The 110,471-nt window shown below is 45.2% G+C and overlaps 1 protein-coding gene across 3 annotated transcripts; it reads left to right on the top strand.

Annotated features, from left to right (window-relative positions):
- Nucleotides 1-15,123: 15,123 nt before the first annotated feature.
- Nucleotides 15,124-105,917, top strand: COQ8A (coenzyme Q8A). Of its 3 annotated transcripts, none has more exons than XM_037822708.1 (16): nucleotides 15,124-15,260; nucleotides 49,069-49,254; nucleotides 51,263-51,673; nucleotides 51,899-51,965; nucleotides 94,406-94,480; nucleotides 98,425-98,547; nucleotides 100,371-100,456; nucleotides 100,653-100,793; nucleotides 101,464-101,545; nucleotides 101,690-101,783; nucleotides 102,104-102,245; nucleotides 102,558-102,665; nucleotides 102,926-102,991; nucleotides 103,316-103,402; nucleotides 104,686-104,983; nucleotides 105,288-105,917. In XM_037822708.1, exons 2-15 carry the CDS (start codon nucleotides 49,078-49,080, stop codon nucleotides 104,971-104,973), a joined length of 1,947 nt encoding a protein of 648 aa, XP_037678636.1. In that variant the 5' UTR covers nucleotides 15,124-15,260; nucleotides 49,069-49,077; the 3' UTR covers nucleotides 104,974-104,983; nucleotides 105,288-105,917. The 3 variants fall into 3 exon arrangements, 2 of the variants coding, with proteins under 2 accessions (XP_037678636.1, XP_037678631.1); XM_037822703.1 differs by lacking the exon at nucleotides 15,124-15,260 and adding an exon at nucleotides 27,686-27,803; XR_005214755.1 differs by lacking the exon at nucleotides 15,124-15,260 and having other exon boundaries at nucleotides 49,078-49,254; nucleotides 105,288-105,590; nucleotides 105,632-105,917.
- Nucleotides 105,918-110,471: the final 4,554 nt, after the last annotated feature.

Raw genomic sequence — 110,471 nt, 5'->3', positions numbered from 1 at the left:
TTATCCCTTTTATTAATATTTAATGTCCTTCATCTCTTACGACATCTTTGCATTTAAGGTCTATTTTGAGCGATATTAGTATAGCTACCCCAGTTTTCTTTTGATTGCAGTTTGCATGGACTATTTTTTTCCATCCTTTCAGTCTCTTTGTGTCACAGGGTCTAAGATGAGTCTCTTGTAAACAGCATGTCGCTGGGTCATATTTTTTTAATCCATTCTACCAGTCTGTATCTTTTGATTGGAGAGTTTAATCCATTCACATTCGAAGTTATTACTGTGAAGGGATTTCTTGAACCAGCCATCTTATCCTTTGGTTTTTAGTTGTTAGATCTATTTTTTTTTTCCCCTCTCTCTCTCTTTTTTTTTTTTCTTTACGTTGCTCTTACTAATACTGTTCAGTTCTGTGCTCTTCTCCAGACCTCTCTCTCCATTTTTTTCTCTGCTGGTAGAGCTCCCTTTAGTATCTCTTGGAGAGCAGGTTTCTTGTTAAATTCTCTCAGCGTTTGTTTGTGAAAATTTTAAGCTCTCCCTCAACTTTGAAGGAGTGCTTTGCTGGATAAAGAATTCTTGGCTGGCAATTTTTCTGTTTCAGAATCATCCCACTGCCTTCTCACCTCCATGGTGGCAGGTTGGTAGTCAGTGCTTAGTCTCATGTTGTTTCCCTTGTATGTGGTGAATTGCTTCTTGCTTACTGCTTTCAGAAATTCTCCTTCTCTCTGACTAACAATCTAATCAGCATATGTCCTGGAGTAGGTTTATTTGGATTTATTCTTTTTGGAGTTCATTTGGCATCTTTAATTTGCATATTTGTGTCACTTAGAAGGGTTGGGAAGTTTTCCCCAATAATTTCTTCAAATACTTTCCTAGCCCTTTACTCTTCTCCTTCTGAAACCCCAATGATTCTTATATTTGTACACTTCTTGTCCATCATTACCCTGAGATCCATTTCAAATTTTTTTATTTTTTTCACCATTTTTTCTTTTGTGCTTTCACTTTCCATCACCTTATCTTCAAGGTCGCTAATTCATTCCTCTTCTTCTTCAAATCTGGTGTTATGTGTCTCAAGAATATTTTTAATTTGATCAACAGTATTTTTTATTTCTGTGAGATTCGCAATTATTTTTTAATTCACTCTTGCAAATTCTTCTTTATATTCTTCTAGGGTCTTCTTCGTGTCCTTTATATCCTGAGCCATAATATTGATGTTTATGTGTACCTCTTTGATTAATTGCTCCAAATTTTGTTTCTCTTGCAGCTTTTTAATTTGTTTGTTTGGCTTGTCAATGTCTTCTATATCCTTTAAGTGCCTTGTAATTTTCTGATAGGGTTATTTTGGGAAATGCAGAATTAACGGAGCATTTATATATAATTTGGTTTGCTGGAGTGCAGTTTCCCAATCTACCAGCAGGTGGTGCTTTCAAGTAGGTCTTCCCTGAACTTCTCCTGCGTGGTAGGTGGAGTCCAAATCAGGTGGGGAACCAACCAGTGCACCTGTTCTCCATGTGCACTGGGGAATCCCTTTCTTGGGGCTGCAACAGTGGGCCCTGAGCAGGTAGGCAGGGAGCCTGATGAAGGGCACTCTTTAGGTGGGACATGGGCCCTGCCTGCCGGTTCTCTGCCCGCCTTGCCCCTGCAAGTCTCTGGGGTATGGGAGGGGCTCCCGATCACTGGGATGGCATCTCTCTCTTTCCCGCTCCTTGCTGCTGTACACCCCTTCTGGACTTCTGTGGGGTGAGAGCAGTCGCCACCTACCAGGTTCCCTCACCAAGCTCCCCACTGTCTGGCTGAGGATCACCCCCAACAAACTGTCAAGGTAGGTGGACAGGAGCAGAGAGCCACTGCTCACTCCCTTGCCCAGCGGCGGTTTTGCCAGCCTGGAGGGGGGGGGGTTGAACGGGGAACACACTCACTGCGTCCCTCCAGCTGCCGTCTCTCCTCCATTTTTGTCAAGTGTTGCCTCCAGGTACTGTGGGAGACCCTCTATGGTCGGTCACACCCCAAAACCGTGGTCCCTGGAGTCCTCTGGCCACTTTCTAGTTACTTTCTCGGAGGAGGAGAAGCACGTTCTGCGTCACCTACTGTGCCATCTTCCCGGAAGTCACTTTGCCTTTTTTTTGATGCTACATTCCTGAAGCATTTGTGTGTATAAATGTAGCTTTGGTTCAGTTATTTTAACTAGTGTATAGTATTCCATTGTTTGATCTTCCACTATTTATCCATTTTGCCATTGATGAGCATCTTGGATTTTTGTGGAATTTCTGTATTAGAGCTATACCACAATGAACCTGCTATCATGTTGTACATCTGTCTGTATGTCTATATATTTATATTTGTGTATATATATGTATATGTGTGGGTGTGTGTGTATATAAAAAAGTGGTAGGCCCCTAATGGAATGGATATTCCCAGTTGCTCCCTAAGCAGTTGTATCAGTTTGTACTCCCATTAGCAATATATGAGTTCCCCCTTCTTCCAAGCCCTACCAATATTTGGTATTATCAGATTTTTCATCTTTGCTAATTGGATAGGTATTATCTCCTTTATTTATCCCATAATTCCTCAGTTTTTTAATGAGGTTAAGTATCTTTTCATATGCTGATTGGCTCTACAGTTTCTTTGTTATTTTTGCCAATTTTTCAGTTGGATTGTTTGTCTTTACTTATTGATATTTGGGCCTCTTAAAATATATATTCTGGATAGATGCCAACCTTTGGTCAGTTGAATGCATTGCAGGTAACTTCTGCACTGTGGATTGTCTCTCCCACCCTCCCTTAAGCATCTTTTGTTATACCAAAGTAAATTTAAAATGTTAGGATTGTTAAGTGCATCAGTCTTTTACCTTTATGGTTTATGCTTTTGACTCTTGTTTAAGAAATCCTTCCCTACTCTTGAGTTATTCTAAACACTTAGATTTTTAATATCTCTGAATTTTATTTTTATGTATGGTATTTAGTAGGGACCTGATTTTATTTCTTTTTATATGATACGCAGTTGGCCCAGCACTTTTTGTTGATGAGTCCCTCCTTTTCCCCGGTTTATAGAATTCTCCAGGCCTACACCAGGTTTCCACCAATGGGTGGATGGGTTTCTGGGCTCCCTAATCTGTTCCCTTGGTACTTGTCTTCTCCCATGCCCATACCTCACCTGGTGATTTAAGCAGAGAAGTTTAGGTGGTGAAAAGAGAAGTGGAACTCCTCCTGGAGCTTCTGTTCCTGGAATTCTAGCGGCACAAGGTATGAAAATCTAAACTAATACCAGATCTCCTAAAATAGGGAAATAGCTGCAAAGTTCTAACTGTGAAATTGTTGCAGGAGTCAACATAGGTACCCATTGGAATAAAAGCCCTCAGGTAGGCTCATAACCCTGTAATGTAGTTGCAAAGGGGGATGGTCAGGTGTGCCTGGGGAAGCTTATCCTCTCCCTTCTGAGTTGGGTGTTTCTCCAGCTTCCTTCTCTGCCACCGTCACATGCTCCCTTGGCTTCTGGATGCAGCCTGGAGCCCGTGGACTGCAGGCCTGTGCTGTGCCCAATGCAGAACCACTGGGAGGGGCGCACACCACCTCCCTATGTGACCTTGGGGGCTCTGGAGTAAAACTGCCTGTGTTCACATCCTGGCTGTGCCAGTTCCTAACTTTGTTACCTGGAAAATCCTCTTAAACTCCCTGAGAATAAGGATTGGATTCAACTGCATTATAACACAAATACCAGTGGTTTAAATTAAACAAGGTAAGAATTTTTTCTCACATGGAAGTCCAGACATAGACAGGGAAAGTATGACAGCTCATGATTTTAGGGACCAGGCTCCTATCTTGTTGATTTGATGTCTTCGATGTGTGGTTTTCACCTCATGGTTCAAGTGGGCTGCTGAGGCTCTGCCATCAAGTCCACATTCCATCCATTATGAAAGGATAGAAAAGGATGTGCTTCCTCCTTTTAGGGCACTTCCTAGAAGTTGCACAAAGCACTTCTGCTTATATCCAATTGACCATGTAGTCACATACTACACCTGGCTACACGGGAGATCTCTTTATTTCAAGTAGCCATGTGCCAGCTAGACAGGATAAGGGAGTGTGTGGTTATGGTCTCTTTGGCTTCATCAACATAGATGATGAAGTTACCAAAACAATAGAGAAAATGGGGTTATGAGGGGTGGTATGAGCCACAGGCTGATGTAGTCAAAGAAGGTGAAAATGGGTCCTGGGAGAGAACAGAAGACAGCAGCAGGGGTTAAGGTGGACTGTCATCCAGGAGTTAGAATGAGGGAGAGAGTGGTGGAGGTGGTCTAGCAGTTGGAATGGCCAGCCATGTTTACAGGGTGCCTGCTGGCAGCTCACGGTGACAAAGGATGTAGTTCAAGCCCACATGCCCCTGCCCAGTGGCAAGTTCCCTGCCTCACGGTCTACGTGGATTGCGAGCTGCTCAAACTACAAAATGTAGAAATGCTCATGGGCTTTGTGATTCTGTGATGTGTGTTTTATGTTCACGTGAGTGGAGTGGGGAGGGAAGGTCCCAGCGTCATCTGCCGAGAAGGAGAACCGTGTGAATCTCCACCGTTCTTTCAGTTGGTCAGGAAAGGTGGTGTGGAGGGCCTTGGGTTTGGGGGCTGCCTGGAATGACAGTGAAGAGGAAGGGTCTAGTCTGAGTGGGTGGCCGAAGGGCTGTGGGCAGAAGGACTCTGGTGGGGGTTGAGGAGGGGAATGTGGGACACCCTTGAGAGCCCTTAAAGTGGTGGCTGTGGGCTTTCTGGAGAGTAACAATAATGGCAAACCCTTCCCACTGCCAACCACTGTACTAAATGAGTTCACGTGGTTGAGGCCTTTAATCTTCACAGCAACACTAGGAGGTAGGTCCTATTCTTCCTTCTGTCTTACTGAGACACAGAGATGAAGTAGCTTGCCCCAGATCAAACGGGGAATAAGCAGTGCACTTGATATACGAACCCAGGACATCTGACTCCAAAAAAATATGTGCTTTTAACTAGGACACAACACAGGCTCCCTGCAGTGTGGAATTAGTAGCACAGATGCCACCTTTGTGTTAAGTCCACTTAAAGCTACCCAAGAGAAATGGCTGGAACAAAGAGAATGTCTCACAACTAACAGCAAATCTAAGACCAAAAGATATTTTAACATCAGATTAGTTAATGTACAGAAATAGTGCTACCACATTAATGTGGAAACATTGCCTGAAATACAGCTGAGTAACAGGTTCCAATAACTTTAAGTAATAAAAGAAATAACGATGGAACTCCCCTCCACCCTCTCCCAGTTGGGTAAGGCGCAACAATGCTGAAAGGCTGTCGTGGCGTGGAAATACAACAGAGGGCTTCAGAACAACCTGGAGACTGTGGCGCAAACTACAAACCAGCTCTGAAACACAAATCAAAAGCACTCAACCCTAAAGTGCAGTAAGATTAAATCTACAGGACAACGGATATCAGAGAGATGGAAAGACCCAGAACATAGCTCAGGAAAATTCAATCTGCAAATATTAGGGGCACCAGAGGAAACAGGAAAAATATAGAAACCACCATCAGGGAATTAAAGAAAATGCCTATTTGGATGTCAGCACGGACATTTATTGGGTGAAAAGAAAGGTCTAATCTGGGGCTATTCTCAAAGAAAGAAACTTTAAACACCTCCACCTATTTGTTAAATCTTCTCCAAGTTAACTTTACTAAGGTGTAATTTGCATACAAAGTGCTCCCTTCTTAGGTGTACAGTTAGATGAGTTTTGACAAATTATGTGTATGTGTGTGTGTGTGTATGTATATACCTTCATCACCACCACTGCAATCAGAACATTTCTCCAGCCCCCAAAAGTTCCTTTGTGTCCGTTTACAGTTGGTCCTCCCACCCTCACCTCAACAATAGGCAACACCTGATCTGTTCGCTTTCACCAGGTTAGTTTAGTCTTTTTAGAATTTCATTTAAATAGGCTGAATGATAACTCCCCCAAAGGTATCCACTTCCTAATCCCTGGAATTTTTCAGGGGTTAAGGATTGGGATGGGGGATTATCCTGGATTATCTGGCTGGGCTTGATGTTCTTGCAAGGGTTCCTGTACGAGGGTAGCAAGAAGTTGGAGTGATGAGAGGAAGGGGCTGTGAGCCAAGGAATGCAGGCAGCTTCCAGAAACTGAAAAAGGCAAGGAAATGGCTTCTCCCCTGAAACTTCCAGAAGGAAACACAGTCCTGCCGAAACCTTAATTTGGGCCCTGAAGGTTATTTTGGATTTATGACCTCCGGAACTGTAAGACACTAAATTTCTGTTGTTTTAAGCTCCTGAATTTGTGACAATTTGTTACAGTAGCAATGGGAATCTAATATATACAGTATATACTCTTTTGTGTCTGGCTTTCATTTAGTGTAATGCTTGTGAGATTCATCCATGTGCCAATAGTTTATTCCTTTTTATTTCTGAGTGGTATTCCATTGTATGGATATAACACAACTTGTTTTATATCTTCATCTGTGATGGGAAGTAGATTGTTTCCAGTTGGGGACTATTATGAATAAAGCACATACAAGTCTTTGTGTGGACATGTTTTCATTTCTTTTGGATAAATAGCTGGGAGTGGAATTGCTGGATTATATGGTGTGATGGTTAATGTCATCTGTCAACCTGGCTAGGTTATGATATCCAGTTGTTTGGCCAGACACTTGTGTCTTGTTACTGTGAGGGTGTTTTGTAGATAGGACTTGCATGTACAATCGAATCTACAGTCAACAAAGGAGACTGCCTTCAGCAACGAGGGTAATCTCATCTAATAAATTGAAGGTCTTAAAAGCCAGAACTGAGGGTTTCGGAGGTGAGAAGAAGGATTTCTGCCTCAACTTCAACTTTGGTTCTTGCTGGAATTTCCAGGCTGCCAGCATCCCTTGGGAATTCGGACTGAGGACTTCAGTATCACCTTTATGGGGGTTTCCAGCCTATGGCCTGCCTTATGGAGTTCAGATTTGCCAGCCCCAGTGGTCACATGAGCAAGTCCTTATAAAAAAAAATCACTATATATACATATAGTGTGTGTATATGTATGTATGTGTATATGTATACATACCCACACATACAATTTTGGATCTGTTTCTCTGGAGAACCCTGATTAATACATATGGTAAGTATATATTTAACTTGTAAGAAGCTGCCAAACTTTTCCAAAGTGATTGTACTCTTTTATATTTCCTTCAGCAGTGTAGGAGAGTTCCAGTTGTTCCATACCCTTGTCAACACTTGTATTGATAGTCTTCCTAATTTTAGCCCTTCTTGTCGGTGTGTAGTGATATCTCTTTGATTTGCATTTCCCTGATGACTAATGATGTTGAGAATCTGTTCATGTGCTTATTGGTCATTTGGGTATCTTTCTTTTGTTATGTCTTACTAAGTTTTAAACTTTAAGGTCAAATATTCCCTCATGAAGATCTCTTAGAAACTAGAAAAAAAAGTGGGGGGGGGGAGAGAACATTTATTCTTTAAGTGAAAGTCTCTGAGAAAAATGCATTTGTAACCAAGTACTATTTTGCACATAGCCAATGCATTTTATTTTTTCCCCAAGGGAGGCCAAGAAAGAGTCTTATCTCCTCAGGGTGGGGGAAGGCAGATATTTGACTTATTTAATAAGACAGAGGTAGACTTGGATGCTCAAACCTGGAGGACTCAAGAATTTCACTTGTAAGGTGAGAGGGTGCTCCCATGGGGGAGAAAGGAGGAGGGTGTGAGTTAGAGGAACTAAGAGGGAGGCTCTTTCCAGACTCTGAGGGGTGATAGGACAAGGAGGTTAAAGAGAAGAGAGGAGGCAGGAGAAGAGGGAGCTCATGTTTTCCCACCTTGCATCTTCTTCCCTCGCTCTCCATTTGGAACTCTGGAAGGAAATCACGTCTCAGGATCAACACCGCCCCATCCCACCCAAACCTTCACAGTGAATTTTGTGGTGTGGGTGGTGAGCAGAGGGTAAGCTCCGAGTTAAGCTTCTCTGAGTCAGTGCCTTGGGACAGGACCCAAGGTCCCTACCAGTTTCTGAGGGGGATGTGGTAGGTATCCACATGGAGAACCAGCCAGCCTTCCACGGGCCCGCTGCAGTGTGGGGTGTACACCGAGCCAAAGGCTACCGGGAGGACAAGTTGGGTGGGTCTGTCAGCGAGAGCCAGGGTGAGGCTGAGCCAGCTGAGAGCACCATCCTGTTCCAACCAAGCCGAGGAACGCCAGACTCTTATGCCAGCAGGGCCTGCAGCTGTCAGGTGTTGGACAGGCAGAAGACCACACACTGAACCCCTGAGCCAACTGCCTGTACCATCCAACCCCCAACCCAGGGTCACACAACAAGCCACAGCCCTCCCTCCGTACTCCTGAGGTTGCTTGGAGGGGGCCAGAAATCTGAGCGGCCAAGCACACAGGTGTCCACCCAGGCAGAGGCAGACAAAGCAAATGTGAAATATTGACTTAACATTTAGGGAACCAGGGTAAATTCTTTATACTATTCCTGCAAATCTTTGGTCATTTTGAAATTGTCAAAAAATTTAATGAAGTTCTCGTGTTAAAACACTGTTTGCTTTTTAATCTCAGCCTAACCCATCTTATTCTGACATTTGACAATCTCTTTTTGGAAATGCTTTCTTCTCCTGGCTTTGTGACTCCCCAGTCTCCTGGGTTTCCTCCTACTCTTCTGGCCACTCCTTCCTTAGTCATTTCTCAGCTCCTTCTCTTCTACCTAAACCCCAAATGTGGGAGATTTCCAGGGCTCTGTTCTGACGACTCTGCTCCCGGTCCACTCTTGCCCTAGGTGATCCTACCCATTCACTTGTCTTTGAAGGTCATCCCCACGCAGGTTGCCTGCCTCAGTAGCTGTTCCTCCTTGCTAACAGAACCCTGATTGGTTCAGATGGCCACGTGCCCAGTTGGTATGACATCTCCAGGCTCCTATATGCTTAGGAGTGGGCACATGACCCAGTTCTGACCAGTGAGGGACAAACAGAAGTATAGTGAGTGGCTCTTTCCGAAAAGCAGTTGTTTTCCTGATTTTCAAAAAAGGCAGACACAGTGCTCATCAGCTTTTTTCCTTACTGTGTTCTCCTTGCCTAGAACACAGATGTGATGCTTGAGGTGCCACAGCTACTTTGTGACCATGAGGATGAAAGCGAAAAGCTAAGCATGGCAGAGAAGGAAGCCACAAGGAATGTGGGTAATTGGTGACACTCTGGAGCAGCTGCCCACCTGTGGCCTGCCTAACCCCAGGCTTCTTGTGTTAGAAAAGCAAACCTCTATTGGGTTAAACCACTGTAGTTGGATTTTTGATGCAATGCAATCCCGACATAACTTCCAAATATATATTTTTATTCTAGACATCTCTGCTCAATTGATATCTCTGCCACTTAGATATCTCAAACCCCTTTCCTCCTCTCCCAGTAACACCCCAAATCTGCTGTTTACCACCTGAAAAAAATTCTTAGTAGTGTCCCCAGAATCCTTCTTCAAGCACTTTAAGAAGCGTCAAGTGGAAGGTGAAACTGGAGAGTACGTATCAGAAAAGAAAAGGAATAAACCATTTTGTATCGAAGCACAATTTTGAGGGTCAGGGAGGTCCAAGGGACAAAATGTTTTTGACAGGATAATGCAATAATTTTACATCTATTTCCAGATGGATAAGCTGGGACCAGAATCCATCCCTTTTCTATTGCAGCAATGCAGCTCTCCACCCTTGGGTTCCTTGTTCCCTTGGAATTGTTCTTGTAATCAGTGGGAACAGAGTCCTCCAAATCCTCATCCGTGGTGGGAATGGTCTCTGAATCCCGAAAACATCACAGGTGGCAGCTGAATCAAATGCTGCATCATCACACACCATGGGCTTCTGGCTTTCACCCCTGGCACAGAGAGCTGCTCGTGCAGCCTCCATCCCGCACCATGGCATGGTGCCATAGCAACATATTCCCTCTGTGGGTTGTTCCAGGCATCAACGTCCCTTGTACCAGTTTCTGCCTTTGTTTGTTTGATTAGAAGGAATAGAAAGCCATTTAGGCTACCTTAAGGGAAAAGATTATTGTGCACCCGATAATTTTTTTTCCTGTCTATAACCCAACTCCCTTATAAGGAAGGCAAGTCCTATTGGATGGCTTCTTTTCTGCTGAGCATTTGGTTTGGCTGTGCAAGGAGACCTGAGTGGCTCATGTAATAATTCTTGGAATTTGACATCCACTGTTGGATGAAGGAAAGGAGCCAGTGGGAGGTCCATAATGTCACCTCACCCCAAATGCCACTTTTCATTAAAACTTTGTTTTGCCTAATATAGCTAATTTCATAAAAATATATTTGTGTTCAATGGCCTATTATTGTTATTTTTAAAGGAATTGATACACACTTTAGATCTAGTTTTCTCATTTGTAGTTTCTAATGGATAGAAGTAATCTACATCACTAAAGGTCTTTGGGTTCCTCTTTAATTTTCAAGAGTGTAAATGGGCCCTGAGGACTGCTGCTGCAGAGAAAACTGCTGCATTCATCTGGTGGCTTCAATCTGTCCTCCTCTCTTTTAACCACTTGCAGCACCCTTTCCTGGAATCTCCAAGTGCTCGTTTGCCTGGAATTTCCTGTTGTTAGATCTGCACCAGGAAGGCCACATGAGGGCAGCAGATTGCACCAGGAGCCCCCGTGGGACCCCTGAGCCCAGGTTTTCGCTCATTCAGTGGCAGTATTAACTTCCTGCTGGGTCTTTGGTTGTGTTTGAAGCTGGAGAAACAAAGATGACAAACCAAGGTCCCTGCCCTGTAGAGAACTCAGAACCCAGAGCTCACTCTGCCAGTGAGCTGAGGCCCCAGGAAGGGCAGGATTTTGTTCCAGTTACAGGCCCTTGTGAGTTGAGAATAGAAGCCCGTTTTCCAGATTCTCTGGTTTAAGGTGCTTGTCCTTGTTGCCACTGCCTGTGGGGAAGGAGCCCTGGACTCCTTACCAAGAAGCTCCTAGTTAGCGGGCAGTAAAGTGGTAAGGAGGGGAGGAAGCTGAGGGGTTCCATCTCCACTTTTATCTTGTCCTGGGTGAAGGTTGAGGTAAACGGCATTTGTGAAGTTTTATCCAAAACCAGGGTCTTATATTTTATAAGAACAAGTTAAGGACATTTCTAGCAAAGGAAAACAAAGCACTAACAGCCTTTTTTTTAAATGCAATTTTATTGAGATATATTCATATACAGTCCTTCAAAGTGTACAGTTGTTCATACTGTACATTGATCACCACAATCTTTGAACATTTTCATTACTCCAAAAAATAAAAATTAGAATTAAAAGAGCCATCCAAAACATTCCATTTCCCTCCTCCCTCCATTGTTCATTTACTTTTCTTTCCACACTCATTCATTGTTTTCTTTAACTTTATCAAAAAATTTAAAAAACAAACAATAAAAATCATTTCATACAAAACCAAAACAAAGGAATAAGAACAAATAACCTAAAATAACTACATGGGTTGGCTTAAGCTCTAAGCGGTTACTTTGGCTGTCGGTCTTCACCATCACTAACGATCTTTTAACACAGAGGTAACCCCCTCGCTTCCTATTAGCCACTTGTTTCAACCACCTTTCCTGACAACCTAAAAGCAACCTTGCTGTGAATGAGTTCGCTCAAACGTTGGTCTGTAGAAAGGGCAGGAGACCTAAAGTTATAAGACAAGGGTTCAAGTCTCAAGTCTCCTGGTCTTTCCCCCTCACTGTAATGCCAACCCCATGTTGGCTTTTCCCCTAGATATTCATCCTCATCTTTAGTCAACCCAATGATACATAAAAAGTCAGCCCTCTTTGTTAAAGTGATGCACGGTGGTGAACAGCAGGGCTTGGAAGGGGCATTTGAGGTTACATCCCTGGTTCCACCACCTGCTAGCTGTATGACCTTGGGCAAGTTGTTCGACCTCTCTGAGTCTCAGTTTTCTAAACTATAAAAAGAGAATAATGTCATAGGGTTGCTGTGAGGATTATATGAGATTATCTAAAGTGCTTAATTCAGTGCCTGGCTCATGGTAAATAATAAACACTAGTTATAAATACCACTGCAATTGAAATTCACAACTTTTTCAGATGTCAAGAGTCAGAAAGAATTTCAGAAATCATCTAATCTGATGTTTTCTGAAGTGTGTTCAAAACAACTCTTCTCTCAAGATGTTCAATGAAAAAGGAACCCAAGCCATCATTCTTCCCCACATTTTCTCACATCTAAAATCCAGCTGTTTTAAACATAAAAGAAAAACACTGAGGGCTTTACCATCTGTTTCTGCTGGGAAGTTTCCTGTTGGAGCCAAGGCTTCTTGTGGCCAAGTTTGATGGGAGATTTAAAATTCAGAGTAGTATATCAGAGGCAAGGAGAAGTCACAGAGAAAGAAACTGTTGAACTTCATTTATCCCAGCATTTGTCAAACTGGTTTGACTGCAGAGCCCTTTTCATCACCCTTTAACTTCTGGGTTGCTTTTAACTTCGGGGTCAGCAGAACACATCCTGACCCAGTGCAGAAATCTGTCCTATGATACCTGCCACAAATGAACTTCCAGATTCTGCTTGAATACATCCAGGTATGAGGACCTCGTTCACTGTGCATAATCATAATAGTGAATAGATAACATTTGTGGAGGTTTGGCCATGTGTCAGGTGCTACAAGCTAGGCAGAAGTTATCTCACTAAATTAAATCTAACTTTTGGGGAGTACTTGTATTGAACTGAAACTGAATTCCCCATCAGTCTCCTTTCTCTTGGCTGTACACTGTCAGTTTCAGTTGTATGGTTTGTGACTGTTTCTGGAAATTTATCCATTATGCTCCTTTTTCTTTTGACTTGCTTAAGTACTTCAGGATCCCTTTTGGACTGAAATACTCAGAACTGAATACAATCTTGTCTACTCCACTATAATATGATAATTGTATTTGTAGGCTCTCACACATTTTCAAAAAACAACTTTTTTTTTTTCAGAAGGGATTAAAGAGGGAGTTATGAGATAGATAATTTTAACTGTATAATAAAATTATTTTTCCTACAGGAATTTGGATAACAAAGATCTAGTAGTATAGCTATAAAACCCAAGCACCACTTAATTACCTCTCACTTTTGCTCGGGGCTAATGGTCTCTCTCTCTCTCTCTCTCTCTCTCTCTCCATCTTCCTCTCCCTTTCACCTCTCAGTCTCCCTCTCATCCTCTCTTTCTCCACCCCAGCACCATTATCAATACAGTTTCTCATTCATGTCACCACCTGTTATGCCTCATTGTTTGGTAAACAAAGCAAAGAGCCACTAAAATGAAGTAGCTGGATTGTTTAGAACAGTTTTTTCCCCATACCATATGATCTGTTTACAACCAATAGCAGTCCTGGAGATGCAAATTATGTTTGATATTTAATCAATTTCATTATAGCCAATTCTAGTTCCAAAAACACCATTGAAGGAAAAACACTTGAATGTTCAGTGTGGTTTGACCAATTTGCTTAGAAGTATCACTTTCCTTCTTCTGAACTCTTCAGTTTATTCAGTTCAAGATCTCATTATTTTGGGTAGCAGCATCAACCTCTAGATTCATATGGAGCTTATCTTCAACCAAAATAAAACTTTCCCCACAATTCTGCTATACATTTGCAGTTGTATTTTGGAACCCACATGGAGGATATTATATTTACATCTGTTCAAGTTCATCTGATTAGACCTGGCTCGTTGTTCCAGCCCATGGTGATTATCTGGGAGGCTGGCTCTCCTCCAGCTTGGTGTTCTCTGTTAAAGTAATAAGCATGCCCACTAGATCTGCACTTTCCAATAGACCATTCTGTGTTGATGGAAATGTTCTATATCCGTGCTGTTCAATATAGCACCTCTAGCCATATGTAGCTATTGAGCACTTGAAATGAGGCTAGTGCAACTGAAGAACTGAATTTTACATTTTATTTAATTTTCATTAATTTAAATTTAAGTAGTCACATATGGCTAGTGGATACCATATTGGACAGTGCAGCTCTAGATGTTTACCTGAAATACAGGTAAAAAAATCTGAGCAGAACAGGGGCCTGCTCCTGCCACAGGAGACTGAACTCTGGATGGGGGGTAGTCATTTACTTGTTATCAAACACTTCTATTTATAATAATTCAGTGCACAATTTCATCCATGTGAATGGATATTGCCGAAGGATTTATCAAATGCCTTGTGAAATTAAGATATATATATATATATATATATATTTACTTTCAGAAATTTTTTTCCTATTTGTAGAAGTAATACAAGTCCACTGTGGAAAAATGCAGGGAAGTACATAGAGAACATTAAAAATGACTATAATTTTGCCATCCCAAGATAACATTTCAGTATATTTCCTTTATTTTTTCTCTGTGCTGATATTTTTCATGTCACTGGGAGCATACATTCTCTGATATTTGCATCCTGCTTTTTTCAATTGACAATATTTCATAAGCATTTTCTTACATCATTAAAAACTCTTCAAAAACAATTTTAAAGACTGCATAATAGTTCATTGTATCAATGATTTATTATATATATATGACCATGCCTTTGTTTCTGTACTTTTAAGTTGTATCTAATTTTTTTGCCCTTATAAATAATGCTGTAATGAACACCTTTTTGTGCAAAATAACTGTGGGTAATTAGCCCGTCATCCCATATTAATGTCAAGTTCACCAACATACACTTTTAAGATTTCAGTTTCTTAGACTTCCTTAATATCAAGACGACCTTGCCTGCTTCTGCAGTCTTTCAGCAGTACTTCTGCCCACTTAGGCTCCTCAAAGGTGAGGTTAACCAGTTTGTGAGCTCCCTCAGTGCCGTCGGTAATGAGTTATCCAGGTCAAAAGACCTGATCTCTTTCGGAGCAAGGGCTTTCTTACTACCTCCGTCTGTACTTGGAGCTTCAATTTCTCTTACCAATATTGGTCCTCAACTTTCCACCCCGATTATTATTCTCCTTAATAAAAAAAGACTTAAGGAGTATGTAGGAGAGACAGATAGCTACTGCACAAAACCCATGCTTTGTCTCTGCTTTCTGGCGCACAGCGGGACTACATTTCCCAGATGCCCTTGCAGTTAGGCGAGGCTGCGTGATTGAGTGCTAGCCTGTAGAGCATGCGCGGAAATACTGTGTGTCACTTCCAGACCTGGCCCATTAAATCCTCCACTATGGGATGGAGATGACTCCCAGGAAAACCTTGGAAGTCACATGATGACGATGCCAGCCCTTTTGTCAGCCATTGTGGAAGAGGAACATCGTCCTGACGCATTCATCTAACCGCAATTGTATTTGAGTGTGAGTCTGTTTTCTTTTTTTTTTCCGTTTTTGGGATCATTTGCAATTTCTAGCTTCATTGGGTCCTGCTTGACGTGTCTTCCCTTTAATAACTCACAGAGATCAATTATGCCTAACTGTTCTTTATCTTGGGCTCCTCCTTCCTATTTCTTGGTACACATTTGATTCTCTCTAACAGGTCCTCCTAGCTGTCCCAGACTCCTAGATGACAGTGATTCCTTTTCTTAAAGTTTTCTCTCATTTTCATCATATAAACACATTCCCCCGATTGGGCAGAATGAAGCCCAAAATGGTACATCTCTTCATCATTTGCTCTGCTTTCTGAGAAATGGAATTATCATTTTGGCAAGAAATGGTATTTCAATTTTAATATAGAAAACAAAACAAAACAAAAAAACAGCAAAACAAAACACCACTTATAGCCAGTTGTCTGATGAGTAAGGAAGATAGATCTTGCTGATTGGAAGGTCCTACTCAACACCTTGATGCTTTCAAATGGCTAAATTTGGCAGATAGAATGGTAGAGAAATGAATGACTAGAGAATAAAGTGAGAAGAATTTGGAATTGTGGAGGCAATATTCAAAAGGGAAGGGTTAAGGAGGGAAAATGGGATGAGCAGAGGGAAAAAACCTGCACACAGGTGTTTATAGAAGCTTTATTCATAATTACCCCAAGATAGAAGCAGCTGAGACGTCCTTCAGTAGGTGAATGGATAAACTACCATACTTACATACATGTAATGGAATATTATTCAGTGATAGACAGAAGTGAGCTGTGAAACCTCAAAAAGACCTGGAGGGACCATAAATGCCTATTGCTCAGTGGAAGAAACCAGTTGGAAAGGGCTATGTCCTATCCAGCAAGCGGGACCACTTTGTGAGGGGAATCAGCCTACAAAAGTCTCCATAGGATGAGATAGCTAAAAGACTTTTTGAGAATAGGGGTGTTTACTATTTAATTTGAAGTTGTTATGTAGCCTCCTCCATTCCTTTAAGGGGTTGGCCTGGCACTGCCCAGGAGCAGCGCACTGATGGTGAGCAGTCTACACCCTGCAGGAGCCTTGGGACCAGAGGTGACTGTGAGAATTGAAGCCTCCTCTGCCCTGTCCTCCCTGGGAATTGGCCTAACTTTAGAGGAAGACTTTTTTTTTCACAGGGTGTAGAATGGAAGTTTGAACCAATCTTATCTGGGAAGACTCCTGCTCACATCTGAATTACATAGTAAGCATACCCATTGGTAAAATAAAACAATACTAACATGAAATAAAATTAAGGATTGAGTAGGCATGTCAGATTTTTGCTGTGTTAGAAAACTGAGGCCTAGTGAGGCTCTGTAATGTATCTAAGGGCCCCTGGTGTAACGGCAGAGCTCTGCTTGGTCCTCAGAGCTCCCAGCCATGGCTGTCCTGACAGAGAGCAATGCTGCTGGCATAGGAGCAGGGTGGCTTCTTGCACCTCCCTCCTCATGGGCTCAGCCCTTCCTGGGTGGCTTCGCTGGGGCCTTTGGGTTTATCACTGGTTAGTTCTGTCTAGCTGTGCTCAGGGGTATGGTGGGAGTGAGGAAGAAATTCCTATCCCCTTGGGAAAAAAACTTTTCCTCAGTGAGGGGAAGTATGTGAGAAATAACTTCATTGAAATATTCATCAATAGTCATAAAGATATTTTATCTGAATGTCAAGGTTTCTTTGTCCCCATCAAAGAATTTAGGATCTAAACTAAGAAGAATGAACCAATGATAGGGAGGCATTGGGGCCATGGACACCACAGTGGAGGAAAAGTTTGTTCTTCTAATTCACTGTTCTCTTCTCCAGATAATGATGTGTGTCTGTGTGTTGATCAGTGAGGAGGGGAGGAGGTTTCCCAAGTACAAAGTGCCAAAGTGTCAAAGCGCAAACCCTGAGATAAAAAGTCATAAATAGACCTAGAGCCTGACCTGGAGCCAGGCTCAGTGTCCTTGGGCTGTTAGGACCTGCAGGCCAGGTCCCTTGTTGGGGGGGTGGGGGGGGGTGGCTGAGCAGCTGCTGTGGAAATTTCCATGAGCTATCCACCAGTTCTCGTACTCTGCGTGGCATGGGGAGGACACGGGTTATGAAAGAGGTACAAGACGTGGTCCCAGCTCATAAGGAGCTAAGTCTCTGGAGAAAAGACTCAAGGTTGCTTGCCAAGAAAACAAGCAAACAAGCAGGGTGAAAAGTCTTAAGAGAAAACTATAAATAAGGTCAAGGCATGGAACCAGTCAAGAAAATATCAATATCTTCTTCCAATTACTGGAACCCCATTTCACCTTTGAAGCAAAATGCTGAACATACAAACTTCACATTAAATAAAAGCTCATTTTATTGTTTTAAGCACTATTAAATGGGTCACAAAGCATATAATGATTTTTTAAAAGGAAAAAAATAACTCTTTACAATTTATTACCATTTGCGAGAGTCTGAGACACTCTTTAAGAGTCCAGGTTAAAATTACAGAATCATTTTTAATACAGAAATCAATGAAAAATTATCAGAAGACATCAGTCTCATGTCTTTGTGTTACCAAAAGCTTTAAAGTGTGCAGTTTTGTAAAATCAGATGTTGCAACCACCCTAGGAATTGGAGGTATGTTTTCACCCCTGATGCACTGGTTAGTATACTTTTGGTTGCAAGTATAAGTAATCGTGAAGAGAATCTATTGGTTGTCATACTGAAAAGTTAATGGTGAGGCAGACTGTCTGATATGCCTTATTCAGGACTCCAGCTTCATTTCTCTGTGATTCTCTCTGTCCTTCTCACCTTTATGGGCTAGAATCTTTCTCAAGCTGGCTTTCTTCATGGTTGTATGGTGGCCATGAGCAGCAACTCATGCTACCAGCTTCTAATTATTCCTCTCAGGAAAGAGGGGCTATTGCCTCCAAAAGCCCCAAACCTAAGTCTTGAGCTTCATTTTGATTGGACCATCCATGACCAACCACTGTGGGCAGGCCAAGTGCTGATTGGCTTAGGCTCAGATACCTATCTCTTTGGCCAGGGGGGTGGGATCGGCTTATACTATGGGGGACCACCCCTGGCACTGCATGAGGTCAATGCCACTCAAACTGATGGTAGCTATAGGATGGCAGGAGGGAAAGAGATGTTGGAAAGACATTCCCAATTGCGGGACACTGATTACGTGCTTCAACTTGGCGGGCCTGGGCTGGGGGACCGGATCCACCCCTGGGGAGGGTAGTGGGTACGGGTGACAGCGCCCTCCACAGCCCCCCGGGCCTGGGAAAGTGAGGCCGGAGGCAGGCCCCATTTCCTCACCCAAATTACCAATGTTAGGGGAGGCTTGCCGGAGGGAACCGCCTTTTCCCCACCCCCTTATCTTGCCCGGACACTCCCCGTTGCCAGCGCAACTCCCATCACCACCGGTGCGCATACATTGTTGCCGGACACCGTTACGGGAGCAACTTTCGCCCCTTTTCAATCAACCTCCGCGCTCTCTCAGAACCAATCCAAGCCTTTAACCCCTACAGCTACCCCGCCCTCTAAACCGCCCGATATAAGCTTGTACTCTCCCCTAATAAACTCTCTCTCTCTTGGTTTTCTTCATCCTAAAAGAAACGTGTCCCGCCTTTTCCTTTCTCGCCGCCCTCCATACTTTGCACGCCTCCCGCCGGGGACCTGGCCAAGTCCCCCGCCTCGCCCTCGCCTCCGGGAAAGAGCCCCCGCTGCCGGTACCCTCGGAGCAATCCTGGGAGCCTAGGATTTAGCAACCGGCCGCCACCCTCCCCCAGACGAGTCAACTGCGACCGCACCCAATGTGCACCACAGCTTGGTAGCAATTTATATATATATATTAAAATATAGTTATATATATATTTAACGTAAGGGGCACTGTCTAGGTACAAGGCACTATGGGAGATAGAAAGATATGCAGTTTTACACTATTAGATATAAAAAGACAAGTTTACAAATAACTATAATACACTATTAGGTATAATGTGAAAAAGAGACATGCAAATGCTAAAATAAAGTTATGTAAAATAATGGGAGTAAGACAGAGTGCTTCTATTTGAGATGATCAGAGAAGGCCTCATGTAGCAAGTCACATTGGAATTAGGTCTTAAAGAATGAGTAGGAGTGAGTGGGAAGGAGGACATTGGAGACAGGGGAATAGTGAGAGCAAATCTGAGAGGCAGCAAGCCAAGGGGGAATTGGAGAACGAGGGTAGGCTGTCCAGGTTAGTTGGAGCACAGGTTCTAGTAGTTGCTGCTAAGTCAGGAAATGTTACTCCAGCACAAAGGAATCTCAGGGTTCAGATGATACCCAAGTAACTGGGATGAAGGTGATTTGCATCTTTAAAATTTTTCTCATATAAAGAAACTGGCTAAGTGCCCTTTGCCTGATTAGCGTGAAGTTCAATATCTCCTTCTTGGGATTCCCTACCCTTCATTGTCTCCAAACCCTAAGGTTTATGTGGTCCGATCTCTAATCAGTCTCTGTGGTTCCTCTGTGAGGCCAGGGACAGACCCAGTCCTGTCACTTTGAGCTTGATCAAGAGTTCCTCACTGTTGGTCCAGCCCATTATCTCAGAGATCTGCACTTCAGCAAAATTCACAGCTTCCCCACTCACCAAAGCACTAGCTGCCCAGGAACTCTGTGTAAGAGATAATTTGGGGTATTCTTGTGGGTGCAGAACTCGTATCCCCATCCTTCCCTGGGATCTGCAGCACTGGGAGGCAGGGAGCTCTTCCTTCTCAGCTACCCCCCTTCCTTCTATGGATTGCTACTCTGTGCACTCCCCTACCATGAACACACTATTGGGGTTCTCAGGGTGGGGGCAACTATTCCCACTGACACCTCTCTCACTAGCACAAAGAAAGAAAAAACCCCAAAGGGTAAATCATCACTGGACATTCTGCTACACCCAGACTTGTAGGTCCATGTGTCTTAGTCTCTTCCAGGGAATGCTTATTTCACCCAAGGGACCCAGCTCCTCCTGTGTTCTTCATGTTGACTGTCAACCTCCTTGGTCATTGGCAAAATTGAGCCTTGTCTGTGCCCTTGCTACACCCTCACACTTAAGTTGAAGTTCTTTTCCTTGCAGCCACTCCAACCTTGCCTTGCTGTGGTCTCTGAACCAAGTCTGTCTGTCTGTCTGCCTGTCTCTCTCTCTCTCTCTCTCTCTCTCTCTCTCTCTCTCTTTCCCTCTCTATTTTGGGCACGTAGCTCCACTCTTTTCTAATATCTCCTTTACAGCCTCACTCCCTCAGCCCTGGTTCTGTATATTTCAGAGGGAAGTGGAGTAAGAGATTGACACAGAATTAGGCTTAGCTCATGATTTCCTGTTTTCAGCATGTTCATTGCTTCTCTAGTCTACAAACTCTGGGTCCAAATCTAGAAACTACTCCTAAATTTAAGAAAATAAAACAAAATTATCCAGGGACCATCTGAGAGAGAACAAAGTAAAATACATATTCAGCAACTGGTGTTGCTTCCCACAAACACTAAGAATTTAAGGACATATGAATTTAAGGACATATATTCTTCATATATCCTTATATGAAGAAATATATTTATATATTGAGTATATAAATTCAAATATATACTCTTCATATATCCTTATATGAAGAAATATATTTATATATTGAGTATATAAATTCAAATATATACTCTTTTCAGTTCAGAAGGTGCTACTTCCCAATTCATGTCATATAAGCAGTTATTTTCTCTTAACAAAATCAACTTAGAATAAGAACAGTTGCCTGGGCTGGGAGAAAAGGTAATAGGAAAGAGAGGCATGATGGACTTTTTGGAGGGATGATATTGTTTTTCATTTTGATTGGGGTAGTGGTTACATAGATGTATTCATTTGTAAAAACTTATTAACTGTATACTTAAGATCTGTGCCATTTACTGTATATAAATTATATCTCAATTAAAAATAAAAGAAAATTGAACCAGTGATTGTGACGTATTTGGCTCATGTCCATATGCTACAGTGTGTTGAAAAGAAGTCAATCTGTAAAAGAAAAATAATACCCTATTGAGAAGGCAAACGTGCTCCCAGCAGTCTAAGGGAAAACAGAAAAGAAGCAGACATGGTTAATGGGCTGAGCTGGGACATTCCCAGTTGTGGGGTGCCAAGCCTCTTCTATAATGTGCTTAATGACTTCTAATTGTGCAGTCAGCTAATAACAGTAATTAGTCTTGTCTTAGCTTAACAGGGTTGGGAATTCCTTTAAGTCATTCCCTTGGCGGGACTGAGTTGGATTTTCTGATTCTGGCGTCTTCCTCAGCATGTGGCCTGAGGATGGTGCATCCCTGGAGCTCGGAAGATGGTCCATTTGTGTTGGGGGAGGGGGTGACTAATCTCGGAGCCAGTGAGTCATGGTCTTGGGCCTCTGAGCTGAGCAAGGGCACTTGTGGGCTCTGCATTGGCACCACTCTCTTGGCGAATCAACCCGACCTCATTTATGTGCAAGTTGATCAGATTTTAAAAACAGAAAGGATTATTCATTGCAGCACTGTTTGTAATAGCAAAAGAATAGAAACAGTCTTCATGACTATCAACAGACACTGGTTAAATTGATGGTGGTTCATCCACATAATGGGATATGGGGAAAAAAGGAATGAGGAAGCTATATTGTTAAATGTATAGTATGACCGTTTGTATAAAGTATTTACTTGTATGTGTAAAAAGAAACTTTGAAAAGAAACAAGAAAGCTAACACTGTGTTGGAGGGTATCGGGGTGTGGGAAGATGGGGGTTGAAAACTGGGTGGAGGAAGGATGGAGTAGAAGGTTGCTTTTCATTGCAAACCATTTAAAAATACTTGTAAAAAGTCATCTGAAACTGTTACCTATTCAAAGATGAACTCAGTGAAGATGTTCAAAAAGTTTCTAAAAATAGGAGAAAGGTTTAAGGGAAGGGCGTGTCTAGTGATCACCTAATCTAATTTCCCAGCAGTGGTTCATGAAGTTGTTACGGGAAATTTGTGTTTTTAAAGCAGTAATGGAATCTGTTTTAATTTCTATTTTCTTCTATTCACTGAATAAAATAATTATAAAAAATTGTTCTCCTGTAACAGCAGAGGTCTCCAAGAGCCCAGTGGGTGCTGGGTGAGTACCAAGCAGTCTGTGGAGATCAGGGGGGCAGGCTTGGGATCCAGTCACTCGGGCATCTTCTTCCTTCAAGACAACTTCCTGCAGTGGTGGTTTTGAGGCCACACAGTTTTAAGTTGTTTTTATTCTTAGCTATGTGTTGTTTAATTTATATCCTAAATGGCCCAGGAATCAAAAGGAATACGGATGATGATATACAACTAGGTAATGCAGGGCATGAAAATTACAATTCTACAAATGCACCTCAGGATTTTTTCACCAGGTCTGAAAGTTCTGATTGATCAACTTCTTATATAGAAAATTAAGTTGTTCCACTTTAAAATCCAGAGTTAGAGAAAATATTGGGACACATACATCAATCGATTTTCTGTGTATGATGAATAAAGACTATACAGTGACTTATCTTGTTATTTAGAAATAAAGGATGAAATTATTTAAATAAACTAGTTGATTTTTGGTGTACAAAATGTGAGATTTTCATATACCTATTTATGGTGTCATTAACATTAAGACATTCTAAAAGCACTTGAACACAATAGCTAAGTCAGCTGAGATTGCAGAAAATGTGGTCCTTTATAAATTTAATTTTTTCATCTAAAAATCTATAAGCCATTTTCAGCAGAATGTATGGTGACAATTTAGTTAAAAAGTGGATGTTAATACAATATCTTTCTGAATACATGACTTTTATTACAATGTTGAGTTTATTACTCATTTACTTAGCAGATATTAACTAAAATTATGTAATGTTTACTGTGACAGGCACAGTCTTAAACACTTTACATATATTAATTCACTTAGTCCTCAACAACTCTATGAGACAGACATAGGTATTAGTATTATCCCCATTTTACCGATGACGAAACTGAGGCATGGAGAGGTTAAGTATCTAGCCCAGGTTCACGGTATCTAGCCTCAGTAAGTAGCAGAACTGGGATTCGAACCCAGACAACCTGGCTCTAGAGTCCATGCTCTTAACCATAAATATTTATTGAACAGTTACTATTTGCCAGGGACTGTCCTAGGTGCTGGAATATAGTGGAAAACCAAAGAAACAAAATTTCTGCTCTCATGGAACTTATACTTCAACTGGGAGTGGCAGATAATAAACAAACAGATAATAGGTGATAAAAAGTACTAGGAAGAAAAACAAAGCCAAATAAGGGAATAGAGAGTCCCCATAAGTCAAGATAAGGGAACAAGATGAGTCATATTTCGGTAAGATGATCAAGGAAGGACTCTCTAATAAGTGACATTTTGTCAGAGACCTACATCAAGTGTGGTAGTGGGCCTTGTGGATGACATAAGAGCATTCCAGACAGAGGGGAGAGCGAATGCAGTCTCTAAGATGGGACTGTGGTTGGCATGTCAGGGAGGCCTTTTTTTTTTTGGCAGTAAAGTGAGAAAGGGAGAGAGCAGTTGAAGTGATTATCTCAAAGCTCCCTGGGGCTAAGGTCACCTAGGGTCTTGCAGATCATCGTAAGGATTTTGGATTTTATTCTGAGAGGAGAAGCCGTAAGAGTATTTTGCATTTAGAAATGACATAATCTGAATTTTGTTTAAAACAAACAAAAAGGGCTCCCTGTAAGAAGTGGGGTTGAAGTGGAAGTCAGCTGGCTATTGATAATTTTGGTGAACAATGATGTTGACTTGGAATAGGCTGATGGTGAACACTGAGGTAAATATTAGCTGATTCAGGTCGTCTGAAGATAGAGTGGAAGAATTTGCTCATGGATTTGAGGTGAGTTTTAAAAGAAACAGAGGAGTCAAGAATGACTCTAGACTTCTGATCCGAGCAATGGAAGAAGGCCCCTTATTGGTGGAGCCTCGGGGTAGGTGCAAGGGATGGGGTGGGCAGTCGATGGGTTTGAACATTTTTACGTTTAAGACACTTCTTGGGCATCCTAGTGGAGATGCTAATGGGCAGCTGGATATGTGAGTCTGGGATTTGTAGGAGAGGTCGGCACTGGAGATCAAAATTTGGGGGTTGTCAGCTTCTGGGTGGAGGATGAGCTCACTAAGGGAACCAGTGCAGGCAGAGAAGAGGTACAAGGACTAGGTCTTGAGGTCCTCCAACTTTTAGAGATTAGGAAGATGATGGGGACCCAGAAAATAAAATTGAGAAGAAATGTCTGTTTCTTAGAAGGAGAACCAGGAAAGTATAATGTCCCAGAGGCTAAGTTAAAAAAAGATTTCAAGGAGGGTTTAGGGGGATGCCAGCAAAATGGCAGTGTAGTCCCTCAAAACTTTTCATCCATAAAAGCAATAAAAAAAATTGGCAGAAATAGAATCAACTTTTTTGAGAACTCTAGAAACTTAATCAAAAGCTTGCAGGAATTGGGGAACATTTAGTGAAAAAAAAATGACTGAATCTCATTAACAACTTTGAGTTTTGTGGTGTTAACTTGCCTAGTCTCATCTCCTGCTCTCCAGCTAAGACATAACCTGGAAAAATAACAGATATATGAAATATGATTCTTCTAGGAGTTTTTCTGGAAAGGGGAGCAGAGAAATGGAGATGGGTGTGAAGGGTGAGGGATATTACGACAGATTGGTTTGCTGAAGGGAATGACTCAGTAGCAGGGGTAAAATTGTTAAGTGCCTCCTCTGTCTGTTCTTAACGAAGAGATTAGAAGAGAATTACTGGAATGTATGCTTTTTACCTAAATGTACCAAGCAGAGGTGTCTGTGGTTATTGGGGGAATGTGTATGTATATATCTACACACACGCGTATACCATATTTGTGTGTGTGGACATAGTGTAATACTGTATTAATATGTTATGCTCATTAGAAAAGGTAAATTTTAGAAGTTTAAGATAAATTTAAAATGTCTTGTTAATTATGATGGCACCATGTGATCATTAGCTAATACCTCAAGGCAAATAGGCTTCAGGGTGAGGTACACAGTAAATGAAATTCATATTTCAAATGTCTTCTTGTTAATTTTGAATTTTCTGGCTGTTTTTGTGTTAGCTCTAGCTAGATCCATTCTTGCTCTTACCTTGTAGTGAGGTTGACAAAGAGCTCATACCAAGAAGAGTAGTAATGAGTGTTATTCTTGTTTACCTGTCTGCATTACTAGTGTTATCTTCAATCTGGACTTTATTTTGGAGGTATCTTTTCTTTTCTTAATTTTTTATTATGGAGAACTACAAACATATATAAAGAAACAGAACAACATAAGAATCCCAATATAGCCATCATTCCCCTCCCACAATTATCAACTCATGGCCCATTCAATTCCCCCGAGGTCTGTAATATTTGGAAGGAAGTCCCATATACCATATTATTTCACCTGGAAATAATTTAGCATTTATCTCTAAAGCCTAAGGACTCTACAGAAACATAACTCCAAAACCAAATTATAGTTTACAGGAATCTTTAATTTGCAGTACTGGGGGAATCTTTGCAATAAAAAACAGGTCAGGAAAGAGAGAAATGTATTTTGGGCATAATACAGCTAAAGTCATTATTTCACAAAGAGTAAGGTCAAAATCATATTTAACCCGATGAAGATGCTTTCTTTGCACAGAATAGGTGGGGTGCATTTCTCTTTTTAAACTAGACTGCTGCTGCTTGAAGAAAAACCAGTTTGTAGTGGTGGGTTGTGTTTATCAATGCCCTGGCATTGCTGGTGAAGCAGGACTGAACTGGCATGGACACTGTCGATTCTCTCCCCATGTCTGTGGAACTAGAGTGCCATATCTACTGCTTACTTTGATCAGTAGATGCAGGAGCTGATCAAAATCACACCCTCATCCAGCTGAAGTCTGAGGGGTAGAGTCAGTAAGATACAGGCAAGCTCCCAGTTCTAGCCCTGTATGGTTTGGGGGCAGCTACTTGAAACTTCAGTCAAAATAACTCCTTAATTTTTCCTTAAAAATTTATTGTTTTTATTAAATTATTTAGTGTGAGGAAGATGGGGGAGGCAGAATTAGAATTTGGACTGTTGGTGGGTGGTGATGGTGAAGGGGAAGCAGTCCTGTGAATGAGCAGAAGCACCCACCCAAATGCAAGGACCCAGCCAGAAAAGCCATGAAGTGCAGTCTCCACTCTCCTCAGAAGGCACCCCTTCACCCTTCATGAAGGAGCCTGACATAGAGCTTAAAACTGTATTCACCCACATCATGCACACTTAGTTCTTTGGGGAACATGACTGGGTAATCTCGGGTCAGACAGCTCCAAGTGGTCGGAGAGGCACTGTGAAGTGAGGTGCACTTCTGGATTTCAATACAATAAATGCTCCTCAACCCCAAATTTATGCATCAACATAGAATGACCGTTAATTTTTTCCAAGTAATATTAAAATAAACGAGCCATTCTTAAAAAATTAAATGTCAACATCGAAAAATATCTCAGAAAAGCGATATGCTTACTTTTATGAAAAACTCACTAAATTGTTCTTATTCTCTTTTCTACAAGAACCATTCACAACCTTGGACAGAGTTGTACACCAGCGTTTGGGAATCATTTTAGAGGAAACTGCCAGACAGACTTTGGCTCAAATCTGAATTCCCTCGCTAACAAGAGGAGTAATTTGAGGCAAATCTGCTCGCGGATCAGCCCCTCACAGGGTTGCTCTGCGTGTTAACTGGGAACACACACCAGAAAAAGCCCATGACTGCGCCCTCCAGCTGCCTGAATGGGGGCCGTTCCCCTTCTTCCTAGCTTTGCTCTTTTCCCGTATTGGCCCGTCTTGTTGGTTTATCAGAAAAGGGCCGGAACCCCAGGTCCTACAAGACTGGTGGATGACGACGAACGGCTTGGTTCTTTACCATTTTAGCCCGGCCTGTGGCACAGGTGGGAGAGGCGCCTTTGTGAAAACTGAGAAAGGGCTCCTTGCATAAAGGCGGAGCAGGGAGCAGGCCTCGCCCCGTCCTCAAAGCCACAATACCCTTCGCGCTCGCCCGCAGCCCAGCCTCCTCCTTTCACGGCCTCCCTTTCCAGGCCTGCTCAAAGGCTCGGCTTCTGGAGCCCAGCCAGCACCAGCATAGAAGTAGAAAAACAATAGGCCAGAAATTGCAGCCGCGCACAGTGCCTTGCTTAGGGAAAGGAAGGGTCTCCCACCGCGCGCATGCGTACGGGTCCCACCAACCATAAAGTACTGCCAGAGCCAGGGATTTCCCAAGAAGAGGAGTGAGCCGGCGGTGCCCGAGGGGAGTATGGGAGGGGACAGGCCCCCCTGAGCGGCCTTTCATTGGCTCCTCTCGTTCCGCCCCCGGCACCGATTGGCCGCAGGCCGGGTGCACGGACCGAGCACGCTCCCTGGCGCGGTGCAGCGCTCGAACTGCCCTGGCAGCGCAGCCAATGGGGACGGCCCGCTGGGCGGAGCCCGCCCCGCATTGAATCTCCCCGGACGCAGGCAAGGTGGTAAACAGATCTAGAGCGCGTGTTGGGTGCACGCGCTGCGGCGAGCGTGAGGGTGACTGCGGATCCCTACTTCCTGCAGCCGGGTAAGGCTGCCGCTCGCGGACCCGCCGCGGGCCCGTGACCCCTTCTGGCTGTGGCTACAGCTGGGCTGTCCACCCTCCTGGCCCTTCTTGCATCCTCCTCCAGTGACAGCGCTGCTTCCCCTTCGCGAATTTCAATTGCCGCGAGCTCCGGAATCTGGGCGCCGTGGGCGCGCCTCGGACTGCAGGGTGGGGACTCTGTGGCTGTCTGTCACCCCTGCGCCCACCCCAGCCCTGCGGCGTCTGCCAGGGGAAGGGTATAAGGGCCACGTGCTGGAACCTTGGGTCCTTGAATGTGCAGGGCAATTCCGGGGACCGGCCGCCCAATGTCCGTGCCTCTTGGCCGCCAGTACAGCTTCTCTTGCCAGGTTTCTTCAAGATAGTATTTTTGTTCACTCCTGGACCCTAGACTCCCTTGCACTTTTAGCCCTTTTTCTTGGGATGCAGGTTTGTTCCTGAACTTTGACTCCCTTGGCTGAAGCCAGCTGTTGGGTGTCACAGATGGGGGAGCTTGGGTAAGAGTCCTTCTTGGTCATTTGTCCCGTTCTTTTCTCTTTGGTCCTTCCTCCTACTTCTCCAAGCACTGGAGGTCTTGTGAGCTTAATCTCCTAAACTCGAGCCTTTCCCTGGCTTTGACCCCACGGGCTGTAGAGAGGGCACGCCCCTTTTTACTAAACCCACGGCAGGGGCAGGTCTGGGTGTTGAGACCCTCCATTTGGTTGAGATATGTAAATCCTGAAGCATGAGAGGCTGTGTGCAGTTTGCCAGCCTGGGTCTGTCCTGCAACCTGCTGGAAAACTTGTCCATGCTCACTTGGGCTGTCGGTCAGCGTGGTAGAGCAGTGAGGAGATGGGCATATTAGTCCTACCTCCTTACTAAAGGATTTGTGCATACATTGGTGACAGTCTGCTAATTTTCATGTTGTGGCTGGGTGGGTCATCCTGGCAGTAGGGCTGTTGGGAGGCTGTGTCTCTTGGAGGAGACAAAAGAGGAGCTGGAGGCACACAGGGGCAGCATCTTTAAGACCCGGGCGGTAGCTTTGGGGAGGTTTGTTTAGCCTTGCAAATAGTGTAGACAATGCATGGTTGTTATAACTGTTGGCCTGACCTTGGGCAACTCAAACAAAAAGTTAACCTGGCAGTCTGTGCACTTCCATCAGAGCCAGTCCTGTAAGACAGGTTTTTTCAACCTTGGAACTATCAATTTTTGGACTGGATAATTCTTTGTTCTTGGGGAGCTGTCCTGTGCATTGTAGGATGTGTAGCAGGATCCCTGGCTCTATCCATTAGATGCCAAGAGCACTTCCCCACCCCTAGTTATGACAATCAAAAATGTCTCCAGACATTGTCCGATGTCTCCTAGAGGGCAAAGTTGCCCGTGGCTGAGAACCACGAAGTAAGACTCTAAAAAGGGTCTGCTGGTGCTGCCAGAAGCCTCTCTGGGATGTGCCCATGAGTAGTTGGAGAGGTTTGGGCAGAGGACAGTGCTGTGCTCCATCTCCTAAGCCAGCGGCAGAAGCTGTGTAGATTGGGCTTTAAAGGAGCCCCTCCCTCTACACCTGGGTGGCAGAGGTGAAACCTCCCAGCATAGAGATAGGCTATTGAAACCATGGGCATTTACTATGCCTGCTGGATGCATGGCAGTGACAACAGGGTTGGGAGCGTGGAATATGGTGGTTTCTGCCCTTGGGGACCTTGTGACACTTTGGGGGATGTGCATTTACAACAGGTTTTAAATAGTGAGCAGTGCATTTAAGGACCCTAAATGCTGGTAGAAAAGCCAACTCAGTTATCCACAAGTGGCTTTCCAAGGTGATGCTTCATCCCTCACTTTGTGCTCAGGCTCCTCTTGTGGCTTTTGATATAGGAGGGGGTCTGGCATACATCTTCAGGGAGCGAGTGAGTGGCTGCATTTCAAATATGCCTGTGTGTATTTGTATGCACCATCTGCCCCCTCCATTTGAGACATTCCCCTGGAATGTTGTAGTGTAGTATGGACACCTGTATAATTTGTGGAGCTCTTTTATACTTGACCACAGCGCAGCCATGTCATAAAGACAACCATTTCTTTTTGTGCCGAGAAAGATGCTTTACTTCTGAGTCCAGATTGTGCTTTCTATATAACCTGGAATTTATGCCCTGAACTTCTGGATCTCACACTGATGGGGATGCAGAAAAGCTGAAAAAGGAGTGATTATTGCACAGGGCCCATACAAGGAGAAATGCCCCGAGCCCCTAACTGAATTTCCTTTTCTTCTTGTTAATTGATCTTGTGGGGATATGTCAGGATTTTCCTGTAACATTCCTTGGTCACGTAGGTGGTCTTCTGGGTGCCCTTTGTTGCCTACAGAAAGGATGAGGGCAGGGAGGTCACTTCTCCTTTCTGAAAGACAAGTTTACAGAAGTCTATTATTGGGAAGCTCCAAACTTGGTTGGATAATTTTCCATCAGAAGCCACGGACGCTGAGTCATTATCTTTGTCAGTTGAAACAAGAGATGTGTGCAAAATTAGACAGGGGTATTTGGGAAGAGAGTTGTCTTGATTTGACAGTGGCATCTGGAAATAGTTTGGCATTCCTGCTAATGACAGCCAGGAACTTGGGAGAGCCAGTGGTAGGCAGCTGGAGGAAGAGGGAAATGGGGGGTGGGGGGTGGAGGTGCAGCCCAGAGTTGTCCTGCTCCTTCTGGAGTTGCACCTGGTAGGAAGGGTGGAGCCTACAGATCCTAGGTAGGGCCATGACACTGAGTGAGATGTATCTGGGTGGCATCCAGAGAGAGGCTTCTCCAGGCACTTAGTGAACCCAAGTGGGTATCCACTGGTCTGTCCACAGCATGTTGTTGGTTGTGGGGTTATACGCTCCTTGACCTTTGGGTTTGAGCTCAGGGGACCACAGAATATTTAAAGTTGGAAGTGACCCTGAAAGGCTCTCTTTATTTCTCATATCTGGGTGTAATTTTAGTGTGTGCATGTGTAGAAAGGGTCACTAAGGAGCAGAGTGTTTTTCACTCAAGTTGCCCTCTAAGGGTATTGTATGAGCCGTTGTTGTTGAATAGTGACTGATCTTGTCCTGAGATCCCCTCCAGGCCCTGCCACTGAAGAAGAGCCCACCTCAGAAGCAGGTGAATTTGTGGTTGTTGACTCCTCTTTGAGCAAGTATTAATTACCTGCTGTGAGCAAGGCATTGTGGGAATATAAAGAGAAAAAGGCCAGGTTCTTGCTCTCTGGGAACTCATAGTTGGGAGTATGCAGATACCACCTAAATGCCCTCGGTGTGACTTGGACAAGGGGCTCTAGGTCACACCACTCCTAGGTGGTGGAAACGAGAAGGCTTCTTAGAGGAGAAGGCATTTAGCTGGGCCTCGAAGTGTGAGCAGGATTTCAGCAGGAGGAGGTGAGGGGACTCTGGTCTAAGCTGGTGCTTTTCAAACTGTATCTGCGGTGAAGGACCAGGTTATGTTTTTTCCCAACTTGTTGCAGACCATTGCTTTTGAAAAACACAATAAAAATGTCATGGCAGTGCTAAATTGCTATAGGTTTCCCACCACTTACTCCTGTTGCCTCTTTGAGGATGACATTTGCCAGTCCGTGGACCATGTTTTGAGTATCGTTGGTCCAGGCCACGGGCTCTTTGAGCACTGCCTGGGGGCGGGTGTGAGTCCAGTTTGGCTATGGGGGGTGGGAGTCTGAGGGAAGCATTGGGGGGGCTGGGTTAGGGGGCAGATTGGGGTGTCCCCCCACCCCCTTCCTGTTGAAGCAGCCTGTGTGACCTGCCATTCTGAGTTTCGGTCAGTCTGAGCAGCATTGCTGCCAATTGTGCCTTTGTGGCATTTTCGCTCAGCAGTGGGGCTGGGGGCCAGGCAGGCTTGGAATGCCTGGTACTTTTCAGGTGCCTGTTCAGTTCAGGACAGAAAGGGTTCCCTGAGCACCTACTTCTCATGAGGTTCCAGCTGCAGGCTGGAGGGCCAAGGAGGGAGGGAGGTGAGAGACAGAATGGGTTTGAAGTAGATTGCCCAGGACCTTAAAGGGGCACAAACCAACATGAGCCATGAGATCCAGAGTGGGAACCGGATGCTGATTCTGCTGGAAAGGGGCTGGGAAGACGACCTCATGCACCAGGAGGCTTGGGAGCTGGGTCCTGAAGGATGAGCAGTTTCAGTAGGAGAGACAAGCCATATAAGCTGCGCTCCGAGCAGGGCAAAGGCCTGTTGATGTGAACGTTCTGGTCTGGCCGAGGGCTGTAGGGGCATGGCCATGCCGAAGGGAAGTCTGGCTTGGCTGGAATGGGGGGTGTGGGGCAGGGGAGGGTGCCCAGGCAGCTGTGTGGAGAGTGGGTTGAAGGCAGGTCAGGGCGGACGAGGAGGAAGCCCAGTGAGGCTGTTTGTGATAAGTGAGAATGTCCTGGGCCTCAGGTAGGGGGGAGGGAGGTGGAATTCAAGGCAGAGATTCATGAGAATTTATGCAGGTAGAACTTCTTGACTAAGTGACTGGTTGGATGCAGGGCTGAGATTTCTAATTGAGGGGGGAGGCTGGCTGGGTAGGTAGATGGGCTAGTGGTGTCTACTTAAAATAGAGGGTATAGGAGGAGGAGAAGCTGGTTTGAGGGGAAGATAGTGATGTTAGCATTACACATGATGGGGCTGAGGTACCTGTGGGACATTTTTCCCCGTCCCTTTTTATTAAGGTGTTATTTGCATATAGTTAAGCGCACCTCTTTTGGTGTGCAGTTCTGCACAATTTGACAAATACAGTCATGGGACCACTACCACAAGCAAGATATAGAACATCACCCCCGAAAATTCCCCCATGTCCCTTTATAGTTAGTTACCTGTGGGACTTTGATGGAGTGATGTGTGTTTGTGTAACTTGGTTTATTCTAGAAAGGGTTTAAGTGGTTGAGATGTCCTGCCTGGCCTGAGAATGGGGATACACAGACTTGGGGATACATAGCCTGTGGCAAGGATGAAGCAGCCCAAGAGACATTCTGGATTCACAGGGAAGAAGGAGGGTTGAGGACCAGTCCTGGGAGCTCCCACACTGGAGGAAGTGGAGGAAGAGGTGCTGGTGAAGGAAGGTGAGAAGACAAGTCGAGAGAGGAGGGACGAGAAAGGAGAATCATGGGAACCAAGAAGAGAGCCTCTCAGGGGGCGTGTATGGGGCCAGCAGGAAATGCTGTGGAGAGCAGTGGGGCGGGGGCCGCTGAGGGGACCCATTGGGTTGAGCTATTAGGTGGCCATTGAGGAGCAGTGTTAGAGGGGAGGGCTTGGGTCAGGGCCAGAGAGCTTGCACTAAGGGAGAAGGGAAGACGCCAAGTGCAGTCTGTGCTTGGGAGACACTGGCAGTGATGCACCTGAAGTGAGGCACAAGGGAGGTTTTATACCTGGTCTTGGAAAGCTGAGAGTGGGTTTGTGGACTGAGGGAGAAGGCTTTTGTGGAAGCAGAGATGGAAGGTAAAAGGGAAAATCGGTTGGGGTAAGGTCCTGGTAGAGGAAGGAGGAAGGGGGGCATGGCCAGGGTCTTAGTTTCCTGCTGTTGCCATAACAGATTGCCACAAACTTGGTGGCTTAAAACAACAGAAATTTCTTTCGTTACAGTTCTGGAGTTCTGGAGGCTGGAAGTCTGAAAACAAGGTGTTGGCAGGACCCTGTTCTCTTCCCCAGCTCTAGGGAAGAATCCTAGAGGGATTTCGCCCCCCTCCCCTCCAGTATGACCTCACTTTAATTACATCTACAATGATCCAAATAAAGTCACATTCTGAGGTCCTGGGGGTTAGGACTCCAATGTATCTTTTTGGGGAAGACAATTCAATCCATAACAGTCATTGTGGGGATGAGAGAAGATAAAGGAGAGGCTGGGGGGAGGTTCTGAGATGTGGGGTCAGGAATTTGAGGGGGCTTGGATCTGATTCTGTCTATTTTGGGGGAAACAAAGGTCTCCTGTGGAGTGACTGGGGCCCTCTGGGTAGGGTGGGCTGGGGGTGATGCCTGAAGAGAAACCAGGCTTGTGTCCTGCCTTCAGTGCCCACAAGGTCCTTGTCCTGGCTGAAGAGTTGGTGGTTCCCAGGAGGGGTGTGTGTGTGTGAGAGAGAGGCAGGGGGGTGTTTCCTGGTTGTGTGAGAAGGGGCCAGTCCCTTCCCCTCTCACTAACTCTGCACCATCCCACTGGATTTTTCAGGTTGGTGTTTTGCGGGATTTGTATGAATCCTATCCGCCTGCCTTTGTGAAGCAGTGTGCCCCCACCGCTACTATCTTCATGCAGAGCAGTGGCTCATATATTCTAGAAGGGGCAGTACCCAAATTCTTTTGCGCTTTATTCTTTCTAGGCCCTGTTTTAAGTCCCAATTTTCAGAACAGCTTTGTGCTCTCTGTTTCACCCTGTGCTCAAGGGATAAACAGCTTTGTCCTAGTCCCTGGAGACTGGAGATCATCTGGGTCAAACACTTCCTTTTACGGATGAGGAAATGTAAGCCCCAAGGAGAGCTGGAGAGCTGAGGTCACACGCTGGGCCTGGAACCCGGGTCTCACTGTCAGTCTTTCTCCCAGCCCTCCCCACACTACTGTGAAGTCAGGGACTAGAGGACCCGGTGGCAAGTCCTGGGGACTGTTCTTACAAAAAGAAGGTTTCATTTAGAATCCAGAGCCCGGGGTCGAGCTCAGTGCCTGCTCCTGGCCCAGCTCAGAGGACGGGGAAGGGGAGGGTGAGAGTGGACCGCCCTGTAGCCTGCAGGTGGTTACTGTTTGACAGGCGCTGGAGCAAACATCTCAGATCTTTTGGAGACTGAAAAAAAAAAGTTTGTCTGTGGCTCTTGCTCTTTTATGTGTTTACAGCCAACACTGGGTAAAGCACAGGGCTGGGCGCCCCATGGGAGGCCAGGCCTGAGGTTCAAGCCTGCCTGGAGCTCATGTTTAGTGGGCCAGGGCTGACCTGTCTTCTGAGGGACAACTGCCTGCTCTGTCTTTCCCCTCTCTTGCCTGTCTGTGTTCTTACAAGCAAGGAGTGGGTGAAACAGAGGAAGCATCCCAGGGTGCTGGCGTCCTCCCTCGGCCTGCACGTGCACTGTGAGGTCCCTCTCCCCTGGGGGCTTGTGCATAAGGGAGCTGGGACAGGTGCACACTGTGTTGTCATACAGGACATTGCGAGGTGACCTTAGACCATCAAGCCCCTAGGGGCTTTAGAGGAAAAGAGGCAGCTAGAGGGTGGGGCAACCACTATGGAGGATTTAACCCTCCGTCAGGATGGGTCTGATTTTGGCAGGGGAAACCGTGTTTATGGAGGAGGAAGAGGCAGCAGCTTGTGGACGTAGAAACTGCGTGTGGGGGGAGGTGTTCGTTCTGGCTGAAGCATGGAGGGAAGGGAGTGGAGGTGAGGCTGGAAAGGCCTCGGGTCCCTGGGGAGGGCCTTGAAGGCTGTGCTGGGGCCCGTGGTCTCAGTTCTGCAGGCCGAGGAGAAGGGAGATAAGCTGGGAGGCAGCCACCTCTCCTGGGGCCTGTCTGCTCCCTCTCTCTGCGAACCTCTTTCCCTGTGGGCATAGAGTTGTTGTCCGCTCAACTGGGCTGACTCACTGATTTTTAAAAACTTCTGGGGTTTTGTATAGACACAGAGTGCCAAAGGGTTGCATGTGATCCCAGTGGCAGAAGACTGAGATTTAGTTTACAGTGGCATGTGCAGGTGTACCTGACTGGCCTATGATAGCATTTGGAGGTGATGCCAATAAAGATTGGTCTGAGCATTGCTGTGGCAAGACTGAGGGCCACACACTCAACATCTCCCTCCAGCGATTGCACACCCAGTGGTGGTCTTCAGTTTGGGGCTCCTGCCTCTGTCTGTGTGGATGCCTGAGACTGAACTGGCTCCAGAACCAAACTTTGCCCCTAATGGGTGGGATTGCTGGTGCTGAGAAGTATGATGCCCTCGGCCCTGGTAGCTGGGGAGCTCTCCAGAGGTGGGAGTTTGGCTAGCTGGAGTTGGACCAGGTAGCCTTTGAGCACCCGGCCAGCTCCAGAATTTTTTGCAATCAGGTGGACACACTTCTCAGGTTGCAAACCTTGCTTATGTCTCCTGGTGAGTGGTTATTGATTTTTTTTTTTCCCACCTCTACATGCTTTTTTATTACAAGACTACCAAGCATACATGTAAAATTCATCATCCATTAACTACATCTAAAGCACAAATATTTGAAACAAAAAGGGGGGGCATAAACAGATTCATTAAATATGATATGATTAAATCATTGACCAAATAGAAAATTTATATAATAAATTGATTTATTGATTAAAAAAATGTTATTGATTTGGGGCAGGTTTCAAGTTTCTTATCCATTTCTGTCTCAGCTTCCTTGATGGTGTGAGTCAGGCAGGCATGGAGAGGCCCAGCACTTGTTAGCTTTGGGACTTGGAGAAGATGATGTCTTAACCTTGTTGAACTTCAGTGATCCCATCAGTGAGTGGGGATAAAAATACCTGATGAGATTGTTGTGAGGATTAGCAGTAAAAAAAATTACAGGCATACAGATGGAGAATGACATTGTGGCTGTTCTTGTTATCACTATTTCGTTGAAATATTAAAGCTGAAGTGAAAGTGTTTTGAAAGATGAAGAAAACAAAAACGGATGAGCTGTGTGTTGAGGGGGGTGAGGCTCTTGGAGATTGGGCTCCCCCATCGCTGTGCACAGTGTAAAAATAAGTGCTCCACCATGGTTTGAATGTTGAACCGAACCTGGGGGAGAGACTTGTAGAAGTGTGAGGCATGTTTACACTGGAAACTGATAGGACTTTGTCATTGTGAATAAGACCATGCTTTTAGCTCCCCAGTGGGGAATTCCAGCGCCTAGCACAGCGGCTGGCTTTTGGCACTTGGCACTCACTACTGTTTGCAGAACGACTGAACAAACTGAGTCATTTTAGAGGAATGATCTGGAAGTTATTTTAGAAAACAGCTCTTCTCCCCAACCCTATGATTTATAGTAAAAAAAAAAAAAATAGTCACTGTATTAGTTTCCTATTGCTGCTGCAACAAAGTACCACAGACTTAGTGGCTTCAAACAACACAAGGCTATAATCTGACAGTTCTGGAGGCCAGAAGAACCAAATGGTCTCACTGGGTGAAGATCAAGGCCTCCGCAAGGCTGCGTTCCTCTCTGTAGGCTCTGGTGGAGAACCCGGTCTTGCCATTTCCAGCTCCTGGAAGCTGCTTGCATGCCTTATCTTGTGGCTCCTTCCTCACTAATGCGTCAGTCCAGCCTCTGCTCCCCTCTCACATCTTCTGGCCCTGATCCCTCCACCTCACTCTTTCCCTTAAAGACTTTTGTGATTACACTGAGCCCACCTGGATGATACCCTATCACAATCCTTAATCACCTTTGCCAGGTGAGGTAACAGTCACAGGTTCTGGGGATTGGGGGTGGACATCTTTGGGGGTGGGGGTGGGCGTGGGGCATTATCAAGCCCTCCCATAGCCATCCACAGCATTTTGGTCAAATTTAAAGACAACCCTTTAAATGTGATTTCACTGTAAAAGAAACCTCTCAACAACAACCCCAGGATTCCTAGCCCAGGGTCCTTACTTGGCTTCCTACGTGGCAGTGGTTTGGGAGGGCAGGTAACACTCGTAATTTGTGTGGTCGGGGTCAGTCTTGGGATGGGGATGCGGTGGGCGGTGTGAGGAAGGACTTAGAGGTGAATATGAGATGTGAGCCTGCCCACAAGGAGCTTATAGTTTGGTTGAAAAGAAAAAGCATATATATGTAAATAGATAAGTTACAAAACTGGGCAGGATCGGACCGGCTCTGGAGAATTTGGATCAGCTGTGTGTGCTCAGAGGCCGAGGCTCTGAGACTGGCTGGGAAGACTTAAATAAGAGTTAGGACTGAATGGTAATAACTCCTTGAATTTATATGGGACTTTTATACATTTCAAAGTACGTTCACCTCTCTCATTTAATTTGGAGTTTATAAGAAGTTACTCTGTAACTTCCAGGTAAGGAACAGATCAGAGAATGGTTCAGTAACAGGCTGGGGCTGCCCAGCTGGCCGGTGGTGGAGCTGATTCTTGGGCCCCCGCTCAGTCCAGCGCTCTTCCACCTGCATGGTGATGGGCAGGTTTTAGGTGTGCAGAGGTGAAGGGGCAGGGCTTGCCCACCTGGGAGAGCAGGGCCAGGTGGATTGGAGGGAATTCATGCAGCACTGGTGTCAGGAGCCTGGGAAAGGAGGGTTGGGGCCTAACTGCAAAGGCCTTGCTTCCCAGGCTCAGTTGTTTGGACTTTATTCTGTAGACAGCAAGGAGCCATTTGAGCAAGGGGTTAGCAGGATGAAAGTGAAGTTTAGAAGGATTAATCTGGCGGCAGATTGCGTGATAGACTGGAGGCCAGGGAGCTTGCGGGAGTCAGAGATGCTTTTACTGGAAAATGCCTGGGTGAAAGCCTCCCGTGCTGTTTAGCCCTGTAAGAGTGACAATGACTGTGCACCCAAAGGATGCGGGTAAGTAATACCAGTGGGTATTTATGTCCTGTTTGTTTCTAAGGCACCCTGAGTGGGCCACCAGCATGCTGGAATGACTCTGCTGAACAATGCTCCTGCCACAGCGCTAAATAAACCGCACTGGTCCCAGACAGAGCGAGACCACGCTGCCCCACCCTGGCCTGCCTCCTGAGTCATATGTGAGGCTGTACTGAGCAGGGAATGCTGGAGATATAAATAAAAGGATTATCCAGACCCTGATCTCATTCACGCTCCCTTTCTCTTGCCAAGTCCGCACTCCATTCTGGAGTGTCTGTGGGTGGCAGTAATAGCAGTCATGTCAGCTAGGATTCTTAGCCACCTACTGTGTGCCAGGCACTGTCCTAAGCATCATTATTTCACTTATCTAATTCACTCATCTCATAACTTATGAGGAAACTGAGGCTTAACAATATGCCCAAATGATGACTTAGGTTCCACTAGCAAGTCAGTGGCAGAGGCAGGATTCGAACCAGCTCACCTAAGTCCAGAGCATCTTAACCACTCCACCAGTATCACCCCCTGAACAAAATACTTTTAAATGTTTTAAGCAGAAAACTAGTGGGTTTTTAGTCAGGACCCCACTCTAGGCAGGTTGCATTTAAAGCCTTTTTTGAATTCAGTTATGTTTGCTCACCAGAGAGGGGAGGCCATGGGGACCCTCTGTGCCCCCTGCCTGTGCCTTGCAGCACTGGGCCTGTTCAGGGATGTGGAATTTCAGATTTGGTCACAGCACTGGGCTCCTCTCTGGACTGTCATCTGAGACTTACGCTTCACCTTCTGCTGCTTTTATTTCACTCTCACAACCCAGTGCCTATCAGGACAACACACCCAGGGAATCCTAAGAGTATCTTACGTCCAGTTGGGTGAAGAATGGAGGCTTGTAGCCTGTGACATCAAAAACACTCATTTGCTTGTTTTCTCCTCCGCCTTTAAAACTGCCTGTCTGTCCCTCAAGGCACGATGGACTCAATTCCCAGCTCTCTTTCTTAGAAGCTCTGTGACTTTGGGCAAGTTCCTTAACCTCTCTTTGCCTTAGCATCCTCATCTATAAAATGTGTAGCATAATAGTACTACCTTAAAAAATAGTGAGATAATTCACATATAAACTTAGCACAGAGCCTGGCACATAATAAACTCAGTAAATAAGAGCAGCTGCAGTTGTTGTTATGTTGTGTTAGTCTTCTGCTTCTCCCAAAGTGATGACATTTGGGGAACTGGTTAAATTCACTCGGGGAGAGGGTCAAGGTGCCTGCTTCTCACCAAGCCCTTGTGTGTGCAAGAGTGTATAATTTTTAAACAGTTCCAAGAAAAATCCGAATAGTCCAGAAGGAGCTTTCAAGAGAACATCAAGTCCTTAGTCTCGAGACATCTTGAGGCCAAGAAACTCTTTTCCTCACAAGGCATGGCTCCACTGGGTCATCCAGGGGTCTGTAGGTGCAGAGCCGGGTGAGGTCCACGGTGGGCAGGCCTCCCCCCATCGGGAGGAGCTCTGTGCCGGCCTCAGGGTGGAGGCAGCAGTGCGCGCGCCCATGTGCACATGCACACGCACACCTGCACACCTGCGCAAACCACCAGCCACCTGCATGACAACAGGGCTCAGGTGAGGGAACTGGGAAAGTGGAGGAACAAAGGAATGGAGGGTGAATGGATTTACATCAGCTCCGGGGAACTGACAGTGGTGATTGTCGGTTTGGGTTGACAGCAGTCGGGTCGTGAGCCTCCCACAGTGGCAGGAGGAGGGCAGAGGTGGACAGGAAGGTGGCCTCTACACAGGGCCTGGCCACGTCATGAGTGGCACTTAGGGGCTGCCTTGCTGGGTGGTGGGCAGCTCAGGGTTGGGAGCAGAGCTGCGACGACGGCCCTCGCCTCAATGCCAGCCCTCCCGGGCTGCTCTTACACAGTTTTGGTGACCTTTCCAGATCTCTTGGGACAGCTGTGGTTATATTTCATGTTATATTTGTTTTTGTTTTGCCCTCGAGTACAGGTGGAGAAACTTTCTTTGAAGAGCCAGATAGTAAATATTTTAGACTTTGTAGACCATAGGTGTGTCTCTCTTGCAACTACTCAACTTTGCTGTTGTAGCCTAAATAAAAAAGTAACATAAAAGCAGCCATAAACAATATGTAAATGATTGATCTAGAGAAAATAGGTCAATGAGTGAGTGAGTGTGGCTGTGTTCCAATTAAATTTTATTTACGAAAAACAGACAGCAGGGCTGGATTTGACCTGAGGGTTGTAGTTCACTGATCCTTGCCCTAGGGGGTTCAGAAAGTGTGTAATAGTGGACTTTTTAGACTATTCTAAACCAGGATCCTGTTTTTTGGGGAGCGAAGGACTTGTTATTTCTCTCCTCCCACTAAAGGGTCAGGATTTGGGGAAGCAAACCTGCTGGCTGCATGTGCCTCTGATTTCCTCACCACTCTTCTGAGAAAGAGCAGTTGAGCCTCTGTCCCCAAAGTGGGTGGCCGTGTTCCAGCTGCCTGGCAGCCCGTTAGGGGCAGCTGCCTTCTGCTGAAGGATGGTGGCTAAACAAGGGCACGGAGGGGCATTGTTTATCACATTCCCATCTACCGCCTAGCCCTCTGCCCATTCCACCCGGGACAGACACTTAAGGGATGTGAAACAGTTTCCTTAAATTATTTGTGTTTCCTTTTTTTTCAATTCTAAGATATTTCAGTATTTTAATATAATTTATTTGTTATCTATGGTAAAATAGTACATGTTTTTTGTATACAATTTTAGAAAATATAGGTAATGAAAATGAAGAAAATACAAGGACACTTTCATTCTCTACCACCCAGGGACCACTGTTAATGTTTTGTAGACTTGCGTTCTTTCTCTTGCTCTACCAATCATCCATCCATCATCACCTCCCTCCAAAACAAAGGGTCATACTGTTTTGTAACCTGCTTTTCCCCCATATATGACAATATTAATAGACTTTCTTGTTTGTTAATAAATACATCTAACAGTGTCATTTTAAATGGCTGCATCGTATGGGTATGAGGTACCTTATGGATATGCCACTATTTACCCAACCAATTTTAGACAATGTTTTGTTTTTTTTTTTGTAGCTGAATCATCATCCATATCCGTTTTTAAGGAAGTGCAATTTAAAAGGCTTTGGCAGGATTTCTAGGGTAGTTACCGCGCACAGTGGCCTGGCGAGGAGGGCAAGGGGACTTCTCGGCTGAAGTGCAGGTTTGGGGCGTCCTGGCAGTGCACGGGGCTGTTAGGTGTGGCTCTCTTTAGAGGCTCTTCTGCTATTGTGAAGGCTTCACACACCAGGCCTGGGCTGGGCTGACTGGGGAAGCATGGAGGCTATGTTTCTTTCTCGTCCCTTGGGTTCTTTTTCATGCGTTCAGTTGCCTTTGAAAATTGATAGCGAGTTAGGATATTTCTGAACCTGCTGACAGAAACTGAGGCTGAATCTCACTGTCACTCGATGGACAAGTGCCTGAGGTACTTGAGTGACGGTCAAAATAAAGGCTGACTGTAAAGACTGAGAAGGGCAGATCTGCCAAGAGTTTGTGGATTGTGGCTCAGAAGTTTGACTTTTCCCCAGGACACACATTCTTCTGAATCATTGGAACAAACAATCAACTGATATTTCCTTTTTCTATTAGTAAAAGAAAAAAGGAAACTTTCAAGGATGTAAGAGAACTTTTCATTGCCCAAGCAGGCTAGAAATTGAGACAGTTTGTGGCCAAAATGAAAGGAGGTTTTTCTTTGCTGGGTGTGAGGGGTCTCGTGAATGGCCCCCTCTTGGGGCCTCCTGGAGACTATTAAACTTTCCAAAGAGTGCGTGACGTGACAGTCCCAGGTGCCCTGGGTCTGGGATCACTGTCTTTAGTCTCATTCACTTCTGTTTTCCTTTTTCAGTTTCTGGAGGGAATAATGGAAAAAGAAGGGGCAGGTGCGAGGTTGGAGAGAGGGGTAGGCAGGTAAGGCCTTTTAGAATAGGTCTCTGTTGACTTCCTGCCCGGCTTCAGCTTAGGCTCGGGCCGCCTCTGCTCCCTTCCCCCTCTTCCTCCAGAACAGGGGTTCTCAAAGTGCGGTCCTGGACTGAGGGCATCAGCAGCACCCGGGAACTTGTCAGAAATGCAGAGTTCCAGGCCCCATCCCAGAGCTATAGAACCAGAAACGCTGGGGGTGAGCCCCACAGTCTGTCTTTTAATGGGTCCTCCAGGTGATTCTGATGCAAACTAAAGCTTGAGCTTCACGGCCTCAGACCTGGTTCCTAAGAGGCCTTTGATTCTTCTTACAGACTAAAAGCTGCTGGCAGGTGTGAGCCAGCCCCACACAGAGGGACCAGCTGGGTTCACTTCCTTTAACATGTGTTTATTACCTGCCTGCTCTGGACCAGGCCCTGTGCCAGGCGCTGGAGGTCCGAGGTTGCTCTCTTGGTTTTGACAGCCACCTGGGGGAGAAGCCAGTTACACAAGGCAGGTTTGGAGTGTGGTCACTGCTATGATGGGGGAAGAATAGGGTGTAGGAGACATAGAAGGGGCTTTTGGCATGGAACCTGGGAGGAAGGCTCCCTGGAAGAGGTAATATTTAAGCTGAGACCCATGAAGGAGAACACATGCAGAGCCTGCAGGAGGGCTCCCCTTTGGGTTCCAGGAGTTGGGCCGGCTGGCTGGAATGCAGAGTTAGTGGAGGGGATGTGGGTGGGCTAGGTCAAGAAGGTTCTTTTAGCCCCACTAGGGATCTCGGAGGAGAAGCCGTGGAGCCTGGGAGTGATTCGGTAGGAGTTTCCCTTTTAAACTGATTGCTCTGGCAGTAACCTGGGGAATGGATTGGAGGGGCTGAGGCTGGGGGCAGACAGGCCAGTAAGGGCTGTGGCAGTCAGTCAGGAGGGAGGACAGTGGCCTAGACAGACAGAGATGGTGGCAGCGTTCCTGAGGTTGGGGGGCCTGGGGAGGGGTGGGTGGGGATGGGGCCAGATTCGGGTGTGGGGGACTTGAGGGGGCTGTGGGACGTGTGGGCATGCGTGTGTGTAGCAGGCGGCTGGTGAAACCTGCTCAGGAGAGAGAAGGCTTTCTGGAGGACTGTGCCCTGGTCCCTCTGGCCTCCGAAGGCAAATGGCGTTTTGTGTAGCTTGCGTGTGGGTTCTTACACAGACCAGTTCAGCCACTGAGGCAGCTATGAGTGGGGAGAGGCCAGGGGAGGGGTGTGTTCCCAGTTTTTAGTGACACAGACCCCCACTGCTTTTGCTTGGATAACAGCTGTTTTGTGATGTCCCTCTCGATGGTTATGAAGGGCGAAGGGCGTTACACAGCTGCTTGGTAAATACATGCATCTTCCCTGGCCTGAAGTTGCCTCACAGGGGAGACGAGCAGCAGGTGGTGAGGTCTGGCGTGAATGGGAAGGAGGCTGGGGTGTGTATGAAATCACTCCACCCAAAGTGAAACTCCCTGTCCCCATGTGGGTCCTGAGGGAAAGGCGTCACATGCTTTCATTTGCTTCATGCCTGCCACGACTGCCTGTTTTATTTACTTGCTTTAAAGAGCACAACTCATTTTCCTGCTGATCCGTATTATTCTGTCTGGCTGGGAAGAAGTCACTTTTGTGGGTGTTCTTCAGTTTTGGAGACTAGATTATTGAAGGTCCCCAGGCCTCAGATAATTTCCAGCTAACGTGTAGGTCTGTTTTCCAGCGTGAATGAGGTAGTTTCTGAAAGCGCTTTGGAAAGGTCAGAGAGCGAAGGTTCAGAATGAAAAATCGTCTCAGAGCTTGGGGACTCCTGTGTCAAGGGAAGCCGCCTTGTGCTTCTCTCTCATTCTCTGTCCCTGGGGATGGTATAGCGGGCTTATTCCAGTTCTTTCTCTCTGTAGAAGTTTAACATGTTAGGACCTGAAAAGCGGCTTGGAAAACCACCCAGAGCTCTCTCCTACACAGGAGGAACCGAAGAGGCTGAGGAACGCTTGTGTCACAGCTGGGGTGTCACGGCTGGGGCGGCAGGGCTGGGAGCAGCCCGTCCCCTGCCTGGCCACCTCTGCGTCTGCTGCTTCCGGTCAGCGTCAGTGGTCTCTGGCTCTCGCTGCGGCTGTGCCCGATATAGACGTGCCCTCAGGCCACCACAGCTGTGAGCACCTCGCAGCCAGGGCCGCAGGGACCCGCCAGTGTGCAAGAGGCCATGTTAGTGAGCCTGTGTGGAATGGATGGCCGAGTGACTTTTTATCTTGGTCCTAGGGCCTAGTGGTGCCTGACTGGGGGTGCCTGTTCCCCACGCCCAGCTCCTTGCTTGTTTGTGCGCAGCCAGCACTTTCAGCTCTCCTCAGAGGAGAGAGGGCAGGCACCGAGGCCTGTGGGAGGACACTCCACCACGGAGGCAAAGAGCTCGAACGCTCCATTTCTGTATCGTTCACAGGCGAGGCTCCAGAAACCTGTTTGTCCCAGCTTGCCAGGACTGCTGTGACAAAGCGCCACAGACCAACTGGCTTCAACAACAGAAATTTGTCTCACAGTCCTGGAGGCTGGGAGTGCAAAATCCAGATGTCAGCAGGGCCAGGCTTCCTCTGAAGTCTGCAGGGATCTGGTGGGAGGTGGCTGGGCATGATGTGCCTTGGCTTTTGGCATAACTCAGTCTCTGCCTCTGTCACCTGGTCATCTCTCTCGCGCTTTCTCTCTTTTTACTGTGTCCAGATTTCTTCTGCTTATAAGAACCTCACTCATATTGTGTCCACCCAGGTCTAGTTTTGCCTCAGTGTAACTAATAACATTTTCAAAATTTCTGTTTCCAAATGGGGTCACATTTGGGGTTAGGACGTGAACATCTTTTTCAGAGGATACAGTTCAATCTGCAATAGTGTTGAAGAACCAGCAGGATGAAGTGGGGTATGTGTGTGGGTGGGGAGCATGGTGACTCCAGTGAGGGCCCCCAGACTTGTAGGTGAAATCATGGTGGTAATAGGGCTTTAATTTGTATAGTAAATGTGCATTGGGGACTTCTGATTTTATTTTTTTAAGTCTTGATGAAATGCCTCCTGGTATAGCTGGTGCCTGGTTCTTGGTGCATTCCCAGGGTAGGTGGGGGGCGGCTTGTAGCAAACTTGTGGGATAGTTCAATTATGAGTCATGTTGGGACTCTGTTGCACTAGAAGCAGGGATTTTGAGATCCAGTTGTGAAAAGGTGAGAAAAGTTCTGGAAAGTTATTTCCTTCTGGCAGTTTTTCCCCTCCCTCCTCTCTGCTCCTTTGAGTGTAGAGACTTTTGCAAAAATGTACCTGGTGTTGATTAGGGTGTGAATGATTCCCTTTGTGCCAGGCAATGCCTGGGGAGGTTTGGGTACAGCACATGCACATGAGATAAATGATATTTGTCAAAGGGGGATGGGTATGGGCTGCAGTTTTGAAATGTGTTCACACGTGAATCTGCTCATAGATGACAGCCTGTGCTTACTAGCAACATCTGTGGATTTGAGAAAAACAAGTTTGCCTCACCGCAAGCAGGAATGTAAATTTTTTTTGATGTTATTTACACATGGATGGGACTTTCCTTTAAGAGGAGCTGGACCGAGTCATCTCACCTCCCTAGGCCTGAGTCCAAACCTCTAGGGTGAGGCTTGGCACGGATTTGGAGTTCACTGGTACAGGACCCAACTGATTCTGCAGGAATAAAGGCATAACTAATTAAGGTTCATTTATTTATTAGATGACATGTCTTAGTTTCCCAGCTGCTAAAACAAATACCATACAATGGGTGGGCTTAGCAACAGGAATTTGTTGGCTCAGGGTTTCAGAGGCCAGAAGGCTTGCTTCTTACTGGGGTTGATTCCTTCTGGCTGGTTGGCAAACTTTGGGGTTCCTTGGCTTTTCCATCAGATGCAGTGCACATGGCGGCACCTTCTCTTTCCCTTCCAGGTTCTGTTGACTTCCAGCTGCTGGCTGCTCCCTGTGGTGTCCCTCCCCGTCTAACTTTCACTGTGCTTATTGATCTGGATGAAAGCCCTACCTGATTCAGTTGGGCCACACCTGAAGTGAAATAGCATTTTGAAGAGATCTTATTTACAATGGATCCACACCCACATGCCTTTTGTGAGGGACGGGATTCAATCCCCAACAACATGTATTTGCCATTTTGAAAGCAGGGTGTATGCGCTATAAAAGTTAGGAAAATGTTGAGACAACGATTACTCAGAATTACCTTGTAAAATACAGGAATTAATTTTTTTTTTTTGCTCAATTTACTCACATTTTCCCCTTTATGAATAGGTTTTTTATTTTATTTTTTAGCATCATTGTAAAGTATGTATAATTTTGGCCTGTTACAGAAATCCTTTTCTTCTCTCTTTAGAGAGAGACATGTTAAGTGTCAACATTCTTAGAACTCCGAAGAGTTAGGGTTGGACTCTGGTGAGTTCCAGACCTGTGTTACAGCTGCATGCAGAAACGTCAGTGGGTTTGTAAAATTTAATTCCTATTGGTGTGGTGGGCCACTCGAGCTAGGACAGGGAAATTTGGGGAAAAAATCATTTATCGGCTTGGCTCTAGAGAAACCTGATGATCTGTGTGAGCTTGGGTGGATAATTCAGGCAGAATTAGTTTTAAGCCTGAAAGTGAAGTCTGAATTAAATAGGTCTTCTGTATTTTTAGCAGTTTTGAGGAAAGTTTGTCATCAGTTAGCTGGGGGGTAAAGTTTAGGAATTAGGGGAGCTTGTGGCCTGTGGGACAAGGGGAAGGCTTGTTTCTGGGGATCCCTGGGGCAGTGGGAGCGGTGAGCCTTCCTGCAGCCATCAGCCCTGGTCCTTCCGCACACCTGAGTCTGGGGCCCCTGCCTCTGCCATCGGATGCCCTGATGTCTCCATCTGAAAGCTTCTCCCTCATTAGTGTCTGGCGGGCCCTGGTGGGCAGTTCTTTGGCTCTGTAGTTGCAGGTGGTGAGTAAAGTGTGTCTGTGTAGGTTCAGGGTGGGGTCAGAGGGCTGTGGAGTTGTTACGAGATGGCGCGGGTCCCATCTGAGCTCTGATTACTTGATCTCTTCCCAGTCGTAGAAATTTGGTCTGTGAGCTCATCCTCGTTTATTGCCGTGAAGTGCAGGGTGAGAAATGGCACTGGGTGATAGGTCAGGCCAGCTTTCTTGCCACCTCTCCTGTCTTTTTCAAGGGTATGGTCACCTTCCAAAAACCTCCCTGGCTTTGATTCAGGTGCTTACGGTCCATCGGTGCCTGAGCAGTGCCCCGTCCCTGCAGAGGGCCTTGGGGTCAGGAGGAGCATGGTGCGGGCACAGAGGCTCGAGTGCCTTGACCAGTTTCTGGCTTTGGTATTCTCATTTGTGAAATGGGATAATAACAATAATAATGTCATTAGGTTGTTTTATAAAGATGAAAAGGAGACGATGTATGGAAAGCACTCATGCCTGGTAGCTGTTGTCACTTTGGAGGTGAAGGGGTCCTTTGAGGGCATCTGATGGCAGGCCATCTCAGGCTCCCACACATTCGTGGGTTTCTCTGACCTTCAGTACAATTCTTGTAAGTAGAAGAAGCTCTATCCCATGCCTAGGAATCTCTGCAGTGGGCTGGGGCTGCTTCCGTGAAGTGCAGGCGGAAGCAAGCCCAAAGTCTCCAGTGGTCCGAGTTCTGGACAAGGACCCTTGCTAGTGCCCTTTATGAACTCCCCCATCTGTGTGTCTGTTACTTAATTATGTGATCCACAGACAGTGTCCCTGAAGGCGGCTCTGTTGATGTCCCCCTCCTGCTGGCCCCTGAAGTGCCTTCCACAGTCCTCTCCTCTCTGCCGTTTTGTCATTCCTTATGTCAGAGACTTCTACCCGATCGTGGCTTCTCTGCTCACCTGATCTGCTCGTCTAGCTCCTTGGATGCGTCTGTGTGGACCTCTTGCTGTTCTTCCCTTTTTGCGTGTTTTTCTTTGGCATGCAGCCCCTAAAGGGGGCTTAATAGATGTTCACTGACTATGTGTACCCTGCCCTGTGAGGTACCACTTTACAGTGGCTTTCAAACAGTTTTGACGCTGACCTGTATTCTGAAATACATTTTACATTGTGACTCAGTAGAGAAAAAAGACGTGTGCACACACACACACACATACCCAGGAAACAAGTTTAACGAAATCCACCTACAGTGCTCTCTGATGCTGCCTTTTCTATTCTACATCATGCCATTGTTTGTTTCTCATGCTGGTTGGGATCTTCCAGATTGCTTGCGCTATGGGTCTGGACTGCAGTTTGAAAAAATCGGCTTGGTGATGAGTTGAGCCTGGGGGTTGGCCTTGAGAGTGGGGAGGGAGGGCTCGGTTGTCCCTCTGTCTTGTGGGTGGCTGTTGGAGGCTTCACTGGCTGGAGCAAGGGTGACCGGGGAGCTTGGCTGGGGCACCCCTGCCGTGGGTGACCCCTGGCCTTGTAGCCTGGGAGCAGAGGAAAGAGCCCTGGGCCAGGAGTTGGTTTGCTCAGATTCAAGTCCCAGTTCTGCTGCCTGTTACCTGTGAGACCTTGGGCTGTGAGTTTTTTCCTAGACATCTTTCACAAGGTTGTTGTGAGACCCAGGGGAGGAAATGTGTGGGAAGTGGTGAGCAGCACACAGACTTAATGACTATTTGGTCAAATCAGGAATCTTTACTTCTGCTCCCAGTGCCCCGGGAGGGTCGGGAGTCACCCCAGAGTCTGCCTTGAGCTCTGGGCACTTCCCCTCTCTCTTTCCTCTGGATCAGAAGTGGACGTCAGTAGAAAAATCAGGCAACTCCGTGCGGAGTTGAGCAGTGTGAGTGTGAGCCCGTGTGTGGTGGGGAGTCCCTTTCCCTGATTTCCTGCTCTCTTCCAGCCCTGAAGGATGGCTGCCGTGTTGGGGGACGCCCTCATGGTGGTCAGAGGCCTTGTCAAGCTGGCCCAGGCGGCCGTGGAAACCCACCTGCAGCACCTGGGCTTCGGCGGGGAGCTTGTCATGGCGGCCAGGGCCCTGCAGTCCACAGCCTTGGAGCAGTTCGGCTCCGTCTTCGGGGAGGCGCAGGTAAGGGCCTGCCTGGCACTGGGAGGGGCCGCGGGCTGGGACTTGGTGCTCTTGGAGAGACCCAGGGTTGCGGACCGGGACCACCACCGTGGCAGCTGGTGTCCCCGGGGCCAGGGCTGGAGAGCCCCCCGGCCGGTGCTCCATGACTGACCTGGGGCAGGGCTGTGCGATGCTGACGCTTTAGTTAAGGACACATCACTGCGCTGGAAAGGACTCCTAGGGGCATCAGTCCAGCACCCTCATCGCCCAGATCAGCTAACTCCCCCGGGCTTCCCGAGCACCTCCTCAAGGCCGGCTCAGGGTGCAGGGGCAGGAAAGGAGACCAGGCCCACCCTGTAGGGGCTCCCTGGTCACCCCACTCTGCTTTGTCTGGCATAGGCCCTTCCTGGGTCCTGTCTTGAAGGTACTAAAGAGAGGCCTTTTAATTTTGGATATTAGAAAAAGAAATCACAAAGGAAAATGAAACGGTCAAAGGCAAAGGCCCGCTCCCTGGCTTGTTTGATTTATGTTAGTGTTTTTGGCAGGGTGGGTTCTGGTGAAAAGGTGAAGGGACGTGCCCCCATGAGGGCTGCGGGGACACAGCCAGGTCGGGTGTCGCCCCTCTTACTGGAAACCCCACGGTCAGCACTGAGCCTCCGACCTGCGTGTCTGTCAGCCTGGCCCGGGTCCTGGGGCTCTCCCCGCCTCTTGCTGAGCCCCCACCGGGCTTGGTCTCCTCTTGCCGAGGGTCTCTGGGTGCCTGGCTCGGGCTTGCTCCTTTGCAGGACTGCAGCTTCCCCTCCGGCTCCTGTCCCTCGTGCTGCCTGGAGAGGAATGCTTTACGTGAGAAAGCGTGCTGGAGAGGTGATGATAAATGGGGCTCACGTGACTCTGCTCCCGACTTCCTCCCTCTAGGGCTTCCCTGCCTGTCTTGAGAGGTGCCCAAAGGGTGGAAACATGATTTATTTCTGCTCTAAGGAAACTGCTGTTGGGTGGCCTCAGGGTAGCCAGCAGAGCAAGCCAGGGCTTTTGACCCCCACTTCGCCATTTGCTGGCTGGGGAGTTTTGACCAAATTGCTTCGGTGCTCTCAGCCTCAGTTTCCAAAACATTTGTGAGATGAGAGTCATAGCTAGTCTCTCCCCTCCATAATACCTTGTAGAGCTGCAAGTGAGTGAGCTTTGGGTCTGCCATGGTCTCTGTGTAATCTGCAGGCAGCAGGTGGAGTCCTGCACGTAGGCTGCCGTGGGCATTTCACACGTTTCAGTTGGTGGGGATCCCGGCCTCTGTTCTAAGTATAGCCGCCTCGGCACTGTGTCCCTGGCCCTGTCGGGTCATCGTCTGTGGCCCCATGTGGCTCTATGACTGTGGTGAGCTGTGTTTTCAGATGAGGAAGCAGGGTTCAGAAGTGGAAGGTCAGGCCTTGCTGACTGTTACAAGGCAAAAACAGTGTCCCCCTCCCACCCTTGTCCCCAGGCCCCCAGGGATGGCCAGGCTTGGTCTCCGTCAGAGCCTCTGCTAGAGGCTGCCCGGTGGGAACGCTGTCCCAGGGCCGTGCTGGCTGTGAGTGGGCAGGGGGTGGCCTCATGCTGTGCTCCCTTGGCCCTCGCTCAGCCTTGGATGTGCTCTTGCTTCTCAAAGCTTCCCCCTTCTTTTGCCTTTTTCCTTTTTACCCTTTGCAAATCCATTGGAGGCCCCCTCCTTAGCCCCGGTTTATAGTTGGGAAACTTGCTGCCAGGGATGGTGTTGCAAGTGCTTCTTTCTCCGGCCCGGCTTGGTGTGCAGTAGGTGCTCAGCGACCCAGTGGGCTTGGCTCACCAGGACACACTTCAGAGCCTGGAACCTGGTCTCGGGGGCCAGGGAAGGGTGGTCTTCACTTCCAGAAGTGGCTGTGGGAGTAACACCAGGTCTGCCCTCTGGGGGTCAGCGAGGGAGGGGTGCTACCCTACATGGAGGGGTGGGCGCCGGACACAGTGAGGGGCTCCTGGCTGGCCTCCTGCTCCTCCGAATGCTGGTTTTTGTGCCCTGCAGGACTGGGATAAACATGAAGAGCCTCACCCTGAGAGCGTCGACAACCCTGAAGCAGAGAGCTACTTCTCAGGGCCAGGGGCAGCGGGAGACTCGGCAGGTGTCTCTGCAGCCTTCTCTCCTGAGCATCCGTCCCCTCTGTCCCTGGATCAGACCCACAGCGAGGGCCCGGCTCCTGCCTATGTGGGCAGCGGACCCTTTAGGGAAGCCGGGCTCCCGGGTCAGGCCGCCGCCCCTCTGGGCAGGATGAGCAGGAAGCTCTTCGTACAGCCTGGAGACCCCTTCTCTCCCATGGACTTCCAGCGGAGGTTCTTCCACCAGGACCAGTCCCCTGTGGGGGGCCTCACAGCTGAGGACATTGAGAAGGCCCGGCAGGCCAAGGCTCACCCCAAGAGCAAGCCTCACAAGCAGATGGTAAGTCTGCAAGGTGGGGATGGGGCGGCTCTTACCGAGGTGCTGGTGTCAGGGCCCCTCCTGGGGCGTTCCTGGAAGCTGTGGTCTGGAGTTTTAGGAATGCAGAGGCTCTTCTGGGTGAAGTGTGCTTCTGTGGTGGGGATGGGAGGTGGGGGTGGTGTGAACTGAGGGCTGGTCCTGCCCGGCTCACTGATTCCATGAAGTCTCCTCCTTTTTGCCCCGTAGCTCAGTGAGCGGGCTCGGGAGCGGAAGGTGCCGGTTACGCGGATTGGACGGTTGGCCAACTTTGGGGGTGAGTGACTGCATGCCCCTGTGCTGCCTCACATGTCCTCGCTGAGTGGTCAGGGGTCACCCTGGGGGCCTGCATGGAGGTGGAAGAGGGGGGTGACCCAGTGGGGTCCTGGGGAGGGCCTTGGGCTGGCTGTTCCCATGTTAGCTGTTGGAGACCTGCCATTCTTGGATCCTTTCCATGGGCTGCCCTGGCTCATCCTGGAGGCTGGTAGGTGGGTGATGCCACACCTTGAGCTGCAGCTTAAACTGTGGCTCAGGCCATCCTTCAGTGGCAGGGTCTGCAGCCTTTCCTCTTGCTCAGGCTCACTGCCATTCAGCCCCCTTCAAGGTTTCTGCAGGAAGGAGGCTGTGTAGTGAGTAGAGGTTACTCACTGGGGCTGTTTAGCTCCTAAATAGGATATATTTTGCCTCTGGGACTAATTATTTGGGGAACCCATTTGTTGAATCCCTATAGACCAGCAGGACATCAGTGAACTCGTAAGGCAGTGCTGTGGCCCCAAACTATTGTTGTTTAAAGTCCATTGTAATATTTGTGAGCTTTATTTGTACTTTTCTCTGGGGTTTTGAGAAACCATTGTGTCTAATATATCTGTGCTCTTTTTATGAGTTGAAGGATAATTTTATAGTGAACATTCACAGTTGTATCTGCTTTTATGACATCATGTTCTATTACTTATACACTGATCGAGATGTTCCTTTTGAAGGCATGATCTTCTTTTCAGTGATATACTTTAGGATGGAGCTACGGGGAATGCATTTCTTTAAAGCTCTGCAGTCTTCAGTAGTATAATTAATGAAAGTAACAGTGTTGACAATTTCATTCACATACTGGCCTTGGGCGAGTGGTTATTTGCAAGGCTGTTTAAAGCAAAGGCTTGATAGGTTCATGATGGTGTCAGTGCTAAGTGGGTCATGAAGATCCACCATTATGTATCTGAGCTGTCACCTACCTGCTTTGCTTTGTTTAGGCAGATTTATAAAACTTCCTTCCCATAAACTGTCCATTGTACCTGCTGTTCTCTTTTGCTGCCTTTTCTCTTTCGAAAACCCCTCCCTTCTCCCAATTCAAGATAGGATGTGGACAGGCACTCACACACTCTGCTCCCCTGATGTCCTGGCACTCTGGGAGCTGGACCGATGTATGTGGCTATAACATTGGATGGTGGCTGTCTTTCTAATATGCAGAGCAGATCAGGTTAATTGGATAGAATTTTCTCAACTTGAAAGTTTTCTCCCATAATTGTTATCTTAAAATTTGATAGCTACTGCTACTTAGCTGTTTAAGAATCTAGCATAAGGTCATCTGATTCTTAGCAATGAATTACTGCTTTATTTCTGTTTAATGGATTAGTATTTTAGGGAGTTCCTCATAGAACATCATAACTTCCTGGGGTTTCACTACCAGGAAAAATTTGAAAATCGCTGCTCTGGTGGCCACTAATGGGCCTCACCTCCCAGAAGACTTGGCACTTCCCTGCTTTGTATAATGGCTGTTAGTTGGGTGACGTTTACCCTTTTTAAAGTGTTGAATGGAACTTCTGTTCTCTTCTGCCATGTGTTTGAGGGCAGGAACAACCCTCTTGCATCTGTAATTTTGTTCTGTAACCTTCCTCCTCCCCTTGCTCCAGACTAGGGCTCATCACTGAGCTTTATGTCTGGAAGGCTTAGCTTCACTGACATATTTTAGAATGGATTTAACCCTCTTGTGGGAATCTTTATGGGGATGGTGAGGGACAGTGGGGGTAGTAGAGGATATGTTTAGGAAAAGTCAGAATGAATGTCTTGATGGTTCGTTAGAACTTACGGAACACACAAAGTCCTGAGGAAGGAGGCCAAAATCAGGCCCTTTTGGGTGATGGGTTAAGGAAGGCAGAGTCTGAAGTGGAAGAGATGACATAGAAAAGTTTGTAAGATAAAACGGCAACCTCAGTAAAACCCAGGTTCAGGACTCCCTAGGTGTGTGTGTGGGGGGGTGGGGGCGGGGGCGGAGGTACAGGTTGTGGCGAGGAGAGGCCCAGGTCTCAGTAGGTGCTTTGCCCCTTGAGCAAAGCCCCTTGAGCCCAGGCGGACGGTGGCTGATCCTGGAGCTGTCCTCTGGCATCTGTGTGGAGGGATGCCTGCAGCTGTGATTCGGAGCTCTCCACATCGTTGCCCAAGCAAATGGCAGTTAAAGTTTCAAACTTGGAAGCAGAGAGGAGCCAGATCAGGGAAGAACGTGTTGTTCTGGCCCCAGAGGTTAGTAATGGGTCCCATAACTCACAGTTTTCAAACTGTAGGCTGTGACCGTTTAGTGGGTATGAAATGAATTTAGTGAGTCAAGATCAGCATTTAAAAAACAAGTAGAATGGAATTGAGTAGAAAAGATCAGAATTGGTATCACAGATCCTAAAAAAGAACTAGACATTGCAAAAATACTTCTGTTTCAGATATATAAACATACTATTTTGTATGTTCTTCATTGCATTGTGAAATACATGGCCTGTTGGTGGGTTGTTGTCCACACCATTTGATCTAACACAGCTCTACTTTGTTCTGCCAGGAAACACTTCTAGTCTTTCTCTTTGGTCTTCTTCCCCTCCTGGAGATGGGATGTGTTTTGAGGTGCAGATGGACAGGCCTTAGGAAGTTTTTACACTTGGGGATATGAGAGACTGGGATTGTTCTACATCTCAGAGAGGTGGGGCTGCTACCAGGACCCAGACAGCTGTTTGGGGAGGTCAGCTGCAGGTGTTCAGCTGTTTGGAGATGGAAGGCAAGGGCTTTCCAGTTTGAGTGGTTCAGTTTCTTTTTCTAACTTTTTATTTTGAAATAATTTCAAACTTAAACGACAACTGCAAAAATAATACAAACCTACAGAGAACTCCTGCATAGCTGCAACCCCCCCACCTCACCCCATACCAAGATCCACCAATTTTAACATTTTGCCACCTTTGCCCTTTCTGTCTGTCTGTCTCTATAGATCTGTTTTCTGAATATTTGAGAGCAGGTTGCATACATCGTACTCGTTGAACACAGTACTTCCATGTACATTTCCTGTGAACAAGGGTGTTTACTTATGTAATCACCTTAAGTGCAGTTATCAAGTTCAAGATACTTAAAGTTGATATAAAGCTTATTATATTCCAATTTTTTTCTTATGTCCTAATAATCTTTTTTTATATCTTCATTTTATTGAGATATATTCACATACCACGCAGTCATACGAAACAAATCGTACATTCGATTGTTCACAGTACCATTACATAGTTGTACATTCATCACCCAAATCAATCCCTGACACCTTCATTACCACACACACAAAAATAACAAGAATAATAATTAAAGTGAAAAAGAGCAATTAAAGTAAAAAAGAACACTGGGTACCTTTGTCTGTTTGTTTGTTTCCTTCCCCTATTTTTCTACTCATCCATCCATAAACTAGACAAAGGGGAGTGTGGTCCTTATGGCTTTCCCAATCCCATTGTCACCCCTCATAAGCTACATTTTTATACAATTGTCTTCGAGATTCATGGGTTCTGGGTTGTAGTTTGATAGTTTCAGGTATCCACCACCAGCTACCCCAATTCATTAGAACCTAAAAAGGGTTGTCTATATTGTGCATAAGAGTGCCCACCAGAGTGACCTTTCGGCTCCTTTTGGAATCTCTCTGCCACTGAAGTTTATTTCATTTCCATTCACATCCCCCTTTTGGTCAAGAAGATGTTCTCCATCCCACGATGCCGGGTCCTAGTTTGCTAATGCTGCAGAATGCAAAACACCAGAGATGGACTGGCTTTTATAAAAAGGGGGTTTATTTGGCTGTACAGTTACAGTCTTAAGGCCGTAAAGTGTCCAAGGTAACACATCAGTAATCAGGTATCTTCACTGGAGGATGGCAAATGGCGTCTGGAAAACCTCTGTTAGCTGGGAAGGCACGTGGCTGGCGTCTGCTCCAAAGTTCTCGTTTCAAAATGGCTTTCTCCCAGGACGTTCCTCTCTAGCAAGCTTGCTCCTCTTCAAAACGTCACTCACAGCTGCACTCTGTTCCATCTCTTTTAGTCACCATGTTTATATGGCTCCACTGATCAAGGCCCACTCTGAATGGGTGGGGCCACACCTCCATGGAAATATCCCATCAGTTATCATCTACAGTTGGGTGGGGCGCATCTCTATGCAAACAACCTAATTCAAACGTTCCAACTTAATCCCCACTATTCTGTCTGCCCCACAAGATTGCATCAAAGAATATGGCTTTTTCTGGGGGACATAATACATTCAAACTGGCACATTCCACCCCCTGGACCCCAGAAAAACATATTCTTTCCAAATACAAAATACATTCATCCCACAATACCACAGAAACTTAAATCATTTCAGTAACAATAATTAAGTACAAGATCCCATCAAAATCAAACTTTTTTTTTTTAAATCAACTGTATGAAAAAAAAATTAAAAAAAAAATACAATAAAAGAACATTTCAAAGAGACCATAATAAGGGAGTAAGAAAAAGACAACTAACCTAAGATAACTGCTTTACTTCCAACATGTTCCTACTTTACCCCAAGAAAGTTACCTAATATAGCAACATTTCTGTGAACTTGTTCCTACTATATCCATCAGAAATTAACAGACCATAGTCATTCCTGGGCATCCCCAGAACGTTAAATAGCTTATCTGTTCTTCTTGGATTATTGTTCCTTCTTCCTTAATTGCTCTCTCCTAATAATGTTCTTTTAAGCCTCACCCCCCAGTATTAGATCCCAGTCAATATCATGTATTTCATTTAATTGTCATTGTATCTTTAGTTCATCTCTTTTTTTAAATTGTGAAAACATATGCAGTATAAACCTTTCCATTCCACCTCCTCCCAAGCATAACATTCAGTGGGATTAATCACATTCACAATGTTGCCTTACCCTCACTGCCATCCCTTATGAAAGCACTTTCCCTTCACCACAAACAGAAACCCTACACTCATTTTGCATTAGCTCCCCATTGCCCCTTCCTTCAACCTCTGGTAGCATGTATTCTACTTTGTCTCCATGAGTTTGCATATTCTCTCATATTTTCTTTGTGGTCACCATGGGGCTTAAAGCTAACATCCTAAATCTGTAACAATCTTAACTCAATAGTGTACGTAAATGATGTTCCTGTGCCCCTCTGTCCCCCCATCTTCATGCGGTTCCTGTCACAAATTACGTATTTATACATTATGAGGCCCAAACCATTGATTTATAATTATATTTTATGCATTGGCCTTTTAGATCCTGTAGGAAGTAAAAAAGTGGTGTTACAAATAAAAAATACAGTAGTACTGGTATTTATATTTACCCATGTCATTATCTTTGCCAGAGATGTCTATTTCTTTATGTGGCTGTAGTCAATTGTCAACTGTCATTTCTTTTCAACCTGCAGAACTCCCTTTAGCGTCTCTTACAGGGCCAGTCTAGTGGTGACAAAGTTCTTCAGCTTTTATCTGGGAATGTCTTAATCTCTCTCTCATTTTTTAATTTTTTAATTTTTAATTTTCTTAAAATTCAATTTTATTGAGATTGTTCTCATACCATCCAAAGTGTACAATCACACAGCTGTGCATCCATCACCACAATTACTTTTTTTTTCAATTTTTAGAACATTTTCATTACTTCAGAAAAGAAATAAAAACAAAAAAGAAAACTTAAATCCTCCCATACCCCTAACCCTCCCCCTCCATTATTGACTCATAGTATTAGTATAGTACATTTGTTACTGTTGATGAAAAAATGTTAAAATACTACTAACTGTATAGTACATAGTTTGTAATAGGTGTATTTTTTCCCTATATACCCCTCTCTTATTAACTTCTAGTTATAGTGTCATACATTTGTTCTAGTTCATGAAGGAGATTTCTAATATTTGTACAGTTAATCACAGACATTGTCCATCACATGATTCACTGTTTATACACTCCCATTGTTTAACCTTCAACTTTCCTTCTGGTGACATACGTGACTCTAAGCTTCCCCTTTCCACCACCTTCACACACCAGTCAGCACTGTTAGTTATTCTCACAATAATGTGCACCTCTGTCCATTTCCAAACACTTAAGTTCAACCTAAACATTCTGCTCATAATAAGCAACTACTCCCCATTCTTTAGCCTTGTTTATATCCTTGAAACATATATTTCATGTCTATCAGTTTACATATTATAATTAGCTCATATCAGTGAGACCATACAATATTTGTCCTTTTGTGTCTGACTTATTTCATTCAGTATAGTGCCCTCAAGATTTCTTCATCAACCCATTTGTTTTTTTTTTGAGACGGTTTTGTTCACACACCATACATTCTGTCCTAAGTAAACAATCAGTTGTTCCCTGTATAATCACATATTTATGTATTCACCACCATCACCACTATCTATATAAGGACATCTCCATTTCTTCCACAAAGAAGGAGGAAGAGTCAAAGAAGGTAGAGAGACAAAAGAAAAAGAAAGAAAAAAAATGACAGCTAAAAAGCAACAAAAGGAAAGATAGAATTAAACTAAAGTACAATAAAAGAGCCAGACGACATCACCAATGCCAAGAGTCCCATACCCCTCCCTTATGTCCCCCTCTTATAGGCATTTAGCTTTAGTATATTGCTTTTGTTACATTAAAGGAAGCATAATACAATGTTTCTGTTAACTATAGTCTCTAGTTTGCATTGATTGTATTTTTTCCCCCAATTCCACCCCATTTTTAACACCTTGAAAGGTTGGCATTCACTTGTTCTCCCTCATGTGAAAGCATATTTGTACATTTAATCACAATTGTTTAGCATTCTAGGTTTCACTGAGTTATACAGTTTCAATCGTTATCTTTCCTCTTTCCTTCTGGTGTCCCACATGCTCCAAACCTTCTTTCACCCGTATTCACAGTCATCTTTGTTTAGTGTATTTACATTGTTGTGCTACCATCACCCAAAATTGTGTTCAAAACCTCTCCTATCTTTCCTTTCTGTCTGTGGTGCTCTCTTTCTTTAGTATTTCCTATAGAGCAGGTATCTTGTTCACAAACTCTCAATGTCTGTTTCAGAGAATATTTTAAACTCTCCCTCATTTGAAGGACAGTTTTGCTGGGTATAGGATTCTTGGTTGGTGGTTTTTCTCTTTCAGTATCTTAAATATATCACACCACTTCCTTCTTGCCTCCATGGTTTCTGCTGAGAAATCTGCATATAGTCTTATCAAGCTTCCTTTGTATGTGATGGATCACTTTTCTCTTGCTGCTTTCAGGATTCTGTCTTTGTCTTTGACGTTTGATAATCTGATTATTAAGTGTCTTGGTGTAGGTCTATTCAGATTTCTGTTTGGGGTACGCTGCACTTCTTGGAGCTGTAATTTTATGTCTTTCATAAAAGATGGGAAATTTTCATTGATTATTTTCTCCAGTATTGCCTCTGCCCCCTTTTCCCTTCTCTTCTCTCTCCGGGACACCCATGACATGTACATTCATGTGCTTCATGTTGTCATTCAATTCCCTGAGACATTGCTCATATTTTTCCATTCTTTTCCCTATTTGTTCTTTTGTGTGTAGGATTTCAGGGAACTTGTTCTCCAGTTCCTGAGTGTTTTCTTCTGCCTCTTGAAATCTGCTATTGTGTGTCTCCATTGTGTTTTTCATCTTTTGTGTTGTGCCTTTCATTTCCATAGATTCTGCCAGTTTTTTTTTGCAAACTTTTGATTTCTACCTTATGTTTGCCCAGTGTTTTCTTTATGTTCTTCATCTCTTTTGCTATATCTTTCCTGAACTTGTTGACTTGGTTTTTGAATTGATTTATCATATTTATTTGAAAATCTTTCATTGTTTCATTAAAGTGAAACAGTATCTCAACTGTATCTCAGTTGAGGTGTGAGTTTGTTCCTTTGGGTTATATCTTCATTTTTCCTAGTGTAATTTGTAGTTTTCTGTTGTGTAGGCATCTGGTTTCCTTGGTTACCCCAATCAGATTTTCCCAGACCAGAACAGGTTCAGGTCTCAGAATGGGGCTGTATTCAGTGTCAAGTTTCCCTGAGGGTGTGTCTTAGAAGATTGACAGACTTTCCTATGAGGCCTCTAGCTGCTGTGCTTTTCCTAGCCTGCTCAGCAGGTGGCACCTGTCAGCCTGTTGCTCCTGACTGGTGTGAACAGGTGTGGTCCCTTTAGTTCTCAGCTTAGGTTGTTTCTGTTTTGACTGTTTTCCCCCAGGCCCTGGGGTCTGAGTTCTGAAGGGAGGGCTCACACTAGAGCTGGGCCCAACCTCTGTGCTCTTAGGGAAGATACACCCCCTAGGGAGTTATCTTCTGCATTTGAATAGCTCCTTTGTCTCTCTGACTCTGTTATCTCCACCCCTGTCTGGGTCACAGTGCTGCAAACTGAAAATGGCTGAGGCTTTCTCCACTGAGCCACTAAGGCTGAGAGAGACAAAAAGGGAAAGAAAACCTCTTTTCAGAGCCAGTCCACGGACTCCCAGTTTCGCCTGTTGGTCAGAGAGAGCACCTGGTCTTCTGGGCTCCCTTTCCCAGGGCACAGGCATTTTCTGGCTCTCTAAGGTCAGTCATCTCTAAAAGCCTCTGTATTTTTTTTATTAATTTTTTTTTTCATCAGCCCCACCTCCTCTCCATTGGGAGGGACCTCAGGGTACTTTGTTGCTTGTTAGGAGTTTGTCTATGTTTGTAGCTTGTATTGAGTAGTCCACATTGGTTAAGTAAAACCCCAGTTGGAGCTGGGTTGTGCTATATTTGCTCACTCCAGGAATGCTGCTTTCTCCCACAGTGAGGTCCTGCAGCTCAGCCTGCTTTGGGAGGAGGGGGCTCCCGGTGCAGTTCTGCAGTTTTTACTTACAGTTTTTATGCTGTGATCTCAGCCATTCCACCCAATCTAGGTTGGTGTACGATGTGTGGACAGTCATGGTTGTCCCCCAGCAGTTGTTCCAGATTATTTACTAGTTGTTCTTGGTTGTTTTTTAGTTGCTCCAGGGGACTAACTAAATTCCACTCCTCTCTATGCCACCATCTTGCCCCTCCTCCCCTCCCTTACTTTTGAAAGACAGTTTTGCTGGATATAGAATTATTTTTTTGGCCATTTTGGGCTTTCAGTACTTTAAATATGTCTTCTTATTGCTATCTTGCCTCTTTGGTTTCCAGTGAGAAATTGGTGATTAGTTTTATTGAAGCTCCTTTGTGTATGACACATTGCTTTTCTCTTGTGGCTTCCAACATTCTCTCTTTATCTTTAACACTCAACAGTTTGATTATAATATAGTGCAGTGTGGGTTTATCCTGTTTGGTGTTCATTGAGCGTCTTGGATTTGTGAATTCATGTCTTTCATTAAATTTGGTACGTTTTCAGCCATTATTTATTTGGCTATTTTCTCTACTTCTTTCTCCTTTCTTCTTCTCCTGGGACTTCCACAATGCATATATTGGTATGGTTGGTGGTGTCCCACCACTTCCTCAGGCCTGTTCACTTTTCTTCCTTCTTTCTCTGCTCCTCAGACTGGGTGATTTCAATTATATGATCTTCAAGTCCACATTTTCTTCTGCCAGCTCCAATCTGCTGTTAAACCTCTCTAAGGAATTTTTAATTCCTGTTACTGGGATCTTCAGCACTGTTTGGTTCCTTTTCAAAGTTTCAGTCTCTCTATTGATATATATATGTATTTTTTTTTTTTTTTTTTTGCTTTCATCTATTTTCCTGATTTCCTTTAGTTCTTTGTCCGTACTTTCCTTTAGCTCTTTGAGCATATTTAGGGCCATGTTTTAAAAGTCTTTGTCTGGAATTTCCCAGGTCTCAGCCTTCTCCTTGTCGGTTTCTAATGTTTTAATCTTCTCCTTTGCTTGAGCTATCACTTCCTACTTTTTGTATGTTTTGTAATTTTTGTTGCATCCTGGACATTTTGATATTTTCATGTTTTATTGCTGGAATTTAGACCCTGGGGCATCTGTTCTTTCAACTTGTATCCAGCTAGTGTTATGACGGAGTTTTCCTTGAACAGCAGGAGCTAACCAAAACCAAAAACTAAAAAAAGAAACCCCACCTTTCCCAGTCTTTGCAGAGTAACCTGTGTGAGTGCTCTCCTTTAGGGCTTATCCATATAATAGACTATTTTTTAGAGCAGTTGTAGGTTTACAGAAAAATTACACGGAAAGTACAGAGTTCCCATATTTCCTCCTGCCTCTACACACAGTTTTCCCTACTATTTGGATTGGTGTGGTACATTCGTTAAAACTGATGAACCAATATTATTAGATTCATATTATTAACTGAAATTCATAGTTTACATTAGGGTTCACTGTGCTGTATGGTTCTATGTCTTCTTTTTGTAAGGTTTTTATTGTGATAATGTATATACAACATAAACTTTCCCATCTCAGTAGCTTCCCCACACAGACCATTCATGGGATTAATTAGTCACCATGTTGTATTACCCTCACCTTCATCCATCACCAAAACTTTCCCATCATTCCAAAGAGAACCCTTATACCCATTATGTATTAACTCCCTTCTCTCCGTCCTTCCCTTTCTGGTAACCTGTACTCTACTTTCTGTCTCTATAAGTTTGCATGTTCTAGCTATTTCACATAAGTGGAATCATACAATATCTGTTCCTTTGTGTCTGACTAATTTCACTCAACATAATATTGTCAAGATTCATTTGTGTTGTAGCGTGTGTCAGAACTCCGTTCGTTTTTATGACTCAATAATATTCCATTGTATGTATGTATCACATTTTGTTTAATCCATTCATCTGCTAATGGACATTGGGTTGCTTCCACCTTTTGGCTGCTGTGAATAATGCTGCCATGAACATTGGAGTACAAATATCTGTTTGAGTTCCTGCTTTCAATTCTGTTGGGTGTATACCTAGAAGTGGAATTGCCAGGTCTATGATAATTCTATACTTTCTGAGGAATCACCAAACTGTCTTCCACAGTGGCTTCACCATTTTGCATTGCACCAATGTTGTACAAGGGTTCCTATTTCTCCCCATCCTCATCAACACTTGTTTTCTGCTTTAAAAAAAAATCCATTCTAGCAGTGTGCAATGGTATCTCCATGTGGTTTTGATATGCATTTCCTTATTGGCTAATGATGTTGAGCATCTTTTCATGGTTTATTGGCCATTTGCAGATTTTCTTTGGAGAAACATCTGTCCTTTGCCTGTTTTAACATTAGGTTGTTTTTTGTTGTTGAGCTGTGGGAGTTCTTTATGTATTCTAGATATTAAACCTTTATCAGTTACATAGTTTTCAAATATTTTCTTCCATTCTGTAGGTTGTCTTTTCACTTTCTTGATAATACCTATTGCACAAAAGTTTTTAATTTTGTTGAAGTCCAGTGTATCTATTTTTTTTTTTTCTTATTGCTCTTGCTTTTGGTGTAAACTCTAAGAATCCGCTGCCTAATTCAAAGGTCCTGAAGTTATTTCTGCATGTTTTCTTTTAGGAGTATTATGGTATTAGCTCTTACATTTAGGTTGTCGATCTGTTTTGAGTTAGTTGTGTATGCTTTTTGTATATGATGTTAGTTAGGGGTCCACCTTCATTCTTTTGCAAATGGCTATCTAGTTTTCCCAGCATCATTTGTTGAAGAAACCATTCTTTCCCCATTTAGTGGACTTGGCACCCTTGTCAAAAATCAGTTGGCTGTAGAGGTGAGGGCTTATTTCTAAACTCTGAATTCTATTCCATTGGTCTATTTATCTGTCATAATACCAGTACTATACTATTTTTTTTCTTTTTTTTTTGTTGTTTTTTTAAAGCAGTTTTATTCACACACCGTACAATGTATACAATCAGTGTGTCTCAGAGGTGTGCTTTCATCACCACAATCAATTTGAGAACATTTGCATTACTCTATAAAGAAAAAGAACATACTCATTATAACCCTGCCCCCTATTATTAATACTTAACATTGGTTTGGGAACATTGTTACAATTGACGGAAGAATATTATAATATTACTATTTACTATAGTCCATAGTTTGCAGTAAGTGTGTCTTTTCCCATATACCACCCTATTTTTAATACCTTATAATACTGACATATATTTGTTCTAGTTCATGGAAGAACATTCTTACATTTGTACTATTAACCACCTTGATTGTCCACAACAGGGTTCACCGTTACACAGTTCCGTATTTTATCCTCTAGCTTTCCTTCTAGTGACATACACACCCTGAACTTCCGCCTTCAACCACAGTCATACACACGATTCTGCGATAATTGTACTCACAGTAATGTGTTACTATCACCTCTACCCATTTCCAAACATTTACAATCGACCATAATACAAATTATGTAGAAATTAAGGATCAGTTCCCCATTCTCTAGCCTCATTCTATATTCTGGTAACGTGTATTCTAGATCTTAACTCCATGGCTTTACTCATAATTAGTTCATATTAGTAAGATCATACAATATTTGTCCTTTTTGTGTCTGGCTTATTTCATTCAACATAATGTCCTCAAGGTTCATCCGTGTTGTCACATGCAACAGGATTTCATTTCTTCTTACCACTGAATAATATTCCATCTTATGTATATACTATATTTTGTTTATCCATTCATTGGTTGATGGACACTTGAGTTGTTTCCATCTTTTGGCAATTGTGAATAATGCTGCTATGAACATTGCTATGCAAAGTCTGCTTGCTTGTGTCCCTGCTTTTAGTTCTTCTGAATATATACCTTGTAGCAGGATTACTGGATCATATGGCAGTTCTGTATTTAGTTTCCTGAGGAACCACCAAACTGTCTTGTACAATGGCTGTACCATTTTACATTCCCATTAGCAGTGAATGAGTGTTCCTATCTCTCCACATCCTCTCCAACACTATGGTTTTCTGTTTGTTAAATAATGGCCATTCTAGTAGGTATGAAGTGGTATCTCATTGTGGTTTTGATTTGCATTTCCCTAATAGCTAGTGATGTTGAGCATCTTGTAAGGTGCTTTTCAGTTTAGCCATTTGTATTTTCTCTTTGGAAAAGTGTCTTTTCAAGTCTTTTGTGCTTTTGCCCATCTTAAAAACTGGGTTGTTTGTCTTTTTATGGTTGAGTTGTAGAATTTCTTTATATATTCCTGATATTGAACCTTTATCAGATATGTGGTTTCCAAATATTTTCTCCCATTGAATAGGCTGCCTTTTCACCTTTTTGACAAAGTCCTTTGAAGCTCAAAAGCTTTCAGTTTCAAGGAGGTCCTGTTTATCTATTTTTTTCTTTAATTTCTTGTGCTTTGTGTGTAGAGTCACAAGATCTTGCAGATGCTCCCCTGCACTTTAAGAGTTTTATGGTCCTGCCTCTTATTTTTAGATCTTTGATCCATTTTGAGTTAATTTCTATATAAGGTGTGAGTTAGGGGTCCTCTTTCATTCTTTTGGACATGGATATCCAGTTCTTCCAGCCATTTGTGGAAGAAACTGTTCTTTTCCCAGTTGGGTGGACTTGGCAGTGTTTTCAATAATCAATTGACCATAAATGTAAGGGGTGATTTCTGACCTCTTGATTCAGTTCCATTGATCAATATGTCTATCTTTATGTCAGTACCATGCTGTTTTGATCATTGTGGCATTGTAATATGCTTTAAAGTCAGAAAGTGTGACTCTCCAGCTTCCTTCTTTTTCAAGATGATTTCGGCTATTTGGGGCCACTTACCCTTGCAAGTAAATTTGATAATTGGTTTTTTCATTACTTCAAAGTAGGCCCTTGGAATTTTTTTAATGTAGTTTTATTGAGATATATTCTCACACCATGCAAACCATCTGAAGTATACAATCACTGGCTCACAGTATCATCACATAGTTGTGCATACAACCCCATGATAGATTTTAGAACATTTTCTTTACTCCATAAAAGAAAAAAAAAAAAAGGAAACCCATGTCCTCCCATACCCCTTATCCTCCTCTATTATTGACCCATAGTATTTTTGTGAAACATTTGTTACTGTTGATGAAAGAATATTAAGATATTACTGTTACCTTTAGTCCATAATTTACAAGAGGTACATTTTTCCCATATATACCTCTATTATTAACTCCTTTTAATAGTGTCAGTCATTTATTCTAGTTCATGAAAGAACTTTTTAATATTTGTACAGTTACTCTGTGCTGGTTTGAATCTGTTACGTCCCTCAGAAAAGTCATGTTCTTTTAATCCAATCTTGTGGTTACAGACTTATTGTAAGTCTGGGTGGGATCTTTTGATTAAGTTGTTTTCACGGAGATGTGACCTCATCCATTCAGGGTGGGTCTTGATTAGTTTACTGAAGTCCTTTAAGAAAGCTCATGGAGAGAAGGAGCTCAGGGAAGCTGAGAGAGACATTTTGGAGAGAAGCTAAGATATGTAATCCAGAGTTTGCCCCAGGAGAAGCTAAGCGCTGACACAGACTCGGAGATGCAGACAGAAAGACATTTGTAGGTGCTGAGCTAAGAAATGAAGCCCAGAGTTTGCCCCGGAGAAGCTAAGAGAGGACCCCCAGATATTTAGAGAGAAATGCCCTGGGAGAACAAGCAAGGATGCACAAGAGCTGAGAGAGAGAAGCTAAGAGAGATAGAAGCCCATAGACATTTTGGAGAAAGCCATTTTGAAACCAGAACCTGGGAGCAAAGGATCAGCAGATGACAGCCACCTGCCTTCCCAGCTGACAGAGGCGTTCCAAACACCATCAGCCTTTCTTTAGTGAAGGTATCCTCTTGTAATGTCTTAGTTTGGACACTTTTATGGCCTTAGAACTGTAAATTTGCAACCTAATAAATCCCCTTCATATAAGCCAGTACATTTCTGGTATTTTGCATAACGGCAGCTTTAGGAAACTAGAACAATCACAGACATTGTCCACAGCAAGATTCACTGTGTTATACATTCCCATGTTTTAACCTCTGACTTCCCTTCTGGTGACATACATGACTCTCAGCTGCCCACTTCCACCATATTCACACACCATTCGGCACTGTTAATTATTCTCACAGTAACATGCTACTGTCACCTCTCTTCTTTTCCAGACTTTTAAGTTCAAGCTAAACATTCTGCAAATGTTAAGCAACTGCTCCCCATTCTTTAGCCAAATTCTGTATCCTGGTAACCTGTATTCTACATTTTATGTCCATGAGTTTACATATTATAATTAGTTCATATCCTTGAGATCATACAATATTTGTTCTTTTGTGTCTGATTTATTTCGCCTAATGTAATGTCCTCAAGGTTCATCCATGTTATCACATGCTTCAGGATTTCATTCCTTCTTACTGCTGAATAATATTCAATTGTGTGTGTATATATATATATATATATATATATATATATATATATATATATATACGCACCACATTTTGTTCATCCATTCATCTGTTGATGGGCATGTGGGTTGTTTCCATCTTTTGGCAATTATGAATAATGCTGCGCTGAACATTGGTGTGCAGATAGCAGCTTTCAGATCTTCTGGGGGTATCCTGAGTAGTGGGATTGCTGGGTTGAAAGACAACTCTGTACTTAGTTTCCTGAGGAACCACCAAACCGTCCTCCACAGTGGCTGTACCATTTTATATTCCCACCAGCAGTGAAAGAGTGTTCCTATTTGTCCACATCCTCTCCTACACTTGTAGTTTCCTGTATGTTTAATAATGGCCATTCTAAGAGATGTGAGATTATATCTCGTGGTTTTTATTTGTATTTCCCTAATAGTGAAGGTGTACATCTTTTTTTCCCTTTTTTTAACTTTGTCAAAAAATTTAAAAACAACCAAACATGTGGAGAATGCAGGGGTATTCGCCTACCCCACCTCCATGGTTGCTAACATGACCACAGACATAGGGGACTGGTGGTTTGATGGGTTGAGCCCTCTACCATAAGTTTTACCCTTGGGAAGACAGTTGCTGCAAAGGAGAGGCTAGGCCTCCCGGTATTTGTGCCTAAGAGTCTCCTCCTGAATGCCTCTTTGTTGCTCAGATGTGGCCCTCTCTCTCTGGCTAAGCCAACTTGAAAGGTGAAATCACTGCCCTCCCCCCTACGTGGGATCAGACACCCAGGGGAGTGAATCTCCCTGGCAACGTGGAATATGACTCCCGGGGAGGAATGTAGACCCGGCATCGTGGGATGGAGAACATCTTCTTGACCAAAAGGGGGATGTGAAAGGAAATGAAATAAGCTTCAGTGGCAGAGAGATTCCAAAACGAGCCGAGAGATCACTCTGGTGGGCACTCTTACGCACACTTTAGACAACCTTTTTTAGGTTCTAAAGAATTGGGGTAGCTGGTGGTGGATACCTGAAACTATTAAACTACAACCCAGAACCCATGAATCTCGAAGACAGTTGTATAAAAATGTAGCTTATGAGGGGTGACAGTGGGATTGGGAATGCCATAAGGACCAAACTCCACTTTGTCTAGTTTACAGATGGATGTGTAGAAAAGTAGGGGAAGGAAACAAACAGACAAAGGTACCCAGTGTTCTTTTTTACTTCAATTGCTCTTTTTCACTCTAATTATTATTCTTGTTATTTTTGTGTGTGTGCTAATGAAGGTGTCAGGGATTGATTTAGGTGATGAATGTACAACTATGTAATGGTACTGTAAACAATCGAAAGTACAATTTGTTTTGTATGACTGCGTGGTATGTGAATATATCTCAATAAAATGATGATTAAAAAAAAAAAAATAAAAACAACCAAACAATAAAAAAAAAAACAACAAAACTACATTTCAAACAAAACCAAAACAAAGAAATCAGAAAAACAAATAACCTAAACTGAACATCTTTTCATCTGTTTTTTAGCCATCAGTATTTCCTCTTTGGAAAAATGTCTATTCATGTCTTTTGCCCATTTTTAAACTGGTTTGTCTTTTTATGGTTGAGTTGTAGGATTTCTTTATATATTCTGGATATCAAACCTTTATCAGATACATGGTTTCAAATATTTTCTCCCATTGAGTTGGCTGCTGTTTCACCCTTTCGACCAAGTCCTTTGAAGCACTGAAGTGTTAGATTTTAAGGAGGTCCCATTTTCTTTTGTTGCTTGTTCTTTGGGTGTAAAGTCTATGAAACTATGAAACTACCACCTATCACTAGATCTTGAAGATGTTCCCTACATTTTCCTTTAGGAGTTTATGGTACTGGTGTTTATATTTAGGTCTCTGATCCATTTTGAGTTAATTTTTGTATATGGTGTGAGATAGGGGTCCTCTTTCATTCTTTTGGTTATGGATAGCCAATTTTCCAAGCACCATTTATTGAAGAGACTGTTCTGTCCCAGTTGAGTGGGCTTGGGAGCCTTGTCAAAAATCAATTAACTATAGATCTGAGAGTTTATTTTTGAATTCTCAATTCAATTCCATTGATCAGTATGTCTGTCTTTATGCCAATACCATGCTGTTTTGACCACTGTGGCTTTATAATATGTCTTAAATGAGGAAGTGTAATGATCCGACTTCATTCTTCCTTTTAAGGATGTTTTTAGCTACTCAAGACCCCTTCCTCTTCCAAATAAAATTGACAATTAGTTTCTCCAGTTCTGCAGAGTAGTCTGTTGGAATTTTGATTGGTATTGCATTGAATTTGTAGATCAATTTGGGTAGAATTGACATCTTAATGACATTTAGCCTTTCAACTCGTGAACATGGAATGTGTTTCCATTTATTCAGGTCTTCTTTGATTTCTTTTAGCAATGTTTTGTAGTTTTCTCTTTATAAAGTCCTTTACATCCTTGGTTGAGTTTATTCCTAGATATTTTATTCTCTTAGTTGCTATTGTAAATGGAATTGTAAATAGAACACTGTTGATTTTTGCTTATTAATCTTGTATGCTACCACTTTGCTGAACTCATTTATTAGCTCAAATAACTTTGCTGTCATTTTTTTTCAGGATTTTCTAAATATAGGATCATGTCATCTGCAAATAATGACAGTTTTACTTCTTCCTTTCCAATTGGGTGTCTTTTATTTCTTTTTCTTGCCTGATTGCTCTGGCTAGAACTTCTAGCACAATGTTGAATAGCAGTGGTGACAGTGGGCATCCTTGTCTTGTTCCAGTCCTAGAGGGAAAACTTTCAGTCTGTCACCATTGGGTATGATGTTAGCTGTGGGTTTTTCATATGTGCCCTTTACCATGTTAAGGAAGTTTCCTTCAGTTCCTACTTTTTGAAGTGTTTTTGTCATGAAAGAATGCTGAATTTTGTCAAATGCCTTTTCTGCATCAATTGAGATCATCATGGGGTTTTTCCTTTTTGATTTGTTAATGTGGTGTATTACATTAATTGATTTTCTTGTGTTGAACTACCCTTGCATGGTTTATAAAACCCACTTGGTCATGGTTTATAATTCTTTTAATATGCTGTTGCATTTGATTTGCAAGTATTTTTTTGAGGATTTTTGCATCTATATTAATTAGAGATATTGGTCTGAACTTTTCTTGTAGTATCTTTATCTGGCTTTGGTATTAGGGTAATGTTGGCTTCATAGAATGAGTTAGGTAGTGTTCCCTCTTCTTCAATTTTTTGGGAGAGTTTGAGCAGGAATGATATTAATTCTTCTTGGAATGCTTGGTAAAATTCACCTGTGAAGCGATCCAGTCCTGGGCTTTTCTTTGTTGGTAGGTTTTTGATGACTGATTCCAATCTCTTTGTGATTGGTTTATTGAAGTGTTCTACTTCTTCTCAAGTCATGTAAGTTGTTCATGTATTTCTAGGAAGTTGTCCATTTCATCTAAGTTGTCTAGTTTGTTGGCATACAGTTGTTCATGGTAACCTCTTATGATCTTTATTTCTTTGGGGTCTGTGGTGATTCCCCTCCCCCTCATTTCTGATTTTGTGTGCAGCTTCTCTCTTTTCCTCTTTGTCAGTCCAGCTGAGGGTTTGTTGATTTTATTGATTTTCTCGAAGAACCAACTTTTGGTCTTATTGATTCTCTCTCTAGTTTTTTTTTTAATTCCCCATTTCATTAATTTCTGCTCTAATCTTTGTTATTTCTTTCTTCTTGCTTTGGGATTAGTTTGCTGTTCTTTCTCTGGTTTCTCCAGTTGTCCAGTCAAGTCATTGGTTTTAGCTCTTTCTTCCTTTTTAATGTAGGTGTTTAGGGCTATAAATTTCCATCTCAGCACCACTGCCTTCACTGCATGCCATAAATTTTGATATGTTGTCTTTCATTTTCATTTGTCTCAAGATACCAATTTCTCTTGCAATTTTTCCTTTGACCCACTGATTGTTTGAGTGTGTTGTTTAACTTCCATATATTTGTGTATTTTCCAGTTTCCATTTGTTATTGATCGCTAGCTGCATTCCATTATGATCAGAGAAAGTGCTTTGTATAATTTCAAGGTGCTTTTTAAATTTATTAAGACGTGTTTTGTGCTTCAGTGTATGGTCTGTCCTAAAAAATGTGCCATGAGCACTTGAGAAGAATGTATTTCATGCTGTTTTGGGATGCAATGTTCTATATTTATCTGTTAGGTCTAGTTCATTTATCATATTATTTAGGTTCTCTGTTTCTTTATTGATCCTCTGTTTAGATGTCCTAGCTATTGGAGAGAGTGGTGTGTTGAAATCTCCCACTAGTATGGTAGAGTTATCTATTACTCCCTTCAGTTTTGCCAGTGTTTGCCTCATGTACTTTGGGACTCCTAGATTAGGAGCATATTTATGATTGTTATTACTTCTTGATGAATTGCCCCCTTTGTTAATATATTATGTCCTTCTTTGTCTCTTAGAACATTTTTTCATTTAAAGTGTCTTTTGTCTGATATTAGTGTAGCTATCCCAGGTGTTTTTTTTTTGTTGTTGTTGTTTCTTTCTTTTTTTTTTTTTTTTTAATTGTTACCACTTGCATAGAATATCTTTTTCCATCCTTTCAACCTATTTGTATCTTTGGGTCTAAGATGAGTCTCTTGTAAACAGCATACAGATGGATCATATTTTTTAATCCATTTTGTCAATCTGTGTCTTTTGGGGAATTTAATCCATTAACATTCAAAGTTATTTCTGTAAGGGCAGTCCTTAATTCAACCATCTTATCATTTGGTTTTTATTTGTCAGTTTTATTTTATCTTTCTCTCTTTTTATCCTTTAAGTTACCCTTACTAATACTCTTCAATTTTGTATCTTCCTCCAGATCTCTCTTTCCTGTCTTCTTTTTCAACTGGTAGCATTCCCTTTAGTTCTTGTAGGGCTGGTCTCCTATTAATAAACTCTCTCAGCTTCTGTTTATCTGTGAATATTTTAAACTCTCACTCATTTTTGAAAGACAGACTTTACTGAATAGAGAATTCTTGACTGGCTATTTTGCTCTCCCAGTGTCTTAAATATATTGTACCACTGCCTTCTTGCCTAAATGGTGTCTGATGAGAAATCAGCACTTGGTCTTATTTGCCTTCTCTTGTATGTGATGATTTGCTTTTCTCTTGCTGCTTTCAGAATTTTCTCCTCTTTTTAGCATTTGAGAGTGTGATTACTAAGTGTTTTGGAGTGGGTCTATTCAGATCTATTCTGTTTGGAGTATTTTGGACTTCTTGGGTTTGCATATTTATATCATTTATGAGGGTTGGGAAATTTTCAGCCATTATTTCTTCGAATATTCTTCCTGGCCCTTTTCCTTTCTCTTCTCTTTCTGGGACAATCGTGACGCACATATTTTTGCACTTTGTATTGCCAATCACTTCCCTGAGACCCTGCTCAAATGTTTCCATTGTTTTCTCCATTTGTTCTTTTGTTTCTTTGAATTCGGTTGATCTGTCTTCTAGCTCACTGATTCTTTCCTCTGCTTCTTCTGCTGTTGTATGTCTTCAGTATATTTTTAATTTCATCTACAGTGTCTCATTTCTATAATGTCTGTTTTTCTGTGTATTCTACCAAGTTCTTCTTTATGCTCTTCTAGTGTCTTCTTAATACCCTTTATTTCTTTATACATGTCTCCCTTCATTTCTTTGAATAGATTCAGATTTGTTTGCACAACTTTGATTAGTTGTTCCAGATTCTGTATCTCCTCTGCTTTTTGGTTTGTTCCTTTGACTGGGCCATTTATTCTTGAGTTTTAGTATGCCTTGTGATGTTTTGCTGATATCTGCTCATCTGTTTATCTTGATGGGTCTATTCTGAAGGTCAATTTCTCTCTCTTGTCTAGAATTTAGTTGTTGCCTGGGTTTGTATTAGAACACTGCTTTGCCAGTTGGATCATCGGTCAGTCTACACCTCCTGTACAGGTACTCGGCCAAATCAAGGCCAGGTACCATACAGGGGGTGTAGACCAGCTCCAATGAGCTGGGATAGGATCTGGAGAGGCTCCAAAAAATCGTTCAGTTTTTACCTGCACTTTCCAGCCTGCCCAGCAGATGGTGCTGTTTGGTGATTTAATCGTCCTCGGAAGCTGTTTGTCTCTTGGAGCCCCGCAGCTCTGACTGGGCAGGGCTGAAACTGTGGGGTTCCTGTGTGTTTACTTTGCCAGCCAAAATCTGGCTCAATTTGGGGCTGTGTCCTCCACTTTACTTGCAGTGAAGGATTCCCTGAGCTGCCCCAGTCTGCAGCCATTCCCCAGGCGAGGATTGGGCCACCCACTGCTGTTTTCCTCAAGGTTGGGAGATGGACACCAGGACCCATGACTGGAAACACAGACTTTGTCCATGTTTTCTTAGACTCTTCATCCCTCACTGACCTGGGCCTTGAAATGTCCTCCCCTGTCCCCTGGGTCCCCAAATAGTTGATTTAGACAGCTTTTGCCTGGCTACTTGATGCTTTTGGGAAAAATTCTGCTGCTCCCTCCCTAAGCATCCATTTTGGAAACTCCTCCTTGGTGCACTAATAGCCTGCCCTCCCCAGCAGCTTAAGTCCTGCACTGGGTCCCTGTGGACTTGAGTCTGTGTCTCTGGATATAGGTGGGGATCTGTCTCACTGCTGTGAGAGATTTTATGATCTGTGTCCCTGGTGGGAGGTGGGAAGGATCCCAGCTGCTGCCTCTATGTACTTCCTGAGCTGTGTGGGACCCAGTGAGGGGGAGGGGAGAGAGCCAGCTGGTCTGGGACAGAAGTTTCCTACCTGATATTTTTCTCTGTTTTAATTCAGCATTTGTGGCATCCTTCTCCAGTCTATGTCTTCCTCCAGAGTTCTGAACAAGTGAAAACTGTCCCTTTTTTTTTTTGCTGAATCTCTGGGAAGTGGTTTTTAGTAGCAATTTACATTGCCATGTTGATGATGTCACTAGTACCATACTATCTTGATAACTGTAGTTTTTAAATAAGTTTTGAAGTTAGGAAGTGTTAGTCCTCCAACTTTGTTCTTTTTCAAGATGGTTTTCGCTGTATGGGTCCTCTTGCGTTTCCTTATGAATTTGATAATTGATTTTTCCTTTTTCTGTGAAGAAGGCTATTGGAATTTTGACCCAGATTGCATTGATCTGTAAATCACTTTGGGTAGGATTGACATCTTAACAATATTTAGTCTTCCAATCCATGAATATAGTATGTCTTTCCATTTATTTAGGTCTTCTTTAATTTCTTTCGGCAATGATTAATAGTTTTCCAGGTACAAGTCCCTTACATTCTTGGTTAAATTTATTCCTAGATATTTGATTCGTTTTGTTGCTATTGTAAACGGAATTGTTGTCTTGATTTTCTTTTTGGATTATTCATTGTTGGTGTATGGAAACATCACTGATTCTTTTTTTTTTTTTTTATTGAGATTGTTTGCAAACCATACAATTATCCAAAGATCCAAAGTGTGCAGTCATTTGCCCACGGTACCATCATACAGCTGTGCATCCATCACAATTTTTTTTTAATTTTTAGAACATTTTAATTACTCCAGAAAAGAAATAAAGACAAAAAAAAAAAAAGAGAAAAAGGAAACTCAAATCCTCCCATACACCTAATCATCCCCCCTCCATTATTGATTCATAGTATTGGTATAGTATATTTGTTACTGTTGATGAAAAAATTTTAAAATACTACTAACTGTAGTATATGGTTTGCAATAGGTATATTTTTTCCCTATATGCCCCTCTATTACTAACTTCTAGTTATAGTGTCATACATTTGCTTTAGTTCATGAGAGATTTCTAATATTTGTACAGTTAATCACAGACATTGTCCACCACAAGATTCACTGTTTTATACATTCCCATCTTTTAACCTCCAACTTGCCTTCTGGTGACATATGTGACTCTGAGCTTACCCTTTCCACCATTCACAGACCATTCAGCACTGTTAGTTATTCTCATAACATGCTACCATCACCTCTGTCCACTTCCAAATTTTTAAGTTCACCCTAGTTGAACATTCTGCTCATAATAAGCAACCACTCCCAGTCTTTAACCCTGTTCTATATCCTGGTAATTTATATTTCATGTCTATGAGTTTACATATTCTAATTAGTTCATATCAGTGAGACCATGCAATTTCGTCCTTATGTGTCTGTCTTATTTCACTCAGTATAGTACCCTTAAGGTTTCTTCATCAACCCATTTTTTTTAAAGACAGTTTTGTTCACACACCATACATTCCATCCTAAGTAAACAATTGATGGTTCCCTGTATACTCATGTATTTATGTGTTCACTACCATCACCACTATCTATATAAGGATATCTCCATTTCTTTTATAAAGAAGGGGGAAGAGTCGAAGAAGGTAGAGAGACAAAAGCAAAAAAGAAAAAAATGACAGCTAGGAAGCAACAAAAGGAAAGGTAGCATTAAACCAAAGTAGAATAAAGGGTCAGACAACATCACCAATGCCATGAGTCCAATACCTGCCCTCAGTCCTCACCCCCATAAGCATTTATCTTTGGTATATTGCCTTTGTTACATTAAAGGAAGCATAATACAATGTTTCCGTTAATTATAGTCTCTAGTTTGCATTGATTGTATTTTTCCTCCAATCCTACGCTATTTTTAACACCTTGGAATGTTAACATTCATTTGTTCTCCCTCATGTAAAAACATATTTGTACATTTTATCACAGTCATTGAGCACCCTAGGTTTCACTGAGTTATACAGTCTCAGTCTTTATCTTTCCTCTTTCCTTCTGGTGTCCCACATGGTCCCACCCTTCCTCTTTCAACCATATTCACAGTCATCTTTGTTCAGTGTACTTACATTGCTGTGCTACTATCTCCCATAATTGTGTTCCAAACCTCTCACTCCTGTCTTTTCCTTTCTGTCTGTAGTGCTCCCTTTAATTTTTCCTGTAGAGCAGGTATCTTCTTTACAGACTCTGTCATTGTCTGTTTGTCAGAGAATATTTTAAGCTCTCCCTCATATATGAAGGACAGTTTTGCCAGATATAGGATTCTTGGTTGGTGATTTTTCTCTTTCAGTATCTTAAATATATTACACCACTTCATTCTTGCTTCCATGGTTTCTATTGAGAATGCTGCTTTCAGGATTCTCTCTTTATCTTTGATGTTTGATATTCTGATTATTAAGTGTCTTGGTAGAGGCCTGTTCAGATCTATTCTGTTTGGGGTATATTGCGCTTCTTGGATCTGTAATTTTATGTCTTTCATAAGAGATGGGAAATTTTTGTTGATTATTTCCTCTAGTATTGCTTCTGCCCCTTTTCCCTTCTCTTCTCCCTCTGGGACACCCATGACACATACATTCCTGCATTTTGTGTTGTCATTCAATTCCCGGAGATGTTGCTTATATGTTTCCATTCTTTTCTCTATCTGTTCGTGTGTAGGCTTTCAGGTGCCTTGTTCTCCAGTTCCTGAGTGTTTTCTTCTGCCTCTGTTTTTTTTTTATAATAAATTTTATTTTGAAATAAGTTCAATCTTACAGGAACAGTTGCAAAAACAGTACAACCCCATACATAGAACTCCATCATACCCCGACCCCCCTCCCCCGATACCCCGATCATCACATTTAAGATCCTGTCACACCACCGTCTCTTTCTTTCTCTCCCTCTCTCCCTCCCTCCCTCCTCCCTAATACCCATCATCTATTGCTCTGTCCTCTGAACATATGAGAGCAAGCTGCACATATCTTTGAACAAACAATATAATTCACATAAAGCTTTCCCATGGACAAGAACATTATTTTATGCAATGTTGTTAAGCGCAGCTAAGAAGTTCAAGAAATTCAACATTGATATAAAGCTTACATTCTGTATTTCCTTTTTTTTTTTTTTCCTTGTGTCCCATCTGTGTCCCTTTGAGCTTCCTCTCCTCCGACTTCATATCCCATCCAGGATCATCCTTGGCATTTAATTGTCATCTATTTAGACTGTCTTATATCTTTCCACAATTAAAAAAAATATATATATATAGCCTAAATCTTCCTATTCCACCCCTCTCTAGCATTCCATTAGTGGGATTAATCACATTTGGAATGTTGCAATGCTATCACCTTCCCACCATCCATTTCTAGAAGTTTCCCTTCACCCCAAACCAAAACCCTACTCTCATTTCTTATGTCCCCATTGCCCCTTCCCGACTTCTTGGAACCCCTACTCTACTTTTCATCTCTTTGGTCATATTCTCTGATACTTTCTTTGTGTTTACCATGGGGCTTAACTTTAACATCTTAAATCTATAACAATCTTGTTTTTCTTTGATACCGACTTAACTTCAATAGGACACGTAAACTGTGTTCCTATACTCCTCCATTCCCCCACCTTTATGTAGTTCTTGTCAAAAATTACATATTTTACATTGAGTCCAAAACCACCGATTTATCATTACACTTTGTGTATTTTAGATCCTGTAGGAAGTAAATAGTGGAGTTATAAATCAACAATACAGTAGTATTGGTATTTATATTTACCATGTGATCTTTACTGGAAATCTTTATTTCTTCATGTGGTTTCAGTCAATTGTTTACTGTCCCTTCCTTTCAGCCTGCTCAACTCCCTTTAGCATTTCTTATAGGACTGATCTCCTGGTGATGAAGTCCCTCAGCTTTTGATTATCTGGGAACGTTTTCATCTCCCCCTCATTTTTATCCTTCAGGTGTTTGTGAATTCTCCAAGTCTCTGATGGTTATTGACTTCTATTTGTATTCCATTGTGGTCAGAGAATGTGCTTTGAACAAATTCATTTTTTTTATTTTTTTATTTTATTGAGGCTTGTTTTTATGTCCCCGCATATAGTCCATTCTGGAGAAAGATCCGTGATCACTAGTGAAGAACGTGTGTCCCAGTGACCTGGGATGTAATATTCTACATATGTCTGCTGAAATTCTCTATATCTCTCTCTCATTTCTTCATTTCTCTGTCGGTAGGGCTCCCTTTAGTATCTGACGTAGGGCAAGTCTTTTATTAGCAAACTCTCTCAGCATTTGTTTGTCTGTGAAAAATTTAAGCTCTCCCTCAAATTTGAAGGAGAGTTTTGCTGGATAAAGTATTCTTGGTTGGAAATTTTTCTCTCTCAGAATTTTAAATATGTCTTGCCACTGCCTTCTCACCTCCATGGTGGCCGCTGAGTAGTCACAACTTAGTCTTATGTTGTTTCCTTTGTATGTGGTGAATTGCTTTTCTCTTGCTGCTTTCAGAACTTGCTCCTTCTCTTCAGTATTTGACACTCTGATCAGAATATGTCTTGGCGTGGGTTTATTTGGATTTACTCTATTTGGAGTTCACTGGGCATTTATGCTTTGTGTATTTACATTGTGTAGAAGGTTTGGGAAGTTTTCCCCAACAATTTCTTTGAATACTCTTTCTAGACCTTTACCCTTCTCTTCCCCTTCTGGGACACCAATGAGTCTTAAATTTGGACATTTTATTTTATCTATTATATCCCTGAGATCTGTTTCGATTTTTTCAATTTTTTTCCCCAATCTTTCTTTTGTTCTTTCATTTTCTGTTCTGTGCTCCTCGAGGAGGCTGAGTTGTTGTTCACCCTCCTCTAATCTTGTATTATGAATATCCAGAGTCTTTTTAATTTGGCCAACAGTTTCTTTAATTTCCATAAGATCTTCTATTTTTTTATTTACTCTTGCAGTATCTTCTTTATGCTCTTCTAGGGTCTTCTTTATGTCTTTTGTATTCTGTGCCATGTTCTTCTTCAAGTCCCTTATATCCTGTGCCATGCTCTCACTGCCTGTCTGTAGTTCTTTGATTAATTCCGCCAAGTACCGTGTGTCTTTTGATCTTTTGATTTGAGTGTTTGGGTTCAGGTTCTCTATGTCGTCTGGTTTTATCGTATGCTCTAAGATTTTCTGTTGTTTTTGGCCTCTTGGCATTTGCTTTACTTGATCTTTAATTTGTTAGAATTGCAGCTTGGTGACATACTTTCTCTAACTAACCAGCAGATGGTGTCCATGAGTCACTTATTCCCCTCAAGTCAGTTCTCCCCAACTTTGTGGTGTGTGGGGATCTGATTCTTGTGGGGTCCAATTGGTGCACTTAATTTGGGTGTGTTGTTGGTGCTGTCTGCCCTCAATGAGGGGTGTGTGCCTGAGCAGTTAAAGAGGAAGGGCAGCTTTAATAGTCAAAGCTCCCAGGTGTTCCCGGAGATTTAAGGCTGTTCTCTGCCACTGATCCAAAAGTCCTTGGTATTGGTGTAGGTTCTCTGGGATTTCCAAGCGGTTCCCCTCTCCCTGCTGTGCTTTTCCAGGACCTCTCCTGAGAGGGGGAGGGCCGTGCCACATCACAAGTGAGCGCCGGCCTCCAGAGAAGCCCTGGGCCGCCGGGCTGTGTATGGGGTGTTCCCAGCCTGCTTCAAAGATGGTTGAATGGGACGCGTTAACTTCCCCCTTTCCGCACAGCTCCGCTCTCCCAGCTCCGGGACAATCAGCCGTGGGTGTATTCAAGGCCACTGTCCACGGCCGATATTGTGTTGTGTGAGCGGTGCTGCGGGAAAGACTCCCTGTCAGGCTGGGTTTCTTGGCTCAGCTCTGTGCGGTATGTTCTGCCCCGGGCAGGAGTAGCTCCGCCTGCTGGGGAGATGGCTGCAAGTCGTGCGTTTTGTTTTTTTTTTTCCCTCTCCTTTTGGCTCCCCTTTGTTCCCCTGGACCCAAGACAATCAGCAGTGGGTGTGGGAAGGGGTATCCTCCACCCCAGACACCGAGGAGTTAGTCCAGAGCACTCCCGTCTTATCTGCAGCTGCTCCCGGGCTTCCTTTTTTTTTTAAACGCTAACCCACCATTTCCCCACACCGCAGCGTGGCCGAGGGACTCAGCTGACTCACTCACTCGTTTCGGAATGCAGACTCCTGGTTTCACCAAACGCGCATTCCCTGTGGATTTAGCAGACCTTGTCCAGCTGGTGCTACTCTGGAAGTAGTGTTCTGGGTCACTTTCTGGTTTTTTATCTAGTGTTTTCCATGGAGGTGATTTTTGCTCTGTCTCACCTAGTCGCCATCTTAGGTCCCCTCTTCTGCCTCTTGAGATCTGCTATTGTATGTTTCCATTGTGTGTTTCATCTCTTTTGTTGTGCTTTTCATTTCCATAGATTCTGCCAGTTGTTTTTTTTGAACTTTTGATTTCTACCTTATGTACACCCAGTGTTTTCATTATACGCTTCATCTCTTTTACCATATCTTTCCTAAACTTTTTGAATTGATTTAGCATTAGTTGTTTAAATTCCTGTATCTCAGTTGAAGTGTAAGTTTGTTCCTTTGACTGAGCCATAACTTTGTTTCTCTTAGTGTAGGTTGTAGTTTTCTGTTGTCTTGGCATCTGGTTTCCTTGGTTACCGCAATCAAGTTTTTCCCAGACCAGAATGGGCTCAGGTTTCAGAAGGAGGCAATAGGATCAGGTCTCCCTCAGGGTATGTCTTAGAAGATTGATGCATCCTGTGAGTCCCCAAGCCACTCTGCTTTTCTGTCCAGCAGGTTGTGCCTGTCAGCATGTAACTCCGACTGGTGTAAGGAGGTGTGGCCTGTAGCTGTTTTCCCTCAGGCTCTGGGGTCTGGTTCTGAATGGAAGGCGGGTAGTAGAGCTTGGCACCACCTCTTTCCTCTTAGGGAAGATAAACCCCCTAGGGAGATACAATTTGCATTTGAATAGTCTCTCTGACTCTGCTATCTCCACCCTTGTCTGGGTCAGAGTGCTGGGAACTGGAAATAGCTGAGGCTTTCTCCACTGAGCTGAACAAGGGACAGAAATCACTCTTCAGGGCCAGTCCATGGCCCCCCTCAGTTTTACCCATTGGCCGGAGATAGCACCCGGTCCTCTGGGCTCCCCCTTCTCTCTGCCAGAGCGGTCCTCCAGCTCTCTAAGGTCAGTTATCACCAAAAGCCTCTGTCTGCTTGTTGGGGATTCATAACTTGTACTGAGCAGTCAACATTTGTTAATTAAAACCTCCGTTGGAGCTGGGCTGAGGTATATTCGCTTGTTCAGAGAGAGCTGCTCTCTAGCACAGTGAGGCTTTGCAGTTTGGGCCGTTGTGGGGGAGGGGCTCCTGGCTTGGGTCTGCAGTTTCTACTTACAGATTTTATGCTGCAATCTCAGGCATTCCTCCCAGTCCAGGTCGGTGTAGGACGTGTGGACAGTCACGTTTGTCCCCCAGCAGTTATTCTAGATTATTTACTAGTTGTTCCTCGTTGTTTATTAGTTGTTCCAGGGGGACTAACTAGCTTCCACTCCTCTCTATGCTGTAATCTTGTTCCAGCTCCCCAGCACCACTGATTCTTGTGTATTGATCTTTGTACACTGCCACTTTGCTGAATTAGTGTACTAACTCTAGTAGCTTTCTTGTAGATTCCTTGAGATTTCCTATATATATAGGATGTTATCTACGAATGGGAATAGTTTTACTTCTTCCTTTTGTTTTTATCTCTATGAGATCAATAGTTTTTCCTGACTCTCATTTCTAATTTTAGTTATTTGTGTAATCTTTCCTTTTTTTTTTTATCTAGCCAAAGATTTGTCAACTTTATTGGTCTTTTTAAAGAACTGACTTTTGGTTTCATTGATTTCTCTGTTGATTTTCAGTTCTCTATTTCATTTCTCTCCAGCCTAATCTTTATTATTTTCTTTCTTCTTTTTATATTATGCCCCTCTTTATATCTATTAAAGCCTACTTTTTCTGATATTAATATAGCTGTGCTCCAGCTTTCTTTTATTTAGCATTTGCATGGTATCTCTCTCCTTTTACTTTCAACTTTTTTTGTGTCATTTTATTTAAGGTAGATATTTTGTAAGCAGTATATATGGTTGATTTTTTTTGTTTGTTTTAAGTATAGGCTCACAATCTTAATCTTATAATGGAATATCTAATATTAATATTTAACTTAAATTGGACTATTCCATTTATATTTAATGCAATTACTGATGTATTGGGGTTGATCTGTCTTCCCTATTATTTTCTATTTGACTCATCTGCTATGTTTTCTTTTTTCTCTCTTGTCTTGCCTCCTGTTTAATTAATAAAAGGTTTTTAAAAATGCGTTCCTTTATTACCTTGTGTGTTATGTATTCCTCTACTGTTCTTTTAGTGGTTACTCTCGAGATTTCACTACACATTCTTGACCTATTACAATCTAATATAAATTATTATTTTTACTGTTTCCTAAGTGATGCTAAGACCTTAGAATACTTTAACTCCATGTAACTCCCTCTTGTTTTTGTGTTAATGTTGATGTGTATTTTTTCAGACCTATTTCAAACACCTCAAGATGTTTTTAAAACAACATAAGATATATTAAACCCCACAAAGTATTATTTCTTTGTACAGTTTGTATGAATTTGGATTTACTCAGATGTTTACCCTTTTAGTGCTTCTTTCTTCATGCACTTCTGTAGTTATATCAGGGATAATTTTCCTTTTATTTGAACTCTCTTTTCCATTTTTTATAGAGTAGTCAGCTTATCTTGAATTCTCTCAATTTTCATTTTTGTGAAAGTGTCTTTATTATACTTTCATTACAGAGGGATGTTTTTGTTGGGTATAGTATTCCATTTTGGAAATCATTTCCTTTGAGTGCTTTAACCATGTTATTCTGTTGTCTACTCACTTCCATTCTTTCTGTTGAAACATTAGCTGTCAGTCTTATTGTTGCTTCCTTGAAGGTAATGTGTATTTTTTCCTCTGACTGCTTTTAAGATTTTCTCTCTGCTTTTGGTTTTCAGCAGTTTGACTGATGTGCCTGGGTGAGATTTTCTTTGTATTTAGTCTGCTTGGGGTTTGCAGATATTTTGAATCTGTGGCTGTCTTTCATCAGTTTTGGAAAACTCAGGTCATTTTTTTTTTTCATTCTAAATACAGTTTTTCTTTAAAATTTTTATTCTTAGGTTTTTTGTTTTGTTTTTTTAAATTCAGCTTTATTGAGATACACCCACATACCATACAGTCATCTGTGGTGCACAACAAACTGTCTACAGCACCATCATATAATTGTGCATTCGTCACCCTAATCTATTTCTTGAACAATTTCCTTATATCAGAAAAAGTAAAAATAAGAATAAAAAACAAAAGTAAAAAAGAACACACAAATCATCCCCCCCCCCCACCATTTTTCATTTAGGTTCTGTCCCCATTTTTCTACTCATCCATCCATACACTGGATACAGGGAGTGTGATCCACAGGGCTTTCACAATCACACTGTCACCCACTGTGAGCTACATGGTTATACAGTCATCTCCAAGAGTCAAGGCTGCTTGCAGTTTGATAGTTTCAGGTATTTACTTCTAGCTATTTCAGTACCTTAAAACCTAAAAAGGGTTATCTATATAGTGCATAAGAATGCCCACCAGAGTGACCTCTCAACTCCATTTGAAATCTCTCAGCCACTGAAACTTTATTTTGTTTCATTTCGCATCCCCCTTTTGGTCAAGATGTTCTCAGTCTCACGATTTCAGGTCCAGGTTCATCCTCGGGAGTCATATCTTGTGTTGCCAGGGAGATTTACACCCCTGGAGTCAGGAAAACTCAGGCCATTTTAAAAAATATTGTTCTGCCTTGTTCATCCTCCTCTGCTCCCCTCCTCACCTCTGGCACTCCAGTTGCACATATGTTAAATCTATCTTTCTCTCTCCCAAATGTCCCTTGTACCCTTCCTTGTCTGTATTTTCAATCCCTTTTTTCCATCCGTGCTTCAGTCTTACAGGTGCAGAGATATGTTATCTCCTCTGTACATATGAAATGAGAGAGAGGACTGGGCAGTTACAAAAATTAGATTCTAATGGCTAGAGTTTGTGCAAGAGAAAACTTATTACAAGGCAGTGAACATGACTTTGTGCACAGAAATGTGGTGGTTACCAAGATGCTCACATGGGTATTTACAATCCCTATCGCATCATTAAGGCAAACGGGAAACAGGACAATTGAGAGGAAATAAAAAGGTAAAGAAATAGGAAGAGTCAGGGCTGTTCATATCCTTTGTAGAAAGGGTTTTGAAACATGACATATGAAAACAAGAGAGATGTTAGTTTGAGACAGCACTTGGTGGGCCAGGAATGAAGGGTGGAGGGAATGGACCCTTGGGAATCTGATAGTTTCTGAAAGGTTAAGGAACTCTCTCATATAAAGCACTCCCAGGAAATATTTGCTTTAAAGAATAGTTTGTGAGACCCCATTGGGTTTTTAAGAGGTTAGGGTAAAGTAAGGAATAGTGTTCTCTTTTATATTAGAAAGCAGGCATGGCTTAGGTTGAGATGCAGAACTGATGGTCATTGTTGCTTGGTTTTTGTACAAATTCTGATACCCCTGGGGGTTATTGTTAGTAGATCAGAAGCAAAGCTTTCTCTGGGATCATCATGCTTTTTTCCCCAAAACTTTAATGTCCCCATCTCAGTGATAAAGTTAAGAAGAAAGAAATATTGAGTGAATGGGCATGAGTGGTAATTTTAATTTTTTTAATTCAATTTTATTGAGATATTTTCACATACCATATAGTCATCCAAAGTGTACAATCAGTTGTTCATAGTACCATCATATAGTTGTGCATTCATCACCCCAACCTATTTTTTGAACATTTTCCTTGTATCAGAAAAAGTGAAAATAAGAATAAAAAATAAAAGTAAAGAACAACACCCCAAACACCCTCTCCCACCCTCTTTTTCATTTAGTTTTTTGTCCCCTTTTTCTACTCATCCATCCATACACTGGATAAAGGGAGTGTGATCCACAAGGCTTTCACAGTCACACTGTCACCTCTTGTAAGCTACATTTTTATAGAATTGTCTTCAAGAGTCAAGGCTACTGGGTTGCAGTTTGATAATTTCAGGTATTTACTTCTAGCTATTCCAATGCATTAAAACATAAAAAGGGTTATCTATATAGTGCATAAGAATGTCCACCAGAGTGACCTCTTGACTCCACCTGGACTCTCTCAGCCACTGAAACTTTATTTCATTTCATTTCACATACCCTTTTTGGTCAAGAAGATATTCTCAATCCCATGTTATGGGTCCAGATTCATCCTCTGGAGTCATATCCTGCATTATCAGGGAGATTTACACCCCTGGAAGTCAGATCCCATGTAGGGGGGAGGGCAGCGAGTTCACCTGCTGAGTTGACTTAAGGAGGGGGGGGGAGAGGGAGAGAGATTGCATGCGAGTGAGAGAGGAGCCCAGGAGCAAGAGAAAGCCACATCTGTGCAACAAAGAGGTACTCAGGGGGAGACTCTTAGTCACAATTATAAGCAGGTTTAGCCTCTTCTTTGCAGTGACGAGCTTCATAAGGGCAAGTCCTGAGGGCTCGGCACATCAAACCGCCAGTCCTCAATGTTTGTGAGAACATCGGCAGCAGTCCAGGTGAGGAAGTCCAACACCTCTGCATTTCCCCCCAGCTTTTCAGGGAGGTCCTGCATATATATATATATTTTTATTCTCTGTCCAGATTGCTTCGGGTTGTGTCGCTATTTCATACTAACCTATTCACACCTACCAGGTCTTACTTCCTATTAAAAGTTCCACGTAATTATGGTATTTGAACGAACTGTGCGAGTTAAGCTGTTTAGGAAATATAGATCTTGCACCAACTAAACATCTCTATCCTTGGTCTCACATGGAATTTGAAGTTTTAAAATGCAGTCAGTATTGTCCTTTACCCTTTGGCCCCATTTGCCCCAGTCCCAACCACATCTGCTTCATCATATCTAGTTGAAGTCTGGATCCTCCTTCCACTTTTTTAACAGTTGCTGTATGTGCCAATTCTGACATTCATATCTGCTGAGTTCTGGCTCTGTTTCAGGTGTCCCACAGCTACCCAAAGTTCCAGGGATCAATCAGGTTATATACAAAGGGATCAGCATCTCGGAATCTGGAGACAGCCATTACAATTCAGGAATAGATGTGACTACTTTAAGAGCTTACTATCTAGGGACCATTACAGTAAGTGTTTCCCTGATAAGCTGTGCTCTAAGATTCAATTCTGAGTTTACACGGAATTGGTGAGGCATTATAGTGTTTGCCTTTGTTTCTGGTGTACTTCACTCAAAATGCTGTCTACAGGTTCCATTCACTTCGTTGCGCGTCTCACCGCTTCACTCCTTTTCGCAGTAGCTCAGTGTTTCGTCATAATGCACACACCACAGTTCACCATTCTGTTCCTCAGTTGATGTACCCTTAGGCCACCTCCACCCACTGCAAATCATGTACATTCTCTCCATAAACACCAGTGTGCAAATGTCCATTCATGTCCCTGCTCTCAGATCCTCCAAGTAAATGCCACCTAATGAGGTTGCAGGATATTATGGCACCCACATACTTAGCTTCTTGTGGAACTATCCCACCATCTTCCAGAAAGGCTACACCATTCTGCCTCCTAAGCAACAGTAAATACATACATTCCTCTCTCCATGTTTTTTTTCCAGCACTTTTATCCCTGTTTATATTTTTCCATACAATATATAGAGCTATATTCACATACCATTTAATTATCCACATTATACAATCAGTTGTTCACGGTATCATCATACAGTTGTGCATTTATCACCACAGTCAGCACTTGAACATATTGATTACTATGAAAATAAAATGTGTTTTGTTAATGAATAATAAAAAAGATAATAAAAAGAAAAATAAAATAGCATACAATACAATAGTAGGGTCAGACAACACCACCACTACCAAGAATACCATATCCCTCCCTTATATTCCCCTCTCATACTTACTTAGCTTTGGTATATTACCTTTGTTACATTTAATGGAAGCATATTACAGTGTTACTGCTGACCATAGACTCCAGTTTGCTTTGATTATATTTTTTCCCCGCTACCATCCTCTTTCCAACACTCTGCATGGTTGACATTCGTTCTCCTACATGCAAGAACAGTTGTATATTTGTACATTTAGTCACAATCATTGACCACTCCAGTTTTTGCTAAGTTAAACAGTCCCAGTCTTTAGCTTCTCTCTTTACCTCAGGTGTCATGCATGTTCTTAACCCATCTCTTTCAGCCTTACTCATGGACATCTTTGTTCAGTGTAGTTACAATATTGTGCTCCCATCACACAGTATTTTGCTATTAATTTCTGGGTCTATACAATCAAGCCTGCTGAACATTTTGTAGTCCTTCAGCATCAAATGCCCAATCTCTACCCTCTTTCTATCTTGTGGTAGCCTGTGTTTTCAGCTTTTTGCTCTCAAAGTTTGCTCATTAATGTTAGTTCATATTAGTGAGACCATACAGTATTTGTCCTTTTGTTTCTGGCTAACTTCACTCAACATAATGTCCTCAAGATTCATCCACATTATTATATATTCCATGCCTGGTTCTGTCTTACAGCTGCGTAATAGTCCATTGTGTGTGTGTACCACAGTTTGTTTATCTACTCGTCCGTTGATGGACATTCGGGCTGTTTCCTTCTCTTGGCTATTGTGAATAATGCTGCGATAAACATTGGTTTACGAATGTCCGTTTATGTTTTTTTTTTTTTTTATCTTCATTTTATTGAGATATATTCACATACCACACAGTCATACAAAACAAATCGTACTTTCGATTGTTTACAGTACCATTACATAGTTGTACATTCATCACCTAAATCAATCCTTGACACCTTCATTAGCACACACACAAAAATAACAATAATAATAATTAGAGTGAAAAAGAACAATTGAAGTAAAAAAGAACACTGGGTACCTTTGTCTGTTTGTTTCCTTCCCCTATTTTTCTACTCATCCATCCATAAACTAGACAAAGTGGAGTGTGGTCCTTATGGCTTTCCCAATCCCATTGTCACCCCTCATAAGCTACATTTTTATACAACTGTCTTCGAGATTCATGGGTTCTGGGTTGTAGTTTGATAGTTTCAGGTATCCACCACCAGCTACCCCAATTCTTTGGAACCTAAAAAGGGTTGTCTAAAGTGTGCATAAGAGTGCCCACCAGAGTGACCTCTCGGCTCCTTTTGGAATCTCTCTGCCACTGAAGCTTATTTCATTTCCTTTCACATCCCCCTTTTGGTCAAGAAGATGTTCTCTGTCCCACGATGCCGGGTCTACATTCCTCCCCGGGAGTCATATTCCACGTTGCCAGGGAGATTCACTCCCCTGGGTGTCTGATCCCACGTAGGGGGGAGGGCAGTGATTTCACGTTTCAAGTTCCTCTGAGTATATACCTAGCAATGGAATAGCTGGGTCATACGGCAAATCTGTATTTAGCTTCCTGAGGAACCTCCACACTGTCTTCCTGAGTGGTTGCACCATTCTACATTCCCACCAACAGTGAATAAGTGTGCCTCTTTCTCCACATCCCCTCCAGCACTTGTAATTTTCTGTTTTTTTGGATAATGGTAATTTAAATTTTGCCAAGTATAAGAACATTTAAAATAAAACACTATCCCATCTTTTTATTTTTTTTCTGAAAGGACATTTTAACAATGCAAAAGTACCAGAGACACAATCCCAGGATAAAGTATAGTGCTGTAAATGAATAAATCAGCTTTGTGAAAGAATCAGTATATCATCTTTGTTCCCAAACGTTGGTAGAACCTCTCCCCGCTGTGGCAGCACTCCATGCTCGGGCCGTCTGGTGTGATCCCCCTTTGTTGACTTGTCTAAAGGCAGGCTTCTTTCCCTACGACCTTTATCAGTAGGGTACTTTATTTTCATTGAGATTGTGGAAATCTGAGGTCCCGGGGCTGACCGGGCTGGGTGGGAGGTGGACTTGCTCTGTCCTCCCCTGTGGGCACCAGTGTTGCCCTCTGATTTGCTGATGACATCGCCACCGTTCCTCCAGCAGCCTGTGCTTTTCTGGGTGCATCTTGACTGTAGCAAGGAAGACATGCTGTAGATACAGAGAAGTTGGCAGGGGTGGGTGGTGGAGCTATATAGCTTCTGCTTTCTCAGGAGCATACTTTAAAATGGGCTTTTAGTTATATCACACCGTCTCTGAAGCTCTGAGAAGGAGAATAGGGCAGCTGGTATTATCTCCAGTTACAGAAAAGGAAACTGAGTCAGAAAGTCAGCAAGTCTTCCAACAGCACTGGGACGGGCAGGCCTCTTACAAGGTGAAGTCTGGGCCCTGCTCTCCTCCCGCCGCAGTTCTGGGAATGGAGGCCGGATCCCGAGAATCTGTGAGAACATTCCACTCCACAGGGAGCTTCTTGTACCTGTACCTCCCTGTTCCCCTTCCTCCTGGGCTGTGGGTGAGCCCTGGCCCCGTTCTTGGCTGGGGCTGGGGGTCAGGGGATGCAAGGTGGGGATAGAGAGGGTGGACTGAATTACCAAAGGTTCCAGAACACCGTGATGGAAAGGGAAGTATCCTTGTCCCATGGCCTTTTCCCTGTGAACTTTCTTGCTTGTCAGACAAGAAGGAGTGTCAGATGCCTTGCTGAAAGTGTGGGCCTCAGAACAGTGCAGGTGCTTCGTAAGTGCCGTATGAGTGATGTTCTTGCTGTTTTATCCTGGAAATATTCATGCAACCTGCTACTGCAAAGAGAGTGAGTCCCTTGAGCCTTGCTCTGTAAACATGCCTAGGATTTCTGGCAGGTAAAGCCAAAGCCACCATAACATTTATTTATTTGTTTCTGCTGTTAAGCACTTTGCACCCAGCCTCATTCATTACTCATGGCCATATTTGTTGGAAGGTGTTGTGTTTATTTATTTCTAATCTCTGGTGTCCATCTGGGCAGAACCCAAGTAGCGGCTGAAGGGTAGGCTACTCTAAGGACCTCCAGAGGGTCTTCAGGGAGGGAGGGGCCCAGCTGGGGGACCTGGGCTTCCAGAAGGCACCCGGAGGAGGCCCCCAGCCGGCCCGGTGCTCTCCCGCCTTGGGGGAGAGCCTGTTCCCCCCACCTCTCCCCAATTCCTGGACTAAAAAAAAAAACCTGTTTGTGAGAGAACTGTCAGGAACTTCCTTGGAACAGGCTGGTGGCCCCTGACTGCCCAGGAGGGAGGCCAGGCAGAGTGGGATTTGTGGGACTCCTTGCCGGCAGTGTGGGCTGCGGGGTCTCCGAGCCAGGCTCGGCCCCGGGGTGGGCTCTGTCCTGCTGGGTGAGGGTGCGTGGGGCGCACAGGTCCTGGGGGACACACGGGGCAACTGCACTGCCGACTGCGGAGAGAAGGCCGAGAGGAAGCCTGGGCTCTTGGGTGTCCTCCAGGGGATCCGGGAACCCAGGGCAGAGCCTCCGATCTTCCAGGAGTTGCCTCCCGGGCCCTGCCTGATTCTGGGTGAAGGAAGAGTCGGGCTAAGGGCCTCAGGAATCCCATTCCTGAGGGTGGGCTGGGGGTGTGGGTGGGGGGCAGGCCCCTTTTTCTGGGTGGGCCTGTGTCTGGTTGTGGGCGTCAGGCTGGCCCAGGGAGTCGCAGGCCACAGGAGGAGCCAAATGGCCTTTTGGTTCTGCTGGGAGCCTGGAAATGCCAGGGGACCATTTGAGTGAATTGTCAGCTGGGTAGTCTGAGGGGGCCCAGCAGGGGTGGCAGGAGCTTGGCAGGAGGGCTGGTGGGCACGGGGAGGAGGCTGCGTTTGTCTGGGGGCAGAAGGGAGGGCTGGCGAGACCCATGATTGTAATTGACAAATCAACATTGATGCCACTGTGGTGGCCGGGCTGGATCCCCTTGGACGTCATCTCTTCTTGCAGGAGGTTTGTCTTTGGAGTTGGTCTAGGTGGAGAAAAACTTAGATGCAGAGATACATTGGTGAAGGTCACTACGGTTTGAAGGTTAATGTTGTCCGTTATCATTTATTTCGCTAAGTCCAATAGCGTACTGGGTGAGGTGGCAGGGGAGTTAATGTTTAATCAGGGCTCTCCGTGCCCAGTGCCCTCTGGAGCTGGGAGGGCGGGGGTCAGAGAGAAAACAAACCACTCTGCCCCACCTCCAGCAAACTGGCCTCCCAGACCCTGGCGCCTCCATCCCCCTACACCAAGACATCCTCCATGGGGTGTGTGGATACGGGCCATTTCCAGACTGCTACAGTTTCTTCCTGTGATTGCTAAGCTGCGGGGGGCTGTGGAGCATTTGCAGTGTGGCTGGTCTAAATTGAAATGTGCTGTAAGTGTAAAATATACACTGGATTTTGAAGGCTTTGTAAAAAAAAAAAAAAAAATCTCTAATTTTTATATTTACATTTTGAAATGATAATATTTTGGATATAATGGATTAATTAAAGTATATTACTAAAACTAACTCCACCTATTTCTTTTCACCTTTTTTTAATGTGGCTGCAAGAGAATTTTAAAATTCTATATGTGGCTTGTGTTGTATTTCGTTTGGACAGCACTGTTCTGACCGCTTTGAATAGGAGTAATGATAATAACAGCAAACGCTTTTTTATAGAGTTAGCATGTGCCCGGCCCTTTTGTGGGCAGTTTACTTTTATTGTTGTTTAATCTTCACAATAACCTATAAGGCAGGAACTGCTGTTATAAGTGGTGAAACAGAGGTTGCATAATTGCCTACCGGTAGGTAAGATGTATTGTAAAAATATTTTTTTTAATTGAGTTTTCTTTTTTAATTTTATTTTTTAGAGCAGTTTTAGGTTTACAGAAAATCTGCACAGAAAGTACAGAGTTCCCATATATCCCACTGAACACTCACCGTTTTCCCTATTGTGAATGCCTTGTGGTAGTGTGTGCATTTGTTGTAATTGACGAATCAACATTGATGCCACTTTTAGTAACTAGAGTCCATAGTTTACTTTAGGGCTGCTCTTTGTGTCCTGGAGTTCTGTGGATTTTGACAAATGCCATAATGTCACGTATCCACCTTTAAGGCAGCATATAGAATAGCTTCACTGTCTCAGCACTGCCCTGGGCTCCACCTCTTCCCTTCCCTCCACACCCCCACATCCCGAACCCCTGGCAACCACTGGTCTTACTTTCTCTATAGTTTTGCCTTTCTCACAATATCATATAATCAGAATCCAACAATATGTGGCTCTTTTAGACTGGCTTCTTTCACTTAACAGTACATATTTAAGGTTCTTCTATGCTTCTAATAAGCTCGATAGCTCATTTCTTTTTATCACTAAATCATACTCCATGGCGTGGACGTGCCACTGTTTGCGCATCCTTTCACCTCTTGAAGGGCATCTTGGTTTGGGGCAATTATGAATAAAGCTGCTATAAACATTTGCATGCAGATTTTTGTGTGGATGTGAGTTTTCAACTCCTTTGAATAAAGACCTAGGAGTGCAATTGCTGGATCATATGGTAAGCCTATGTTTAGCTTTGTAAGAAACTGCCAGAATGTCTTCTAAAGTGGCTGTACCATTTTGCACTCCTACCAGCAATGAATGAAGGTTTCTGTCACTCCACATCCTCACTAGCATTTGGGGTGGTGAGTGTTTTGGATTTTAGCCATTCTAATAGGTGTGGAGTGGGACCTCCTTGTTGTAATTTGCAATTCCTGATGATACATGAAGTTGAACTCTTTTTCATATGCTTATTTCCTATTTGAATATCTTCTTTGGTGAGGTGTCTTTTCTATTCTTTTGCCTATTTTTAAATTGAGTTTTTCTTATTAAGTGTTGCATTATTTGTATATTTTGGATACAAGTCCTTTGTCAGGTGTTTTGCAAATATATTCTCCCATTCTGTGGCTTTTCTTTCTCTTAATAGTGTCCTTCACTGAGCAGACTTTTTTTTTTTAATTTTAATGAAGCCCATCTATCGGTTTTTTCTTTCATAGATCACACTTCTGTGGTTGTATCTAAGAGGTCACCTAGATGTTCTCCTGTTTTCTAGAAGTTTTCTAGTTTTGTGTTTTATGTTTGGGTCTAGTATTCATTTTGAGTTGATTTCTGTGACAGGTGCGAGGTCCTGCCTAGCTTCATTTTTCTTGCCTGTGGGTATCTAGTTGTTCACGCACCATTAGCTGAAAGACGATCCTTTCTCCGCTGAGTGGCTTTGCTCCTTTGTCAAAGATCGGTTGATTATTTCTGGGCCCCATAGTCTGTTCCAGTGACCTGTTTGTCGGCTCTCCCGCCAATTCCACACACTCTTGATCACTGTGACCCTCTAGTGCATCTTGAAGCTGAGAAGTACCAGTCCTCTGACTGTTCTCAGTGTCGTGTTAGCACTACGGATAAGATTTGGGGAAACAGGGATCTGCACAGTTGCCTGGTGGCAGGTAAAACATACTGCAAAGACACTTTTTAAAAACTGAGTTATCCTCGTTTGATTTTTAAAATTTAGTTTTCATCAATACTTCTCTGATTCATAAAAGTGGTACATAATCATTGTAGAAAATTTGGAAGAAAGTACCCAGGGTTGTGCTCCGAGGCCCACCGGACCCTGGGTGTTTAGGTTTTTGCTGACCCTTCTGGCTGCAGCCAGCATGCTCACCCCACACACTTGTCACCCTCTCTCTGCTGAGGATGTGCCCACTCTGGGAATAGCTGGAGTTGTGTTCCCAGCGAGAGGAAACAGGCCCCAAGCGAGGCACCTGTGCTTTCCGGCACGGCTTAGCGGCCTCTTGGGCTCCTCAGGGCCCCGTCACTCCCAGTGGTTGAGGTCATCGAATGACTGACTTCTGGACAGATGAGGGGCTAATGAACTTTGGTTTAGAAGGTTACAGAAGGGGCAGGGAAGGCGCCCAGTCCTAGGGGTGGGATGGGTGGGGAGGGCGAGGCCTTTGCTCCCGTCTGAGTCCCCGTCGGTTTGGATTGGGGACACCCTGACCTCTTGCTTTTGCAAAATCTTCTGACTCCCACCCAGGCTGTGGCAATGCCTTTCTTTCCAGTTACAGTGAATTACATTAGAGAATTCCAGAGTGTTGGAGGCTGCTGGTGCAGACCTTGAAGGTGGTGGCTGTGCTCCACGAGTGGCTCCCTTGTCATGAATGTTAGGATGTCCTTGACCCACGGACGTCCCTGCTCCATTGTTTCACTGTGCTGGGTCCTTCCCAAGGAGTTCCGCAGTTACACATTATTTGGGGCATATGTTTTTGTGTCCCCTTAGCAAAAGTGATGATTGATGATGGGGGCTGGGAGTTGGATGAGGAATTTTCGTGGGGAAGTACCTACCTTGAGCCAGATGTCCTGTTTAAAAACCACAGATGTGTATCTCCCACCTTTTCTTTCTTTTTCACTTGTCTGGGGTGTCAGCGAGGTCTCCTGGTGAGCTGGTGCTGGTCTGCCTGGAGCTGCTCCAGGCCCGAGGGTGGGCAGCACCGGCCGCTGGGTGAACGCTGAGTGTCCTCAATGTCCCCTGCAGGTCTGGCCGTGGGTCTGGGCTTCGGGGCACTGGCCGAGGTTGCCAAGAAGAGCCTTCGTTCTGAGGACTCCTCAGGTGAGCGGGGCCCTCGACTGGTGGTGCTGGGCGGCCCTGGGAGTGCCGAGCCGGTCAGTGCTTGCACCTGCCTGCATTCAGGGAGCCCCAGGGGCTGCTCTCGGGCCTGACTCCCGGGCACCACTCACCCTGCACTCCTGGGAGCTGACGTGTTCCTGTGGCGGGACTGGCCAGCTGTTAGAGTCCGAGGCTTGGGGGCTGCTCCTCTTCTGGCCCCCTGTGCCTGCCCAGGCCCCTCCTGCTCCACTCTGGCCACCTGCACCCTGCACCCTTGAGCTGCGGATTTACCCCTGCACTTCCTCCTGCCCTTGTTCTGTGGGCGGCCCTGGGGGCCTCGTTGGTTCTGCTGGGGACAGACCCCAAGGGACCCTCCATTCGCCTGCTTGGGGACTGGGGAAGCCCATGGCCTCTCCAGGCCTCAGACCCTCCCCCCCTTAGGCGAGGGTGCAGTGCCTCTGTCCTGCCTCAGAGGCTCGGCTCAGAGTCCTCACTCCCGGCTGGTGCAGGTCCCAGCTGTGGGCCAGGCCTTCCATGGAGAGTGTTTGCCGCCAGCCCCATGACACCCTGGGGATTCACGGTGCTGATGACGAGTGAGGGGTGCCTCCTCTGCCCGGCCCCCCACCTAGGCCCCTTCTCCAGGCTTCTCCAGGCAGGAGGGGCGAGGATGGGTGGGTTTCGTGAAGACTGTCCGGGGGGCATCTCTGTTTAGCAGGGGTCTTGGGGCTGTTGAGAAAAGTGCTTATAGAGCCATCTGCTTTGTGGGTTTCCCAAAATGTATTTTAAGTTCTGGGCTGGGACCTCCTGTCCCTGGCCCATTTAGGGGATATTAGCTTGTTCTTATCTGTAACAAATCCCCACTGTGCCCGGAGAGCCCCGTCCTCCTGTGCCGCGGCCCCCTCGGCCCTGGCTGCTCGCCCAGGACGGCTCCTGCTTCTCCCCCAAGCCCCTCCTCGGGCACAGGGTACCTGGCAGGGAGGGCACTGGCCCATCCCCACGGGCCCCTGAAGGACTGGGGGACACAAAGTTTCACGTATGTCCTTGGAAGTAGCTGGGGGACAGAGAAGATTTAGCAAGTGTATTTTTAGTGTTGGTGCTGAGACACTTTTGGAAATGAAGCCTTGGTTTCTCTGGAATGAGGACACCCCCACACCCCCGGCACATACTCCTGCCCCCCTTGCAGCTGGCTTCTCTCCATCCTGCTTCACCCAGAGAAGAGGTCAGGCTGGCTCCAGGGTCACAGTAGGTGTCCTTTGCCAGGGATAGTCATGACCCTGGGCTCCTGGGCTGAGGAGGGCTGGAGTCAAGGGGTCCAGGTGCCATTAGCCCTGAAAGTGGGACCTGGGGTTCAGGCCAGGGTGGGCCCTGGGCAGCCCCAGGCTGTGCCCATTTCCTATGACCCTGGAACCCCTTGGTCTAGAGGTCCTGCCTGGCCAAGGCCCAGTTCTGCTGCTAGGAGGCCCCTTCCTGAATTGTGCCGTGAGCCCGTCCTGCCCCCCCACCCCCGGTCAGTCCCAGCACAGGCCATGCCTGGGGCAGGACACATGCCTCCAGCCTAATGTACCCGCCAACCCTGGGGAGGGGGTAGCTAGGAAAGGCCCCAAATACAGGAGCCCTGGCCCATCCCGGCCTGGGCTATGTATCATCAAGGGAAAGTCGCCCTCCTGCCAGGGCAGTGGCCCCTCTTCTAGTCCCTCCCCTCCCCCAGCACACAAGGGTCCCCGGCATTGCCTGGGCAGAGTGGACACCCGGAGGGGCCGCCCTCCCCGGGGCTCTGGCCTTGTGCCACTGCCCTGACACCTGGGGCCTGGCCTCCCAGGGCAGCTCAGCCCTCTGCTGTGGAGCTCAAGTCTCTCACCTTCCTGGGACCCCGTTGTCCATCTGTGACCCTGAGGTGAGCCTAACCCCCTTTCTGCATGTTTGTCTTCAAACATGGTCCAGAGTCCCCAGGTTCTCTCTGAGGCATCTTTTCTACAAACTAAACATCATCAGAACCTGTGCCAGGCCTGTAGAGAGGCAGGCTCAGTGCTGGGCACCCTGGGGCCCAGAGAGGAGGACGGCTCTACCTTGGCCATTGGAGGCTTCTGAGCTAACTGGATGCCCAGGACGGGCAGCAGGAAAAGCACCGATGGTCCACAAGGGCTGAGGCCCCAGGAAGAGGGGTGGCGGAGGAGGCCGGGGGTCAGGCCAGAGCAGGCTGGGGGCCAGGCCCCGCTCAGCTTTTCCCCAGCTCAGGACAAGGATAGACATGATGCTGAGGCAGGGGGAGCTGATGGTGGCTGCGGGTGTGGGGTGGGGATTGGAGCCAGAGCTGGGCTGTGACTTCCCTTGGCCACACCACTTCTTGGCAGCAGGACTTGCTGCCTGCCCTGCATTCCTCCCCGGCCCAAGTGTACTGGGCAGATGTCCTCCGCAGCCCTGGAGTTTCTGTGCGTCTGCCAACTGGCTGCAGTGAGAGCTGCCCTCCAGGGAGGGGACCTATGGCCCTGCTCTTCTGGAATGTTATCTGTACACTGTCCTCCCCCAAGGGTGGGTTGTCATCTGCCCCCAGCACATAGGACAGGCAGGACCAAGTGTGAGGCAGGGACTCACCAGTGTTGGCTTGAGCTGCTGGGAGGACTTTAGGGGAGGAAGGTCCCAGAAGAGCCCTGGGTTCTGGGTGGTGAGGGGGATGAGTTCCCTTGGCGAGGATGTGCTGGACTTGAAAAACAGTGAGTGTTCTTAGGCACTGATCCTCTGTCCACTCCTCCCCTCCCTCTGTAGCCTTGGGCCCCTGCCTTCCCAGCCCTGCCCTCTGGGGGCTGCAGCCTGAGCAGGAACAAGGAGGCCCCTCTGGCCCTGACAGCCTGTGGGCTCCACTGGGCAGAGCTGCAGAGGCAGGCCCCAGCCTGGGCGGGGCACTGACCTTGACCCCGAGGGCCCTTCCCTGGGAGACAGACTCGCTGCAGTCAGCTGGCCCCATATGGCAAATGTGTGGTGGCCCCAGGGGTGCAGATGACCATTGTCCAGTGTGCTCAGCAGAGAGTGTGTGGGGGTGCAGGGCCCTAACCCGGCAGGCTTCACCTGGCCACAATGGATTTGGGCTGCTCCATCCCTCCCCCGTAGTGCTACCTCACCCCTGGCCGGCTGTGCTTTGGCTCCCCAACTCCAGGCCCCAGGGGTTAATGGCGGGGTGGGGCGTGTGTGTGTGTGTGTGTGTGTGTGTGTGTGTGTGTGTGTGTGTGTGTGGAGGGGGGAGGGTGCTGGAGGAGGCTCTAGGGAGACCTGGGCTAGGTGATTATGGAATTGCATCTAGGAGAAATCAGTTACTGAGCCCCTGACTCTGTGTCAGGCTCTGTGCTAGGTTTATTCACACCTCACCTAAAAATCCTTACCAGACTGCTGTGATGATTTTTACAGATGAGGACACTGAGGCACAGAGGCAATATAGTACTTGCCCAGTGGTGCACAGCTAGTGGGCGGGGGGTGGGATTGAACAGCTTCCTGACCCCAGAGCTCAGTGGCGCTTCTGCAGCACAGAGCCCTGCAGGCCCTTAGCCGGTGGCTCCCCCTTGGGTGTAGCCAGTGGGCCTTGAGGTGTGCTGTGCTGTGCTGTTTGGAGGTGCAGAACGGGGTAGAGCCAGGGCTCCGAGGGACTGTGGGAGAGCAGGTGTGTGTGTATATGTGTGTGTGTGCACGCATGTGTTGTGCTCACACAGCCAGGAAGGGAGTGGACAGAGCCCATTTGTATAGGTAGCAAGTGTTTACTGGAGGGCACTACATGGGGGACACTGGGCACAGCACCTGATCAGGCTGCCTGCCTCTCTGGGGCCAGTTCTAGAGGCCCCTCCTCTGTCCTCTTCCTCTTCTTGCCACCTGGGCTAAGGAGGGCTGGCTTGGGAAAGGCCTCAGGGACTCCCAGGGAAGGGAGCAGGTGGGGTGCTGTGGTGACACCCTCCTGTCCCCAGGGAAGAAAGCCGTCCTGGATTCCAGCCCCTTCCTGTCGGAGGCCAACGCCGAGCGCATAGTGAGGACGCTGTGCAAGGTGCGCGGAGCTGCCCTCAAGCTGGGCCAGATGTTGAGCATCCAGGGTGAGTGGGGTGGGGGGCTTGGCCCTCCCTCAGGTGCACAGGCTGCTTGTGGGGCGTGGGGAGGCCCACTCATCTGGCGCTAGCTCCCTCTTCAGCTTCCAGGGCAGGAGAGGTGCAGATGACGCAGTGTTTTGGCTGCAGTAAAGCCTGGCTGAGATATGGGATGGTTTTGGGAGGATCTGGCAACTGACTCTTCTTGCTTGAACCCTGGCTTTTGACTGGCCTGGGAGCTGGGCCACATGGGAATGTTTAAACGGTATCTTAAACAGGAGCCCATAGGAGTTTAACTTCCCTCTTTCTGGGTGTTTTGCGATACCCAGAGGTTGTCCTGGTATCTCAAGGGATGTGACAGTCTGGCTGCTGCTGCCCTGCCCTGTTGGCTGTGGGGAGTTTGGATGCAGGGTGGGGGGCGTTGGATAGGGCCAGGCTGGTGGGGGCCCCAAAGACCCGCCAGGGCATGATGTTAAGAGGACATGGGTGTGTGGCCCCAGGAGGGGAAGGCTGGGTGGCCTGTGTGATCCTCAATGTGGCGAGGAGGCTGACCCAGTGTAGCCTGGAGAGTAGAGCTGGGGTTAGGGGGAGACTCAGGCTTTCTGACGGTGTCCCCCAAAGAAGAGTATCCCAAGAGGCTGGCGTCAGAGAGGGAATTTGGATGCAGGTACGACTGACAGCAAGTTCATCTCCACAAGCGATTAGATTAGTAGAGAGGAGTTAATGCAAAGCTGGCTGTGGCTGTGTAGCTCAAAACAGACTTCCTGGAAAGTGTGGGCAGGAGGTCTTTACAGTCCTTATGATTTGCAAACTCCTTGACTCCCGGGACTCCGTGGCTAGTAATTTATCTTAAGGAAATCGTCAGTGATGCGGTCAGGGCTCTGTGTACAAGGAGCTTCATCATAGGATTCTTCATAATAGCAAATAAACGGAAACTGAACCAAGCAGCAGTTAGAGTTTAAATACACGTTAAAATTTGTCTGTGGAATGTTATGCTCCTGTTCAGTGCTGTTTAAAGTACTTTAGAAAAATATTTAATGACCTGGGGAAGTGCTCATGGTAGACTGGTGCAATAGAAAAGCAGGCTAGAATCATCTATAAACAATGTGGTTCCAGTGATGAAAAATACATTGAAAGAATATTAGAAAAGACAGAGTAGTTCCTCTAGGTGATCAGATATGGTAACTTTAATATTTTATTTTTCATTATTTTAAAATGCATTTCTTTTATCGTAAAAACCTGTACATAGTAATTCTAAAAAATTAGTCTTCTCTGGTCAGTGGGGCAAGTTCAGAGAATTCCCAGCAGGGCCCTGTGGCTGAGGACTGACCAGGACCCCCAAGATGCCCAGTGAGAGGCTTCCTGGTGTCAGGGCCCAGGGTGTCAGGGCCCAGGGCCGCGGCCAAGTCCTGGCTTGGTGCTCGCGGTGCTCCTGGTGGGGTGGAGCTTGCTGGGCCGGCACTTGTCTCCAGGGTTGGCTGTGGGTTGCAGACCCCAGGGGAGCACAAGCCCCTGGTTGGTGCACATATGCCCTTTCTGAGCCCTTTGTCCTCAGCAGCGGTAGCCCATTTGCTGGGTGGGGACAGTGCTCCCAGGTGCAGAGGGGAGTCTGAGGCTGGGCCTGCTGCGGGCTGTGGGCTGCTCACCTGCCGTCCCTGCACCACACTTCCACACCTGTGAAAGGGGCAACGGTGGGGGGCAGCTTCAGGACTTGGATCTGTGGGGGGGTGATTGTTAAGGTCCTGGGGCCACCTCTGTGAACTGGCACGTACTCTTTCCTTCTAAGGAGTGTGTTCTCTGCTCCCTGAACTGGCTTTTTTTGTGCCTTTAAGATGATGCTTTCATCAACCCCCATCTGGCCAAGATCTTTGAGCGTGTGAGACAGAGTGCCGACTTCATGCCACTGAAACAGATGACGGTGAGGCAGGCGGGGCGTGGGTGAGGGGCATCTGCTGGCTTGGGTCCTCCTGGGTCCCTGGGGTCCGAGTGAAGTTCCTTTCATTGGAGGGGAGTTGAGGCGCCCCTCCTGGGAGCAGGGCAGACTGTGGCTGCCTCTCAAGGATGCCCAGGTGGCCCTACTGGGCTCACGGCCCTTCCCTGGCCTCTCCTTCCAGAAAACTCTCAACAGTGACCTGGGTCCCAACTGGAGGGACAAGTTGGAATACTTTGAGGAACGGCCCTTTGCAGCCGCCTCCATTGGGCAGGTGCACCTGGCTCGCATGAAGGGAGGCCGCGAGGTGGCCATGAAGATCCAGGTAGGCTGCCCTGGGTAAGCACTCACCTCCACGGGGGATGCGGATGAGCCAAGGGCTTGCAGGGTGGGCTCTGTACCCATTCCCTAGCATGTCCACTCTCCCAGCGCAGGCCCCTGTCTTATTTGTCTTTCAGTCTTTAGCAGCTGATGGCAGGGGGTGGGGAGCAGACGCTCAGAAGTAATTGCTAAATGTATGTGGGAGGTGGTACAGCCTCAAGCTTGGTTGCCTTGGGTGGGGGTAGGGGACAAATGATTGTGTGTTTTGGGGCCTGAGTTGGAGGGCCTGATCCCTGAGTTGATGGCTGTTCTTGGGGGACAGGGGTGGGGGGGTCTCCCTCTGGCCAGTCTCCGCCTACATTTCCAAGTCCTGTAGTAAGGGCAAATAGACCAGATCGTTTTCCTGTGTCTTCCTTCTGTCCTAGAGCTGGTCTTAGCTGCCCCATTTTTCTGCCTCTGCTCTGGTTGGGCGGTGGGGAGAGGAAAAAGGTAGAGAACAAGGTTGTGAAGGGGCCCTGGGGTCACAGCAGCATCTTGGACCTTAGTTGCTGATTTGTCCAAGATGTGTGTTGGGGTAGGAAATGGTGGGAAGCACAGACTATGGGGAATGTAAGGCCCCCTGGAAGGGCCCTGCGCTATCCACCTGGGCTAACTCCCCTTACCTGCTCCTCCAGTACCCCGGTGTGGCCCAGAGCATCAACAGTGATGTCAACAATCTCATGGCTGTACTGAACATGAGCAACATGCTTCCAGAAGGTCTGGTGCTGGGCTGTTAACATGGGCAGTGGCCCCTCAGGAGGGGGTGGCAGGCCTGTGGGCTGGGCTCCTGGACCCGAGCGGGCCCCCCCAGCACCATGCAGAGCCCCCAGCCCACCCTGGTGCCCCTCCTCCCTGGCCCAGGCCTGTTCCCTGAGCACCTGATCGATGTGCTGCGGCGAGAGCTGGCCCTTGAGTGTGACTACCAGAGAGAGGCCGCCTGTGCCAAGAAATTCAGGTATAGCTTCTTGCTGGGTTTTTGGTGCTGTGCAACTTGGCTTCTGAGCCCCTTGTCTGTTGATCCCACCAGGGAGATAAAGTGGCAGCTTTAGTCAGCCCATGAGGCATCCCACCCTGGCCTCTGCGCAGGCAGGTTGGGGTGAAGGCCCCTCCAGGTCCCCGGTGGTCGGCTGGCTCTGGTCACCCCCTGGGGCTGTTGTCGTCCTATCCTAGGCCAGCCCTGGCAGGGTCGTCTGGGGGGGCTCAGTCCCTTGTGGCCTGTGTGTCTGTGCACCGTCCCCAGGGTGGGGAGGGGTGTGACCTTCCATCCCTACCCAGGGAGCTGCTGAAGGACCACCCCTTCTTCTACGTGCCTGAGATTGTGGACGAGCTCTGCAGTCCCCATGTGCTGACCACAGAGCTGGTGTCTGGCTTCCCCCTGGACCAGGCTGAAGAACTGAGCCAGGAGATTCGGAATGAGGTGTGTCTGAGGTGGGGGTCAGTGCTGGGACGAGGGAGTCCCTGCTTCTCTGCGTTTCTGGCCGTCACTGGTTACTGACAGGTGTGAACAGGAGTCGGCCCTGGCCTTGGAGTACGAGGTGCTCTGTGGGGAGGCTAAGCTTGGAGCGGGGCAGGTGCTCACCACTGCCCAGGTGCTGCACTTGGAATTAAAAAAAAAAAAATTCTTCTGGGTAGACATTGGGGTGGAAAACGGGAGGAAAGTATGAGTCAGGAACTTCTGCCCCAGGCAGCCCGGTGCTGCCTCTGACGCATGGCCCTGCCCCGTCCCCAGATCTGCTACAACATCCTCGTTCTTTGCCTGCGCGAGCTGTTTGAGTTTCACTTCATGCAGACAGACCCCAACTGGTCCAACTTCTTTTATGACCCCCAGCAGCACAAGGTGAGTCCTGGGATGGGGTGCCGACACCTGGGGGATCCTGCCCAGACTGAGCCTGTGGTGCCCTGAGGCTGAGTGTGTCCCTGGAGCGGGGCATGTGGGCCACCCTGGCCTGCTCTTCCTCCTGGACCAATCAGCAAAGTAGCTTGACCCTGACGCTGTCATTCTCCCTGTTCCATCCGTCCTCTCCTGCTCCCGCTCCCCTTCTCCCTCTGCCATGGACCACAAGGGCAAATCATCCCCTGGTACCTCCTGTTCCCCAGGTGGCTCTTCTGGACTTCGGGGCAACTCGGGAATATGACAGATCCTTCACTGACCTCTACATTCAGGTAAGTTGGAGATGCAGAGGGGCCCTGGCCTTGGTCCCCACGTTTCCCTGAGGCTGGGAAGGGATACTTGGGGACTTGGGAGGGAGAACGGCGGGACTCCTGCCCTGTGTACCCTATCTGTTCTGGTCCCCACAACGGCTACCTGTGCCCCAGGGTCTGGTCAGGTTCATGGTGCTGGCTGTTTGCTCTAGGCCAGGGGTCTACTGAAGGGAGAGTATACGGATGAAAGTGGGGTAGGCCAGCAACTGGCATTTGGGAGAAAAAAAAGTGAAAGGCGGGGCTCCCTGAGGCCTTTTAACTAGGGCCCCCTGTGTATCTGTCTAGATCATCAAGGCTGCTGCTGACAGGGACAGAGAGACTGTGCTGAAGAAATCCATAGAGATGAAATTCCTCTCTGGCTATGAGGTCAAGGTGAGTGGTATCAGCCCCAGGGGCTCCCCATTGACTTTGGGGCTCCATGAGGCTCTGCTCTTACAGGCCCTGGGCTGCAGGAACTGGGGTGTGCTATGCTGTGGGCAAGGGGTGGGCAGTGGACTGCCTTTTCTTTTGAACTCTTAAGTGGAACCTCAGTGTATAAGTAGACAAAATCACAGTGATAGCAGGCCTTGAGGGGTCTCCACAGAGCCCTGGGCCTCCTTGGAAACAGGCTGAAAGCCCAGGCCCTGGGGACAGTTGAGTTGGAGTATTCAGGGGGCTTGTTTTTAAAGCTCTTGTTTTTACTTAGAGTGCATGTTTACTCAGGGGCTGAATGCTCCCCTGCCCCCACCTCCCAGTACCACCTCTCACTCCCACCTCTCACTCTAGCTCATTTAGAAATTTTCAGTTATTGGGCTTCCGCAAGCTGGATAAAGGTATTCAAGCTTTGGTGGGGCAGATGGGATAGGCAAACCCTGGTCCCTTTTTGTACAGTGAAAGGCATGAGGAGTTGGAAGAAATCTTCGCAGCCCTTTAAAGATGCAGTGATTTGTCTTCCTGTCACCCTTAGAAGTGGGAGAGGGGTTAGAAACCCGGGTCAACTCTTGGCTCTTCCACTGAGTGTGATTTTAGGCAAGTTAGTTAATATCCTTGAACTTTGCTCACCTCATCTGTAAAATGGAGTTAATTATACTTACCTCAGAACCCCAACTTATTTATAGCTCCTCTAGCGCACCACTTCCAGCAGCCCACAGCAGGATCTCCTGCCCTGGGGCTCTGCTGGTTGGCAGTCTGTACTTACATGCCCCCCAGGCAGACGTGGTCTTCACCCCAGCACGGAAACCTGCGCCCAGCAGGTGGTCACCAACTGGGTCTGGGCCAGTTCTGGCAGGCTCAGCCCCCAGGGACAGATCCACAGAGTGTTCTTTTAGGCCTGAACACTATTTTGTAAGAAGCTTGAATTTGAAAGCTCTCAAGCAGGGCTCAAGTCCTACATTCTGCCACAGGCCCCCCCAGTCCCTTTTGTTTCAGCCAAGCCCAGTTTACATAGTAACGGCTGCTTTCCTAGCCCCTACGGGTTTGAGTTTATGCTGGTTACCATTGTTTAATCTACAAGAAAACAAACAAAACCTCAGCACACTCACCTGCCTGAGGTTCTCCTCATCTTCACAACAGCTTTTAGCGAGAACCCAGTGCTTTGGGCACTGCTGTAGGAAACTCAGTACTGGGCAGAGGGCTCTGACACCTCGTCACTGGCTGCCTTTCTGCTTCTTCCCCAGGCCATGGAAGACGCCCACTTGGACGCCATCCTCATCCTAGGGGAGGCCTTTGCCTCAGAGGAGCCCTTTGACTTTGGCACCCAGAGTACCACGGAGAAGATCCACAACCTGATCCCCATCATGCTGAAGCACCGCCTCATCCCCCCACCTGAGGAGACCTACTCCCTGCACAGGAAGATGGGGGGCTCTTTCCTCATCTGCTCCAAGCTGAAGGCCCGCTTCCCCTGTAAAGCCATGTTCGAGGAGGCCTACAGCAACTACTGCAAGAGGCAGGCCGTGCAGCAGTAGCCTCTGGACGGTGCGTCCAGCCCTCTGGTCACTGCCCAGGCGGCGCTGGGGGAGCTCTGCATCTGTCCTGCAGGCTAAAAACTCACAGGAGGGTGGTGGTGCTGATGCGCCCTTTACTGCTCTGCCGTGGAAGACAGGGAGGCTGGTTCCGGTGGGGTACAGAGGGAAGGGTGAAAAGACACAAGTATAGGGTAAAAAGTGCAAGAATGACAAATGAGATCCCAACTACTCTCTGTCAAAATCTGCTTGTTTATTCAACCTCTGAAATAACTAGATAAAAATGCAATTTTATTTTCTTTTCCTTTTTGTAACAGGGGCTTTCCTCATGTGAACGTTAACCAGAAGATGAGAGAGTAGTCTTCTCCAATCCCCACCACCAAAAAACAAACAAAAAACCCCATAAAACCAAAACCAAAACAGAGAAGTGTTTTTGGATTTTTTTTAACTGTGTACTCTAAGGCTTTTGCATATGTGTTTCTAGAATGAGGTTTGTGTTTTCTGCCCTTTTCCTCTCCAGTTTGTGATCTGGAGCTAGAAGGAGGAACTGACCCTGAAGAGTGCCAAAAAGTCCTATTTCAACAGGTGACGCCCAAGCCTGCAGCCTTGCTGGTTCTTAGGTGATTCTGACGCCCAAGCCTGCAGCCTTGCTGGTTCTTAGGTGATTCTGACAAGTGAATGTTACCAGGGAACTTCTGCCCCATGTGGGAGACAGAGGCAGCAGAAGAGGAAGAGAAAGCGAGATAAACACGGCCTTTTCTTCTGTGCTGGACTAAGGCAGGGTGGGGGAAGGGCCCTTCTGCACCAGGAGCCTTTGCTGAAGATGTGCAGGTGTCACCCAGTTATGCCCGAAGGGTCATCACAGGCTCTCTTAATTTTTGTACAGTTCTTGTAAATTGTCTGATTTACTTGTTTCAATTAAAAAAAAAAAGTGCTTGTAAAAAGTGCTCCAGAGATTGTACCATTTCCTGTGTCCTTTAAGGATTCTGGAGAGTTCCACTGCCCTACCCATTCCAGCACTGTGGTGCATTCATCCTTTCACTCACAGGGTAAAGGGTCTTCCGATCTGAGGGTGATGACAGCCCCAGAGGTCAGTATCGTGCTCCGTTCCACCTCAGGTGTTCTGCAAGGTTTGTGCCTGTTCTCAGCATGAGGACCTTGGCACCCACAGCCTAGAAGGCTGAGCCCACATGTATCACAAGAGAAGACGAGGGAGGGGAAGGAGAGAGCTGTGCCCCCACCCCTCGCCTCTGCAGACCAAAGGCTGCTGTGCATCCAGTGCCCCTCACGCACACAGGAAAAAGCAACGGCTGGTAGTTTTACAACTGTGGAGACGGTCACATCTGCCGTTGACATTAACATTGGATCAGAATTGAAGTGAAATCCACTTTAGAGGCCATCCACAGCTGAAGAACACGTCCTGAGAAGTGACGTTTTCTGGGTGCTATCTCGATTCCGAGATAACTGGAACATTTTTTAACATTCACATGGGGGTCTTCTAACAGACCTGTGAGCACCTTAGAATGCCTCAGGTGGTGAAATAACCTTTGGAAAGACAACAGTGGTCCAAAAGAGGTTCTCATGCAGGTTTTAAACATTCTTAAAAGAAAATCTGCTTTCTGAAAATGTGGGATTGCGCCTAATAACACGTGTGCTGGGTTCCAGGACAGGATGGCAAGGCCTGGGTGCTGCTGACAAGATCTGCTGGGGGAGCTCGTGAGGTGGTTCTTCCTGCAGGTGGTCCAGTCAGCACTGTGGCCCCAGCATCCTCGATTAGATCACACTTCAGGGCTCTGAGGCTCTCTTAAAGGTTGTGGGCTGTTCTTTAGCTGTGCTCTTTCTCCTGTGCTCAGATCTGGAGAAACCTGTTCCAGTTTGCTAATGCTGCCATAATGCAAATGCCAGAGATGGATTGGCTTTTATAAATGGGCTGTATTTGGTTACACAGTTACAGTCTTAAGGCCATAAAGTGTCCAAGGTAAGGCATCAACAGGGTACCTTCACCGAAGGATGGCTGATAGTGTCTGGAAAACCTGTTAGCTGGGAAGGCACATGGCTGGCACCTTCAGATCCTGGATTGTGTTCCAGCTTCTTACTCAGCTCCTGTGCATTCTTCAAAATGTTGGTCTTAGGGCGTTTTGTCCTCTCAGCTTCTCCAGAGCAAAAGTCTGCTTTCAAGGGCCATCTTCAAAATGTCACTCTTAGCTGCTCTGAGTTCCTTCTGTTTGTCAGCTCTTTTATATGGCTCCAGTGATTTAATTCAGACCCACTCTGAATGGGTGGGGTAACACCTCCATGGAAATTATCCAATCAAATTTCTTGCCCAGTTGACTGTTTCCATGGAGATGTGACTCAATCAATATGTTCCAATCTAATCAACACTAATATGTCTGCCTCCACAAGATTGTATCAAAGAACATGGTGTTTTGGGGGGACATAATACATCCAAGCCAGCACATTCCACTCCCTGGACCCCAAAATGACATGATTTTTCCATATACAGAATACATTTATCCCATCACAATATCACAGACACTTACATCATTTCAGGAACAATAGTTAAGTACAAGATCTCATCAAAATCAGTTACAAGCATGGTCTGTCCTATGGCAAAATTCCCCTCTAGCTGTGGACCTGTGAAACTCAGAACAGTTATGTGTTTCCAGTATACAAAGGAGGGACAGTCATAGGATAAACATTTCCATTACCATAAGAAGAAACAGTAAGGAAAACACGGTTTAAGGGACCAAAACAGTTCCTAAAACCTACAGGGCAAACTTCATTAGATTCCAAAGTCTGAGAGTCATTTATTGAATGATGTTTTATCCTTGGGGCTTGAGAGAGCAGGAGTCCAACCCTTCCTAAGGGCCTTCATGGCAGCCCTTTTGTCGCCACACACTGGGGTGAGTGCGCCAACATATCCACACACTAAGGAGACCACCTTTTCTCAGCCCCACCCTCCTCAAATATTGAGGTGCCACCCAGACTCTGCCTCTCCGGGGAAAGGCTCTCCCCTCTCTGAACAGTGGGGTGGCGGCCAGGCTCTCCCCAATCCCTGGGGAATGTGCTCCACCCTCTCTGGGGCCAGGGGTGGCAGCACTCTTCCTGAGCATCCAGGGGGAAGGCCTGTGCGCTGCCTTCGGGGCAAACTCACCCTTTCCACGTACCTGAGCTGCTCCACTCGCCTTGCCCAAGACTGCAACCTCCATGGCTCTGTCTTTGAAGAAATATTTCCTTGAATTTGTCCCTTCTCTGTCTCGTCCAGTCCAGACCGGCAGTGGTTCCATTTATGCAGATTTCGCAAAAATTCTGTAGGCTTGGCATGCAGTTTACAGGGGTCAAAGCCATAAGACGATAGGACTTTCCACAAATCCTTTCTGGATAACTCCATTTCCAATCCTGGCTTGCACTGAAATGGTGGTCTGTTTCCATGTTTGGTTAAATCCTCACATGGGGCTGTAGCCTCTGGGGTATCACTTTCTGGACGCCCGGAATTTTCAGAACTATCAGTTTCTGGTTTCTTTGTACTCAAGAGTTCAGTTCTCAGCTTATCTCTGTCCTGTCGCATTTTACTATAAGCTACAAGGAGAAGCCAGGCTACATCTTCCACACATAGTCTGGAGATCTCAGCTAAGTATTCCAGCTCATCGCTTTCAAATTCTGCCTTCCATCTGACACAAGGACTCAATTTTGCCAAATTCTCTGCCACTTTAAAACAAGGATTGCCTTCCTTCCAGTTGGCAATGACAAATGCATCATTCTGCTTAAGGCCTCATCAGAAGTATCTTTCCACAGTTTCTCCAAAGCAATTTAGGCCTTTTCTATCAAGCTCCTCACAATTCTTCCACAGAATCTTCCCCCATCCATTCAAAAAGCCGTTCCAACATGTTTGGTATTTGCAAACTTAGCAGCACCCCACTTCTCTGGTACCAAAATCTGTTCTGGTTTGCTAATGCTGCCGTAATGCAAAATACCAGAAATAGATTGGCTTTTATAAAGGGGGTTTATTTGGTTACAAAGTTACAGTCTTAAGGCCATAAAGTGTCCAAGATAAGCATAACAATAGGGTACCTTCAGCAAATGAAGGCCAATAGTGTCCAGAAAACCTCTGTTAGCTGGGAAGGCACGTGGCTGGCATCTGCTGATCGGGGATTGTGTTCCAGCTTCTCTCTCAGCTTCTATGCATTTTTAAAAATATTGCTCTTGGGGCATTTTGCCCTCTCTTAGCTTCTCCAGAGCAAAAGTCTGCTTTCAACAGCCATCTTCAAAATGTCTCTCTAAGTTGCAGCTCCAAAATGTCACTCCTAGCTGCTCTGAGTTCCTTCAGTTTGTCAGCTCTTTTATATGGCTCCAGTGATTTAATTCAGACTCACCCTGAATGGGTGGGGTAACACCTCTATGGAAATTATCCAATCAGAGGTCTTGCCCAGTTGATTCCATGGAAACACTTGATCAATAGGTTCCAATCTAATCAACACTAATATGTCTGCCTCCACAAGACTGTCTCAAAGAACATGGCATTTTGGGGGACACAATACATCCGAAACCAGCACACCACCCTTCAGGATAAACATCATAGTAGGAGGCAGAATCCAGGCCTGCCCCAGGTAGTTCTCTGACAAGCCTCTTACCCTCAACCCATACCTATGGAACAGCAGTATAAAGATAAAGGAAGGGGAGAAAAAAACAGAAAGCAAGAGTGTGCTTCTCCAAGAACCATAGGCTAAACTGCTTGGAGAAGAGAAATTTTCCTAGGGAAAATGGAACATGGTTTTGTGCATTCCAGATCTAAAACCAGCTGAAAACTAGACTCCTTGTTCAGAAGACTACATAGATCACTCTGAATTAAAATGATTCTCATCCCAGAATCAAAAGTTACCCAAACTGGCCAAATATACTTTGTCTTGGTCCATATTTTTAACTCACAATGGGATGTGTTGGACTAGAACCCTGTGCTTAACCTATTCATACTGAAACGCACGATATGAGAACATGTGAGGATATAATTTACAAGGAACCTTGTCTTTGTGTCCCTAACATCTGGTGAAGGGCTGGACATGTGGTAGCACAGAGAGTATTTTCTTATGGTAAGTTTTGAAGGTAAATGACAGAGAACACTGAGCCACTAGACGTTCTAAGTACTTTTATGCATTAACTCATTTGGCACTCAAGGTGGGCATTTTATAGATGAGGAAACTGAGGCTTAAAAGTTAAAATAGCTTGCCAAGTATCAGTACGTGGTAGAACCAGGATTTGGAACAAGCAGTCTTACCTTGCAGACCAGGCTCAAGCTAGTCTAATCCAATGGGTGGCAAACTAGGGCCCACATGCCAAATTTAGCCTGCTGTCTTTTTGTGGGGGAAAAAAATACATACACACACACACACATATACTGAAACACAGCACATCCATTCATTTATATATAATCTATGGTTGCTTTCACACACAATGGCAGAGTTGAGTAGCTTCAACCAAGACTGCATGGCCTGCAAAGCTGAAAG

Source organism: Choloepus didactylus, chromosome 2, assembly GCF_015220235.1.
Source record: "Choloepus didactylus isolate mChoDid1 chromosome 2, mChoDid1.pri, whole genome shotgun sequence".
Taxonomy (NCBI): Eukaryota; Metazoa; Chordata; class Mammalia; order Pilosa; family Megalonychidae; genus Choloepus; species Choloepus didactylus.
Note: the sequence above shows the minus strand (reverse complement) of the source record. Positions and strands in the feature narration are given on the sequence as shown.

What these genes read in the sequence shown, in the direction of transcription:
- COQ8A (XM_037822708.1), top strand. Translation starts at nt 49,078, where the DNA reads ATGGCTGCCGTGTTGGGGGACGCCCTCATGGTGGTCAGAGGCCTTGTC. An exon ending in CCGTCTTCGGGGAGGCGCAG is followed by an intron (nt 49,255 to 51,262) that starts GTAAGGGCCTGC and finishes TGTGCCCTGCAG; the next exon opens with GACTGGGATAAACATGAAGA. An exon ending in GCAAGCCTCACAAGCAGATG is followed by an intron (nt 51,674 to 51,898) that starts GTAAGTCTGCAA and finishes TTTGCCCCGTAG; the next exon opens with CTCAGTGAGCGGGCTCGGGA.